The sequence below is a fragment of the Acomys russatus genome, chromosome 29 (assembly GCF_903995435.1).
Source record: "Acomys russatus chromosome 29, mAcoRus1.1, whole genome shotgun sequence".
Classification (NCBI taxonomy): Eukaryota; Metazoa; Chordata; class Mammalia; order Rodentia; family Muridae; genus Acomys; species Acomys russatus.
Genome location: NC_067165.1, coordinates 36,018,817 through 36,143,246, shown reverse-complemented (window position 1 = coordinate 36,143,246; position 124,430 = coordinate 36,018,817). Strand labels below are relative to the sequence as shown.

Genomic DNA, 124,430 nt, shown 5'->3' with positions numbered 1-124,430 from the left:
TATTTTAGGGTTACAAATCTTTGCGGCCACAGGGTGGAGTAAGTAGAAGAAAGTATTCATGGCAGACAATTCCCAAAGGTCGTCTGTGTGAGCAGAAGAAACTGGCTTGCAAGCCCAGTGGTGTGGCCACTGACCATTTGCAATGTGAATGGGAGACAGCCCTAGGTGGAGTGTACAATACCAGTGTGGGACAGATTATTTTTAAAAGCAAATTGATAGGTCAGTGGCTGTACAGATAGCCCTTGTGGAATACTTGGAATGGTCTGGACTCACTTGCCAAATACTTAGTTCCTTTGGGTTCTCACTTTCTTTTCAACATATAGTTGCTTTTGACTTTTAAAATCTGTCAAAAAAAATTAAGGCCAGGCATGCTGGCATATCTTTAATTGTAGGAAGCAAGTAGATCTCTGAGTCAGAGCTACATTAGTGATACCCTGTCTAAAATTACATAAATAAAAAGCCAATCTTTTGTCTAACATTTGTGTGAAGTTAGGAGTTGATTGGCTTAAATTGTGCAATTCCAGAACAGAGGACATTAAGGTGCATCACACTGTGGCCCTTCATTCCCAGCTTTCATTTAGTTGCTAACTACCAAGAGTAAGATCACATCATTGTGAAACTAGAGTTCAGCAGGTCAAATTATAGCCATAACAGCAAGGGCAACTCCTTCACCACCCTGTGTGAGGAGATTCCATGGCCAGCACTTGGCCTTCAATAGTTTTCTTTCTCCATTTATGCACCAAAGAGGATTCTCTTGTAAATGCTGAAGCTGGTGTGTAGAAGGGGGCTTGGTAACCAGCTGGTGTCACTGGAGCTGGAGATCTAGCCAATTCCAGATATGCCAGAAGCCTTTACTTCGGGCTTTATATGTTGATAGGTGAAGGTAAGACCAGTTGCTTGGCAAAAGAAGCTTGAATAGATGGTGAGTACTGTGTGGGAACTTCTGCCCCAAAACCTGCTCCCTCTGACCATCAGGTACAGGATAAAGAAGACACAGCTCAAGCATGTCTCTGGCAATAGGGTGCCTAGCAGTGGGATAGGCACCTGGTGTCACGGATTTTATGCCTAGCTTGTGTAGCATCTGCCTGTTAGTCCCTCTCTACAGCTTTCGATCTCTAGTGAAAGCCATAAGAATTTGTTTGAACTGTTCAGCTCATGTCTATAAGTAAATACATAAGCTATCTCAAATATAAGGTTATTGATAAATATTTTACATAGGTTGAAAAGCAGCTGTTATGTCTACCCACAGATGTCTGGTGGCTTTTCCTCCTACTGTGTATATAATAAATTGCCTTGCAAATAGCTGTGCAAGAATGTCAAGGCAAATTTTCTTTCATTGTTTTGTGGGGTTTGGTTTGGTTTGTCTTGAGACAAGATCTTGCCATAGCCCAGGCTAGCCTCAAAGTCATGACACTTCTCCTGCCTCAGCCTCTGGAATGCTAGGATTATAAGTGCGTGCTACCATGCCCAGTTCACTCTGCATGCTACTTGTGATGAGCATGGACACTGGCTGAAATGACTGGTGGGTCACTAGCAATGCCTGGGCAGAGGGGCATGCAGCTAGTGGAGCTCCTGCATAGAGAGTGAGGTCCTGGGTTCAATCCTTACCACCAAAAAACAAAAGTAAAAGCCAGTCTTTGGGATTTGGTAGAGTCTGGCTGACTATCAAGACAACAATTACCATTAATTTTCCTCCTGGAGGATGATGCCTTCTCTGTAGTTAATACAGGATAGCATTTTGTGTTCCCTGAGGGCTGCCCCTGAGCCCCTATAAGTTACATAACCCCTGAGTGTTGGTAGAGCTGCAGTAAGGACTTTGGGGTGAGCCTTTGATGTACTTGCTTTTCTTTTGTGCCTTAATTATTTTGAATAGCAGAAGCATCACATCTTGGGAGCATCAGGGAAAAGGTTGGGGCAGCCCCCTGGAGAGAGCTTGTCACTGGATGTGGTCCTTGGCTCATTGCCACTTTGATTCACTCTTACCCTGCATCAAAACATTTGGTCTCCCCGCAGGAATTTCTGCATCCTGTATACCAAAAGTGGTTTCTAGGTGTTTCTTAGGTTTTCTTTTGTGCATTTTGTGCTGTGATAGGGGGAGATCAAATCTTACATTCTTGATAGGAAGCTAGCTCCTCCCATCAAAGCTATGCAGTATGAGCAAGAACCCATCAATGTGTTCATCAAACTTTGAGTACCCCTGAAGCTCAGGAGTTCGGCAGCATCAGCTAAACCAGACTGGAGCCTGGCCTTTGAAACTTTCAGTATAGGGGAGACATGAGGGAAGTCTCAACTAAGATCTGTTTTTACCTGTTGGCATACTATTCCACCCCCACCCCTGGCATCCTTTTGTTTTTGAGAAGAGATGTAATGTAACCCAAGATGGCCTTGGACTAGCAATCCTCAAGTGGCTGGGATTATGAAGATACAGGCACATTCTGTGTGTCGACAGCATACATTTATTTTTAAATCTAAATATTTGGTTGCAGTTTAAAACTGACTATGAAAAGCATCAAGCCTACAATGGGATACAATGCTGTAAGCCTAGAGGTATACTTTAAAATGTTTAGTTTTTGTTTTGCCTTTTTTTCCCCCCCCCTGACAGGAGCTGATGTAGCACACACCTTTAAGCTATAAGTGCAAAGCCATTTAGGGCTACAGTGAGGAACTGTCTAAAAAAAAAGTAGAATAGAAACAGTTGGGCATGCAGTGATAAGAATGCTTGCAGGAAGCCCCCCAGTACTGCATAATCCAGTTGTGGTAGTGCATGCATGTAATCCCAGCACTGGAGACGTAGAGGCAAGAACATCAGAAGTTCAAGATCCTTCTTAGCTACATACTGAGTTTTAGGCCAGCTTGAGTTACATGATAACCCTCTCTCCAAAAAAGTGGAGGGAGGGTTTACTGGTGTGTAGCTCAGTGGTAGAACAACTTGTGTAGCAAGTATAAGGCCCAGGGTTTGACACACGCGTCCTCTCCCCGTCCCCGACTACAAAGAAAAAAAAATTTTAATGATTTAATAGAAGTAACTGAAAAGATGCTAAGGAATTGGTGTGGGATGCTGCTGACCAGAAAGGGACAGGCAAGATAGAAGTCCAGGTTAGTGGAAGAGAGGAGTGACAGATGCCTCTCCTTCCCTGAGGACTTTGTTCACAACACTAAGATGGGTGGGTGTACACCACCCTCCTCCACCCTCTGGCGAGCACAGCTGTACTAAGACATCGACCCTCTGAGGGAGCAGAACTTAGCAGAGGCCTCTGCAGGATATGCTATTTTAAGGCAGCCGAGTGCAATGTGTGGAAGTGGCATCCAGAGCAGAGGGTAGTGAACAGTAGATGGTATGGGGCAGGCAGGGTTGCTTTGCTGAACTCTTCCCGCTCCGCAAGACATTCTTCAACTTTCCATTTAAGGGCGCTCAATGTATGCATTCCTGAAGCATAGAAGGAAAGTAGATTCTGAGCATTACAGTTAGGAAATATACTCAGAAGTTAACCAATAATTAGACTCGGGAGTGGGGAGGGACTTGTGAAATGGGGGGGGGGGTGCTGGCGGCTGCTAACTTTTAGGAAAACTTCTAGGGAAATCTACCAAGAAAATGGCTCGACACAGTTTAACTGTGAAGTTTGAGCCACAGATCAGGAGATGGTGTGGAGCATGAGGTTGAATTGCCTCTTACACAGCTGTGTCTGAGTAGGCAACCTAAGAAGGTTTAGATTGGCTAATTTGGGTAAGGCATTTGTCCCTAGGCCTGTCCGGGTAATGGGGAGTGATTGTACTCAAGACAAGTTTGTTTGTCCGAAACCTGCAAACTTGTATGAGTGTGTCTGTGGCCTGCCGGGTAGACCTAGGTTCCTACAGGAGCCAGACAGATGTGTATTCATAGGCTCCTCGAGCAGACCTTACAGCCTGGAAGACGTGGCCTCACACCATTCCACAGGCGCTGTTCTCCCCTACCCTGGGCATCCTTTAGTTCTGTTGAGACATTAGGGTTCCGTTGTGTTAGTCCAATCTGCTCTACTTGCACCTTCCATGAGAAACTAACTGTTCATTTGTATCTAGATTTCCTCTTCGGGGGAGTTGGGCTGATGGCTTCAACCCCCAGCAAAGGTTCATTCACTGGTCTTCTAGCCATGGCTGGCAGATTGTGACTGGGAAGCCCTCTTTTGCTTCTTGTAGTTGCCCAAGTGTCACGCAGTTTTCTGTCTTTTCTTGGAGCTTTGATACTACATCTTTTAAGGTTTAGTCAGGTTGGCAAAATCTGCTTGCCAGTGGCCCAGTCGTGCCTAGATGCTTCGAGAGTTGGGAAAACTCTGAGAACTTATGGGAGCTGCACTCAGGAATCCCAGAGGTCGATTTGTGCACTGGTTAGGACCGGTCAGCAGCTGAACACGCACTAGATGCCTTTGAGTTTGATTTTTTTTCTTCCTTTTTGTCACACTTTGAAATGTAAGTCAGCCCTGAATAATCTAAACACTTTATTTTATTTTTCTTCTTTAATAGGAACTTTCTGAAGAAAACGTGATGTGTAAAACCTTTGATATTTAAGACAATAAAGTTTTTATCATAATACTTGCGTCTGATCTGCTTCTTCTAAATTGAGATGGACACTTCGTTCCAGTCCGTGTTTCCAACTTGCTGGCCCTTTAAATTACTTCTGTGCAGGTACTAGGGCAGCCTTGCCTGAGCCCTCCCTGAAGGAATGAGCACAGCCATGAAACTGACTTCCAGGTTGCTGGGGAGACGCCCCCTGCAGATGTAAGATGAACATTTTCTATGCATTTGCTGCAAAATAACAGAAACAGCACCAGCCGAGAAGTGCAATGGTTAAAACTGGCCTCTCGAGCCAGGTGGAGCTCAATTCAAGGCAAGCCTGGTCTGCAAAGTGAATTCTGCGTAGAGCAGCAGTTCTCAACTTGTAGGTCTTGACTCTTAGGGCTAAATGACAGGAGTTGTCTAAGACCATCAAAAACCAGATATTAGGATTCATAGCAAAATTGCAAAGTAGCAGTGAAAATAATTTTAAGGTTGGGAGTCACCACAACATGAGGAGCTGTATTAAAGAGTCACAGCTTTAGGAAGGTTGGGAACCACTGCTCTAGGGCCAGGCTGCTTGGGTATAGTGCAGTCTTGCCACTTAGTAGATTAAGTTTCTTCCTGTGTAAAATGAGGGTCATTGGTAAAGCGCCTGATTCACAAGCATTCAGACCTGAATTCAGGTCCCAAGGACTCAACATGGAGAAAGAAAACAAAAAACAAACAAAGAAGCCCAGTGTCATGGCAGGCAACAGGATGGAGACAGGCCAATCCCTAGCTCACCAGTTTACCAGACTAACCAGTTGGTGAGGGCTGAGGCTAATGAGAACCTGTCTCCAAAAATGAAGTGGAGAGTGACCAAGAAGTGTAGACCTCTGTCCTGCACATGCACACACCCACGTGCACATATGCCATACACAAAAAGAGACAGTGAAGAGCCAGGTTAAGACATGTAAGGTGCTTGGACAATAGCTGGCAAAAGAACACACTCATTAGATGTGAGATCCCAACTGGCTCTTCCAGAAGCTCGTAACTTTGTACAGACTGATAGTCATTTCAAGTCAGGCCATGTGTGGTAACTCCTGTTACTGGAACTGGGTCACATGGCCACAGCAGAATGTAAGAGTCCATGAAGTACCTACTTGTTCGCTTTGGGGGGGAGGGTAGTGGGGGAGGGTACAGCCTTTCATTCTTTCATTACATTTATTCTGTGTGCACATTCCAGGGTGTGCATGTGGAGGTCAAAGGGGAGCATGTGGGAGCCTGTTCTTTCCATGCTGTTGGCCCCAGGGACAGAACTCAGGTTGTTGAGCTTTGTGATACCTGCCGAGCCATCTTGCCAGGCTCTCTCGTTTGGTTTTGAGTGAGGATCTCAGTGTAGGCCCCAAGCTGGCCTCAAACCTGCCTGAACCCCTGAGCATTGAGGTTGCAGGAGTGTGGCAGCATAGCTAGCTAGGATATTGACTCTTTATTTTATCCTATTTTATTTTTTTTCAGATGCAGGATTTCTCTTGTGTAGCCCTGGCTATCCTGGAATTCACTCTGTAGGACAGGCTGGCCTCAAACTCAGCCTCTGCCTCCCAAAGAATGATAGGATTAAAAGTGTATGCCACCACTGCCCAGCAGGAAATTGAATTTTTCACACCCTTCATAGAGCCATAGATCTTGGCTCTCTCCTATTCCTTCCTGTTTGTTTGTTTGTTTGTTTGTTATCCTTTTATTTGTTTATTGACTTTACCTATTCCTCCCACCATTTCTTTCCTGAGCTCAGCCCTCTCTAGGAATGCTTTTTTGTTTGTGCTTGTTTTGTTTTTTGAAACAGGGTTTCTCTGTATAGCCCTGGCTGTTTTGGAACTGTGTAGACCAGGCTGGCCTTGAACTCACAGAGATCCTCCTGCCTCTGCTTCCAGAGTGCTGGGATTAAAGGCGTGCACCACCGCCACGCGGCTAGAATTGCTTGTGACCTACAAGTCACACACTAACATTGACTCCCCAGCTCTTCTTCATCAAAGCCTTGAACTTGAGGCCTTCTTGATACTAGCATTGCATGATTTAATGTGGCACAGGGAACAGTTTTTCCATGTGCTTTGCACCCATTTTTTAAATTTTAGATTATTTTATATGAATGAGTGTTTGGCTTGCATGTATGTATGTGTGCACCACAGTTGTGCCTGGTGCCCTCAGAAGTCAGAGGAAGGCTTCCAACCCCATGAAACTGAAGTTAAGCATGTTTGTAAGCCACCTGTGGGCGCTGGTGGGTGTCAGAACTGAACCCCGTGCTCTGCAAATCCAGCAAATGCTCTTATCCACTGAGCTATCTCTCCAGATGAATAACATGGCTCCCCATTTTTCCTCCCTGCCAATTTACTCCTTGACCACCAAACCAGGATGATTTGGTTTTTAAGCTTTATGACACCAGATCTCACCTCAGTAACACATCCTGTTAATTAGTCCAGGTTAATACTACTGTGATACACCTGCCCTGGCAATGGAGCCAAACCTGACTTCTTCAATACCAGTCCAGCGTGGGCCCATGGGAGGGGAGGAAGGCTGGCTCCTCCGTGCTACTGTGCATTTCCACGGCTTCTTCAGTTGCCCCATCCTTTGCTCTGTTGGAGGGAGTAGAAGTAAGGCAAGCCAGGGGTAGTGAGATAGTCACCTGGCCACACCCAACAGAAAGGACACAGATTAGCTAGTGCCTGTTAGCTCTGGGCTCTCCCAGCCTATAATCCCAGCATGGGTTGAGACTAGAAGATTGCACTGAGTTCCAGGTCAGACTGAGCTAGTCTCTTAAGAAGAGAGGAGCTGGGTGGTGGTGGTGCAGAGGTAGGCGGATCACTGTGAGTTTGAGGCCAGCCTGGTCTACAAAGTAAGTCCTGGACAGTCAAGGCTACACAGAGAAACCCTGTCTTGAAAAAAAAAGAGAAGTTGGCCGATGGCAATGCCATTTCTGTCACAGGAGTTCAATTCTGTCACATCAGGGAGTAGCAGACTTGAGTTGATTCCCAGCTCCATACTCAAAATCTAAGACTCACAATTTAGACCTATTATGGTTTGTTCTTTGACATAGGGTTTTTTTGTTTTGTTTTGTTTTGTTTTTTGGTTTCTCTTTTTCTTTTTTGTTTTGTTTTTTTGAGACAGGGTTTCTCTGTGTTAGCCTTACCTGTCCTAGACTCACTTTGTAGACCAGGCTGGCCTTGAACTCACAGCGATCTGCCTGCCTCAGTCTCCCGAGTGCTGGGATTAGAGGTATGCGCCACCACGCCTGGCTTCCATTCCTATCTTAAGGCTTCTAAATAATGTCTTTTATTTATTTCAGTCAAGGTCTTCTATATCCTAGGCTGGCCAAGAGACAGTTATAACTGAGAATGAGCATATGAGCTTTTAATCCCCCTGCCTCCACCACCCTAGTGCTAAGCATTACATGTGTGCCTGCCATAGTTTATGCTGTCCATAAGGGAGCGAACCCAGATCTTCCTGCACGCTGGACATGCACTCTGCCAACTGAGCTACAATTCCAGCTCTTGCATAATTTTTTTCAAGGTAAGGCAGTAGAGTATTTGCCTAGCACTAAATACCCAGCACTGCAGAGAATAATGCTTTATAGACTTGAAGTGCCTGGGGACTACCTGTCAGAGGACTAGAGCAGAAACCTACACACACAATTGAAGAATATGGCAAAGGGTAGGTAGGGCATTTCATTTAAGTAGAAATACAATAAAGTCGATTTTAAGTTTTAGAAAACTTGTAAGTGTTAAATGTGGGCTGGGCTATCACATAGTTGGTAGGGTGCCTACTAGCAAGCATGAGGCCCTGAGTTTGAACCCCGGCACCACATCAACCGGGGCATGCCCAAGGTCCCAGCACTAGGGAGGTGGAGGCCGGAGAATCAGAATTCCAAAGTCATCCTCTTTGCTACACAGCAAATCCAAGGCCAACCTGGGCTATGTGAGCCTCTAAAAATAAAAAATGTGTTGCAAGCGTAAGATAGGGATCTCTCTCAGAAGAGGGCTAAATCGGCCCCACATAGGGCTCCTTTGTAAGGAGTCCTTCAGGTACTCAGGGGATTGGCCAGCTACCTGTCCTCATCTGTGAAGCCTCTCCCTCCCCGTTTTCTGTCTTCAACCCCAGATGATGAAGTCCTTGAGCTGGAACACCCCTGCGTCCTTGCACCATGTTACAAGGAAGTAGCAGGGGCCTTCTTCACACCTGTACCTGTATTCCTCTCGCACCTGGACCCAGCTCACCCTAAATCCTGTTGGGGCCACTTTAAAGCATAGAAGCCTGATCTGCTTGTGGCCTCGGGTCTGTCATACCAGCCTGCAGGGCCCTCCTTCATGCCTCCAGGACTCTCCTCTCAGAGTGCAGGACAGAACCTTCTTAATGTATCTGAGGCTCCTTTAATTCTCTGCCATCACCCCCCCAGCCCCCTCCCTTGCTCCAACTCTAAGCCATTCTTGCTGCCATGTTCCTGAATAAGCCATGCTCGCTCCAACTCCCAGGGCTTTGGCACCTGTCATTCCTCAGCCTGACACGCACTTACCATTCTTACCATCCTTGTTTTTTTGTTTGTTTGTTTGTTTTGTTTTGTTTTGTTGGTTTTTCAAGACAGAGTTGCTCTGTGTAACAGCTCTGGCTGTCCTTGAACTCGCTCTGTAGACCAGGCTGGCCTCAAACTCACAGAGATCTGACCGCCTCTGCCTCTCAAGTGTTGGGATTAAAGGCGTGTGCCACCACCGCCTGGCTCTGTCTTTTTTCTCTCCTTAGGACCAACCACTTCTTACAGTCTAAAATTCACTCCTGTATCTTGCTTATGATTTAAAAAAAAAAAATTTAAGAAAGGTTCTCTCTGGGTAATCCTGACTGCTGTGTAGATCAGGTTGACCTCAGACTCACAGAGATCCTCCTGCCTCTGCCTTCCTTCCAGGTGCTGGGATTAAAGACCACAGTGCCCCGTCCTTGCTCATGGCGTTTCATTCATAAGCTCTGAGAAGGGAGCATCTACAGCCGTCCTTCTCACCATCACCCCGTTGCCTACAAATGTGGTGCACAGGTTTGAGCTTTGATTTTTGAGAGAGCCCAGAGGACCTCAAATTTACTGTGTAGCTAAGGCTGGCCTTACACTACCCTTCTGCCTCCACCTCCCCAAGTGCTGCAATGACATGCACCCACACTCAGTTTTCTTTAGTCTTTTTTGGGGGGGTGTTGTTGTTGTTTTGATTTAGTTTTGGTTTTTTTTGTTGTTGTTTTTTGATTTTTTTGTTTTGTTTTGTGTTTGGTTTTTCGAGACAGGGTTTCACAGGACTGACTTAGAAGGTGGGTGAATGGCACCACACAGTTAGTTAGACATCAGGTCCGCCACCACTGCTACCCAGCTCATAATTTTTTTAGCTGGTCACAGAAGTACACAGAGAATGACTATGAAGCTGAGGCACTTCACAACTAATTTGGGCCTTTCCTTACACACACACACACACACACACCGTTTTTTGAGACAGAGTTTCTCTGTGTTAGCCTTGGCTGTCCTGGACTAACTTTGTGGATCAGGCTGGCCTCGAACTCACAGCGATCCACCCGCCTCTGCCTCCTGAGCCCTGGGATTAAAGGCATGCGCTACTATGCCCTGCTGGGCCTTTCCTTCTATGAGACAATGGACACACACATACACACACACACACACACAAATCAAAAATAATAAAAAAAAGTTATGAGCCAGTTGGTTGTAGGCATTTATATTTTTTTTAATTGGTTTTTTTCAAGACAGGGTTTCTCTGTGTTAGCATTGTCTGTCCTGGACTCACTTTGTAGACCAGGCTGGCCTTGAACTCAAAGAGATCCACCTGCTTCTGCCTTGCGAGTGCTGGGATTAAAGGAGTGTGCCACCGTGCCCAGCTTGCATATTTTTAAAGCTATTTTATTTAGGTTCTTATATCTACCACCTTTCTCCACCCTGATCCCTTCCACCCCCTTCCCAATACTAGATAGATGAGAACAAAGGTTAGAGAGGAAAGGGGAGTAGACCTCTTTGTAGTGCTTCTTGCTGCTCAGGGTCCTCAGGTGCCTAGGGACAAGTCCAGTCTTCTTCAGAATATCCAGCGATCCAGCAATCTAACAAACCAGCAATACAATAATACAGCAATCCAGCAATAGCAAACACAGCAGCAGGAACCAACAATAGCAGGGGCCAGTAGCAGGAGGAGGAGGAAGAGGAGCAGCTGAGACACTCTCTCTCTCTCTCTCTCTCTCTCTCTCTCTCTCTCTCTCTCTCTCTCTCAGTTTTTTGAGACAGGGTTTCTCTGTGTAGCCCCTCGCTGTCCTGGACTCACTTTGTACATCAGGCTGGCCTTGAACGCACAGAGATCCGCCTGCCTCTGCATCCTGAGTACTGAGATTAAAGGTGTATGCCACCATGCCTGCTCACACCCCCCTCTCTTGAGGCTCTACCATTTATACCCTCTCAACAGTTCCCAGAGTTAAACTATCTGTAGCTGGTAAAAGTCATGCCTCTGCCAGAGCACAAGACACATTATAGTCAGCTGCGGTGGACAATCTGAAGCAGCCCCAATATCCCACACCTGCAATTAAAATAAAAACATGTTCACTTACCATAACTGGGGTTTATTTATTTATTCACTTTACATCTCAACTGTAGCCCCCTCCCTTCTCTCTTCCTATTTCTACCCTCCCTCTCTCTCCCCCCCCCCCTCCTCTACTACCTCAGAAAAGGGGAACTCCCCCCCCAACCCACCCCAGTACATCAAGTGGCATCAGGACTGGATGCATCTTCTTCCACAATGGCCTGGCAAGGGAGCCCTGCCAGGGGAGAAGTGATCAAAAAGCAGGCAACAGAGTCCATGTCAGAGAAATCCCCTGCTTCCCTTATTAGGGGATCAACCTAAAGACCAGGCTGCCCATCAGTTATATATGTGTAGAGGGACTTGGTCCAGATCATGCATGATCTTTGGTTGATGGTTCAACCAACCCTCTGGGCACAAGTGAGTTGGCTCTGTTGGTCCTCTTGTGGAGCTCCTGTCCCTTCTGGGTCCTTCTATCCTTACTCCCAACCTTCCACCAGGTTCCCTGTGCCCCCATCTAAGATTTTGCTGCGAGTCTCAGCATCTGTGTTCTGCTGCTGGATGGAGCCTCTGAGAGGACAGTTACCCTATGTTCCTGTCTGCAAGCATACAGAGTCATTAATAGTGTCAGGGGTTGCCTCTCTCCCATGGAATGGGTTTCAGGTTGGGCCAGGCATTTGTTGGACATTCCCTCAATCTCTGCTCTATCTCATAACTGGGATTTTTGTTGTCTTGTGTTTTGTTTTGTTTTTTGAGTCAGGGTTTCCCTACCTTGGCTGTCCTGGAACTTGCTCTGTAGACCAGGCTGGCCTCAAAGTGCCTCCCAAGTGCTGGGATTAAAGGTGTGCACCACCACGCCTGGCTCCACAACTGAGTTTTTAAAGAAACCAAGATTCAGGGGCTGGAGAGATGGCTCAGAGGTTAAGAGCACTGACTGCTCTTCCAAATGTCCTGAGTTCAGTTCCCAGCAACCACATGGTGGCTCACAACCATCTATAATGAGATCTGGTGCCTGACATGCAGGCAGAGCACTGTATACATAATAAATAAAATCAATCTTTAAAAAAAATAATTATGAGTACTATCAGGTAAAAATTACATTCACAATGTCCATTTTATTTGTATTTGGCAACCTTGGAGAAAGTACTCCACTATTTATCCTATCTTGGTGAGTCCAAAGTTCTGTCCCTAAATCACTTTCTTACCATAATTTGCATTTATCAACCTAAAAACATCTTTTTAGACACTAGAACATATTCTTAGATCCTAAACAACCTAAGCTTTTATGTCTTTAATCTTAATAAGGAAAACTGTAAGACTATAGCTGTCTAGTCTTCAGTCCCATCAGAGAGCTAAGAAGGATAAATATTACCTGAGCAAACAGGGAGTGTAGAAGAAGCAGCTTCCAGAACTAGAAATGACAGAGACTGCTGGCTGCTGGACAGTCACCCAAGTTTCCTCTGTAACATTGTAGCATCCAATCTTTGACCTTCAAGCCTAGAATATTTGACAGACTTACCTGTGAAGCAGAAAATCTTAAAGGACTGACTTACCTTGTCTCTACAAAGTTCGACAATTGACTTCCCACTGTCCTGCATGTCCACAGTTTGGACAGCATGCTGTCAGCAGTCAAGGTAAAGGCAGATTTTTGTCCAGTGGCTAGCTTTGCCATGTTTGAAGCAAACTTCCATGTGGAGGTTTTTCCAGTGTCAATTATCTTCTTTGAAGTAGATTGGGGGTGCTACCAGGAACAGATGTATCTCTCTGCCAGAAAATTCTTTTGTTATTAAAACATCTTTTTTTCCTTTTCATTTTTCAAGACAGGGTTTCTCTGTGTAGCCTTGGCTGTCTGAGACTCACTTTCTAGATCAGGCTGTCCTCGAACTCAGAGATCCACCTGCCTCTGCCTCCCAAGGGCTGGGATTAAAGGCATATGCCATGAAGCCTGGCTAACGTGTTTTTCATGAAAACTTGAGGCTTCTAACACATTTTTCCTATTAATATTTGGTCAATTTCCTCATTTCTTTATGTCAATGAACCTGGAAAACCCGTATGAGACCAAATACGGATTATATGTAATGGATAGTTTTTATTTCTTTTTTTTTGGGGGGGGGTTGTTTGGTTGGTTGGTTTGGTTGTTTTGTTTTGAGACAGGGTTTCTCTGTGTACCCTTGGCTGTCCTGGAGTTGCTTTGTAGACCAGGGTGGCCTCGAACTCACAGTGATCCAACTGCCTCTGCCGCCAGAGTGCTGGGATTAAAGGCGTGCGCCACCATGCCCAGCTATGATAGTTTCTATTTATGATTCTCTATTGCAGTTGCATAACAAAACAAAATTAATTCTGGATTATCAGGACTAAATTCAGCAGTGTCTATATACAAGACAATTCTTTCTGCATATTTCCAGTCAGTAATTATATTAAGAGATTTAGAGAGCCAGAAGGCAGGCAGATCGCTATGAGTTCAAGGCCAGCCTGGTCTACAAAGTGAGTCTAGGAAAGCCAAGACAGAGAAACCCTGTCTTGGGGGAAGAAATTCAGATAAATCTAATAGTAGCATAAGATTGCACACAATGGGCTGGAGAGATGGCTCAGGGGTTGGGAGCACTGATTGTTCTTCCAGAGGACCCAGGTTCAATTCCCAGCACCCACATGGCAGCTCACAACTGTCTGAAACTCCAAAATCTGATACCCACAGACATACATGCACATAAAATTTAAAAATTAATTAGTTAAAAAAGATTGCACCCAACTTTGATTTCTGAACTGCAGATGCTTGCTTTTAGGATACTTGTGATTAATTTCTCCCAAATAGTTAAAACAAGTTCTTTGCCAATCTTCATTGATTACTCATAATGACATAATCTCAGCATTAGTAAGAGGCTCTACAATTTTAGCTTGGTCTGTTCCTGACAAATTGATGCAGTCTTATTCTACCTTTTAAAATTAATTCAGAAACCTTTTCTATGTACATCTTCAATTATTTTTACTTTGTTTATGTGTTAAGAAAATCCATTCCTCAGCCAGGCATGGTGGCACATGCCTTTAATCCCAGCACTCGGGAGGCAGAGGCAGGCGGATCGCTGTGAGTTCGAGGCCAGCCTGGTCTACAAAGCGAGTCCAGGACAGCCAAGGCTACACAGAGAAACCCTGTCTCGAAAAATGAAAGGAAGGAAGGAAGGAAGAAAGAAAGAAAGAAAGAAAGAAAGAAAGAAAGAGCCAGGCATGGTGGAGCACACCTTTAATCCCAGCACTCGGGAGACAGAGGCAGGCGGATTGCTGTGAGTTCGAGGCCAGATTGGTCTACAAAGTGACTCTAGGACAGCCAAGGCTACACAGATAAACCTTGTCTGAAAAAAAAAACAAAAAAAGAAAGGAAGAAATTCCATTCCATAATATTATTTTCCCTTGGCATAATGAGCCCAGTAGAAGAATGAGTTGAAGGCAAAATAACCAAAATACAATCAAGTTTAGGATCAATTCCATCCACACATGCATCTTGCAGTCTCTGGTCTACCAATGTTATGCCTCTTTCTGCTTCAGCATCAGGGATATAGGCTTATGCCACTATCCCTGGCTCTGAAATTCTTTTTTTCTGTGTCACTGATTTAGAAACCAGGGCAAGTGACTCGCCTGAGGCCCTGGCATGAATCAGCAGCAGGTTTTGATTTTTGATGCCTTTTGACTCAGAGTCTCATGAGCAGCCCACATGATAGGGAAGTGTTGTGCAAGAAACGAATGGCTTTCAGTCTCCAGCTTCCTAACTCCCGGCTTTAGGACGCCTGTGTTTCCCAGAGTCACTGTTCTTTATCTGTATACTTATATTTATGTTTTAATTTTTATTTTTATATGTGTGACTGTTTCTGCCTCTGTGTGTGTGTGTGTTTGTGTGTGTATGTGTGTGTGTTTGTGTGGGTGGGGGGGTGGGCATGTTTGATGCCCCTAGAGGCTAGAAGATGTCAGATCCCCTGCGGTTGCAGTTGTAGATGTTTGTGAACCTCCATGTGGGTGTTAGGAAGAGCAGCCAGTGCTGAGCCATCTTTCCAGACCTTCACCCTGTTTTTGACAGGAAAGATTTTGTTTTTAGACTCCAAGCGTGGTACAATGGCTGGCACATGGACACAGCTGTGCTCTCTTCTTCTCATCAGGAATGCTTGTCAGACTGAGCATGTCTCTCTTCTTCTAGACACACACATACCCCTAAACACCTTGGGAAGCCGGTAGACAGTGAGGACATATGTTCTTCCATAAGTCCATAAAAGTTAATTTTTTTTTTTTTTAAGACAAAGTCTCACTGTGTTCCCTTGACTGGTAGAACTTGCTCTGTAGCAGACCGGCCTCAAACACAAACCTGCCTTTCCCTCTTGTTTATTTATTTTTTAATTACTTGTATGTGGGAAGGCCAGAAGAGGCGTCACCCCTCCTGGAGCTGGTGTTAGATGTCACTGTAACCAAATATTGGTGCTGGGTACCCAACTCCCAGTCCTCTATAAGAGAGCAGGCAGCTGGGCGTGGTGGTGCATGTCTGTAATCCCAGCACTTGGGAGGCAGAGGCAGGTGGATCTCTGTGAGCTGAAGACCAGCCTGGTCTACAAAGCAAGTCCAGGACAGCCAGGGCTATTATCCAGAGAAACCCTGTCTTGAAAAAACAAAAACAAACAAACAAACAAAAAAATCAAAATGGCTTTCACACCCAGCATCATATAAATTAGATGTGATGGTGGCACCTGTCTGCCATTCCAGCCCTGGGATGATCAGAAGCTACCAGTATTTCCTAGGGACATGGGGAGTTTGAGGAGAGTCTGGGCTCTGTGAAATACTATTCCCAAACAAACAAAAGGGGGTGGGGATTGGAGGTGGCTTGGTCAGCAAAGCACTTGCCTTTTGTAAGGACACTGTCCATCTGGTCGGTGCCCTACCCCCAAGTTCCAGATGTGGTGATACATGTACATATAATACATGGGGGAAGCCAAAGCAGTTTAGATTGGTGAGTGGCAGGCCAATGAGAGACCCTGTCTCACAGGAGGTGGACGGTGTTTCTAAGCATGACACGATAAGTTGTTCTATGGCCTATGCACGCACGCGCGCAAGCGTGCTTTTAAAAGTCGAATCCATCCCGAGTCCAAGACACGAAGTGGCATTCGCTGGAACACGGTGCTGAGCAGGTTGCTTGGCGTTCGGTAGCAGGCAATAACCACATAGCTTGTTGGTTATACTGGTGCTCTGGTTCTCCTGAGCCAGGTCCGTGTCTCACACTGGTCGGGGCCTGTAGGTGTCCTGGCTGGGAGGGACTGGGAGGGGAGTCATCCATTCCAGCTGATGATCATCCTGGCCACCAACACCTCTGGGCACCTCTCTCTCTCTCTCTCTCTCTCTCTCTCTCTCTCTCTCTCTCTCTCTCTCTCTCTCTCATCATCACCATCATCATCATTTAATGCAATGTGTGCTCTGCCCTTAATCATTTCTTCACCCGGGCAACAGATGCAACCTTGATCCCAACCGTCCTTTTTTTTTTTGCTGTCTACCCAGTTCCACGGCTTCCATTGCTACAGAGACTCTCCTTCTCTCCCTAAAGGTCAGATCAGACCCTTAGCATGGCTCCACTAGAACAGGCTACAAACTGTAAGATGGGTCACACAGGTGATTCCTCGAGTCCTCGTCTAGATTCTACGAGAAACACCTGGTTCAAGTTGATCCCGGTGGTGTGCGTCTCTGTGCTTGGAGTCAGAGGCAGGAGGATCGGCTCAAGTTCAAGGCCAGTGTGGGCCGTGTGTCAGGTTCAAAGCCAAGAAGGGCTAGAGTGAGACCCTGACCCAAAAACTAGTCCTGGATCTAGTAGTGTGGTTGTACACACCCTTAATCACAGTACTGGGGAAGCAGAGGCAGGTGGAGCTCTGTGAGTTTAAGGCCAACCTGATCTACACAGTGAGTTCCAGGTCAGTTAGGGCCGCAGGGTGAGAACTGTCTCAAAAATCAAGATAAATCAAAACAAAAACAGTACTGAAATTATATGGCTTAATGGTTTTTCTTTTTTTTTTCTTTCTTTTTTTTTCTTTCTTTCTTTCTTGTTTTGTTTTGGTTGTTTTTTTTTTTTTTTTTTTTTTTTTTTTTTTGAGACAGAGTCTGAGTAGCCCAGGCTGACCTACAATTCACTGTGTAGTTGAGAACTGCTCATAACTCCTCCTGATTCTGCTGCCTCCACTTGCCAGGTGTTGGGAGAGCAGGTGTGCACTGCCCAGCTGACACTTGATTTCAGTGGCTAGTACTGAGAACGCCTGACACTAGGCCCAGGTGGTAAGGAATGCAGAACTCCAGCCCCCCTTTCCTTTGTTTGATCTTGTCCCCTTATCTAGCCCTTGAGTAACAAAACTATAAAACCATCTTTGGGCTCTCTTTGGAAGTCAGTGAAAGGACTGGCTATAGAATTAGCACTTCCACGGGTGAATTTAGGAATGAGTTAAGCCAGAGCAGAGACTTGAAAACTAGGGAGCCAGAAGAGAGGATTTAATTTTTGTTTGTTTGTTTGTTTGTTTGTTTTGTTTTTCGAGACAGGGTTTCTCTGTGTAGCCTTGGCCATCCTGGACTCACTTTGTAGACCAGGCTGGCCTCGAACTCACAGCGATTCGCCTGCCTCTGCCTCCCGAGTGCTAGGATTAAAGGCGTTCGCCACCACGCCCCGGCAGAAGAGAGGATTTAAAGAACAGACTTATTGTGCTGGGCATGGGGGCGCACGCCTTTAATCCCAGAACTCGGGAGGCAGAGGTAGGCAGATCACTGTGAGTTCGAGGCCAGCCTGTTCTACAAAGTGCGTCCCGCAGGACAGCGGAGGCTAAGCAGAGAAATCCTGTCTGGAAAAACCAAAGCAAACCCAAAACAACAACAAAACCCACCATGACCAAAGCTACTTGGGGGATGAGATGGGATAGCATCACCCACAATGAACTCCGCCCGCCCTCCACCCCCGCCCCCAATCAATCACTAATTAAGAAAATGTTCTATGTAGGTAGGTGTTTCTGACAGGCAGGCCTTGTCTCTAGTGTCTCAAGTGTTCGGGTGTGTCTGGGGGTCCCATGTGGGCAAAGGTGAGGAATGCCAGAGCTGGAATGAGGGAGGAGCCCTGTCTGCGGTGGTTCTGAGTGGTAGGGAGGTCTCCAAGGAGTTGGACAGCTTCTGGAAGGAGGGTCTTTGAATGTTGCCGGGAAGGTGCGTGGGGGCGAGGATGGAGCAGGCAATCTAAGGAGTGGCGGCAGTTTTCCATGCCTGGGAAGGGCCCAGTTGCGAGGGTGGGGTGTAGGGGTACCACACGGTGTCTAGCGGAGGGGGGGGGTTGGGATGGGGTCCAGGTCTGTGAGGTTCCCGGATCTTTGAGCAGGTGGCTCTGGAGATCTGCGAGGGGTCGGGTCTCAAGTCCCCGGAGTCTCTGAGGAGTTGTGAGGAGTGGGGGTGAAGGCAGCGTCTCTGAGAGCCAGGGTGTCTGGGGTCCCAATTCTCCGGAATGCTGGGTCTATGAGGTCCCGAGTCTGCATGAGGTCCCGCCTGTGTGAGTCCCCGGGTCTCCGCGGCCCCTATCTCCGAGTGTCCGAGTCTGTGAGCTCCCGGGTCTCCGCCTCCCGGGCTTCGGGGGAGGCGGGCCCGCCCGGTCGCCGCGGTCCCTCCCGGCCGGTGCTGGCACCGCCCCGCCTGACATCAGTTCCTGCGACCGCGCACCGCCTGCGTCTCCTTCCCGGCTCCGCGGCGCTCGGGAGACACCGGCGGCGGCAGCGGCGGAGCGAGGCCCGGGGGAGGCGAGGCGAGGGCGGCGGGCGCCGGGGCCCGCGGCCGGCACCACGGAGCCCCCGCACGGCCGGCGGCAGCGGTTGGCGGCGGCCCCGGGCGCCTGGCGCGGAAAGCGGCGACGGGGCGGCGGTGGCGGCGGCGGCGCCATGGAGCCGCGGGAGGTGAAGGACCGAATCCTGGAGAACATCTCGCTGTCGGTGAAGAAGGTGAGTGGCCTCCTTCGCCTCGGGCCCCTCCCGGCTCCCCGTCGCTCGCCCCTGTGGCCGAGACCCCGGGTCACCGTCCTCCCGGCGACCCCGGGCCCTGCAGGGGAAGCGGGCGGCTCCCGAGAGCGCCGCGGCCTCCGAGCTATTTTTAAAGAACAAAGTTGAGGTCAGCGTCCTCGGAGCTCTCCGGTGCCCGACCGGGCCTGGCCTTCCCAAGAGGAGCCGGTGACACTCCAGGAAGGCTCCGGGGAGGACCCGGCACAGAGAGCATCCCTGAGGAATCCACTGCGTTCATCCTTCTTCAGGGCAAAGGCCACCCCAGCTGCGACATTGCTCTGGGAGCCAGGGAATCCCCAAGCCATCCTACTTTAGGATGGCAGTTTAGAAAAAGCTCACTACAGAGTTGATTGAGGACCTAAAGTGCCTGGGATTGAATTTTTGGATGGTGAGCTGTGGGACAGAGTGACACTAAGACACTTTGGGGCTTGCTAGTATTGTCATTGCCCGGATTCCTGGCAGAAATGACTACCTGTCAAGAGCATGCACATGGATGATGAGACAGGCCAGCCTTAAAAGGCTGGGCGTGGTGATGCGTGTCTGTCATCCCTGCACTCAGGAAGCCACAGCAGACCCTCTGAGGTCCAGGCTAACCTGGACTGCATAGTGAGACCCTGTCTCGAAAACAAAAAAAAGTAGGAGTGGCAGTCACAAACCAAAAAGGGATCCCAAGCTAGGTGTTAGAATTCATATGCACCAAAAGCCTACATAGATTTCTTTCTATCTGTTTATTTTTTATTATTTGAATTCCTGGCTCACTTGATCTGAAAAGATTAACTCCCTTCCTTCATGTTCTTTCACATGTGTGTTGTGTGTGTGTGTGTGTGTGTGTGTGTGTGTGTGTGTGTGTGTGTGTGTGTGTATGGATGGGTGCCCACATGCCAGGTGGGAGAGAGGAGGTCAGAGGATAGCTTTTGAGGATTTGCTCTCTCCTACCATGTGAGTTTGAGGAATCAAACTCAGGTTGTCAGTTGGTAGCAAGTGCCTTTGCCCCCTGCGCCATCTCTCTCTGCCCCTCTTCTTTCTTGCTTTTCTTTCCTCCTTAAACAGTCTCACTATGTAGACAAGGCTAGCCACCACACATGCCTGGCCCCTTTCTGCTTCTAGCTGGTCATAGTGACGCAGGCCTTTGGTCCCAGCATTCGGGAGGCCGAGGCAGGTGGATCTCTTACCAGTTTGAGGCCATCCTGGTCCACATAGTGAATTCTAGTACAGCCAAAGCTACATAGTGAGACTGTCTTGAAAAAAAAAATCAACCTAGAAAATAAAGATTTCTGCTTCTAGTAAGACTTATGCCGGGCTAGTGGCACACACCTTTAATCCCAGCACTCAGGAGGCGGAGGCAGGTGGATCCCTGTGAGTTCGAGGCCAGCCTGGTCTACAGAGCAAGTCCAGGACAGCCAAGGCTACACAGAGAAACCCTGCCCTAGAAAAAAAAAAAAAAAAGACTTATTCCGAGACAGGACTTTAGTTGGGGCTACTTAGTTTGAAGGCAGCTGGAGCTACACAGTAATAGTCTTTGTTTGGCTTATTTTGTTTTTGGAGACAGAGTTTCTCTGTGTAGCCTTGACTGTCCAGGACTAGCTTTGAGGCTGACCTCAAACTCACAGAGATCCACCTGCCTCTGCCTCCCAGAGTGGTGGGATTAAAGGTGTGGGCCACCACCGCCTGGCTTTTACATAGTAATATTCTATCTCAAAACAATAACAAGCCCAGAGGGGTGGCACCCGCCTTTAATCCCCACACTTGGGAGGCAGAGGCAGAAGGACCTCTAGGTTCAAGGCCAGCCTGGGTGACAGATCAAGTTCCGAGATAGCCAAGGCTACACAGAGAAACCTGTCACAAAAAAACCAAACCAAAGAACCAAGTTTGGCCTCCAGCAGTAGACGCCAAGGCTTCTGCACCCTAGTCTGTGCTCTAAGAAGCAGCCATGGCAGAGTGGGTAAGATGGTACAGCAGGTAAAAGCTCTTGCAAGCCTGAGCTGGTATGCAAACTGGATGACCTGGGTTCAGCCCCCAGAACTCATGATGGAAAAAGAAAAAAAAAAAAAAAATGTTGCTGTAGTGATAGCTCAGTGGCTAAGAGACAGGCAGCTTTCTGCAGGACCTGAGAGGGATCCCAACTCCTACACTGGGTGGGTCACTCCCTCCTGTAATTCCATCTGCAAGTGACCCTGGCCTTTTTGTACACCTGAACTGTGTGTGTGTGTGTGTGTGGCACACACACACACACACACTATAAAATTAATGAAAATAAGCCTTTTAAATAACAGCTGTGGCCCTCCAAAAGACTCTGTTGATTGAGAGAGGGAGGCCCTAACTTAGCCTTGGCAGGCTGGTAGCATTCTTAGAAGCAGGTATTCGGGCTAGAAGGAACATCCCCCAAAGAAGTGGGGAGCCCCCTGTCCTCCCACTGTCAGGTGGTCATCTAAGGATGAGTATTGAGGGTTCTGCTAGATGTGGCTAAAATGTGTAGTCTGGAAAAGCTGTACAGCCTGGCACATAGGCCAAAGGTGTGCAGACCAGGGCTGGCTTAGGGTTCTGGACCTCTCGTTGGGCATGATGATTCTAACAGACAGTGGAGCCTCTGTTGACCTCACCCGTTGGACTCTGCTTGTGATATCATAATGGAAAGTCAGATCCATGAGGTAACACACCCGCCATACTCAGCACCACCCCCACCACACACGGAGGCCTAAAGGCTGTCTCTCTCCTCCGCCATCATGACTTGCATCGCCTTCTTGTCTTTTCTCCCTGAGGTGGGGCCTCATACATGCTCCCACAACCACAGGCCTTTTTTATTTCATTATTTTATTTTCCTTTATTATTTTAGATAGCCTGGGTGACAAAAATGACCTCCTGGTGACTTTTTGATCTTCACCTCCTCTTTGCAAGTGCTGGAATTACAGGCATGCACCAATATGCCTGGCTTCTTATTTTGCTGGGGATTGAACTCAGGGCCCCTTGCATGCTAGGCAGGCACTCCACCCACTGAGCTATGTCCTGAGTGCCTCCTCCTCCTCCTCCTCTTCCTCCTCCTCGCTCTTCGTGTTTTTGGTTTTTCAAGAGCGGGTTTCTTTCTGTAGACCAGGCTGGTCTTGAACTCATAGAGAACCACCTGCCTCTGCTTCCTGAGTGCTGGGGTTAAAGGTGTGTGCCACTGACAGTATCTATGTGGCCCAGGCTGCTCTCAATCTTGTGTCCTCTTGCAATTATAGACCTAAGTACCATGCCCTCTTTTCTATAAGCTTTTTCTTTTTTTTTTAATGTTAGAATTTTATTTATTTATTTATTTTTGCTTTTTTGTTTTTGTTTTTTCGAGACAGGGTTTCTCTGTGTAGCATTGACTATCCTGGACTCGCTTTGTAGACCAGGCTGGCCTCGAACTCACAGTGATCTGCCTACCTCTGCCTCCCAAGCGCTGGGATTAAAGGCGTGCGCCACCACTGCCCACCTAGAATTTTTTATTTTTACATATATATTTATATTATTACACATGAATGCAATAGTAAATTAGCTTGCTTTCTTTCTTTTTCTTTCTTTCTTTCTTTCTTTCCAGGTTTTTCAAGACAGGGTTTCTTTGTTTAATAGCCCTGGCTGTCTTGGACTCACTTTGTAGACCAGGCTGGCCTCAAACGCAAAGAGATCCACCTGCCTCTGCCTCCTGAGTGCTGGGATTAAAGGTGTGTGCCACCATGCCCAGCTGCAAACTTTTTCTTAACAGATCAGGTGGTGAATTTTTTTTTCCTTTTTGTTCCAATTCAACCACACATTTATGGGTGAAGTTGTATTCCAGTAAACATGTATAAAAATAAGTTAAATTTTGGCCCAAAAGTAGTGGCTTATATATGAATATGTGGGTATTATCCAAAAAAGTTCCCGTCATGGTAGGCTGGGGAGCACTTTCAGAGAAATGAGTGTGATGAGGCCAGTAGAAAGCCCAGTGTGATGGCGGCTGTGTCTTTATGTTGTATCGGGCTTGCAGGGGGAATGTGTGTGGGCACCATGAGCCCCAACCACATACTCAGTTTCCTGAGTACCTTCCCCGGGCCCTCCTTGTTCTAGGCCCTAAGAAGGTCACACGGGACAAGGATGTGGGCTCCATCCTCCTGAAAGCAACATTATAGTAGAAGACAAGGAATAATTTAGTCAAATCTTATGTTCACCCACTCCAGATTCTAGCTGGTGTTGCACAGGCTTTAGGCAAGAGGTGATGAAAACTCAGAGAGGGGCTGGAGAGATGGCTCAGAGGTTAAGAACACCGTCTGTTCTTCCAAATTTCCTGAGTTCAATTCCCAGCAACCACATGGTGGCTCACTACCATCTATAATGAGATCTGGTGCTCTCTTCTGGTGTGCAGGCACATATGTGGTCAGAATACTGCATAAATAATAAATGAATGAATCTTTTAAAAAAAAATAAAGATTTATGAACAAAAAAGAAAATGCAGAGATGTTAGCTTCAGCACACCTCCCCTCCACACACCATATACCACACACATACCACACAAACATGGGCCACACACACCACACACACACACGCACCTCCCACAGCACCACACACATGTACCACACACGTGCACCATACAAACATGTTCCACACACACACACACACGCACCTCCCCCACTACCAAACACCACACTCATGCACCACACAAACATGGGCCACACACACCACACACACACACGCACCTCCCACAGCACCACACACATGTACCACACACGTGCACCATACAAACATGTTCCACACACACACACGTACCTCCCCCACTACCAAACACCACACTCATGCACCACACAAACATGGGCCACACATACACACGCATTTACCTCCCCCCCCCACATGTACCACACAAACATGGGCCACACACACACACATGCACCTCCTCCCCCACCATACACACACACACACCATATACCACACCCATGCAACACACACACACACACACACACAACATACCATACACATGCACCACACACACTATACAAACATGTTCTGCACATATGGAACACACATGCACCACACAGAGGCATCTCACACACACACACACACAGCACTAAACACAAATGTGGACTGGGGGTGTGGCTTGGTGGTAGACTGCTTCCCTTCCCTTGCACAGAGTCCTGTGCTGGATCCCCAGCACTGTGTGGGAGTGCACACCCATAATCCCAGCACTAGGAGGTAGAAGCCGGAGGATCCAAAATCCAACACCATCGTTGCCTACATAGAGAGTTCTAGGCCAGCCTGGGCTCTATGAGACTGTGTCTCAAAATATAAACCAAGGGCTAGAGAGCTGGCTCAGAGGTTAAGAGCACCGACTGCTCTTCCAAAGGACCCAGTTTCCATTCCCAGCACCCACATGGCAGCTCACAACTGTCTGTAGCTCCAAGATCTGACACCCTCACACAGACATACACTCAGGCATAACACCAATGCACATACAATAAAAATAAATAACTTGAAAAACAAAACAAAACAGAACACCGAAAAACCTGAAAAACAAAACAAAAAAAGGGTGTGTAATCCCAGTACTCAGGGAGGCAGAGGAAGGCAGATCTATGAGTTCGAGGCCAGCCTGGTCTACAAAGCGAGTCCAGGACAGCCAAGGCTACACAGAAAAACCCTGAAAACCCCCAAGGGCTGCGTAGGAATCACATATTGTGCAGCGCAGGCTCTGACCCCGTAGGTCACCCCACTGACACCCAGGAACAGATGTGAGACAAGTTTGTCTGCTTTTCCTGAGCCCTGCCCATCCGGCTTACAGCGTGCTTCTCTTTTTATGCGGTGTTTCCCTGACATCCAGTTTCGATTAGAAGCCTTGTAACACTGTGGTCCTTCCCACCCATCGCAGAACATTCCAGGCCTTGGCCATCCTGGGCTCGCCTCTGGCTCAGAGCCGTTCGTATCGAAAGGCTCTGTGTGATGGTTTGAAGCCAGGCTTAGAGAAACAGCCACCTGCTGGCAATAGCATGCTGCATGGAGGACCAAGACTGAGTCCCTGGGTCACTTAGTAACCGCAGCTCACACTGAAAAGAGTTGGGCTGCTTGGTGGTGATTCTGTGACCTTCCTCAAAATTTATCTACTTGGAGTCCAGTGTGAAAAGAAGGGGGCCATAGGAAGACTGAAAATATGCTGCCAGCTGGGAAGACGTTAGGTCTAGAAGCATACTTAGTGAGTGAGGGTGCAATGGTCAAGATGCTGAGAGGAACTGGATGTAAATGATGCAGGAAGGAGAAGGCTGGCTCTTGTAGGTAGCTCACACATACCCCACTCCCACCCCCGGGAGCTCGTTTGTCCTGCTGAAGCACCCGTCTCTGCCTCAGGACTCATTGCCGAGGCCATCACCTGTTGCTCTCAGGGCTGAACAGTACCCCAAATCCTCAGGAAACACTGGGGCCTTCCTTCCTTCTCCTGCAAAATTCTCTCAGGTGGCCTCTTTGACAGCAAAGGGACTATCAAGCAAGGCGCCCCAACCCAGCCCTGCAGTGTGGCTGGAGTAACCCTTGCCCGGAGCTGGCCTCCTAGTGTGTCCAGCCTAGGCAGCGGTCTTGGTATGAGTGAATGTTCCTGGCTGCCTGCTAGGTGTGAGCGTCCTGAACTCAGAGTTCAGGACAGCAGAGGCAGGAGAGTGCTGAGCTCTCAGGCTGGGGCTGGAAGTTCACTGATCTGTTGGGTTTCATAAACGCCTGGGGTCCTGGGCGTGCGCACTGTCTGCAGTCGGCTGGTCCTGCCGCAGTCTTCTCCATCTTGTGTATGTGGGATTTATCTTTTCCCCTTGCTCGTAAGCGTTCAACATTACAGAATTGCACAGGGAGGAACATAGCTGTTTCTTGTAGACCCTTCCTCTTCCCCAGCTGCTGTGGGAACTGACACAGTCTAAGTAACCCAGAGACGTAGGAGACAGAAAGGGGCTGTACACATTTGAAACACACAAGATCTAGCTTACTTTTGGAAGTCAAAGGTCAACATTTTTTTGTTTTGTTTTTTTCTTTTCTCTTTTTTTTTTCCTTCTTTTTTTTGTTTGTTTCAAGACAAGGTTTCACTGTGTAGCCTTGGCTGTCTTGGACTCACTTTGTAGACCAGGCTGGCCTCGAACTCACATCGATCCGCCTGCCTCTGCCTCCCAAGTGCTGGGATTAAAGGCGTGCGCCACCATGCCTGGCTTCACTGGTCAATCTTAGCACAGATTGTCTGATTTTTTTTTTTTTTTTAAAGATGGTCTGGTGATGGCCCATTGGCCTTGAACTCACTTTATAGCCAAGGATGGCTTTGAACTTCTGATCCTCCTGCCTCCTCATGGAGCACCTCACCCAGTGGAACTGAAGGCTTTGTGCATGCAGGGCAAGCCCCCTACCTACTGAGCCACACACCCCCGCCCCCCCAGCCTCAGTGGAGCTCTTTGTTCAGGGTGTTCTGGGGTGCTGAGGCTTGAAGCAGCCCACCCCTTTTGAGAGGAAGAGACGGTTATACAACTGGTCTCCTTCCATGTAATCTGCTGGAGCCAGCTCCTCTCTCCACAGCTTTCTCCCATCAGTGTCATCACACACTGTGCGGGTGCTGCCTGCCTAACTCAGGACGGTAGGCTCAAGGAGGCAGCTTGTCCAAAACCATTAACCTCAGAAGAAGCCAGGTTGACCTTGGAGCCTTTTTTTTTTTTTTTTTTTTTTTTTTTTGGCACCTGCTCTTTTCATTTCTCCATGATATCAGCCTTAAAATGATAATTGTGTCTCTATAGGTCGGTCTTTTTAATATATATAACAATGGGTTTCATCATGACAGTCACAGTGTGGGTCTGTGTAAAGTGTATGAGGGCCTGAGTTTCATCACCCAGACCTCTTTAGAAAGTTGTTATAGCCAGGCTTGGTGGCATATGTCTTTAATCCCAGCACTTGGGAGGCAGAGGCCGGTGGATCTCTGTGAGTTTGAGGCCAGCCTGGTCTACAAAGCGAGTCCAGGATAGTCAAGGCTGTACAGAGAAACCCTGGCTCGGAAAAAATAAAATAAATAAATAAATAAATAAATAAAAACCAAACCCAAAAACAAAATAGAAAGCTGCTATAGCCGGGCATAGCGGTGCATGCCTTTAATCCTAGTGCTTGGGAGGCAGAAGCAGGTGGATCTCTGAGTTCGAGGCCAGCCTTGCCTACAAAGTGAGCCCAGGACAGCCAAAGTTAACATAGGGAGACCCTGTCTCGAAAAAAACAAAAAGAAAGAAAGAAAGAAAGCTGCCATAGCAGGCCATGCTTGGTGACCATGAGGCAGTGACCGCAGGATGCCTGGGGCTCGATGGCCAGTCTAGCCCATTCAGTGAATTCCAGGCCAAGGTGGACACTGTTCCTGAGGAACGGAGCGTTAGAGGCTGTCCCCTGGCTGCTGCATTATCACACACACAAACGTATAAAGACCAAGAACTACAGTGGATGAATGTCCTCAGGCCCCCCTTCCTGTCCTTAAGTAACCACGTTTTGTAATCCAGTACATTCCCAGCAGACTTCCTCACCCTTTGTTGGCGTTTTCAGCCTGTAATGTGTCTGACTGACCGTGGCATTGCATGTGCCTTGGACTGGAGGCAAGAGTTCCCGCCATGTCCTCTAGACTAATCCTGGGTGTAGGAGGTGGCCTTGGTGGCCATTTTCCTTTATGGCCTCCCTGACTGGGTGGGGCAAGCACTCATGAGGTCGTGTAGGCCTCGTGGATAGAGAAAATGGGAACTGAAAGAGAGCACAGGCAGCGAAGGTGCAGCTTGGGAGCCAGGTTTAGAGTAGGCTTGGAGAAATCCCTCCCCCACGCAGGCATGGCACACAGCACTGGTGACTGAGAAAAAGAGCAGAGTTCTGTCAGCTAGCTCCAGCCTAGAGGAATGCAATGTGTTCTTCCAGGCCAGCGCCTGCCCTCTGGGCCTCTGGTGTTTGCCCAGGCGCTCTTGGCAGTTTTTTCTCCTCGCTCTGAAAGGCATCCTTGGTTCCTCAAAAAGGGGTCAAGGCTTGCTCCCAAGTACTTTGAGGCTTGGGCAATCTCCTTCCTGGAAGGAAAAGTAGTTAACTACTTAAAAAAAATGTTTTTAGGGTAAGAGAGATGGCTCGGCTGTTAAAGGCACTGGCTGCTCTGGCAGAGTACTCCGGTTCTGCTTCCAGCACCCATGTATGTGGCGGCTCACAACCGTCTCTGACTCCGGTTCTAGGGGACCCAGCGCCCTCTTGTGGTTCTACAGACATTAAGCACGATTGCGGCTACATACACAGGAGTAGGTAAAACAATTCATGCACGTAACAAAAAATTTTTGAGTTACTTGTAATTATTTGTGGGCAGACAAACATGCTTCTGTGCACATGTGGAGGTCAGAGAACAACTTTTGAAGAGTCAGTTCTCTTCTTCCTCATGGTGGGACCAAGGCATTGATCTCAGGTCATCAGACTTGGAGGCAAGCACCTTTACCTCCTAAGCCACCTTGCTGGCCTTTAGCAACTTTAATTTTATTTATTTATTTATTTAGAGACAGGGTTTCTCTGTGTAGCCCTGTCTGTCCTGGATTCGCTTTGTAGACCAGGCTGGCCTCAAACTCACTGTGATCCACCTGCCTCTGTCTCCCTGAGTGCTAGAATTAAAGGTGCGTGCCACCACATCCAGCTAAGATTTGTTTGTTTGTTTTGTTTTTATTTATTTTTATGTGCATTGGTGTTTTGCCTGCATGTATGTCTGTATGAGGGTGTCAGATATTGGAGTTACAGACAGTTGTGAACTGCCATGTGGGTGCTGGGAATTGAACCCGGGTCCTTTGGAAGATCAGTCAGTGCTCTTAACCACTGAGCCATCTCTCCAGACCCTTTGTTGTTGTTGTTGATTAAAATTTTAGCCAGGCAGTGGTGTACACCTTTAATCCCAGCACTTAGGAGGTAGAGGCAGGCAGATCTCTGAGTTTGAAGCCATCCTGGTCTATAGAGCAAGTTCCAGGACAGCCAGGGCTACACAGAGAAACCCTCTCAGAAAAAAAAAAACAAAAAAGATGCCTCAGGGACTAGGTAGTGGACTGAATCTCTGGGTCCCTCGTCTGTTCTCATACAGGGTGGTTTTTTGTGCTCTCCAGCTCCGTAGGCCACTGTACCTAGTCGTCACTGCAAATCTGTTCCAGGCTAAGGTGGAGTGGGCTCTTAGGGTAAAGACTTTAAAACTAGGAGGCACAAAAGCACTGCCAGTGTTGATGGAACTGCAGACAGCCAGGACCTGTAATATGATGCTGTCAAGGAAGGAAAGAGCTAGAACATTCCTGGCACTGTGGCCCAGGTCACTGTGCCCCTCAAACCCTGTGCTTCATCTCAGGTGGGATGGAAACAGGGGAAGCCGCCTCTGGGGTCTGAGCACAAGTGGCCAGGTAGCATGGAAAGCCTTTGTGTCCCTCATTGTCTTTCTGACTTTCCAGTGTGTTTGTGGGTTGCCAGGCACCACACACTATCCCCTGCTCTCCAGTCTCTCAATGCTATCCTGCACTGGGCATTCTTACCAAGACCGTGGGAAACTGTTTGATGGCCAGATGGTTGTCTTAGAAACACTGGGATGCAGAGTTCTCCAGCCCTGGCCAGTATCCGGTCCTGACTTAGACCCGGCTGTGAATTCTCTCCAAACATACTGTTGGCAGCAGCGATCTGCTCCTTGGGTCACATGACACAGGCATTATTGTCCTTTTAAATAATTTATTTACATTTGCTTTTAAATTTTTATTCACTTTACATCCCAATTGTAGCCCCCTCCCTCATCTCCTCTCAGTCCCACCCTCCCTCCCTTCCCCCCACAACCCTCAGAGGGGGAGCCCTTCTCCCTTAACAACTGGTCCCAGCCTACCAAGTCTCATCAGGACTGCCTGCATCCTCTTCCTCTGTGGCCTGGCAAGGCAGTCCCGCCAGGGTGAAGCGATCAAAGAGCAGGCAACACAGTCCAAGGCAGTGACAGCCTCTGTTCTCCATGTTAGGGGACCTACATGGAGACTGAGATGCCTACTGACTACATCTGAGCAGGGGGCCTCAGTACTCTCTGCGCATGGTTCTTGGTGCGTCCGTCTCAGCAGGCCCCCCAGGCCTAGATTTGTTGGCTCTGTTGGTCTCCTTGTGGAGCGCCTGTCCTCTCCGCGTCCTTCTGTCCCCCTACTCTTCCATAATACTCTCTGCCCTCTGCCCTGATGTTCGGCCGTGAGTCTCAGCATCTGCTGAGTGGAGTCTTCCAGAAGGCCTCTATGGTAGGCTGCTATGCTGTTCTCCCTCTCCAGCCGCTTGCAGTGTCCAGTCTGTCTGCCCTTCTGAATAAGAAGTAAGCATCCTCCCTAGGGTCCACCTTGTTCTTTACTTAGCTTCACTGTTGTTCTGAAGAAGCTTCGTGGGCCTGGAGATGCTGCTCAGTTGATAGATACCTGCCTAGCATGCACAGGCTCAGGCTGTGATCTCCAGCACCGCACAAAGCCAGGGGTGATGATGCGTACCTCTAACTACAGCTCTTAGAAGGCTGAGGCAGGAGGATCAGAAGTTCAAGGTCATCCTTGGCTACATTGCCAGCCTGAACTTCTTGAGCCACCCTCTCATATGCCGGGGGGTGGGGGTTGGAGGGGTGGGGGGAGCGTTGCTAAAGTGTATATTTACTGTGCAACTATACATCTTTGTGTTTTTGAGGGACTAGGTGGTGGGCACCAGCCTTTCCCATCAAGACTCTGGCATCTGTGCCTGAAGATGGTACAAACTTCTGACCAGTATAAAGCTAGGCCTGGTTGCAAGTGTTTGTAATGCCAATTCTTTGGGAAACTGAGGCAGGAGGATTTCAAGTTCAAGGCCACCTGGGTAACCTATTATATTAGTCATTGTTCTATGCTGTGTGACCTGGGCAACTCTTACAAAGGAAAGTATTTCACTGGGGCTGGCTTACAGTTTCAGGCTTAGTCCGTTATCATCATGGTGGGAGCATGGCAGCCTGCGGGCAGACATGTGCTGGGGAAGGAGCTGAGAGCTCCATCCTGATCCAGAAACAAAAGGCCAGCATGGGCCTTTGAAACCTGAGTGCCCCACCCCCCACCCCCAGTGACACACTTCCTCCAAAAGGCCACACCTCCTAATCCTATCAAAGAGTTCCAGTCCCTGGTGACCAAGCATTCAAATACAGGAGCCCATGGGGGACATTCTTATTCAAACCTCCATATAGTAAGACCTTGTCTCAAGATGAAAAGTCTTAAAAGGGCCAGAATTACAGAGACCCTCCTTAGGGGACATAGGCATACGGGCTTTTCATCTGTCACTGGGTGGACATGTCCTCTTTTGGTCTCTTCCTGAGACGTTTAGGAGTCAGAGTTTGAGGATGGCCTGATTCCTGAGATAATAAACGTTGTCGTGTGGTTCAGCCTCTGCTGTTCCTCTGAGTACCTGCTTCAGAAGGAGTGAGTGTTGTGGAGACCAGAGCGGTTGCCTGGCATGGCGGCACCCGGCAATCCCAGCACTTGAGAGGCTGAGGCAGGCCGTCTGCAAATCTGGGTTTAGCCTGGGCTACAGAGTGAGACACCATGACTCAAAACTCCACAAACAGAAGGCCCCGTAGTCTGTCCAGTCAGTGGCCATGCCTGGGATAGAATTCCAAACCGCAAGGCAGACATTGCCCTCCATCTCTCCTGAGATGCACGATTGTTCAGGCATCCCTGCAACCCTATCTGAGGGAAGCTTCCCGGTAGGCCGAGTGCCCCAGAGGATTGCTCTGTCTGCTCCAATGCTCGTTTGAGCCCATTCAAGCGTGGCTACCGGCCACTTAATTATTTAAAGGGCTGGCTTGGGTGAGCCCAACTTTGCTTCTGGACTCCTGAGAGCTTCCTTAGTGGTCGCCCATCTGAATACTCAAGCTCTCTTTGAGGCCCAGAGGGAGGCTGCCATGACCAGGCAACCTCCACCCCAGGCAACACAAGAGAGACATGCCTGTCTTCCATGTTGTCACGCTGTTCCTTTTATATTTGAGGTTTGTACACTCTGAGTGAGCAGGGATGAGGCAGGCACAAGGACAGAACCGGTATTGTGACTGGCAGGTGTGGGCATGGGCGTGTGCCGCTGTGGAGCCTCTAGCAGCCAGGTGCTTAAAACAGCCATTGTACAGCTGCCGTGCCTTGTACACTCTCCTGATGCTGTGGAGGCAGGGGCCTGTCCTGCCCTGTGAAGACAGGAGTATGACCCAGTTTTTCCCCAGGACAGCCTCAGTCAGTAGCAGGGCTGGGACCCAGGTCTCTCTGTTGGCCTGGACAGCATTGTGGCCTCTTGCAGTCCTGACTGACCAGGGCAGAAGAATAAAAGTCACCTGTCTCCATCTTTGCACTTGGCCATTTATAATCTCACACGGTGCCTATCGTGGGATTACGTGTTGTTTTGAGTCACTTGTCTATAGGAGAGGCAAGACCAGCTCTGAGAACAGAGAATGGGCTCAGCCCTGATCAGAATGCGTCAGACATTTCTTGGCTTGGTGGTGAGTGCCACCCACGCTTGCCCTAAGTCACAGGGCTGGTGCAGTCATGTGATGGCTGGTCTCCCCAGGGCGTTCAGGGAGTGCATCCTCCTGGCTTTAAGGGAAACTAGGATGAACCAGGTAAGCTCTCCGTGGGCCTGGTGCTTGAGCACACCCCGCAAAATAGGAAACAAAGATCAGCTTAGCCAGTCCAGGGTGTGGACTGGGAACAAACAGCAGCTTGACCGAATATTATAATACTCAGTCCCTCTCTTGTCCGGCTGATCTTGATCTGTGTTTGTATCACTTCTGTGTGTGTGTCCATGTGAGTGTATGCCATGTGTGTGCAGGTGCCTGAGAGGCCAGAATAGGGAGGTTGGATCCCGTGGAGCTGGAGTTACAGACTATTGTAAGTTGCCCAATGTGGGAGCTGTGGATTGGACCCGGGTCCTCTGGAAGTGCACCAAGCCAGCATTCCAGCCCCTTATTTGGAAGCATTTAAACTTCTGATGGGAACTTTCTCATCCCCCCAGAATCAAGCATACCAGCCCACCTGTGTCTCTCATGGAAACACACACACACACACACACACACACACACACACACACACAACTGCCCCCGACTCCTGGGACAAGCCTCACTTGCTTGTTCCACCTGTTTTCCCCACCACTCTTAGCCAAACTGGTCAAAGGAGTTTTTGGTATTTGTTGTCTCTTGTCCTCACTGTCCATAGGTACTTCCGTGTACATTGCTTATGGACAGCTCTTCTTTCCACAGCCTGATACCACCATTACCTCCTTTAAAAATTAGTGATAAGGCCAGACGGTTGTGGCGCACGCCTTTAATCCCAGCACTCAGGAGGCAGAGGCAGGTGGATCGCTGTGAGTTCCAGGCCAGCCTGATCTACAAAGCGAGTCCAGGATGGCCAAGGCTACACAGAGAAACCCTGTCTCAAAAAACCAAACCAACCAAACAAACAAAAAATTAGTGATAAAAGCTTGGGGTGCACACCTTTATTTCCAGCACTCAGGAGACAGAGGTAGAAAGATCTTTGAATTTGAGGCCAGCCTGGTCTACAGAGCAAGTTTCAAGACAGCCAGGGCTACACAGAGAAACCCTGTCTTGGGGTGAAAAATCTTGATACATTTCCTTAACTTCATCAGAGCAGGCTTGTAGCTCAGCTGGTAAAGACCATGCTTAGCACACACAAAGTCCTGGGTTCAATCCCCAGCACTGCGTAAACCAGGCATGGTGGCACACAACTGTAACCTCAGCATGTGGGAGTTGGAGGCAGGAGGACAAGAAGTTTAAGGTCATCTTCAGCTACACAGCAAGTTCAAAGCCAGCCTGGACTATAAGAGACCTTGACTCAAAACAGCTAGCTCAACAATCGGCTGGGTTTCAGGTTGTAACTATTGCAGTCATTTTTTAAGTGCCTTTTTACTGGAAACATGTTCCCTGCCCCTCACCCCAGAGGCTTTCATCAAGCCTCCTATCCTGTCCTTTTGGGTCCTTGGCCTCTGTGACCCCAGAGACCCATGGTATCCCCTCTCTCTGGGTATTCTTTCACGTAGCTTCTGCAGCACATACTGTGCTACAGGATCTGACTGCGAGCTGCCCTCCGACCATCCTGTGTCACCCATCTCAGCCTTGGGCTCCAACTATGTAGGATTACTTAGCGGTGGTCCTGCCCCAGGACCTCACACCTGCTGTTGCCCCAGCACATCGGCAGTGCATGGGATTTCCTGCAATGTTGAAGGAAAGGTGGTGTCTAGCCTGCTTTGGAATCTGCCATGTTGGTCTGGGAAGGCGCCTAGGCATGGTTATATTTCTCAAGTTCTATGTGTGCTCCCGTGGAGGCCCTGGTCTAAAGGGGGCTCCTGGCCAGCACTAAGAGACCCTCTTCCTGACCTCAGCACCCAGCATGACTATCTGTGCATCTCAGCACCCTTTCATGTCTCCTGGCAGAGTGCCACCTGATCTATAAACGGGACCATTCAGTGGCTGGAACCAGAAAACCTAGAATTGCCATCACTTCCCTTTTCTCACAGAATACGATGAGGTGACGTAGTGCCTCACTGATGAGTCCCTGGACAACACTTTCAGATCCTCAGTCTGTCCCTCATCTCACTTCCTCCACCACCACAGCTGCCCTGGAGCCACTGCTCTGGTTCCCCATTTGCACAGTGGGGATCCTCCTAACCTAGCTTTCTACCCCCACGTGTCCACAGTCTGGGCCTGCCACACAGAAGCCGGTGAGGACGCATTCACTCACGTTATCTCCTCGCGCTCAAGCCTTTGGCGGCTTCATCATTTCCAGTTTGAGAAGTCCTTACCTGGCCTGCACAAACTTTCGCCCTCAGCCGCCTTCATGGCTCCATCTCCTACCACTCACGTCCTCACTCCTGAGCTCAGCGCATCAGCTACCCCATGGCTGCTCTAGCCTCAGGCCTTTGGCCTTGTTCTGAGACACAAACACTCTGAAACCTCAGTGGTCATACTTGGAGCGATCATCCCTAGTCCAGAACTACTAACAGGCCCATCCCCTTCTTTGCTTTAAAATACCATTTAGCATTCTTTTTTTTTTTTCCATTTAGCATTCTTACACATTTAGCAATGTATAGTTGCATATAGTTTATTGCTAGCACCAGAGTGTAACTTTTTTTTTTTTTAAGATTTATTTATTATTATGTATACAGTGTTCTGGCTGCATGTACACCTGTAGGCCAGAAGAGGGCATCAGATCACATTACAGATAGTTATGAACCACCATGTGGTTGCTGGGAATTGAACTCAGGTCCTCTGGAAGAGCAGGCGGCGATCTTAACCACTGAGCCATCTCTCCAGCCTCCAGAGTGTAACTTTTAAAATGCCAAGACTTTGTGGGTATGTGTGAAGAATGGCATCTGAGGCTAGGGGCACGGTCAGTGTAGTTTGGTTGTTCAGCACGCTCAAGGCCCTGGGCTTGAGCCCCAAGAAGCCAAGTTGAGATACAGAGAGATTTCATAACCACACATACTGGATCGTTAGTATTAAGTATTATGTGTTGAGCCATCTGAGTCCTGAAGACTCGAGCCGCTGCTTCTGGCCGCTGCTGAACTGACCTTTGGAGACGCTGCTCTCAGCCCCACTGTCACAGTGTGTGCCACTTGCCACCTCTCTCAAGGACTTAGGCCATGGGCCAGCATCCTTTTTCTACACAGCCAAATAGTGAATACTTAGGCCCTTCAGGCCGGCTAGCCTCTGTTATATGTCCTTGACTCTGTCACTGTGGCACCAAGGCAGTGTAGATAACACAAAAAGAATGGTGTGTTCTGCCAGCTCTGAAATCTTCTCTGAGCAGTAGGGTGAGGTCTATCCAGAAGTGGGGTGCTCTTCTGTGCGTCTAAAGGGAGACACAGGGAGGGAGAGTCACAGACCCATGGTCTCCAGCCGTTCTCTGACCATGAGGCTCAAATCCACAGGCTTTTAAAGATTTACTTGTGTGTGTGGAATGGTTTGCCTGCATGCATGTGTACCACATGTGTGCCAGGTGCTCACAAAGGTCAGAAGAGGGCACGGAGTTCCTCAAAACTGGAGTTGTGAGCTGCCAAGTGGGTGCTGGGAACTGAACCCAGGTTCTCTGCAAGAGCAGCCAGTGCTCTTGATCACCGAGCCAGCTCTCAGGCCCTGCTGTGCACTGAGTTTTTCTTCTTGGGCTCTCCTGAAACATATTAGAAAACAGTCTAACTTTTGTTTGTTTGCTTTGTGTTGGCTTTTGAGTTTAAGGCTGGCTGTATAGCCTAAGCTAGCCTCAAAGTCAGTCCTTCCTCAGTATCTGGAGGGCTGGGATTACAGGCATGGGCCACCACACCTGGTAACTCTTTTTTTTTTTTTTTTTTTTTTTAAGAGATTTATTTATTATTATGTATACATAGTTCTGCCTGCATGTAACACCTGCACGCCAGAAGAGGGCACCAGATCTCATTATAGATGGTTGTGAGCCACCATGTGGTTGCTGGGAATTGAGCTCAGGACCTTCAGAAGAGCAGCCAGTGCTCTCAACCTCTGAGCCATCTCGCCAGCGCCCACACCTGATAACTCTTACCTTCATTCAGGGATTTCAAGCCCCAACTGTGATGAGATATCTGTGTTTTAAATCTGGCTGTGCCGGTTACTACCTGTGTGCCCTGAGTTGTGTGTGGCTGTGATGACTAGTGTCTCTGAGTTGCATTACTGTCATCAGCATCGCGGCCATTCATACTTGTAAAGTGTTTATGAGGCTCTTTGATTCATGTTTGTTTGGTTTTTCAAAACAGGGCCTCCCTATGGAGCTCTGGCTAGCCTGTAACTTACTACATAGACCAGGCTGGCCTCACAAGACTTTTCTGCCTGAGTCTTTTTAATAAATAAGGTGTTACTGTTATCTGAACCTCCTGGAAGCCTTCAGGAAGCCAAGTGGGCAGCTCAGTGACCTGCCCACGGCCAGCCAGTGAGTGGCAGGGTCAGCAGCATCCAACCCGTGCCTGATCCCAGGACCCATACTCTTAGCGCTGTGCTGCCTTCCTGACGCACATAACAAGTGCTCATTATTAGCAGGTATCCAGTGTAATAGAGAGTCATTTGGCATCAAAGATGCTCACCGCACTTCCAGGCTGTTCATACGTCCTGTCTGCCGGTCCCATCCCTCTGGGATCCTCACCCACTGTTTGTTCTCCCAGACCTGCAGCACTTGGCTCACCTCTGCTGTTTGTTTACCTTGGTGCCAGGCTTTGCTAACGAGCTCGCAGCGCATGAGCTCCAGCTGTGGGCGCAGCTTCTTGAGCCCACAGATCATCGACTCACCAGCATTCATCCTGTTCTTCTCAAGGCCTGTGCCCTGCCCGAGCACCGCACCAGACCTCCCTTCAGATGACAGACATTCCTCCCCAGCCTAAATTGAGCTCAGCTGGTAAAGCACCTACCACTGGACCCGAGTGCCGACTCCCAGTACCCACATGAAAGCTGGACATGGTGGCTCCTGTCAGGGAGCACAAATTAACACACACGTTCATTTCTTCTGCTGAGACTATGGGTGTGATGTGTCAGGTTCCTGCTGCCTTGGTTCCTCCCACCATGAGGGACTGTGACCCAGAATTGTGAATTAAAACAAGCCCCTTTCTTCCTACATTGATTTTTGTCAGAGTATTTTATCACAGCAACAGAAATAAAACCAGGACATGTACACATAAATTAAAATTAAAAAGTCTGAAGAGTAGGAACCACTGCTAATAAGATAATAGTTAATAACAGAGTCTGCCATGTTTGCACCTAAGTGACTATTTAGCCAGACACTACAATGTTGGTATGGCTGAGGATGTGGGTGCATTCTTCCTCATCTCAGCTAATGCTTATTTGCCACTTGGTGTCACCAGCTATGCTGAGCCTCTTGGATGCTTTTAACTACCTGATCCCCTAAGCCAGCAGGACAGCCTGCCATGATGGCAGTGCTGTGGGCCTGCACTGGACAGAGCTGCTAGCACTGGGGTAGGGGTGTGGGGTGGGCAGGGAGTGGCTACCAGCACTTGAAATATGGCTGGTGTGCCAGAAGTGGTGGCGCACGCCTTTAATCTGAGCACTCAGGAGGCAGAGGCGGGTGGATCTCTAAGTTTGAGGCCGCCTGGTCCACAAAGCAAGTCCAGGACAGCCAAGGCTACATAGAGACCCTGTCTCTGGAAAAAGAAAAAAGAAATACGGCTGGTGCCACTAGAGTAGACTTTTTGTTTCATTTAAGTTTGGTTTAGATTTTCTTTTTAAAATGTGCATTATGTGTCAGGCGTGGTGGCGCATGCCTTTAATCCCAGCACTTGGGAGACAGAGGCAAGCGGATCGCTGTGAGTTCAGGGAGTCCAGGACAGCCAAGGCTACACAGAGAAACCCTGTCTTGAAAAACCAAAAAAAAAAAAAAAAAAAAAAAAAAAAGTGCATTCTGTATGGTGCTGGGGATTGAGCTCAGGCCATGCACATGCTAAGTAAGTGTGTTATTACTGCAACCACATTACCAGTCCCTTGACATAATCTAACTTCAAGTAACCACATAAGGCTAGCAAGCGCTGTACTATGCTGAGCAGCATGGCTCCAAAAAGGCCCTTTAATGGCTCTCTCTCTTTCTTTGTTTTTGTTTGTTGGTTTGGTTTGGTTTCTCTGGGTAGATCTGGCTGTCCTGAAACTTACTCTGTAGACCAGGCTGGCCTCAAACTCACAGAGGTCCTTCTGTCTCTGCCTCCCGAGTGCTGAGATTAAAAGTGTACACCGCCACCGCCTCCTGGCTCCCCTTTAAGTCATTTTAAAGGGGAGAGAAAATGAGGGGGAGTAAAGTGGCGTTCTGAGGGTGTGACGCTGTGTGACAGTGCCAGGCTTAACTCTTGCTTCTTGCCTCAGCCTTCTGTGCCGTTGCCCTATGCTTTCCTACAATTTTTTAATTGCATGTTTTTCTGCATATGTGTGGGATGGGCGCTGCATGCATGCTGTGGCGTATATCTAGAGCTCAGGACTATGGGTTTGGAGGATTGAACTCAGGTCATCGGGCTTGGTAGCAAGTGCCTTTGATGCTGAGCCATGGTGTGCCTTTAGATTGCTGTCTGAGTCATGATAGCATGTGTGGATTTGCAACTCATCTGGATATGTACAAGACATAGCTAAAGACTGCTGTCAGATTTCCTGAGGGTATAAAGGAAGACCTGAGCAAATGAGGATGGAGCCTGTGTTTCTGAGTAGGAAGACTGGGTACTACGAGACAGTATCTCACTGCGTGAACAGTCTCTGGGTTGAGCATAATTCCATTATAAATCCAAGATGGGGCTGGAGAGATGGCTCAGCAGTTAAGATCACTGATCCCTCTTCCAGAGGACTAGGGTTCCATTCCCAGCACCCACGTGGCTCACAACCGTCTGTACAACTGACACACATGCAAGCAAAATACCCATATGCATAAAAGAATTTTATAAAATTCGAAAATACGATGGTGACGAAGTTTGATTCTAAAAGGATAGCTTGGGGTCTCAAAGTGGCTAAGCATGTACAGGGGCTTGCCACCAAACCTGATGACCTGAGTTCAATCCCCTGGTCGGATCCAAAAGGTAAAAGGGAGAACCAATTCCAGTAAGTTGTCCTCTAGCCACCAAATGTGCACATGTGCCCAATAAATAAATAAAGTGCAAAGGGGGCTTGGAATAACAACTTTGAAAAAGAAGAGCTGGTAGGGATAAGTGGGCTTCTTCTGCCCATATCCAAGTACTGAGTAAAGTGGAAATAATTAAAATAGTATAGAGATAGACAGCAGTCTAATGGCACAGGATGATCTAGAAACGACACATTGACTTGTGGGTCAGATGCAGAGAGGCTGGGCCATCAATAAATATGAGAAGATGGGCCACCCATCAAGAGTGACCCTTATCTTCATGCTCAAAGACCTAAACACAGAAGACAAAGGGCCACAGGGGTGGGGTAGTCAGTGACAGCCTCTCCAGTGGCTGGGCATCGCCTAGCTAGCATGGACTCAGTAAATAAGAGGGGCTGGAAGGGTGGCTAAGCTGAGCAGCCATGAGAACCTGAGCTCAGATCCCAGCACCCACTTAACATGCTGGGCAGGGCCTCACACCCAGCTCTAAGGATCGAAGGCAGGAAGATTGCTGGGGCTTGCTGGCTGCCAACCCAGCCTGAAAGCAAGAGCTCAGAGTTCAGGGAGGGAAAGGAACAGTGTGGGATGGGGAACGGTCTTGTGAGAGAACAGGTGAGGTCAATCCACTAGAAGGCAAACCACCTCGTGCGGGAGCTTGATTGTTGCCAGCTGAAAAGATCTGTGACCAGACTCTGGGAGGAGATAGATAAATGAGCCCAGAACTGGAGGCGGGGCCTTTAGCGACTTGGGATAGTTTTGGCTGTTCATCGCTTGACTTCAAGACGCTCCTAGAGAGAACAGCTCGAGGGAAGGCTTCAGGACTTCAGCTTCTGCTGAGTTTCCAGGTTCTGGTTATTCCAGGTTCCAGCAGAAGAAATCCTGCTGATTATGCCAGAAGAATCGTTCCTTGGAACTGATATCCTTACGGTTTTGTTATTCTTTAATCCTCTTTTCCTATTGTTTAGGTTAGTCGGGTTATAAGGGACATATACTCGGTTAATAAGTTCATAATAAAATATATTGGTTAAGAAAACTGAACAGGAGCTTGGTGCGCGTGCAGCTTGACGGGAGTTGGTTGGCGGTCTCCGTCGAGGATTTCTCGTTAGCTCAAGGCAACCATTTAACCTTAACCCTGGACCCTTCTGAGGGATTCCCGTCCCCGCTCCGGGTACCTCGGACCTCAGGGTTCAGGAGGACTGAGTCAGAATTTAACCAAAGTTGCTATGCGCCCTTCCGATCACCGCGGCCATCTCCCAAGTCTGAAGAGGCTGATGAGGTGAGCGAGCAGTCTTTGAAGGCTGACATTCAGAAACTGAAGGAGAAGAAGGACATGCTGGACAAGGAGATCACCCAGCTAGTACCAGAGGGCTACCATGTGATTGGACTGGAGGACCACATCGCCCTCCTCCATGAGTACAATGACGTCAAGGATGTAGCCCAGATGATACTAGGCAAGCTGGCTGTGACCCGAGGTGTCACCACCAAGGAGCTATATCCAGATTTTGATCTAGACCTGAGTGACTGAGCAGAGTCATGGAGATTTTACCCACAGCCCACGGGGACGGGTGGATGGGGGCATGAAGAATAGAGCCCAGACAGCACATTCATATGGTTTCCAGATAAAAAGGGTTAGAAGCCCGAAAATTTCTAAAGCACCCAAACAGTCAGGGGTGGGTCCTAGAGAAGAGGGGTGTTGGGAGGGGTCAGATTTGTTAGTGCTAAGGTTCCTAAATTTGTGAATGGATATGTGTGCTTGTCCATTTTGTTAATAAACATGAGCTGTCTGTGAAAAAAAGAAAAAAGAAAAAGAAAACTGAGCCTACAGAACAGGGCAGAGAGTGGTAGCGAAGAGCACGTAACACTTTTCTCTGTGCAAGAGCACAGGCACACGTGTATGTAGGGAGCACAGGCACACGTGTATGTAGGGAGCACAGGCACACGTGTATGTAGGGAGCTCAGGCACACGTGTATGTAGGTGCATGTACCACACACATACATGGCACAGCCGTATACAAAGTAAACCCTGAAAATATAGAAGATATAACAGGGCAGGTTAACAAGAACCTTTGTAGAGTAGGGCAGTGGTGGCGCAGCACTCAGGAGGCAGAGGCAGAGGCAGATGGATCGCTGTGAGTTCGAGGCCAGCCTGGTCTACAAAGTGAGTCCAGGACAGCCAGGGCTACACAGAGAAACCCTATCTTGGGGTGGGGGCGGGGGGTGGGGGGAGAAAAGACCCTTTAAAGGAAACTATTGACCAATCTGACCGAAAATGGTGAGTTTTTCAGTAGGGGGAAAAAAAATGACACCAGAGACAATACACAAGGAACATCAGGCAAGAAATCAATCAAAAGGCTGGGCGTGGTTGTGCAGACCAGGTATGTGCTGCACATCTGGAATCTCCACATGTGGGAGCCTGAAGCAGGAGTTTGAGGCCAGCTGGGGGTGGAGTGGGAGAGGAGACCGAGAGAACACAGCGTGGCATTGGTGTGGCAGTGTGACGTAACACAAACCGTGTGCAAGAAGGCTTCAGGAGTGATGGCTCAGGGTGAAGAGCACTGGCTACTCTTGCAGAGGACCTTGGTTCAATTCCAAGCACCAACACGGTGCCTCACAGGCATCTGTAACTTCAGTTTCCAGGGGACCCAATGCCCTCCTCTGGCCACTTTGGACACAAGGCATGCACGGGGCACACAGATATACATATAAAAGCACTCATACAGTAAATAAATACTAAAAATTTTAAAGTAGAAAAAAAGATTTTTTAAGTAGCCAGTTGGGAATCATTCAAAATAAAAAGCAAGGGGCTAGAGAGATGGCTCAGAGGTTAAGAGCACTGGCTGCTCCTCCAGAGGTCCAGAGTTCAATTCCCAGCAACCACATGGTGGCTCACAACCATCTATGATGAGATCTGGTGCCCTCTTCTGGCCTGCAGGTGTACATGCAGGCAGAGCACTGTATACATCATAATAAATAAATCTTAAAAACAAAAAACAAAGCCCTTCAGCCATTGCCAGCCGACAGCTCTGCCGCACCGTGGGCTGGTCCATCAGAGCCTTCTAGAAAGCTTTCCTCTCTCTGCCCCTTCTGCCTGCATGAGAAGGGCAGACCCTTTGGGACTGAATTCTGCCCTGGTCAGCCAGGCTGCTGGGCTTGCTCTGGGTCATAGAGAAGAGACTATTTTTGTTGTGGCCTTGAATGGTTGGCCTCTCTCCAGGGGCACGTGCTCCCTGGCGTGGCTGCTGCATCTCGGCTTCTGCCTCCAGAAAACACTTGAGAAGGCAGTTGACCCAGGCGCTGAAACCAACCCCCAGCATTGGGGGAGGTTGGACATCTCTGCTCTTTTCTCCAACCGGGCTGCTGGAAAGGTGACAGGAATGGAGGGTTCTGCTGTGGGTACATCAGCCTGGGAGGGGGGGTGCTCCGGAACACTGTCTGTGGTCTCAGTATTCTCTCCTGCCCCCCTCATTCTCCCTCCCTTCCTCCCTCTCCCTGTCCCTGTCTCCAGCCCTGGGAACAGTGTCCTTCTTGGCATAGGGCTTGATTGACATGAACCTAGCACACACCTAGATCTGGCCATGTTCCTCAGGCACATTCGATATCCATGTCAGCCTCTGGCAGGAAAGCCATCAGAGCAGGTGACACAGCCTCTCAGACCTCAGTGTGTACAGAGGGCAGCTCCCTGCAGGGCCTACACACTAAATAAATGATTTTGTAATGCTGATTGGGAATTTTTTTAATGCCTTCAGGAAGTACCAGTGTGTGTGTGTGTGTGTGTCTGTCTGTCTGTGCCTGAGCATGTTTGACTTACACAGACACTACTGTGTATAGTGCCCAGGCAGCAACTGTAGCCTATGACCCTGCCCAAGGCTTAGTACCCACCACTGAGCTGGGCATCTCTCACCAGCACAAGGCTGTCTATGCAAAGCCCCTCCTGAGAGCCTCCTGGGCAAGACCAGCACTCAGCAGGGCAGTTGCAGGCTGCCTCTGCTGCTGACTACTGCAGGACGCCGTACACCTGGGGCTCTCCTGACCAGCGCGGTCATCTTCTTTCTTGCAGCTGCAGAGCTACTTTGCGGCCTGTGAGGATGAGACCCCTGCTATCCGGAACCATGACAAGGTCCTGCAGCGCCTGTGTGAGCACCTGGACCATGCCCTGCTGTACGGGTGAGTGCGGGCTGCTCTGAGGGCTGGTGGAGTCAGGCACAGGGCCCAAGATGCCCTCCAGTCAGAGGTTCCTGTTCTTGTCTGCCTCTTTGTCCTCTGAGTGAGCCTTGTCTCACTCAGACAGGCTGCAATAAAGCCCTGGGGTGGGGATAGAATGAACACACCTGGTTGCCTGAGGCAGCCCGACCTAGGCCCAGCACTGCCGTTCCATCCCCACAGATTGCAAGACCTGTCCTCCGGCTACTGGGTGCTTGTGGTCCATTTCACCCGCAGAGAGGCCATCAAGCAAATTGAAGTGCTACAGCATGTGGCCACCAACCTGGGGCGCAGTGAGTAGAACCAAGAACCAACTGTGCTCTCTCTCTGAGGCAGCTGTCTGTCTCTCTTTGTCGTCAGTGGGCAGTACAGGCTAAAGTGCTAGCACCCTACACAAAGCCTCCTTTTCCCCCTTCAGGTGACAGTTTGTGGGTGTGTCACTGATGAAGTGAAGGGAAACATGACACACAAGAAACCTGAGTTCCTTTGTAGTCAGTCCCAGGCCAAGCACACGAGGTAGAGACTGTGCTAGCCTGCAGTGTCGGGGCAGCGTCCTTGAGTAACTCACAAAGACACTGGCCAACACCAGCATGCCTTCTGCGCTCTCTAGCTTTCCTAGCTGATCACAAGTTAAGGCCTGAGGGCTGTTAGATTACCTTAGTTCCTCAGAGGCCTTTGTTTGACAAATGAGCATCAGCGGGTGAGTTACTCCTGGCTTCTCTGCAGGCCGTGCCTGGCTCTACCTGGCTCTCAATGAGAATTCCTTGGAGAGCTACCTGCGCCTGTTCCAGGAGAGCCAGGATCTGTTACAGAAGCACTACGTCAGGTGAGTGTCTGGAACACAGCCCCCAGCTCCCCTGCTCCTTAACCCAAAGCCTCCCATTCCGTAGAGACAGAGGCCTAGCTTCCTCACATACTGACGGCCTCACAGTGCTAGCAGAGAGCTGTGGAGTTACACTGGCAGTCTCTGTGGCTTCCTCCAGGAGAGCTCCAGCTGGGCTGTGTGAACAGCCTGGTGTCTGCCCTGGCCTCAGACTGACCAAATACCCAATGCTTTGCCTTCCCCTTTGTTGGGGACACTTCAGGGACAGAACATTTGTGGCCACTGAGAGCCTGATAAGCCTCACTCTCCAGGCCTGTCTCTGGAGACACCAGCAAACTTCACAGCCAGTAAGACATCAGGAGAGATAGGAGAGGAGTGGAGCGTGGCCCAATGAGCTGGGTGCCATCTGGGGGCAGGCTGTCATGTGTCCAACTTCAACACAGTGGGCTTACTGGTGGGGGTGAGCCAGGCTGGTGTCCAGACTCAGCAGAGCCCCCCGGTTTTTTTCTCTGCCTGGCAGGAACGCCCTGGTCTGCAGCCATGATCACCTGACTCTCTTCCTGACCTTGGTGTCCGGGCTGGAGTTTATTCGGTTCGACCTGGATCTGGTGAGACGCCTTGGTTCTGGCTACTGGAGGGAGGAGAGAGAGGGAACAAGGATTTCATGGTCTGGAGCTCACTGGGTGTGGCTGAGCTCAGCAAGGCCTGTCTATTCAGATAAAGGATGTCTTTAGGGTCAGTGGATTGGGTGGAGGGGCATTTCTCTCTCTCTCTCTCTCTCTCTCTGTGTGTGTGTGTGTGTGTGTGTGTGTGTGTGTGTGTGTACTCATGGCTAGGATTCTTGCTTCAGTATCTTCCTGGGGAAAAGCCATATTGTCTGAAGTGATTTAGCTCACAAAGACTCAGCTTTGTGTTTAAGATGCCAGTGTCCCTGCCTCAAAAAAAAAAAAAAAAAAAAAAAAAAAAAAAGCCAGTGTTCCCGCTTCAAAACAAAAGAAAGAAAGAAAAAGAAAGAGCCGAGCCTGGTGGCCTTTAATCCCAGCACTCAGGGAGGGAGGCAGTTACAGGTGGATCTCTATGAGTTCAAGGCTAGTCTGGTCTACAAAGTGAGTCCAAGGCATGCACCAGCACCATGCCGGGCATAAACACATATTTAAAATACAATTTAAAAAAAGCTGTCCTCAGTAAGAGATAACAGTTGTAGCAAAGAGGACAATTATAACAATATAATAAGAGCTTAAAAAAAAAACCAAACAGTAACAAAAAAGCAGCAGAGTCAGGAGGATGTAAAGTTCTAGGTCGTCCTCAGCTGTATAGCAAGGTCAAGCCCAACTGAGATACAGGAAATCCTACTGAAAATAAAACAACAACAAAATGAGTGGCCAGTGATTTGGCTCAGTGGGTAAAAACACTTGCCACACAAACCTGCTCCTCGGGGGTGGGGGGGGGGGGGCGGGAGTTAATACCCAGAACCCACAAAAAAGTGGAAGGAGAGAACCAACTCCACAACATTGCCCACAAATCCTGTGGCATAGTCAGTGTTACCTCCCACCCCAGCCACTGCCACGCATGCATCATGCACACACAATAGAAACAGTTTTTTTTTTTTTTTAATTGAGACAGGATCTCAGGCTAGCCTGGAACTATATAGCCCTGACTGGCCTAGAACTCCCAAGTGCTGGCATCAAAGGCGTATGCCACAATGACTGGCTTCCACTTGTTTGAAAAGTATCAATTATGTATTTCTGGAACTTTCCATTTAACAGTTCCAGACTACAGTAACAAAACATAGACAATCCTGAGGAGAGAGATGGCTGACTGTACGAGGGCAGCGTTGACCCCAGAGAGGCTGGAGCATGTCACAAGCCTGGGTTGACAAGATTGGTGTAGTGGCCCCATTCTGGTCAACCCCTGCCCAAATCCTCCCTCAACAGGCAGAGGATGGGATTTGACAGTGGGAGAAACTAGAGAAACGGGAGATTCTAATGCTGTCTAGATCTGTCAAGGATGGTCTAACTGGACTCTGAGACTCTTTTTGTGGGTCTGATGATAGAGACCAGGCCTTGCATGCTTCTGACACATCTGAGCCTTTAAAACTTTCCTTACTCCATGGGTCAGTTATTTCCTGGTTAACTCCTGAAGCACATTGATTTCCCTAAGAAAAGAGCATAGTGTGTGTATGTGTTTGTGTGTGTGTGTGTCTTGTCTGTGCAGTGTGTGTGTGTCATGTGTATCTCTATGTATATGTGTGTGGTGTGTTTGTGTATGTCATGTGTATGTGTGTGTGTTTGTGTCTGTGTCTGTCTGATTGTGTGTGCCTGTGTGGTGTGGTGTGTATTGTCTGCCTGTGTCTGTCATGTGTATCTGTGTATGTGTATGTGGTCTTTGTGTCTGTGTGCGTGTGCATGCATATGTGTATGTACATATGTCGTGTATATGTGTGTCTGTGTGTGCCTGTGTGATGTGATGTGTCTCTCTGTGTATGTTATATGTATCTCTCTGTGTGTGCATGCATATGTGCGTGTGTTTGTGTGGTGTCTGTGCGTGTGTGCCTGTGTGATGTGGTGTGTCTGTTTGTGCATATCGTGTGTGTGTGTGTGTGTGTGCGTGTGTGCGCGCGCGCGTGCGTGTGTGTGTGTGTGTGTGTGTGTGTGTGTGTGATCCCCATTTTCCCCATCCTGATTCTGGGGACTGCTTGCCGGGCCTTGTTTACAGCTGTCCTCAGGTTCCAATCCACCCTCCCTTCCTACCTGCGCTCTCTCCCCAGGATGCTCCTTACCTAGACCTGGCCCCCTACATGCCTGACTACTATAAGCCTCAGTATCTGCTGGACTTTGAAGACCGCCTTCCCAGCTCAGTCCATGGTTCTGACAGCCTCTCCCTCAACTCCTTCAACTCTGTCACCTCCACCAACCTGGAATGGGATGATAGCGCGATTGCCCCTTCTAGCGAGGGTAAGTGGCTCCAGGGCAGGAGGAGCAAGGCCTGTGCCCTGAAGTGGACTCTGGAGCTTCCTGAGCCTGGCTGTGTGATGATGTCTCTCTGGTGTTAGGGATTTGCAGTTGAACAGAGTTGGCCATTTCCAAGATCTTTTTTTTTTTTTTCCTTTGGTAGTGGTGGTGGTGGTGGTGGTGGTGGTGGTGGTGGTGGTGGTGGTGGTGGTTTTTTCCAGACAGGGTTTCTCTGTGTAGCTTGACTGTCCTGGACTCACTTTGTAGACCAGGCTGGCCTCGAACTCACAGCGATTTTCCTGCCTCTGCCTCCTGAGTGCTGGGATTACAGATGTGCGCCGCCACTACGCCCCGGTCATTCCCAAGATCTTTATTTCCTCAGTTTCTGTAGTGTATAGCATATGGTGTTCTGCCTGCATGTACACCTGCAGGCCAGGAGAGGGCACCAGATCTCACGATAGATGGTTGTGAGCCACCATATGGTTGCTGGGAATTGAACTCAGGACCTTTGGAAGATTCTCCAGCGCCTGTGGTAGCTTTTTTAAAAAGGCAAAAATCAGGCTTTATGTTTTTTGGTTTTTGTTTTTTCTTTTTTTTTCTTTTTTTGGTTTTTCGAGACAGGGTTTCTCTGTGTAGCCTTGGCTATCCTAGACTAACTTTGTAGAGTAGGCTGGCCTCGAACTCACAGCGATTAGCCTGCCTCTGCCTCCCGAGTGCTGGGATTAAAGCCATGCACCACCACGGCTGGCTAAATCAGTCTTTATGAACCTTACTTTTCTGAAGTTTCTAACCTCATGCCCAGGGACAAGGAGAGACTCCTAGCAATGTGCCCTGGAAACTCTTGCCTGAGGCTGGGCTGAGCATCCATTGCCTGAGGAAGGTTGTCCTGCAGCAGGCAAACCCAGGAGAGACTGGCAGGCCGTTGGGGGTGGGGGGTGGGTAGGAACCTTCATGCTTTCTTGGGCAGTCCCTCTTCATGCCCCTCAATGGGTCAGAGAAGGCTGCACCCGTCCCTCGGAGACTGAGGAGCTGCGGGCAGGTCCTTTCACCTCAGATTAGGTGCTGGAAAACTCTGCCTTTCCTCAGACCTTAGGCCTCCGCATTCATAAAACTAGCCATTGCCCCACCTCAGTAAGATCAGTGATGCCCTCGGTCCCTCAGCTCACCTCTGGGGGTGGGGGTGGGGTCCCTCAGGGGTCACTCAGCTCCCCTGAGTCCCCGCCTTCCTCACTCTTTGTTTCTGCCTGTGCCGTGGATCATGGGTCCCACTTTCAGACTTGCTGTCAGCAGGATCTGCACTGCAGGAGCCGGCAGTGTTGCTCAGTGAGTAGCGCGCTGGTTAGCGTGAGTGAAACCCTGAGCTCCTTCGCCAGCTGCAGAAGTCCACGCTTGGGGCCAGCGAGGTGGCCTGGCAGCTAAAAAGCACTTGCCACACCACACAAGCCTGACAGCCTGACTTTGATCCTGGGACCCACCATGCAAGGAGAGAGCTGACTTTTAAAGTTGTCTTCTGATCTGATACCACACAGGCACTGTGGTACATGCAACCCTGTGCTTACACAGCACACGCACGCCACGCACACATGTACCAGGCATGACGGGGCACACCTGCCATCCCAGCACTTGGGAGGCAGAGTCAGGAGGACCAAAAGTTCTAGGCCATCCTGAGTTATGGAACAAAATCAAGACCAGCCTGGGCTACATGAAAAAAGAATAAAATTACTTGCACTGCTATTTGCATACATTGGGCGCCAATTTCTTAACAATAAATTGTATCGGTTGTGCCTAGGAAGCCAATAACTGACACAGAGTCTGAAACTTATTTTAAAGCGGCAAGCACTACGCCAGGCAGAATCTAAACTGATTCTAATCTACTCCTAAACTAAAATAAACTACTCTCAACCTCACAGCATACATATATCCCAAGCACTTGCCAATCTGATCCTCGGAGGCTTCTTCCTCCTTTCCCGTCAACTGGCCTTCTGCCCAGCTGATTGGCTAAACAGCGCTTTATTGACAGCTGTTACAATCTACTCAAGACATTCCTCCACACTGGCCTAGGTGAAAAGAGAATAAAAATACTTACACTGTTTATTTGCATGTGGTACAAGGTGAAGAAGTGACTCGGGTCTCCTTTGGGTGGGCTACCCTGGAGGGGGAGTCGAGGGACAGACTTTGAAGAAGCAACCAGGCCATCCATGAATGGAGGCCTTTCTACCCAAGCCCGGCAATTTATACTAAGTCAAGCCAGGGCCTCCTTACCCCGAGGGCCACAGGGATAGAGACTAGGGTTAGGCCAAGGAAACCCAGGTGCTTCTCTGCCAGAACAGGCTCTGAGTTGGGAAGGTGTGGCCCTGAAGACAGCTGAGGGCACAGGTGTGTGTCAGGGACCATGTCCAGAGCTCTCCCTCCCTCTTCTGTGTCTCCCACCCGTTGCCCTCGGCCTCCTTCCATTGCCTGTTTCTAATCCTGAGTTTTGTCCCTCGTTTTTATAGATTATGATTTTGGAGATGTGTTCCCAGCAGCGCCGTCTGTACCCAGCACAGACTGGGAAGGTGGGACAGAGTCCTCTGTGACCCTCTTTTCCTGTTTGCCACGTGTCCACACGCCAAGCTTGCTGCATGTTTCCGAGTCAGCTCCTTATTCCTTATAACAATGCCCATGGTCATAACGACGCCACAGCTGGTGTTGGAGTAGGTGGAATTCTGCTGTAGGGGGACTCGACCCTTAGCCCAGGAGCCCTTCTCTCAGGGAGCAGTCCTGCCTTCCCACAGGGGGCCTCAGGAGTCACCAAGTGACCATTGCACAAACACCAGGCCACCCCAGTCCCAGTTGTTATAGTAATGGTGTATGTGAGTGGCCTGGCTCAGTGGGGTGGAAACCTGTTGTAGAAAAGTGATGCTGCTGGGCGTCATGGTACACACCTTTAATCGCAGCACTCGGGAGGCAGAGGCAGGTGGATCGTTGTGAGTTCCAGGTCAGCCTGATCTACAAAGTGAGTCCAGGACAGCCAAGGCTACACCGAGAAGCTCCGTCTTGAAAAACCAAAAGAGAGAGAGAGAGAGAGAGAGGGAAGGAAGGAAGGAGAGAGAAAGGCAATGCTTTGAGATACAGGGATCTTAAGCTCCCGCCTAGCCCGTGAGCATCCAGGAGAAAGATGAAGGCTTGATCCTTTCAAGTCATCCCTAATGGACTGAGCTTGCATATAGCTAAAACCCCTATAGGGAGGAGCCAGCAGGGATGGCTTGGCAAGTAACCTCAAGTTGTCCCCTGACCTCTACATACACGCCACTCCATAAATAATTTAAAGTGCACTAGCTTCCTGTGCTGCCCACTGGGCACCAGCACTGTGGGGTCATTTTTCTGCCTCTGGTCCACAGCTGGGCTTGGATCACACAGTGACTCCCAGGTTGCAGGATTTACTCAGGGTAGGGCCTATGTTTCATACGGAAAAGGTTTGCTCCTTACCTCTGAGGCTGGCCCAGACTCCCTTCCTAAAGAGCTCCTGCCCTGGGGACCCCCTCTTGCCTGAGGTGGGGTTCCCTCTGAGCAGTGGACTTCCCATGAGATGTGAGTGTGGGGTCCAACACTGAGGTAAATTGTGTTGTTTGATCAAGAAGGTAGGGCTGAGGAAAGTGTGTTTTGACTGCAGGGAGCACGAGACCCAGAATTCCACCATAGCATCTTTTCTCCTCTTTGCTTCTCTGAAGCATAATGCCAACATTGGTTTTCCCCTCTGACTCTAACCACTAACCTGTTCCTGACACTTTTTATGGTCATCTGCCAGACAGGCCCTGACCTTCTGGCCTTCCTCCAAAACACTTAGATCTCACCCAGGAACTATTGGCCCAGCTCGCTCAGGCTGGGCTAGGCCCAAGCAGGGTTAGATTCAGTGTGTTGGTGACTTCCTAAGTTCCCTGTCCCACTGTGGCAGCTCACCTAGCTATAGTCCCCCTGTCTCCTCAAGCCTGGAGGAAAGCAGGACTTGGGGGGCAACTCCAAACGTGGGACCCTGAACAGGGTTGACTAGGGCGTTCTATGGTTCTATGGTCTTACACATTTTTTTAAAAGATGTATTTATTACAAATACAGTGTTTTGCCTGCACCTATACCTGCATGCCAGAAGAGGGCACCAGATCTCATCATAGATGGCTGTGAGCCACCGTGTGGTTTCTGGGAATTGAACTCAGGACCTTTGGAAGAGCAGTGAGTGCTCTTAACCTCTGAGCCATCTCTCCAGCCCGGTCTTATACTTCTTTATATAATTGCCAGGATTCTGGGCTTAATACCTGCTTGTGTTCTGGGGTCTGTTCACTCGCCTCCCATGGCCCCTCCACAAGCAGCCACAAGTGCTAAGGAGAAGGGAGGACATAAAAAAAAAAAAAAAAAAAAAAACTCTGTCCCTGTGGTGCCTTCTGTGCGGTCTGAAGGCATGGTTTCCTTCTTCTGAGAGCTAGGCTCCAATCGCAGGATGATCACTTTTAACCCTTCCTGAGGCAGGAGGACTGCTGGTTGTCCCAGGCCAGACAGGGTTACATAGTGAGAGCCCCTATCTCAAAACAAACAAATGAATAAAAGAAAAGACAGACACTTAAAACAAGAGAAACAAGTCCTGTGTCAGCCAGCAGGCCCGGCCCTTCCAGTGGCTTAGAGAAGTGTGTTCCTGCCACTTCTGCGCAGGTATTGGCCAGTAAGATGTGCACATGCCAACAACCAGAGCATAAGAGGCCACTAGCCCACACCCAGGCTGTCCCACCAGCTGGTCCCAGACCTCAGCCCTGCCTGAGCAGCTCTCAATGCTGCCAGATAAATGGCGCCACCCACGACGGTGCTCCCTGCCTGCCCATTCCAGTGAGTTAGGATGGAGTCGTTTGGAGGCCAGTTAGAACAGCTTCTCACTGGAAGGCTGCATCCTCCAGCTCACCCTAAGAGGGGTCCCTGGCTCTGTTCTCCAGAAGTGCTGTTGCATTTCAGGGGAGAAGAGGCAACATTCGCTGAAGAGTCTGCAGAGTATCTGGGAGGCAGCCTCTTGCACCCCTTCCTCTCTGCATCTCATCTTGTTGCCCCTGATCTCTGGCACTGTTCTCTGTGGTGTTGGCCCCCTCCCCTGTGCTCTCCTGCCCTCTCCCCTGCTCTCGCCCCTGCCCCTCCCCTACACTTCCCTGCTCGCCCCTGCCAATGCTGTCTGTCTCTCTTCTCTTGCTTCCTCTGTTCCCTGTTGTCCGTGGGGCTTGTGGAAGACTTTGGGTATCACTTTCCACAGGGAGTGGTATTGAGGGGCTGCTGGACACCCCCAAAATCCTTGCAGGAGAGGGCTCTGAGGCTGTTGTAGGAAGTGTGCAACCCGTCTCCTCTTGGGGTCCCAGCCTCCCTGGGAAGCATCAAAGTTACTGCCCAGGTCTTAGGCCTAGAAGCTGTTTCACATTGTGGACCCTTAACTGAACTTGGCTAAGTGTGAGTATTTAAGGGTTCCCAGTGACAGACAAGAGGGTGTCCCCATCAACTGCCTCCAATAGCACCAATTCCATGTCCTGAGGGTTGGGGCCTCTGCTCTTAAACTAGGGCCATTATGGTCAGACCTCCCCTGAGATAGGACACCCTCTGGGGCCCAGCTGGTGGCTGACAGGTTGTGTGTGTCCTGTCTCCTTGTCCTTGTAGATGGAGACCTCACAGATACCATCAGTGGCCCCCGCTCCACTGCCTCGGACCTGACCAGTAGCAAGGCGTCCACCAAGAGCCCCACCCAGCGCCATAACCCCTTCAACGAGGAGCAGGCCGAGACCGCGTCATCTGACACCACCCCTGTGCACACTACCTCTCAGGAGAAGGAAGGGGCCCAGGACCCAGACCAGCCAGATGCTTGTACGGAGCTTGAGGTTATCAGGTCAGTAGGGAGGGGAGCTGAGAGAAGGTGGCTGAGCTGTGGTGCCAGTGTCCACCTTGGACTCGCTGTGTAGTCCGGGGCAGACACGGGCTTCCCAAGAGCAGCAGACATTGATGAGACTTGACAAGAAGCCCCCTTCACACACCTTGAACAGATCTTTGGGCCTCTCAGACCAGAGGACCTGTCCCATGTAGGCTGCTGTGACCAAGGACAGAGACAGAGCAACGGACTTTCTCTTTGTGAAGACTCTGTAGACCAGGCCTCCTGAGTGTTGGGATTGAAAGTGTGTGCCTTCTCACCGGGCTACATCAGGCCTTTATCCTGGTGGCTGAGGTGAGGGTGCCACACCCACAGTTCCAGAGGTGGCTTAGCCAGGCCCTTCCCAGCCATCTTAGAACCAAAGAGTCGGGCCCAGAGGGTGAGTCCAGGAACCCCGAGGCATTTCTGGGCATATGATCCACTCACAATGATATCTCATAGGAAGGGTCTGTTGTTCACATCCTAAGGGAGTGCTGACTAGCCAGCCACTGCTCCAGCCAACTGTGGCCTGAGTTTGATTCCTGGGTGGGCACAGCTAGCTAGCTCACCTGGCTTAAACAAACTTATTGCTTGGTTTTGTTTTCAGAGACAAGGTCTCACTATGTAGGCCTATAACTTGATATGTAGACTGGGTTTGCCTGAAATGACTGCCTGCCTCTGCTTCCAGAGTGTTGGGTCTCTAAGGTCTCGTTGTTAGCTCAGTTCTATCACAGAATTTATAGGCCTGCTCAGGAGCCATTCATACCTACCTTGCACTGCCCAGGACCACAAGCCCTCGGGATTGCCTCTCTGACCCGGTCTGTTTCCCTCAGTGGTTACTCAAGTGTTAATGCCTTCCCTTGTCACTGCCATCGCAGGGTCACCAAGAAGAAGAAAATTGGTAAAAAGAAAAAGAACAAATTGGATGAGGAAATGCACCTGCTGCACCCCACCTCTAGTCAGCAGAAGTGTGGCAGGCAGGGGGATGGCGACAGACTCGTGGACACCCCAGGCCTGGCCCGGGATTCTTCGGACACCGCACTTGCCTCCCCGCAGGAGCAAGGGGAAGGGCCCTGCGGTGCAACTGAGAGCACTGAGCTCTCAGAGCTCAGCCAGGTGGGCTTGCTGATCCCCGAGATGAAGGACACCTCCATGGAGTGCCTGGGACAGCCCCTGAGCAAGGTCATTGACAAGCTGCATGGACAGCTGGACCCCAGCACCTGGTGCTCCCACAGCAATCCCCCAGATCAGTCCTTTCGGACCGGCTCTCCCGGGGAGGCCCCGGAGAAACCACCATTTTGCGACTTTAGTGAGGGGCTTCCAGCCCCCATGGACTTCTACCGGTTTACAGTCGAGAGTCCAAGTACTGTTGCACCAGGTGGCGGCCACCATGACCCTGCAGGGCCGAGCCAACCGCTGCATGTTCCTGGTAGCCCTGCGCCTGCTAGCCAAGAAGAAGAGGGAGGAGGAGGAGAGGAACAGGCATCTTTGCCCCTAGAGGACGTGCCCCGGGAGGCTCGGGAGTCTGAAGCTCAGGAACCAGAGCTTCAGGAACCGGAAGGCCAAGTGCCACTGGTCAGCCAGGAGCCTGGGCCTGAACCTGTGTCCCAGGCGGAACTTGGAACTCAGGAGGCTCTTAGCAAGCTCAAACGAGAGCAGCCCAGTCCGTGTCTGAGCAGTGCCGAGGACTCTGGGGTAGATGAGGGCCAGGGGAGCCCTTCAGAGATGACGCACCCCTCAGAGTTCAGGTGAGGCCTGTCTGTCTATACCTGATGCAGCATCTACCAGTCGGGACGGAGTGGATGGGAGGTCTTACCTGCTGTGAGAGGTGGAAAGGAGTGTGACCTCCTGCCTGACCCCTGCCCCTCCCCACCCTTTTTCTGTCACAGAGTAGACAACAACCACCTACTCCTACTGATGATCCATGTCTTTCGAGAAAACGAAGAGCAGCTGTTCAAAGTAAGTCCCTTAACCGGGAAACCATCAAGTGACACAGCAAAGGCGGATGAGGCACTGCGCTGCTCAGTGCGCATGCGGGTCCGACTAGGTGGGCCGCTCTCGAGCTGAGTCCCGTGTGCTTCGGCCCTTTAGATGATCCGGATGAGCACGGGGCACATGGAGGGCAACCTGCAGCTGCTGTACGTGCTACTCACAGACTGCTATGTCTACTTGCTTCGGAAAGGTGCCTGCCGCCCCAGGCCAGGGTGGGTGGGGTTGCGCTCCTCCCCAGCCCCTCACCCCCACCCCCACTGTAGGCTTGTTCTGATGACAGGGTGTCCCAAGGAAGGCACTGCTAGCTGAGCTGAGCACCCTGTCATCCTGCTGTGCTGTCACTTCACGTTTGCAGGGCAAAGAGGAGGTCATCTCTGCAAGGGGGCTGGGTCTTAGGAAATGGGGCTGGGGAAGGGAAAAGAGGCCAGCCAGGTAATAGGCATTGTGGTCTCCTCTCTCAGGGGCCACAGAGAAGCCATACCTGGTGGAAGAGGCTGTTTCTTACAATGAACTTGACTATGTGTCGGTGAGTGCAGGCTCTGCAGTTGGTGTACCCGCCTAGGTACAGGGCTTCTCAGGCCACCCCTGCTTAGAGCTGCAGAGCAAGGCCCATCCTGGCGATGGGTACCAACATCCACAGAGGTCAAGGGTAAAGATGCCTCTTCTGCACCAGATCGCTGACCATCTTCCCTAACTCGTGCCAAAACCCCAGATCTTGCTCAGGGCCTTCCTAGTGGTGACCCCAGACATGTGGTTTTTTTTTTTTTTTTTTTTTTAACCTTCCCAATCCTAGCCAACCCTCAGTCTGGCCACGCTACCCCTTATGCCGGCCAGTGGCCAAGCCCTGTGTGCTTTCTGGCAGGTTGGCCTTGACCAACAGACTGTCAAGCTGGTGTGCACCAACCGCAGGAAGCAGTTTCTGCTGGACACGGCTGACATGGCCCTGGCTGAGTGAGTGTCAGCCCCCACCCCTCAACAAGACAGGAGAATCACCATCTGCCTTGGGCATGGCCCTGGGGGGGAGGGGGCAGGGGCGGATAGAAGGAGACACCAGTCTGTTCCCCCAAGAGCCTGCAGTCCGCTCTGAGAGGCAGGGAAGTGGACAGGCACTGACCGACTGACTCACGTCAGCCCAGGTGACCTCAGCCCCTCAGGACCCATGGAGAGGCAGGGGGCTGCTGTGAGAGCCAGTGGGGAGGGAAAGCACAAGGGGCTGGCCGCTGTCCCGGGAGTGCCCTGTACCATGGACATAAGAATTCCATGTGATGAGGTCATATCTGTACTGACTAGAATGGCCAGGACTCTGTGTAGTCATCTTTACTGTCAGAATCCAAGGCCCCTTGGACACTGGGACTGGTCAGGCCTTCTCTAGACCCTGTCTGGTGATGCAGAGCTCAGACCGCACCATTTTGCACCATACCCTGTTTCCAGAACCCTCAGCCCTTTCTTTGAGTAAGCTCTCCTGGCCAGGCATTCTCAGGCCAAGCCCAACCACAGAGGACCTGTCCACGGGCCTCTGACAGCAAACCTCACCCCCTGCACAGGCTCTTCTTGGCATCTCTGAAGTCGGCCATGATCAAAGGCTGCCGGGAGCCACCCTACCCCAGCGTCTTGACTGATGCCACCATGGAGAAGCTGGCACTGGCTAAATTTGTCGCCCAGGAATCCAAATGTGAGGTCAGTGCCTGGGGAAGAAACTCCAGTGACGTGCCAACATTGGCCTGCTGTGGTTTAAGGCTAAGGGATACAAATAGTGTTCTTGGCATTTCTCAGTCACCTGGTGGGAAGGGCTTTCGTCCTCAGGGCCCTGTCTTCTTGCCTACCTGGTGATGTCCTGAGTTACCTTGTCCTTGCAGTGACTGTTCCTGGGGCTGGGTTATGGGGCCTCAGCTCTGCCAAAGCCTCATCTACTTTGTCTGTTGCCTCCACCCCCCCAGGCCTCCACTGTGACTGTGCATTTCTACGGGCTCGTACACTGGGAGGACCCCATGGATGAGGCCTTGGGCCCTGCTCCCTGCCACTGCTCAGCCCCGGAGGGCACCATCACCAAGGAAGGCGTGCTGCACTACAAGGCCGGCACCTCCTACCTGGGCAAGGAGCACTGGAAGACCTGCTTCGTGGTGCTCAGGTGGGAGCAGCGGCTATGGCCCAGGGCTGTGTCAGGTCCCAGCAGGAGAGGCCCAAGGGCGGATGCCTCCCTTCTCCATGGTGCTGTGGGTCACCCAGGCCTATAGAGCTTTTGTGCACAGCCAGCTCTCTGGGCCCAGGATTCCCAGGTGCCTGAGCCAGCCCTGGTGACAGACCTTTAGCTGTGCCCAGAATTTCCTCAGCCACTCTGGTTCCTTCTCACCCCCTCCATAGAAAGCAGGTCCCTGGCTCCCAGTCTGTATATGGAGAGTTGCTGGGATCTTCCCAGCCAGGCCTCACCTCACTGTATTGTGACCCCACAGCAATGGGATCCTGTACCAGTACCCTGACCGCACTGATGTCATCCCTCTGCTCTCAGTGAACATGGGGTAAGTGTTCCAGGAAAAAGGGGGCTGGACAGGTGTCCTGGCTGGAGGTCATCTCTGCCTGAGTCTGAAGCCTAGAGCTTGCTGTCCTTCCGTCCCTCACCTCACCTTCTCCAGTAGCCCTGGCTAGTGCCTTGCTTTGCCAGCTGTGCGGAGCCATGGAGGCAGGATGAACAAAGCAGGGCCTTTTGCCTAGAGAAGGGAGCCCTTCCCAGGAAGTCCCCACCCAGAGAGGGCAGACTGCAGGGGAAGTGGATGAGTGGGCTCTAGTCCTGAGCAGGTGCCAGAAGCAGCTTTGTGCTCTCACCTGGCCGTGCTTAGGTACCCAAGAGGGTCTTGGCAATTCTGGAAATATGGTCTGTCATGTAACTAGGTGCTCACTTCTAATCTAGCGTGGGAGGTAGAAACAGGAGGATCAGGAGTTCCAGGGCACCCTCTGCTACATAACAAGTTTCAGGCTAGCCTGGGCTACATGAGACCCTGTCTCAAAAGGAAAACAAAAAACAAAAAAACAGCTGTTACACCAAAATGGTGGGGTTGCCAAGCATATGCAAATGTCCCTAGAACCGGAGGCCCAGCATCAGCACACCTCAGCCAATCCCAGGAATTCCCACTCCTGCCTCTTCACTCCCATTTCACCCTCCTCTGGCCCAGGGGGGAACAATGCGGTGGCTGCCGGAGATCCAACACCACGGATCGGCCCCACGCCTTCCAGGTCATTCTGGCTGACCGGCCCTGTCTGGAGCTGAGTGCTGACAGCGAGGCTGAGATGGCTGACTGGATGCAACATCTCTGCCAGGCCGTGTCCAAAGGAGTAAGCGCCCCTGTTTCCAAGGCTATCCGCCCAGCCTGGCCTATCCAGGATTTCCAGGGTCCCACCCCCAAAACACACTGGGCACAGAGAAGCCTGGACCAAAATGGCAGACGCTGGGGGACAGCCCAGGAATGAAGACAGACTCTGGGTACTTTGCAGCCTGGACCATTGCCCCCACCCCCACCCCCACCCCTCTTACACTGCTAAGGTAGACAAAGCCTATAGTGGATTCCTATACAGGCCATCCTGGAGAAACAGCCTGCCTCTCTCACCTTGTGCCAATGTCCAGGCCACACCGCAGGGCGTGTCTCCCAGCCCCTGTATTCCTTGCTGCCTGGTGATCACTGAGGACCGCCTCTTCACATGCCACGAGGATTGCCAAACCAGCTTCTTTCGCTCCCTGGGCACAGCCAGGCTGGCAGACATCAGTGCCATCTCCACAGAGCTGGGCAAGGAATACTGTGTCCTGGTGAGTGGGCAGGAATGGGGGTGGGGTTCAGGCCTTGCCTAAGGAAATCCATGCATACTCACCCAGGACCTGGTGTCCCTAGGAGTTCTCTCAGGATACCCCACAGCTGCTCCAACCCTGGGTCATCTATCTGAGCTGTACTTCCGAACTGGACCGGTTCCTGACCGCCCTGAGCTCCGGGTGGAAAGCCATCTACCAGGTACCTAGCCGTTCTTGGGGCGTGGCCTCTCCTGCAAGGTTCTGGAGACAGCAATTTGCCAACAACTCTGAGACAGACAGAAACTTAGGGCCAAATATTTGTCAAAGCTAAATTTGTCCCCTTCCTGACCTGGGCTCCAGTACCTGTGGGGCTTATGATGGCCTGGCTGGTGAGACACAAGACAGGCCCTCCCCGGAACTGGAAGACTCCCACCCCTAGAGAGGTAGTGACTTTTGTTTGTTGTCTGGTTTTTGTTTGTTTGTTTGTTTGTTTGTTTTCAAGACCGGGTTTCTCTGTGTAGCCTTGGCTGTCCTGGACTCACTTTGTAGACCAGGCTGGCCTCTAACTCACAGAGATCCACCTGCCTCTGCCTCCCGAGTACTGGGATTACAGGCATGCACCACCACGCCCGGCTCTCTTTTGTCTGGTTTTAAGACAAGGTCTTATTATGCAGCTCTGGCTAGCCTGGAATTCACAGGGAAATCATGTGGCTCTGACTCCTGGGATTAAAGGCATATATGCTACCACACCCAGGGAGACTTACTGTTTTATGCATATGCTCCCTGTACCCTGGGGTTCTGGAGTAGCTGTAAACTGAGCCAGAGGTGGAGAGCAGTCAAGGACATGTTTCCTCACCCAGTGAACTCCAGGTAGACCTGCGAGCTGGGTGGGCCTTGGGGGTCTGTGTGCAGAACAGGAGGGAAACTCACCACATGCAAGATGTTCGCAAAAGGATGTGCAGGGCCCTGGAGGTCTTCCATGGCTCCTGGGAAAGCCCTTATGCTCCGTGCTTGTCCCAACACAGGTAGACCTCCCTCACAAGGCAATCCATGAAGCTTCCGTCAAGCAGAAATTTGAAGATGCTCTGAGCCTCATTCATAGCGCCTGGCAGCGGAGTGACAGCTTGTGCCGTGGCAGAGCCTCCCGGGACCCCTGGTGCTGAAGCATGGCTGGGCAGCACTGCAGGCAGGCAGGAAGGAGGCAGGCTGATCAGCAAGGGCACTGTGGTGTGCCACCATGCTGTTTCGGAGCCAGGTGCCCACAGGCCTCTACAGCCCACTCCTGCCTTGGGTGGCAGAACCACTTGTATGGCTTGAGACAAGAATCCAGAGTGGGTGCCTAGCACCTAGCATCCTGCCCAACTGGTAGTGACTAGTGGTCACTGGGGCAGAAGGTCTGAGCCCTGTGGGCTCTGTAGACACACAGTGTCCCCTGGGCCACCACCTTAGTCCTCACCATCTGCTCAGGGTGGCTATGAGAATAATATCATCCATTTAAGGGAGCACAAACAGACCAGGAGGGTGGGCACGCCATCTCCCTCTCCTGGGTCACGGGCCTGGACAGATGGTCAGGGCCCCCATGGGCGTCCTAAGTGCCCAGCCATTCTTGTTCGTTTTGGAACACTATCTTCACTGCACAGGGAAACGGGAATACTAGATATCTGTGCATGCCTCCTCCTCATGCACCCGGCCCGTGCACAGTGGCCCGCCTTGCATAGCCTGGGCCCAGCCAGCAGCCCTCCATGGCTGCCAGGAGGCCCTGCATGTCCACAGCCCTGCCTCTCCTCTTCCTCAAATACAGCAGAACTTATAGGGATCAATTGGCCCCTCTTGCCAGGAGCAAAGGAGGGGGCGGGGAGAGGAGCCCGGCCCTTGAGCCTGGTGGCTACTTTGACACTTGACTGACCCCTGCTTGGCTGGAGCTGTTAGGTCCCTTGGGAGGACAGGTCAAGCGAATTGGGTTTTGTTTTATAAAATAAAATTGACGTTATATTGCTGAGACTTGTCACTGGCCCTCTTTAAGTGTGAGGTGGGTGGAGGAGAGCGCCACACTCTCCCTCCCTGCAGCACCTCTATCATCCACTCCGTGCCACACACACACACACACACACACACACACACACACACACACACACACACACACACACACTCAGCACCAGCCTTGCTTTCCTGCATGGCTGCCACAAGTGGGAGCCTGGTGACCTGGTTGAAAAGGAAAATGCCTAGAACTACAAAGATTACTCTTCACGGTGGCCCATTCCAAGGACTCCGCAGTTTGGGGTGAGCAGGAGAGGTGTGGGCCACCTTTTACGGGCTTTCACACATCAGTCTCCCAAAGGCCCTTCTGGAGTGAGACTCCATGGGCTTGGCCTCCCCCTCAGTAGCAGCACCGTTCTCCCAAGTCTGGCTCCCTGAAGCAATGTGAAAACGGGAGATGGAAATTTCTAGCAACAAGCAGTTGTGAAGTTTTAAACATGTGCACTGGCTTGAGTGGTGATTGCAGCCTGCATGGGTGTGGCTTATGTAATTAGTTGTGCATCGTGTCCATGCTGTGTGCACCATTAGTCTCTTGGTTTTCATATTAACTGATGGTGGAGCAGGATTTGTATTCAAGTAACCCTTTTTTATTTAATAATGATCCCCAAAGTTGTCCTCTGACCTCCATACACATCTGTGTCATGTGTGTATCCCCTCACACACATAACAAGCACACATAGAGGGAAACCTAAGCTACATAGTGAGACCCTGTCTTTAAAAAAAAAAAAGGTCTTGACATTTATGGTGTGGTATTGCGTGCCTTTGACCCCAGCACTCTGAAGGCAGAGGCAGATGGATTTCTATGAGTTCCAGGCCAGCCTGGTCTACTTAGATACAGGATAGCCAAGGCTACACAGAGAAACCCTGTCTTGAAAATAATAATAATAATGGTGTTGGAGAAATTGTTCAGTGGTTGGAACACTGGACTGGCTGCTCGTCCAAAGGACCTGGGTTCAATTCCTAGCATCCACCCACATAGTCACTCACAATCATGTGTGACTCCAGTTCCAGAGGCTACAACACCCTCTCCGGCCTCCATGGCTACCAGGCACACACATACATGCAGACAGAACACCCGTGTACATAAAAGGGTGAAGTAGACAGATGTGCATCCTCGTACTGCCAGCGCTTGGGGGGCAGAGGCAGGTGGAGACGCCCTGAGTTTGGAGGAGGCCTGGGCAGCACAGCGAGTTCTTGGGAATGAGACACCGTCCCATGTGAAACTAAACACTTTCACTCATAGCTCTGCATGGCCCTGGGATCCTTTCTTACATTCACTCTTGTTGAAATGACACTATAAAGCTGGGTTGTGGTGGCACATGCCTTTGATGCCAGCACTGAGAGGCAGAGACAAGTGGATCTCTGAGTTTCTGGCCACCCTGCCTCAGGCCAGCCAGGGTTAGTTACATAGACCTTGTCTCAAGACAGGGTTTCTCTGTGTAACAGCCCTGGCTGGCCTGGAACTTGCTTTTTAGACACCTTCCCTCCTTCCCCTAGGCCTCAGAAAGGGGAGCCCTCCTCCCCTTACATCTGACCTCACCCTATGAAGTCTCATCTGGAGAATAAACACTTTAAAAGAAAGAAAATGGAGCTATGATGGAGGGACACAGATTAGAAGTCTGAGGCCAGGAAAGAGGAAGTCACACAGGCCGTGGCAGATATACCCTGGGTAGCTCACGCCTAGGGTCAAGTCACCACATGCCCAGGGCTGGACTAGAGATGGGACAGGAAGTCTGAGGACAAGGAGGACCGCCCTCTCCTACTTTAGTTTGGCTCTTTCTTCAGGCCCCACTCTCCTCCCAGTCCCAAGTGCCCTTTCCTCCAGATCCCAGGGTCCAGGCCCGCCCTGGCCAGCTGCAGCAGGGATTGGTCCGAGCTAGAGGAGGCGTGCCCAGAGTCCCACAGCCCTGATTGCAGAACAGCAGGTGGAGTTCCAGGGCAGACCCGGGGCCTCCAGGCAGTGGCAGGATCTCTGTCCTGTAGATATGGCACTGACTCCCCCTTTGATCCCCAGCCCTGTGGCCACACAGGGGTGCAGATAGCCTAGACCTGCCACCTATGGCCTGTGCCGTGACCCTGACCCAGGCACAGATGGCTCCTGCCATGGATGAAGGGGAGACGGTGTCCCCGGCTGTGGACCTGGTGCTGGGTGCCTCAGCCTGCTGCCTGGCCTGTGTGTTCACCAATCCCCTGGAAGTGGTGAAGACGCGCCTACAATTGCAAGGAGAACTGCAGGCCCCAGGCACCTACCCACGGCCCTACCAGGGCTTTGTGTCTTCCATAGCAGCCGTTGCACGGGCAGATGGGCTGTGCGGCCTGCAAAAGGGGCTGGCCGCCGGCCTTCTCTACCAGGGCCTCATGAATGGGGTCCGTTTCTACTGTTATAGCCTAGCATGCCAGGCTGGCCTCACCCAGCACCCAGGTGGCACTGTGGTCGCGGGTGCTATGGCTGGGGCATTGGGAGCCTTTGTGGGGAGTCCTGCTTACCTGGTAAGTGTCTTCTCCTTCCTTTACAACTCTGTGACCCATGTGACCAGTGGACTCTGTGGCCCTGGGTTGGGCGGGGTGCTTTGGGAGGGGGACTTCCAATGGGAATATCTGGCTCAGCCCTGGAATCTGCCCTCGCCCTGACCCTTGCTCCTTTGGGGGCCATGCCCACTTGGTCTTAGCTGGCAGAAGGAACAGGTTACGAAGTAGGTGGACTCCAGTCCCCGCTTGCCCATACTTACTCCTAGAGAGGCTGGCATATAGTCGGAGTAAAAGCTGCTGCAAAGCAAGGCTGCTGTGTCCTGGCCTGGGCACTGAATGTCATTTTACTCTGTCCCCGAGAGTGGCAGGGCAGAAGCCCAAAGAGCTCCTTAAGAAATCTGATCCACCCAGATACAAACCCAGGCCTCAGGATACGGTTTAGTTGGTACTGTGCTTGCCTAGCGAGTACTAAGGCCTGGGTCTGTTCCCATGCACAACATAAACCAGATGTGGCACTACCTGCCTGCCCATAACCCCAGCATTTGAGAGGGGGAGACAGGAAAATCAGAATTAACATCATGATGGCAAAACTAGCCTGGCGTGGTCATGCACACCTTTAATCCCAGCACTTGGGAGGCAGAGGCAGGCAGATCTCTGTGAGTTCGAGGCCAGCCTGGTCTACAAAGCAAGTTTAGGACAGAGAAACCCTGTCTCAAAAAGAAAATCTAATTTGAGGCCAGTCTGGGGTGCAATTTTTTTTCCGAGACAGGGTTTCTCTGTGTAGCCTTGACTATCCTAGACTTGCTTTGTAGACCAGGCTGGCCTCAAATTCACAGGAATTCACCTGCCTCTGCCTCCAGAGTGCTGAGATTAAAGGTGTGCGCCACCACTGCCCAGCCCCAATTTTTATTTTTTGACACTTCCAAATTTAAAAATAAAAAATAAAATGCTGAAGCTGGGCGTGGTGGCGCACGCCTGTAATCCCAGCACTCGGGAGGCAGAGGCAGGCGGATCACGTGAGATCGAGGCCAGCCTGGTCTACAAAGTGAGTCCAGGACAGCCAAGGCTAACTCAGAGAGACCTTGTCTCGAAAAACCAAATAAAGCTGGGCGGTAGTGGCACACACCTTTAATCCCAGCACTCGGGAGGCAGAGGCAGACGGATCACTGTGAGTTCGAGGCCAGCCTGGTCTACAAAGTGAGACCAGGACAGCCAAGGCTACACAGAGAAACCCTGTCTTGAAAAACCAAAAAAAGAAAAAAGAAAAACCAAATAAATAATAAATAAATAGAAAAAATGCTGGCCAATTGAGACTGCTCCAAGCTTCAGATGTGGGGTCAGGGATACCGTGCAGTAGAAGAAGAGCTCAGATGCACTCAGCTCAGCTCCCAGACTCTATCCCAGAGTCCCCATCTCTCTGCACTCCTAGGTCAAGACACAGCTGCAAGCCCAGACAGTGGCCGCTGTGGCCGTGGGGCATCAACACCAGCATCAGGTAAGGTATTATTCCCAGAATGGGGAGGGATCCCAGACTGTGCAAGGGTGTGTCTGTCTCTTGACCCATTTCCTCTCCTTCCTGCAGACTGTCCTGGGTGCCTTGGAGACCATTTGGCGCCAACAAGGATTCCTGGGGCTGTGGCGGGGTGTGGGTGGGGCTGTGCCCCGAGTCACAGTGGGCTCAGCTACCCAGCTGGCTACCTTCACCTCTGCCAAGGCTTGGGTACAGGAGCAACAGGTAAGGAGCTGGGAACACAGGAGAGGGTTCCCCGCCTCTTTTACACAAGGGTAGTGACAGATGGGGTCCAAAACAAAACCTAGTCATGCTGAACATGGTGGGACACACTTACATTCCTAACATTTAGGATGCTGAGGCAGGAAGATCAAGAAACTTAAGGAAGTCCTCGGCTACAGTGTGCAAAGTCAGCAGGGCATGGTGGCACAGGCCTTTAATCCCAGCACTTGGGAGGCAGAGGCAAGCAGATCTCTGTGAGTTCGAGGACAGCCTGGTCTACAAAGAGAGTCTAGGACAGCCAGAGCTACACAGAGAGGGGGCAGGAGGAGAAGAGAAGAGAGGAGGGGCAGGAGGAAGGAGAGAGGGGGGTTGCAGCTAAGGACATGGATTCTCACCTGTAATCTCAGTACTTAGAAGGCAGAGGCAGAAAGATGACAAATTTGAGAACAGCCTGACTTGTCTCAGCAAAAAGAGAGAGTTCAAGGAAGGGTAGGATGGAAGGAGGAAAAAAAATAAAATTGTTGCCTCTGCCATTGTAGTTGTAACCTAGCCCTTGTGTCCGACAGGAGTTTGGGGGCGACCAGTAAACGCTGAAATCACAGAGGAATGCAGGGTTGGCACTGAGGGGTTGGAAATGGCTGAAGAGGTCTGATTTGCTCACCTACCCCAACCCTTCCAGCCCTTGTGGGCTTGGGGCAGGGAGAGCACACTACCGGTAAGGGCAGCGGGCAGAGTCAACAGCCTGCACCATCCCCTGCCCACAGTGGTTTTTGGAAGAGAGCTGGCTGGTTGCCCTCGCTGGAGGTATGATCAGCAGTGTGGCTGTGGCTGCAGTCATGACTCCCTTGGACGTGGTCAGCACTCGACTCTACAATCAGCCAGTGGACAGAGCTGGCAGGGTAAGCAGGCCATAGGGGAATGGAAGATGTGGGGACACCGGACACACACATGCACGCACAGCCACTAGGGGACATGTACCATATTCACAACACACTAATAGCCCCTTGACTGGATTTTATTCTGTCTCCTGATGGGAAAATCGGCTCAGAGAGATCAAGTGACCTGGTTGAGGTTGCCCACATGATTAGTGGAAAAGGCAGGATTGGAATCATGGCCTTCCTGTGGTAATGCTAAGAGGAAGTGTCAGGACAGAGGTGCCTGTGTGCTGATATATCCAAGCTGCACCCCTGAGGGAGGCTATCTGCCTGAAGGGAGAGGCTACTTTTTATTATCACAGTCCATAATTGTCCCAGGTGGGGACAGGCACTTTCTCTGACATACCAGTAGACACACGTGGCAGTGTCATTTGGGAGTCTCAACCCTTACCCCATGTGTATCCCCAGGGCCAGCTGTACAAGGGCCTTGCTGATTGCCTGCTGAAGACCTGCCAACAGGAGGGACCCCTGGCACTGTACAAGGGCCTAGGCCCTGCCTATCTGCGCTTGGGCCCCCACACCATCCTTAGCATGTTCTTCTGGGACGAGCTGCGGAAACTGGCCGCAAGAACCCCACACCAGGGAACCTAGACCATGCATGCTTCATCCCACCACCAACCTGGCACTTGGTGGAGGTGATGGCTGCTTCAAAAGGACTGGCTGCCCAGAGCTAGCTTGAGGCAGGTTCTGCCACAGGTCAGGGAGGAGGGAGCAGGGGACTGTGGACCACTGTGATTAACTGAGCCCTAGGACCAGTGCACCCCAAGTTGCCATCCCTTTGCTTCTTACTCCCCCTGGGTTACTGTGCACTAGCTCACTGCCACAGTCATACCTGCATGTAAAGATCACCATGTGGTGACAGAACCAGGACTGGAATTCAGCGCTGACCACTCCCCACCCTCACCTTCACCTCCCACCCCACCCCTGTCCAGTGATCCCCACAAGAGCACTGCTAGGTCAGGACTGTTGGATTGTGTATGCCCCTCCCCCAGGGGACGCTGCAGGTGAGGAGACCCTTGGTTGTGCCACAAGGGAGACTTTAGTGTCCCCAGTCTAGTTGGCCAAGGCCAGTTGTTTTTTTATTTTATTATTTTATTTGCCTGCATGTATGTCTGTGTGGAATGTGTCAGATCCTGGAATTAACAGACAGTTGTGAGCTGCCATGTGGGTGCTGGGAATTGAACCCGGGTCCTCTGACAGAGCAGTCAGTCTTCTTGACCACTGAGCCATCTCTCCAGCCCTAAGGCCAGTTATTGAACAGAGTTCTAAAGCCTTGACAGCTTGAATACCTGTTTTCTTCTCTTCTGACGCCTGGAAACCCAAGGAGGTATTGGCAGTGTTAGCTTCTCTCCCCCCCCCCTCCTTTTATTTCTGTTATCTGTGGTGCCATGGCAGAACCAGGACCTGGGCATGCCAGTCATGTGATCTGCTGGTGCCCTACATCCTCAGCCCAGGGCTGACTTCTCTGAAGGCCTCTCTCCTTGACTTGAAGATGAGCAAGTCTTCTGTCTTCCCTATACATCCAAGTTGAGCCTCAGGATGGGGACATAGGACCAGTCAGCTGACTGCCTGCCCTGCCCTCACGAGGCTCCAGGTCCCAGCCCCAGCATTGAATAAACTGGACAATGGTGGCACACACCTGTAACCTCAGCATGGGGGAGGTTGAGCCAGGAGGGTCAGAAGTTCAAGGTCATTCTCGGCTACATAGTGAGTTTGTGGCCAGCCTGGACTCAATGAGAGCCAGAGAGGAGAGGGAGAGAGGAGAGGGAGGGAGGGAGGAGAGGGAGGGAGGGAGAGGAAGAGGAACAAAGACAGACAGGGAACCCAGTTATGTTGGATAGAGCTCACATGGGGACCGCATATTACAGAGGGAGCTACCACAGTCTCCACACACAGTCACCTCCTGAGGAACCGAGTTAGGACATCAGTCGGGAGAATCAGAGTTCAGGCTTCCACATTTGTGTACCTCCAGATGGAGCTCAGACAAGAGAGATACAGGCCTAGGGAAGAGGGTGCCTGCCCATGTGGGTCATAGGGCCAAAGACAGACTCTGGACCCTCTCTTCAGACTGCAGCCACACTCCACCACAGGTCTGTAAGGCACCCAGTCGCCTTTATACTATAAAAGTGGACAAATTCTTGGCCAGACAGCTCCAGCCACCCTCCCCGACCACACCCCAAGTGCGGGAAAACTGCTCCAGATGAACACTCCAATAAAGTTTTCTATTTTGTGTACTCTTGCGACTCCCCTCTGCTTCCCTGCTCCGGCCAAATCCTCAGCTCTGAAGCATTTTCTAGGAAGGATCCAGAAAGCAGGAACCACCCGCGCAGGTGAGTCCTGCCGCCTAGTGGACCCAGGAGGAACAGTATGACCCGGAGGCAGGCTTCACCCAACCTGAATTTTTTTTTCTTCCTTTTGGTTTTTTGAGACAGGGTTTCTCTGTGTAGCCCTGGCTGTTCTGGACTCGCTTTATAGACCATGCTGGCCCCGAACTCACAGCGATCCACCTGCCTCTGCCTTCCGAGTCCTGGGATTAAAGGCGTGCGCCACCACGCCCCGGTTTACCCAATCTGAATTTTAAGGGAATTCCAAACCATTCGTTCCCCGCGGCCTGTAGAGCTGCAGTAATTTTCAGAAAACTACAGAGACAGAGCCCAGAAAGACCTTCTAGCGCTGTGGGGAGAACCTCTGCTTTGGGACTCACACTTCAGGTGGCGTGCGCGCCACACCTGAGTCTGGGAAGGCCCGGTGAGCCGGCAGAGGAGGGACTTCCGGAAGGCATGGTGGGCTTGAAGTCTAGAGGGGACAGACCAACACCAGTTTGCTTTGCCCTTGAGGCTTTACTGGGAAGCCACCAGCAGCTACAGGTTGACAGCGTCCCTGATCCCAGAAGCCCAGCCTCTGGCTCTCCTGCCCCCCCCCCAGGCCTTTGACCTCCCCCACCCCCTTCCTAGCACCACCCCCTAGCCTTCAGAGACACCTTTGACCGGTGATGTCATTGGGTCTGTCCCAGCGCAGACCCGGCCCGAAGGTGGGTCTGGATCCCCGGAGGCTGCCATGTTCTCCCTACCCTCCTTCTCCTCCTGGCTCCCCAGCCTCCCTTCCTTTGAATGGGGATCTAGTCTCTTCGACAGCCTCCTGCAAGGTGAGCACCTTCCGCATGCACCTTGGGCCCGCCCTTCGCTCGGGTGGGCGGAGTAAAGGGTGGGTCCCACCATGCACGTGGGAGCCTCCGCATCTATCTGCCTGTCCCCTGCCACCTCCCGGACGATCCTAACGCCCCTGCACCCCTCTCCTTTGCCCGGCCCAGGCCTGATCGGGGCCCTTGGAGTCTCTGTTCTCAACAGTCTTCTGAAAGTTTATTTCTTTGTGGCCTGTGTCAAGTGAGTACTCGCGTCGGTGCTACCCAGCCCTGCCCAGGCGGTTAGTCCCTGCGCGGAGTCTGGTCTCTTCTTGGAGGGGGTTGGGGCCCTGGCACCCTCCCAGCACCGGACGCGGCGATCCTAATTCTCAGCCTGCACCCGCTCTGCCCCTACAGTGACCCCCAGCGGCAGCCCCAAAAGCAACAGCTGCGAGCCCAGTGGGTTTCGCTGGAGACGGTGCACCTGGCTGGTCTGGCCCTGTTCCTGACCGTGGTGGGCACGAGGGTAGCCGCCCTGGTGGTGCTGGAGTTCTCCCTCCGGGCTGTGTCCACAGTGCTGTCCCTGGGCAAGGTGAGACTGCAGGGCGGACCCACTCTCTGCCACTTTCATCCCCTGGATTGGCAAGTAGGGCTTAGTGGTGTCCCCTTCTCCTTCAGACAGAGACCAGAGATTGCAGTTTGTTACTTGGAGTTTTGGTTGCCAAAGTCGCATCTCCATGGCAGCACAAGACAGATCTGTGTTCCTCTACACGCATAAACTGTCTGTCCTGTGAGCTGGGAATGTGGCCTGGTTGGAAAGCACAAAGCCCTGGACTTGATACCCGGCACTGTGTAAACCCAGATGTGGTGGCTTCTGCCTGGAATGCCAGTACTCAAGAGATGGGGGCAGAAGGATGAAAAGAAGTTCAGGGCCATCCTTGACTAACTATTGGCTTTGAGGCCAGCCTGGAACACATGAGATCTTGCCTTGAGGGGCTCCCACACCTCCAGTCCCAGCACTTGGGGAAGCAGAGGCAGGGAGGATCTCTGTGAGTTCGAGGCCAGCCTGGTCTACAAAGAGAGTCCAGGACAGCCAAGGCTACACAGAGAAATTCTGTAAAAGTAGCTTATTCTCCTGTTTCATTGTTTTGGAAGCTTACTACCTCTTTCTCCTGGCCTAGGCCTGGAAGCTTCTAACCTCCATACAATCTAACCTAGGCCTGGAATGTTTTCAGCCTCTGAGACATACTGCTTAATAAGCTTACCCTTACTTGTTCTTTCTGAGCTCTGGGCTGGCTGGCTCAACTCAGCTGTTCTAGCTCAAACTCCTCTCCCAGCTGACTTAATAGGCCCATAATTGCTCTGCTTGGCCTCAAACTAACAGCAATCTGCTCTCATCTTCTGGCTCCTTCTCATTTTCTGGCCTGTTTCATCTTCACCTGAGTTTTCTCTCTCTCTCTCTCTCTCTCTCTCTCTTTCTCTCTCTCTCTCTCTGCAAACCCATCTCTCTATTACTGTCCTGGTAAAACTGCCTTCTCTCTCTGAAAAACTGCCTCTTAAGTAGCTTCCTTTCCCTCTCTCTTCTCCTGAGAGTTGGGCATATCATGTTCTGTCAAATCTTCTGATTCATCACCTTTTCTGCCACTCAATTAGACATCACTTTCTTTTTCTTTTTTTTTAAGATTTATTTATTATTTATACAGTCTTCTGCCCGCATGTGTGCCTGCCCACCACAAGAAGGCACTGGATCTCATTAAGATGGTCACAAGCCACCATGTGGTTGCTGGGAATTGAACTCGGGACCTTTGGAAGAGCAGACGGTGCTCTTAACCTCTGAGCCATCTCTCCAGCCCTAGACATCACTTTCAAACATGGGTGTTTCCTTCTACAAACTAACTTTACCTTTGTCTGGGATTAAAGGCATATAACACCAGGCCTGGATCTAAGCTTTTCATTACCTGATTCTTGCTCTATACCAGGCTGGCCTTGAACTCAGATCTGCTTGCCTCTGTCTCCTGGATTAAAGGCATGTTTGTATTTCAGCTGGACCACACAGGCCTAGAAGGTCTTTGGATGTGATCTCTGCCAGAGCAGCCATGTTCTGAATTAACATTCCTCTACAAAACCCTGTTTGAAAAAAAACAACAACAGCAAAAACAAAAAGAGATCTTGTCTCAAAAAAAAAAAAAAAAAAAAAAAAGCCCTGTATTACTGAGCTTTCCACACAGCCTTGGCTAAGTCCCTTGAGGGCTCTGCCCATTTTGTCCTGACAGCTATAATGATTGAGGGCCTTGTTGGATCTCCACAAGTGGAGAAATTGAGGCTCAGGGGAGCAGATGGCTTGTCTGTGGTCAACAGTCATCAGGGAGTAAGGTGTGAAGTCAAGGCCCAGAACCATCACCCTCCAGCAAGAGAAAGCACCCATCAGATGCCGGGCTCCCACAGTGCAGCCTCAGCCTCCCCTGGGCTTCCTTCCCCTGCAGGTCTCGGGAGACAAGGAGCGACTCCAACTCTTCCTGGTGTGTCAATTCTCGCTGGGCTGTGGCCTGAGCTGTGGCCTGAGCTTCCTGCAGGAAGGCGCCCCACATCGCTCCCTGAACCTGCTGCTGAGCCTGGGGCTGGCCGCGCTGCTTGCCTTGGTTGCCCGGCGCATCCGCCGACACATCTGCAGCCTCTATGAGTTGCACAGCAGCCAGCGCTACTGTGGGGTCTGCTTGGGCCTGCTGGCCAGCCAGCATGGCCTGCCCAGGCTCCTGGGCCGCACTCTGGCAGTGGCCTTTGCTGTGAGTGACCTGGCAGCTGTGGCCCTCATCAACCAGGATTTCCTGAACACCTCAGAGGCCGTGCGCTTCTGGACGCCCCTCACTATCTGCTACACGCTGCTGGTCATCTACATGCAGGGTGAGAATCCTTCCTTTGCCACACCCCCTTGCCATCCCAGCCACCCAGTCCAGGGACAGGACCTGTACTGTACTACAGGTGTACTGTGGGCTGTTCAGAGCAGTGACAATAGGAGCCATAAAGAGCTGGCACCTGGCTTGGTCTTAAGGACTAGGTGAGATGAAAGGGATTGTGGGCAGGAGAAATAGTGGCCAAAGCACAGAGGGAGTAAGGGCACGACCATGCAGAACCCACTGAGAGTGATCCAGGGTTGTTAAGGCGAGGGTAAAACAGGGATTGGGAGCCGGGTGTGGTGGCGCATGCCTGTAATCCCAGCACTCAGGAGGCAGAGGCAGGCGGATCGCTGTGAGTTCGAGGCCAGCCTGGTCTACAAAGCAAGTCCAGGACAGCCAGGGCTACACAGAGAGACCCTGTCTTGAAAAACCAAACCAAAAAAAAAAAAAAAACAAAACAAAAAAAACAGGGATTGGGGCAAGGCTAGCCAAATTCAGAAAGGCCTGGCCAGCCAAGCTAGCTGGGCAGGGTCCTAAGCAGGAGAGACTGGTGGGGGAGTGGCTGGTCAGATCTGGCCTCTAGAAAGAACCTGTTGGCTTGCAGCCTGGGAATTGGTTGGAAGGGGCAGGGAAGGGTGATCCACACAGTAGGAAGAGCAAATGTGAAGACCCTGAGGTGGGAGTAAGCTTTGGCAGGCTCTGCATGCAAAACAAGGAGCCAGAATAGCTGGGATGGAGAGGGGGCATGAGTCAGAGATCTGGCGAGGACAGGAAGTGGCCTCAGTCCAAACCAAGTCTGACCTTGTAAGAAGAGATGGCTTGGATTAGAATTCTACTCTGAAAGCCATAGGAAGTCCTTGGAGCATCCTAAAATGGATGACAGAGGAGTGACGTCATCTTATTGACATGTTTAGGACACTTTTGCTGGTTGGTAGAGCTTGGTCAAGAGCAAAAGTCAGGGGCCCCTGTGAATGAGCTTCGGCGACATGGGAAGGTGGCTGGGACCAGGCTTGGGACAGGAGAGCAGGGCACATGCTGGGTAGAGGTGGACTGGGCTGCAGTTGAATCAGACCCACAGGCAGAAAGGGGTTAGATTTCTGCCACAGGCTGGCAGGCAAAAGGCTCTGTCTCAATTGGGGGGGGGGCGTGTTTGAGGCTAGAGGGTGGGTATTAAGTCCTGTGGGTGCCCAGAGGGGGATGCAGGAAGGCAGTCAGGGAAAATAATACTATCCCTGGGGGAGGCAGTTGAAAAGTGGACCAGGCTGGCCCCAGCTGACCTCCAGAAGGTGCTGGCCAAGATAGTGACAACCACGTCCTGCAGAGGAGCAGCGGCAACACCACTTCAGCCTACAGAGCCAGGTCCAGACGGTGCTGGTGCGCATGGGTGGCCTCTTCATCCTGTTGATGACGGTGGGCCGCTGGGTGGACCTCCTAGGTATCTTTGTCTCCCTCCTGGGTGAGCTCTGGTGCCTGGTAGGTACTCGCGCCCTAATCGACCTCTGCCAGATACAGGTAAGCACCTTTATGTACTCCCTGCCCCGCTTCCCACCCTGCCCCCCAAGATTCGCAGCATCCCCAGAGGCCCAATTCTGATCAGAGTTATATTGACCCAGGAGGACGGGGAACCACATCCTTTTAGGTCACTACAAGTGGGGAAGTGGATGACAGGGACCATATAAGCTGGCACCCTGGGGCCCCAGAGGGATAAGAGGGCCTGATGACTGAGGGGTGTGTCCCTTCTGACCCCACCCACCCAGGGATTTCCATCCCAGAGGCCTACAGTAACAGCAGCAGTAACACCAGGAAAGGTATCAACACTGACAGGTCCATGTGAGACCCGGCCTTCCACGCCAGCCCCGTCCAGAAGTGCCGTCGTCTCCTGACCTGCCCCCACGGAGGACTTGAAGTCAGTCTCAGGCCTACGCAGGCTGACCAGCAAGGCCTTGACCACAAGATGTGGCCTGGACACTGAGGGGCAGACCTGGTCCCCACCTAAAGTTCGGGGCAGCCCATGGGGGCCCTGAAGAAAGGAGATGGCTAGGGCCGGGGACCCAGGGAGGTAGGGATATGAAGGCCCCTGAGTAAATTCCTCTCTCTTGAAGATGGACAGTTTCATCAGACCCGCCTTTCCTGGCCTGGGGAGGGCAGAGGACAACTGTGACCTCAGAATGGTCCCCTGGCCTCTTGCCACCCCTCCCCCACCCTGCTCTCTCCACAAAGAATAAAGATGACTTTTTCAACCTATGTTGAGGATCACAGCGACATAGAAAGAAAAAGAGGCCTCCTGAAAGCCACAGCTTTTTTGGGCAAGATTCTAGAATATGAGCCTCAAGCATGGCTATGCCCTGAGTCTCCTTGGGGACAAAGGACACAGACTGAAATTCTTGTATCCCAGGACAAAGAATTGCACCAGGAATATATGTTTTATCAAGACGGGAGCTAGAGAAACTGCTCAAGATTAGGAACATGGAGTGCTTCCCTCACCCCTGGAGACAGGGTTTCTCTGTGTTAGCCTTGGCTTTCATGGAACTCACTTGAATTCACAGAGCTCCACCTGCCTCTGCCTCCCGAGTACTGTGCCTGGCCACATGTAGTGCTTTTAGTGAGGACCTGAGTGTAACGCCTAGGTCCCATATGAGGCATCTCACAACTGTCTGTAGGAGTTATGATGCCCCTGGGCTCCTTGGACACTTGTATTCATGTTCACAGACACAGATACATATACAAAACTTTAAAATAGTAGAGACAGATAATTCAGAAAAGGGAGCCTGGTAGTGGTGGTGCACACCTTTAATCTCAGCACTCTGGAGGCAGAGGCAGGTGGATCCCTGTGAATTTGAGGCCAGCCTGGTCTACAAAGCAAGTCTAGGACAGTCAAGGCTACACAGAGAAACCCTGTCTTGAAAAAAAAAAATTGCAAGTGTCTCATGCACCTCAGGCTGGCCTCAAATTAGAGCGAGTCCAGGATAGTCAAGGCTAACACAGAAAGACCCTGTTTAAAAAAAAAAAAAAAAAAAAAGATACCCTGACCGTTGCAGGCAAAATCTACTCTTGGGTCCCCAGTCCCTGACCCTGACTTGCTGAGAGTCCTTCCCATCTCAGGCCTGTTCAGGGCTAAGATCCTGGGCAGAAAGGGCTGGGTACTCACTCCACCCACCTTAGTGTGACCCTCTCTGAGCCATCTAAAGAGTTACTACCTACCACGGCTGTGGGGTATGCTTTAATCCCAGCACTTGGGAGGCAGAGGCAGGAGGATCTCTGAGTTCAAGGCCAGCCTGGTCTACAGGGTTCCAAGACAGGCAAAGTTACATAGAGAACCCTGTTGGTCACATGCAGTGTGTATTCAGATGCTGGGTTTTGTGCCCCAAGACCAGGTTGCAGTCTGGATGCGGACATTGAAATAACCAATGTGCTGTAAAGAATGTTTCCCAGAGCCGGGCGTGGTGGCGCATGCCTTTAATTCCAGCACTCCAGAGGCAGAGGCAAGTGGATCGCTGTGAGTTCGAGGCCAGCCTGGTCTACAAGGCAAGTCCAGGACAGCCAAGGCTACACAGAGGGGGGAAAAAAACCACTGGGGCCCCTGCTGTGTGATCTGGTTTCCACCCATCGGTTTGCCCTGATCAGAGGAAACAACTCATCTAGTGGGCGAAGAGCCAGCATCCGCCAGAGACCCAGACTGTTTCTGGCTTCCAACAGAACCCACTGTTTGTTCTAGAAGGCATTCCAGTCTCAGCCCAGAGCCTGGCTGGAAATCCACTGGCAACATGTCGGGGAGAAGTGGACTCAGCTGTCCTTTCCTCTTTATGGGCACAGAGACCGTTGTCCAAACAAAAACTGGGACATGTGGGCTGGCAGGGATTTCTTTTCTTATCAAATTATTTTTCTGAAAAAATATTTTGTGTCTGGCAAAGAGTCTTAAAATTTTGGCCACTCAAGGCTTGGAGGTGTAGCTTAGTGGGATGCTACTTGCCTCTAATGTATGAGGCCCCCAAAACAGAAAGGGCTGGTGATGGGACACAGTTGGTAGACTGCCTACTACTACCCAGCAGGCCCTGGGTTTGGTTCCCAGCACTGTCTAAGCTAGGCACAGGTTTGCATACCTGTCGTCCCAGCATTTGGGAGACTAGGCAGGAGGATCAGAACTTCAAGGCCATTCATTCCCTAAGTACTGAGTGAGTTGAGCAAGTTCAAGGCCAGACTGGCATGCATGAGACCCTGTCTCCAAAAGAAAAAAGGCGTTGGAGGTGAGATGGCCAATCCAGTAAGAATACTTGCCACCAAGCCTGATGGCCTGAATTTACCTATTTATTTATGTATTACGTATACAGTGTTCTGCCTACATGTGTACCTGCCTGCCGGAAGAGGGCACTGATCTCATTCTAGATGGTTATTGAGCCAACTTGTGGTTGCTGGGAATTGAACTCAGGACCTCTGGAAGAACAGACAATGCTCTTAACCTCTGAGCCACTTCTCCAGCCCGATGGCCTGAATTTAATCCCTGAAACACACATGGTAGAAGGAAAGAATCGATTTCCACACAAGTGTTCTAAAGGGAAAAAAATAAAAATAAAAAAGCCTGGCATGGTATGCCAAAGCACTTGCCGTTAATCCGAGGCAGGCGGAGCAGCTGCAACAGGGTTTATGGACTTGATGTTGAGAGGAAAGTCCAAGCAAGCAAAAGGCAAACGATCCTCCTTGTCATCTGGGCTGCTACCAGAGGGTGCCACCTACACTGGAATGAGTCTTCCTGCATCCATAGGTAACCAGGACAGTTCTTCAGCTAGGCCCCTGCTCACATGATTCTAACTTGTGACAAACTGACATTAAAACTGACCATGCAGGCCGGGTGTGGTGGCGCACGCCTGTAATCCCAGCACTCGGGAAGCAGAGGCAGGCGGATCGCTGTGAGTTCAAGGCCAGCCTGGTCTACAAAGTGAGTCCAGGATGGCCAAGGCTACACAGAGAAACGCTGTCTCAAAAAACAAAAAAACAAACAAACAAACAAACAAAAAAACTGACCATGCAACAATGTGTAGTGGCGCACACCTGTAAGACCAGCCCTGGGGGAGGCAGAGGCAGGCGGATCTCTGTGAGTTTGAGGAGACTGGTCTACAAAGTAAGTGCAGGACAGCCAGGGCTAAAACAGAGAAGCAAAAACAAAAACAAACCAAAAAGCCGGGGCTGGAGAGATGGCTTAGAGATTAAGAGCACTGACTGCTCCTCCAGAGATCCTGAGTTCAATTCCTAGCAACCAAATGGTGGTTCACAACTATCTATAATGTGATCTGATGCCCTCTTCTGGCCTGCAGGTGTATGTGTAGGCAGAGGACTGTATACATTATAATAAATAAATCTTTAAAACACGAAAATAGGAGCTGGGTGTGGTGTTGCATACCTTTAACCCCAGCACTGGAGAGGCACAGGCAGGTGGATATCTGAGTTCAAGTCCAGCCTGGTCTACAAAGTGAGTTCAGGACAGCCAAGGCTACACAGAGAAACCCTGTCTCAAAAAAACCAAAAACACAAAACAAAAGCAAAAACAGGGCCAGGCTTGGTGGCACACACCTTTAATCCCAGCACTTGGGAGGCAGAGGCAGGCAAATCACTGTGAGTTCGAGGCCATCCTGGTCTACAAAGCTAGTCCAGGACAGCCAAGGCTACACAGAGAAACCCTGTCTCGAAAAACCAAAATATTTATTTATTTATTTATTTAGTATGTATACAGTGTTCTGCCTTCACACCAGAAAAGGACACTAGATCTCATTATAGATGTTTGTGGGCCACTGCATGGTTTCTGGGAATTGAGTTCAAAACCTTTGGAAGAACAGCCAGTGCTCTTAACCTCTGAGCCATCTTTCCAGCCATTTGTTTTTTGAGACAGGGTTTCTCAGTGTAGCCCTGGCTATCCTGGAACTCACTCTATAGACCAGGCTGGCCTTGAACTCAGGGATCAGCCTGTTTCTGTCTCCCAAGTGCTGAATGAAAGGTGTGTGTCACCATTCCTGCCCCTTCCTGGGAGTGCACTGTTGTCTCTCTGAGCTTCTCCATCCCTCCACCTATTCATCCAGCTAGCTGTTTATCCCCAAGTACCTGTATGGAGTCAGACCCTGCTCAGGCTGCGGGGAGGCTGTGATAATCTGGCAGCTTTCACTTCTGAGAGGTCATCCTCCAGAGAGAGGGACAAGCCAGTGTGGCATCAAGTGACAGTGCTGCTGAGAAAAATGGACCTGGCTTAGAGAATGGAGATTGATGAATGAGGTGCTTAAGAGGTCAGAGAGGATGTATTTGTCAGCTGCAGCTGTATAACAAATTCCCCCAAAAGAAAATTTAGTTGCTTAAGACTATAGACATTTATCAACTCACATCCTCCGTGAGCCAGGCATCACGTGCAGCTCAGCCCTGTCCTCTAGCTCATGGCCTTCGGTCAAGAGGTCAGCTGGGATTTAGAGAATTCCTAAATCTGAACGCCTCCATCAAACTCCTGCTACATGGACTTCTCTGTAACACAGCAGCCGCTTCCCTTCAGAGTCAAGGAAGAGGGGCTGGAGAGATGGCTCAGAGGTTAAGAGCACTATCTGTTCTTGCAGAGGTCCTGAGTTCAATTCCCAGCAACCACATGGTGGCTCACAACCATCGGTGCCCTCTTCTGGTGCACAGACATACATGCAGACAAAAATACTGTGTATATAGAGTCAAGGAAGAAGAAAGGAAGGAGGGAGGGAGGGAGGGAGGGAGAGAGGGAGGAGGACTTCCAAGGCTAGAAGCCTCCACCTTCAGATAACCCAAGACTGAAAGTGACATCACTACCTTTGTCAGATCCTGTTATACGTAAGTCACAGGGTCCCGCATATTTCAAATGAGGGTCTTACATTGGGAGGGTGCACCCTAGGGGGTCCTCCTGAGTCCTTGGAGCAGCTAAGAGCTGCCTTCCAAGGTGCCTTGCTGGAGGAGGGGGATATTTGATCAGAGAACCACATGCCAGAGCAGAAGCCGAGAGAAAGACGCTCCAGCCTTGAGGATGGCATGGCAAATCTCTGTGATGAAAAGGAGCTGGGAGAATGGAGACCGCATACGCCATGTAGTTGCAGGAAGACATCCACAGAGAAGCCACTCGAGCCAAAGGTCAGGATCTTGCTCCCCTGGTGGGAGACAGTGTCAGAATTTGCAGAGGGATGTAAGGAATCTAAAGCTCCCTTCAAAGGGTCTCTCTCTCCTTCATGTTTTGGGGACAGGGAGACACACTGGTTTAGAAGCATCTGGAACCGGGTGGTGGTGGCGCACGCCTTTAATCCCAGCACTTGGGAGGCAGAGGCAGGTGGATCTCTGTGAGTTCGAGGCCAGCCTGGTCTACAAAGCGAGTCCAGAACAGTCAAAGCTACACAGAGAAACCCTGTCTCAAAAAACAAAAAACAAAAAGGAAGAAGAAGAAGAAGAAGAAGAAGAAGAAGAAGAAGAAGAAGAAGAAGAAGAAGAAGAAGAAGAAGAAGAAACAGCAGTATCTGGAAGAACAGCTCCACCTGAGAAGGTGGGATCCCAGACCAAGGGTAGGTTGGAACCAGGAGTCCTGGCCTGAAGGTTCTGGAAAGAGAGGGGTCTGAGCCAGGCGTGGTAGTGCACGCCTTTAATCCCAGCACTTGGGAGGCAGAGGCAAGTGGATCGCTGTGAGTTCGAGACCAGCCTGGTCTACAAAGCGAGTCCAGGACAACCAAGGCTACACAGAGAGACCCTGTTTTGAAGAACCAAAAGAAAAAAAAAAAAAAAAAGAGGGGTCTGAGGAGCTGGTGAGCTGGGCCTGGGTTACACAGACCTAGTAAAAGGATTGGGGTGTCCCCAAAAGCAATAGGGAGCCACAGAAGGCCATGCAGATAGGGGGTTTGTCAGACGTCAGCAGTGTTAGTCTGTGCTTGAGTACATTGGACAGGAGAGCTGGAGTCAACACAGCTGTGTACAGTCGTGTTCTCAGTTCCAGAAAGATTGCTAATTGGTGAGCTCTAGGCCAGAGGTGAGGTCTGGAGAGACAGCTCAGTGATGAAGAGCTCCAGCTTGTCAGTTCCCACCTATGGTGGGTAACTCCAATTCCAAGGAATCCAATGCCTTCTGTTGGCCACCTCTCAGGTACCCTCATGCGTCTGGAACGCTCACACAGATACACCCATACATATGGACAAAAATAAAAATGTCTTAAAAAATAAGCTGGAGGTGGCAGCACACGCCTTTAATCCCAGCACTCAGGAAGCAGAGGCAGGAGGATTGCTGTGAGTTCGAGGCCAGCCTGGTCTACAAAGTGAGTTCCAGGACTGAAACAAATAAACTCTGTCTTTTAAAAGAAAAAGAAAGACAGAACCAGGAGTGGTGGCATACACCTGTAATCCCAGCACTCGGGAGGCAGGTGGATCACTGTGAGTTCGAGGCCAGCCTGGTCTACAAAGTGAGTCCAGGATAGGCAAGATAACATAGAAAACCCCTATCTCAAAAAACCAAAGAAAGAAAAAGGAAAAAAGAGAAAGAGCCAGGCAGTGGTGGCACAAGCCTTTAACCCCAGCACTCGGGAGGCAGAGGCAGGCGGGTCTCCATGAGTTCAAGGCCAGGCTGGACTACAGAGTGAGTTTCAGGACAGCCAGGACTACACAGAGAAACCCTGTCTGAAAAACAAAAAGAAAAAGAGAAAAAAAAAGGGGGGGTTGGAGAAATAGCTCAGCAGTTATGAGCACTGACTGCTCTTCCAGAAGTCCTGAGTTCAATTCCCAGCAACCACATGATGGCTCACAACCATCTACAATATGATCTGGTGCCCTTTTCTGGTGTACATGCAAATAGAGCAGTCATCTACATAAAATAAATTTAAAAAAAATTTTTTTTTTAAATGAGGTAAACCGGGTTGTGATGGCCCACATCTTTAATCCCAGCATTCAGGAGGAAGAGGAAGAGGCAGGCAGATCTCTGAGTCTGAGACCAGCCTGGTCTACAGAATAAGTTCCAGGGTTACACAGAGAAACCCTGTCTCACCAAAAAAAAAAAAAAAAAAAAAAAGAGTTGGATGGTGCCTAAGGAATGAGACCCCAGGTTAATCTCTGCCTTCCACATATATGCTCACACAGACGTGAACCCACACATGCACGCACGCACGCACACCTTTGGGGAAAACAACATGAACTTCTTACGAAAGAGGAATGTTTATTTGGAGAAAGGAAAGCACATTTTTAATCATCGGAGATGTGGCGCTGGGGTCTTTTCGTCTGGCATGTTTCTGGGCCGATGGCCAGGAATGCTTACCCACAATGCTTCCTGCCTATAACCTGGCTGCCCTCTCTGTCCACTCCATAACCCCCGCCCTGCGCTTGAGCCCCGTGCAGCCCCCCTCTCCGCCTGTGTGGAGCCTGACTTGAGCAGGTTAGCATGGGAGCGGGCTCCCACAGAGAGCGGGATAATTCTCCGGAAGAGCGGGCTGGGGCTGACTTTAGTGAAGGGACAGAGACTCAGCCCAAGAAAACAGCTGAGGACTTGGGTTAGGCATAGGGATCCTTTCAAGAAAGTGAGGTCAGGATTGTCCCCCTGCTGTCGCCAGAAAGCCTCGGGCTGGCAAGACCCGGGGTCAGAGAGGCTCTCCCAGACTGCTTGAGGCTCAAGGACCCTACTGACCCATCCCCCACTTCTCACCCTCAGTCTGGAGCCCTGCTCACAGGCTCAGGCTGTGCGAAATAGCAAGCTTGGGCAGGCTTGGCCTTAGTCAGTTTAGGCCCCCAAAGTAGAGGATTAACACCCACCCAGCCTTTGTTTTCACAGTCAAGACTCAGGAAGATGGTCCTACCTGCCTGGTGAGGCAGATGCACACGGGCTTGCGAGAAGTCCCAAAGTCAGTCCACAAACTTCCTAGATCCCAGGCGTTCTTCCTCCCCCGCCCCTCCCCCAACAGGGTTTCTCTGGCCTCGAACTCACAGCAGGGATCCTCCTGCCTCTGTCTCCCTGAGTGCTGGGATTAAAGGCATGCCCCACCACAGCCCCGTCCTCGACCCCAGGCATTTTTATCTACAGTTTTCTTTCTCAGCGCTGACAAGAATGCCACAGGCAGGGGTTGCAAAAGAGGAGCGTCAGGTCCAGAAAAGCAATTTGTCTAGGGTCACAGGCTGCCAGGGTCATCCCAAACTGCAACTGGTTGGATTGATTCTCTGTCTCCCCCCTTCTCTTAGTTCCTCTCCCTCCCCTCTCTTCCCTCCTCCTCCTCTTGCTCTCTCTTAAATTTTTTTCCCTTTATTTTTCTTTTTGTGGTGTGGGCAGAATGTTCCAGAAACTAGGCAAGAGTGATGTGGGAATCCTCGGGCCCGTGGTAGAGCACCTATCATGGTCCTAGTAGAAGACTCTCCCCCTTGCCTGCTGGGACTTCTGAAGAGGGAAAAGAGCTGGTCTGAGCCTGGCAGGCAAGGAGGAGGGGAACAGAGCCTGTGAGCTGGCAGACAGAGGGCGTGTGTTCTCCGCCAGCACACTTCCTGGGTTCCCATTGCAGGAAGTTTGGCACCTACCTATCAGTGCCATTGATACCCAGGCTGGTGCAGGCGACTTGTCGCCAGGACAATCCCCCAGCTGGGAGCAGCAGCAGGAGGTGGACCAGAGGCCAGGGATACAGGACAGCGGGTGAGTGGTAGCAGCTCGACCCCCGATACTGCCTCAGACTGTCCCAATTGTAGAGTGAAGGCCATCAGGAAGCCTGGACCCTAGATTTGATCCCTTTGACCTTGGCTAGGGCCCCAGTCAACCCCTCTGTGCCTCACTGGATGGAGCAGCAGGGTGGATGGGTGGTAGACTGGGGTACAGAGTGGAGGTACAGAGAGACGAGGCCGGTTCCATTTTGACTTAGGGTTCTGGGTCTCTGCAGCTGAAAGCATCTGAACCCCCCTCATGGGACCGGCACCGCCTACGACTCAGTGGCGCCCTCCTTTTCCAGCAGAGGCTATAAGAGTTGAGAGTTGGAAAGAAGAAATCCCATTGTCAGTTTGGGAGCATACCTAAGGCGCCTGTGGGCACCGGTAGGTAGCCTCTTATCTGGGCATGGTGGCAGCCATCCAACCTCTGGGACTAGCAGATCTGTGTGCCTGAGGGGCACTCTCTGGTCTGGCTTGAATCAAGCCTTGCCCAGTGCCCATTGTGTGTGCAAGCCTCGATCCTCTTGGGCTTTCATGTCTGGTCTGTGGGGTGGAACCTATCAGTCCTGGCGTAGAGTCTGAAAGGGTTAAATAAAAGGTCTGACGGACACACAAGGGAAGCCTCTAGAAATGGCAGTTACTGTAGTGACTGTAGTCTTTGTGACTCCACACGTAAGAATCAAACGGGAAAGGCTGATGCCAGAGGGAGAGAAGGCCATTAAGGGGGCGTGGGGCTTAGAGCGGAGGAGGAGGAGGAGGAGGAGGAGGAGGAGGAGGAGGAGGAGGAGGATGGAGCTGAGCACTCAGGCACCCCACTCTGGCCTCTCTTGGTGTAGTGGTCCTTTTCAGCAGCAATCCCAGGACCACCGTGAGGAGTGGTTGAGGGAGGGCTCTGGGCTGCAGAAGGGGACCCAATCCTGCCTGGCTGTCCCCCAGATGATTCTGGGTCCAGCTCTCCCCTGCTCCCTCCCCTACTGTGGCTGTAATCAAAGGAACAATCTGCTTGCCTGGGAATCAGACCCAGGTTCCTTTCCCCAGCCTCCTGAGGCCTCCAGGGACCTGAGCAGCCTAGCAAAGCCCCAACCCAGGCCCCAGGGCTCAGTAACAGGGCCATCAAGCAAACAGGTGACCTGACTGTCTCCTGTAGGGGCCTCTTTCCACCACAGGACCTGAGTCCCACTTGTAGAAGGATTAATAGGCTCAGATAGGCAGTGACAGCCCAGGACAGCAAGTCCAAATGACTTGTCTAACTGGGGTCTCTGGAGACCCCTACCCCAGGCCTTCCTTGAAAAAGCCACACAACTTCAGCAATGTTACCTCCTGGTTCTCTTAGCATTGTCCAAGTCAGCCATGGGGACCCCATTTTAGGGATTAAGGGACCGGAAGCTTAGGAAAATGGAGTGACAGTCCTAGATCAACCATCTAGACTCACTCAGGACCTTGAAGGAGCTCAGAGCCAATCCGGGTGTTAAGTGTCCCTCTCCACCAGATGGGGCAGGTGGGGCCGCTCATCCAGGTGACCTAGGGGAAGGGTGGCCGAGGAGCCCCAAACCCCTGCGCGTCCCCCTCTCCCCCCACCACAGTGCACCGTGGGGTGGGTAGCGGAGGAGGAGCCACGGGGAGGGGAGCAGTGGCGGGAACAAAGGGAGGGGGCGCGGCCACAGGTGGGGGGGCAGGTAGGGCGAGCCCGCGCCCCCTCCCCGAGCGTCACCTTTTATGGTAAGGCGCGCGGGGCGGCGGGCAGAAAGAGGGAGGCTAGGGCGGGAGCGAGGGGCGGAGGCGCAGCGCTGGTGGAGGCCGGGGCGTGGGGCGCGCGGCAGGTAAGCGGGTGCGGCGTGGTGGTCTGGGCTGTTCTCCCGGAGCAGGGTCACCCGCAGGTGGCCGCACAAGCAACTCTCGGCCACTGCGCTTAGTTAGACCCAGGCAGGCACTGCTGGGAGGCTCAGGGTGGGTACTGTCCCTGAGTTCTCTTCTCCCGTGTGCCCCGGGATCTCAGCCCTGGGGACTCTGGGAGGCTGAGTGCGGGGACGGCGCGGGGGTCATGTCCCCGCCCTGGAGTGGGACGGGGTGAGCAGGGGGAAGCTCCCACACAAAGAGAACAGCGTTCCCCCACATGGATCGAATTATAGACACCGCGGTGACCGGGCCAGCTGCTACGCCAGGGCGCGGAGTTCCCGAGATCCTATGGTCCCCGGGCCCTGTTCCCAACTCCAGTCTGGAAAGGGAGATGAAGATCCTGGGGTCTTCTTGACTGGCCTGTCAGGGTGTGGAAATGGGCTATCCCTAAGGTGTGGACAACTACTCCCCCCCCCACGCCCGTCCCTCTCCAGCCCAGACCTGAGGTCCCAAGGGGAGAGAGGCTGGGCAGCGCCCAGATTCCTTCTCTCAACAATGGAGACCACTGTCCACCAGCTCCAGGGCTCGGCCTGCCGCTCTGGAGCTGAATGACCAGCTGGCCTCCTCTCAGCCAACCTCCAGGGCAGATTTCTCTTCACTTGATGAATTAAAAAAAAAAAAAAAAAAAAACCAAGCCCAGAGAGGTTGGGTAACCGGATCAAGGTCACCCACGATGAAAGAGGCGTGGCGCTGGGAGAACCGAACTCTGAGCCTCTTCCTTCCTCTGGAGTTAGGAAAGAGGATGAGAGCTTCTTACCCTTCTGAGACCGCAAGGTGTTTTGTGGGAGTGAGGTGGGGGGACATAGACTCTCCCACCTCCAGCAAAGCTTAATTCTGGCCCCAAACTTAGTCTGCTTTGTGGGTCTGTGTGAGAGAGCAGGTTTAGGAGTGCGGGCAAAGAGTAAGGAAGGAGGGACTCCTCCAGGCTGCCAGCACATCCCTTCCCAGGGGCTAGAGCCTAAAGCCGGCCCTAGCTGGCTGGCTGGCTGGCTGGCCAGCCAGCTCGGAGCCTGCTTCCTTCCTCTTGACAGGAAATGACTTTCCTTCCCTTTGTTCCCACTTTCTCCGCTTACCCAACTGGGTTTGGGTGTCTGATTTGCCCTCCGGGGGAGGAAGGATGGGGGAGGAGGGTCGGCTGGGAAGCTGTCATACAATATACCTCCCCTCCTCCAGGGTGAACCCCGGGGCAGTGGGAGCAAAGGGAAGCGCCAGCAGACTCTCCTTATGGGATCTGACAGACCTTTGAAAAATCCCCAGCCTGTTCTATCCCACCCCCATCCCCACCCCCCAGGTCTCCGTAGCTGCAAGACAACGGTAGGGGGCGGGTATGGCTGCCCAGCTGTGAACATCTGGCCTCCACGCTGGATGTTTCCGAGAAAGCAGGCAGGATGGGGAGGGGGGTGTCAGAGTAGGGGGTAAGGAGGTGGAGGAGGGTTCCTGAAGAGCCTGCCACAGCCTGTCCGAGAGGAGCCGCCTAGAATGTGTTGACCGCAAGAAACTGGTCTGGATTGGGTCATTTGGGGGAAGGGGAGGAGCCTGGAAAACGGGGAGAAGGCTTGCATGGTCCAGGGAAGAAAAAGTCCAAGGATGCCCGTGGACTTCCAGCAATTCTTTGATAGGATTCCAAGCCTGGCTGGAGGGCCCAAGAGACGCACTTGAACTTCTGTTGGGACCTTGTGACAGAGCCACCCTACAGCTGAGGTTTGAGGTCTGAGCTCTTGGCTTTAATAAATGTCAGTGTTAGTGTTTCTGCTTTGCTTATGAGACGTCCTCTGAAGATCATGTGCAAAATGGGTTTTATTTATGGGGCTGGGGTTGAGATAGGATCTAACTGTGTAGCCCAGGTTGGGCCTGAACTGACGGTCCTCCTGCCTCTGCCTCCTGAGTGCAGGATTTACAGTTACAAGTATGTGTTATCATTCCTGGCTGCAAAATGTTTTTAATTTGTCCCTGTTTCGAGACAGGGTTTCTCTGTATGCCCTGGCTGTCCTGGAACTCTCTCTGTAGACCAGGCTAGCCTGGGATTAAAAGCATTGCAGCACCATGCTGGGCGCCCCCAGAGCTATTTTCTTGGCATTTTTCTGTCAGCCAGCAGGCAGGCCCAAGGAGGCCAAAGTTCCTTGAGAATCAGAGAGAGACCCATGAATGGCCATGTGAGGTCCACACCTGCCGTTAGGGTCTCAGGGGCTGTCATCCCTCCCTATTGGCCATCCCCACTGCTCAAGTGACCGTGACTGGGTTTCAGGGTCATGTCATGTTGGCCCACACAGAATGAGGATGAGAGATAAAGGGCACATTTTTAGCCAGGGAACTATGGTTGGGTGCCAGGGACAATTTCTGTGCTATGTGGCCAGTTCACCCACGGTGACCCACCTTGACCTCAGCCTCAGAGGCTGCTGGCTCCAGGAACCGACTGCCCTTCCCAACTTTAAGGTACCTCCTCCTGAGCCTGGCGTGGTGGTGCACGCCTTTAATCCCAGCACTCGGGAGGCAGAGGCAGGCGGATCGCTGTGAGTTCGAGGCCAGCCTGGTCTACAAAGTGAGTCCAGGATGGCCAAGGCTACACAGAGAAACCCTGTCTCGAAAAAAAAAAAAGGTACCTCCTCCTCCCAGATCTTCAACACGTGCACAGTGAGCCTCTCTCTGGCTCCTGATGGAGGCAGCTGAATGCAGGCCAGGTTACCTGAGGTTATCCCACACCTGGAGAGTGAGCCAGCAGGTCCTATGATGGGCTGTCCTCACCGAGAGGAAGCAGACATTGCCCCAGGGTGGGAGTCAGGGGGTGGGAGGGGGGACGCTTCCTGGAGGAGGTGAGGTCTGAACTGGGCTTCTGAGAGTGCTGAAATCGACCCTGTAGGAACAGAAGAAAGAAACCAGATTGGATCCTCCAACAGAGAAAGGCAGTCGGCAGGGTTGGAGGGGTAGGGGGATAGGGGAATAGGGGGAAAAGAAAGGTCTAAGATGGTTAAAAGAATTTGAGGCGGGCTAGGTGTGGCTGGGCAGTAGAACATGTGCCTTGTGCATGGGAAACCCTGAGTCCCATCCCCAAGTCAGCGAGAAGGGCAGGGTTGGGAGAGGTGAGGCCTCAAAAGCTTAGTGTCATCCTTCTAACTGTATAGTAGGGAGCCTTAAAAACTTCTCTCTTGGCCAGGCATGGTGGCACACGCCTGTAATCCCAGCACTCGGGAGGCAGAGGCAGGCGGGTCTCTGTGAGTTCGAGGCCAGCCTGGTCTACAAAGTGAGTCCAGGACAGCTAGGGTTACCCAGACACACACACACACACACACACACACACACACACACACACACACACACACACTCTCTCTCTCTCTCTCTCTCTCTCTCTCTCTCTCTCTGTGTGTGTGTGTGTGTGTGTGTGTGTGTGTTTAAGATTTAAGACAGGGTTTTCTGTGTAGCTCTGGCTGTCCTGGTCCTCACTCTGTAGAACAGGCTGGCCTCAAATTCAGAGATCTTCCTGCCTCTGCCTCCCAAGTTCCGGGATTAAAGGCATGCGCCACCACGCCCAGCTCAGGCCATGGTTTTGGAGATGAGGTGAAGTGACAATTCTGCCATGAGGCAGAATCGAGGATGTGCTGGCTTGGGGGCTGATTGGGGAGGGCAGAAGGGAAGAGAGCAGTCAAGCTCTGGGCTGAAATGCTGGTTCTAGTGCTGGGGGACCCTGGACTAGGGGCTTGACTTCTCTGAGTCTTAGTTTCCTCACTGAGGAGAGGATGACGACGGTGTTGTTGGGTATTCAGGGCAGCAGGGGAACAGCGAGCCCTGTCGTTTATTCATTCTGCCACTCTTCTGTTTCTGTTTTCTTCCTTCCAGAGGCTCTGGCCTGAACTTTGGACCTTTTCTTCCAGTGGAAATCAGTATCTCAGGTGAGGGAGGGGCTGTGGGCAGGTGTCAGGGCCTATGTCTGTCAGCTGCCTGGGCTGGGCTCCAGAGGAGGTGATCTCTGAGTCACGGGGGCTGTGCATTGCTCGGGAGCATAAGCTACTGGGAGGGCCCTTCAGGGTGTGTGAGCCCTGTGACCTGGCCACCTGGCCTATCTGAAGGCTGTCCCCTGCCTCTCCTACCTCCATTTGTTCGCTTCTTACTGTGCAGCCCAGGCTGGCCCAGAATTCACCATTCTCCTGCCTCAGTCCCGTCTCAGGTGGGGCTGGGTGTTAGGCTGAGCCCACCACCACACTGAGGTTATCTTATGGGAGAAGGGAGGAGGGAGGACGCTCTGGCTGTGTGTGGCCAGCAGGGTACCCTGTCACAACCTGAAACCCTCTGCCCTTGGCCCCAGCAGGAGCCAGTCATGGCCTCCAAGCCTGAGAAGAGGGTGGCCTCCTCTGTTTTCATCACCTTGGCACCCCCACGCCGGGACGTCGCAGTGACTGAGAAAGTGGGTCGGGCAGCTTGTGAAGTCCAGCATGCCCGGCCCTGGGAGACCCTTCCCACAAAGACACCTGCGGCTGGCATGGGCAGGAACTCCAACGCCTGGGCGCCCTCTGGCAGGACCACTGTTTCTCTCCCTGCAGTTCCACCCCAGCTCTCCAATGGAGGTAAGGGAATGGCCCTAAGGGGACAGGACAGAGACAGCACCAAGACAGGGAGGAAAGGGCAGGCTCTGGGTTACTCAGTCATCAAGTGCCTACTGTGTGCCAAGCCAACTCAGGAACCCACCTGCCTGTCCCTGAGCCCCGACACCTCTGCTTCCTCAGCTCTGTGATGTCGCTTAACCTCTCTGAGCCTCCATTTCTTAGCCTGTAAGAGAGGAGAACTTGGGGCTGGAGAGATGGCTCAGCGGTTAAGAGCACTGACTGCTCTTCCAGAGGTCCCTGGTTCAATTCCCAGCACCCACACGACAGCTCACAATTGTCTGTAACTCCACTCCAAGATCTGACACCCACAGACATACATGCAGGCAAAACACCAATGCACATAAAATAAAAATAAATAATTAGAGAGAGAGAGAGAGACTTCAAAGTATACTTGTGGGGACTAAGAGCATTAATACAGGGCCAGCAAGATGGTGGGTAAAAAATGCTTGCTGGACAAGCATAAGGACCTGAGTTCAATTCCCTAGAACCTTACGCAAAGGTGGAAAGACAGTTCAACTTCTGCAAGTTGTCCTCTGACCTCCACATGTATACACACACACACACACACACATACACACATGCTCACATGCACACACATACAAAGTAAATAATAACTGAAAAATACATAGCAAGTGTCAAAAGAACCTTACAACAGAGACTGGTGCCATCAAGAAGAAGTAACTATTTCTGAGACTCCTCAAGGTAGCTTCTCTGAGACTCTTCTGCTGGATGGGGGGAGGGAGGTATAGAAACAGGTGTGATGGTCCTGAGGCCAAAATAGGCCTGAAGAATCCGGAAGAGGTTTTCACTCTGTTCATGGATGCTGCTGCTTACGTGCTATTTGATGTCTTCCTTGCTGTCTGCTGGTGCACATGTGTGTGTGAGGAAAGCAGCGGACACCTTGTTGGTGTCCTCTCCTTTCAGTGCCTATGTGGGTCCTGGGGACTGAACTCAGGTCACCAGGCTTGGTGGTTAGCATCTTTCACCCCTGGGCCATGTCACTAGCCCTGTGATTTAATTTTCATTTCATTTATTTAATTGTTTGTTTGTTTCTGTGTGTGTGTGTGAGAGAGAGAGAGAGAGACAGACAGACAGACAGACAGACAGACAGACAGACAGAGGCATATTGTCTTAATTAGGGTTTCTATTGCTATGAAGAAATGCCATGACCACAGCAATTCTTTTTTTGTTATTTTTTTCTTTTTCAAAGATTTATTTCTTCATGTATTTTGTGTATGAGTGCTCTGTCTTAATGCACACCAGAAGAGGCAATGAGATCCCACTGCAGATGGTTGTGAGCCACCATGTGGTTGCTAGGAATTGAACTCAGGACCTCTAGAAGAGCAGTGGCAGCCAGCAGGCAGACATGGTGCTGGAGAGGGAGCTGGGAGTTCTGCATCTGGATCCACAGGCAGCAGGAAGAGACAGTGAGCCACTAGGCTTGGCTTTGAGCTTCTGAGACCTCAAAGCCCGCTCCCAGTGATGCACTTCCTCCAGCAAGACCACACCTCTTTTTGTTATTGTTCTGTTTTTTGTTTGTATCTAGACATGGTTTCTCTGTGTAGCCTTGACTGGCCAGGACTTGTTTTGTAGACCAGGCTGGCCTCAAACTCTCCACCTGTCTGTGCCTTCTGAGTGCTGGGATTAAAGGCATGCCTGGCTATTCTTTTTTTTTTTTTCAAGATAGGGTCTCTCTGTGTAGCCTTAGCTGTCCTGGACTCACTCTGTAGACCAGGCTGGCCTCGAACTCACAGACATCCGCCCGCCTCTGCCTCCCGAGTGCTGGGATTAAAAGGCCTGGCTTTGGTAGCAATTTTTCTTGGCTGCCAAATCAGCTTCTCAGCCCCATGTAACTCCAGCTGATCTTGAACTGTGGTTCCTCTTCCTCAGCCTCCGTTGTAGCCTGGACAGGCACATGCCACCTTGCCAGACTTTTAAAAAAAACAAAAAACAAAAAAACTTTCCTTCCTCTCTTCCTGTCCCCTCCCGCCTTCCCTTCCCCACTACCCTGGTCCCCCTCCTATCCCCTCTCCTCATCCTTTTCCATTTTTTGGGTTGCTAGGCCACACCGCACCTACTCAGCAGTGTCTCAAGCGAGTGATGGAGCTCAGCTGTACCCCACCCCTGGCCAAGCCAGTAGGAAGCCCTTGGTTTGCTCCCCAGACCACAAAAACAAGCAAACAAACTTTTTTGTTTGTTTTGTTTTTTGAAACAGGGTTTCTCTGTGTAGCCTTGGCTGTCCTGGACTCACTTTGTAGAACAAGCTGTCCTCTAACTCACAGAGATCCACCTGCCTCTGCCTCCCAAGTGCTGGGATTCTTATCTTATTTATTTGCATTTTTTATGTATATGAATATGTTTGGGCAAGTCTGTCTGTGCCAGAAAAGGGTATTGGATGACCTGGAGCCAGAATTACAGACAGTTGTGAGCTACCATGTGGGTTCTGGGAACTGAACCCCATTCCTCTGGAAGAGCAGCAAGTGCATTTAACCACAAAGCCACCCACCAGCCTCAGATTTTTTAAATTTTTGTGTGCATATGTGTACATTTGTACGTGGGTTGCATCTGCATTGAGTTTGTGCAGGTGTGAGTGCAGTACCCTCAGAGGCCAGAAGAGGGTGTAGGAGTTCCTGGAGCTGGTTGTGAGCCACCTGATATGGTACTGGGAATTGAACTCAGGGTCTCTATGAGAATAGTATATGGAGGGCCTTCCTTTTTTTTTTTTTTCCGAGACAGGGTTTCTCTGTGTAGCCTTGGCCATCCTGGACTCACTTTGTAGACCAGGCTGGCCTCGAACTCACATCGATCCGCCTGCCTCTGCCTCCCGAGTGCTGGGATTAAAGGCGTGAGCCACCACACCTGGCTTGTTTTGTTTTTTGAGACATGGTTTCTCTGTGTAGCCTTGTCTGTCCTAGACTGCCTTTGTAGACCAGGCTGGCCTCTGCCTCCCTGAATGCTGGGATTACAGGCATGTGCAACCACACCCAGCTCTGTTTATTAATTTTCATTAGGTGTGTTTATTGTCCGTGTGCCATAGCATTTATATGTGGAGGTCAGAGGACAACTTGTAGCAGTCAGTTCTCTCCTTCCACATGTAGGCCCTAGGAATGGAACTCAGGTCTCAGCTATGCCGCCCTGAAGGTACCCATTGTGTCTGAGCTCTGGCCTTGGGTCAGCCACTCACTGTGGGCAAATCCTATCCTCTCAGAGCAGCCTTAGGCTTTGAGGCTCACTCTCCAAAGGAGCAATTTAGGACTCAAAGAGTTGTAGCTCTTACCTATGGATACACAGCAAGCCAGGGGCAGCAGTTGAGGGTGGAACCAAGTCTGCAGCCAGACCTGAGTGTTCAGTCCCTGCTGCTTGGCCTTCTGGGTAAGTAGACCTGCCTTGTGCCTTTTGGGAACTCTGGGCACCCATCTCCTTTCCGTCGTAGGATGCTCTCCCCCACCTCCTCTCCTGAATGACGAAGACCTAGACCTCCCGCCTCCGCCACCACCCCCTTCAGCCTTCCTGCCTCTCCCAGAAGAAGAGCCTCCCATCCTGCCTGGGGCATCACTCATTCCTGACTTGGAACAACTCCACCTGCTCCCACCCCCACCTCCGCCCCTACCACAGGTACTGCGAGTGTCGCCAGGCTTCCTTGGCTCCTGGGTTGGAGAAGGAGGGCCTGGGCTTTTCCCAGCATTATTACCAAGGTGAACTTCGTGAAGACAGTCAGTCTTCCAAGTCCCAAAGCTGGTAGAAATTGTTTGGGATTTTCAGGGTCCCTGGCAAGACATGTCCTGGTTCTGACCCAAATCTTCACACTACACGGAAGCCAATTACTTCTTCCCTTTATGAGAGGGTTGTCAATGTGAGCGGTGTCCTGGGTGAAGGTCTGTGTCACCTGCAGCCAGTGTTGGTGGCTAGGATGCATCGTTTCTGGGATGTTCTTAGAAACAGGAGTCAAGCTGAGCCTGAGGTTGCAGGGCCATAATTGTGGATACTGAGGAGGCCGAGGTCAATCACAAGGCCTAGCCTGAGCTACAAAGTGAGTTCAGGGCCAGCCTGAGCAACATAGTGAGACCCTATCTGGAACTGAGAGGAAGAAAGGAGGTTGGGGGATATAGTTAGTTCAGTGGTAGAGTGCCTGACTAGCAAGTGTGACGGAGACACTTTGGTGGAGGGAGCCCTAGGCAGGGAGCAGGGAGGTCTTGGCTCTTGATGCCATGGTAACCTTCCTGCTGAGCTGTGAAGGCAGGACACTTGTTTCTCCAGCCTCAGTTTCCTCATCTGTACAATGGGATTAATTGTACTTGGAGTCACCCAAAGAGTGAAGCTGAGAGGGTCCGATGGAGTCCCCACGAGCTGACCTCTCTCCTATCTCCTCAGTCCGTGTCCCCAGAGGCTCCATCAAAGGGATCTTCCGTCCAGACTCGGCCTGGTCACCTCAGACCCTCCGAAGAAGAGCTACCTCCTCCTCCCGAAGAGCCTATCAACCCTCCAGAGACGGAGTCGTGCACAGGTACGGCCACAGGCTCTCTAGGTCTCCTGGGGCCAGAATGAGCTTCTCATGGGAAGTGGGGGGAGCAGGGTCCCTCCTGCTCACATGACAGGGACTCTCTGTACAGTGTGTAACCACAGTTGTCCACTGCTGCCGTGTGCTTGCTTCTGGTTTGTTGCTGTTGTAGTTGTTTTTGAGAAAGGGTCTCATGTAGTCCAGGCTAGCCTTGAATTCCTTATGTAGCCAAGGAGGACTTTCTCTTGCCTCACCTGCCTCACCTCTTTTTTTCATTTTTATTTTTTAAAAATTTATTTATTATGAATATAGTGCTCTGCCTGCATGTACACTGCAGGCCAGAAGAGGGCATCAGATCTCATCACAGATGGTGTGAGCCACCATGTTGTTGCTGTAGAATTGAACTCAGGACTTCTGGAAGAGCAACCAGTACTCCTAACCTCTGAGCCATCTCTCCAGCCCCTGCCTCACCTCTTAAGTGCTAGGATTACCCGTGCGTGCCACTGTGCCTGGCTTGTATGGTACTACACTGCAATAGAAGCCAGCGCTTCATTCATAAAAAGCACACTTTCCTAGCCAGGTGTGGTACCACAAGCCTTTAATCCCAGTACTTAGGAGACAGGGCAGGTGGATCGTGAGTTCAAGGCCAGCCTGGTCTACAAAGCACGTCCAGGACAGCCAGGATAACATAGAAAAACCCGGTCTCAGGAAACAAAACAAAAAAGAAAGAAAAGAAAAGCACACTCTCTGCCAAGCAAGCTAAAGCCCTCCTTTTCTTTTTCTTTTTCTTTTTTTTTTTTTTTTAATTTTATTTATATGGATGAATATTCTATCTGCATGTACACCTGCACACCAGAGGAGGGCATTGGAAGGTATAGGTGGTTGTGAGCCGCCATGTGGTTGCTGGGAATTGAACTCAAGACCTCTGGAAGAGCAGACAGTGCTCTTAACCTCTGAGCCATCTCTCCAGCCCCCCTCCTTTTCTTTTCTTTTTTCTTTCTTTCTTTCTTTTTTCTAAAAAAGGTTTTTCTGTGTAGCCCTGGCTAACATCCCTAGTTTGTTTTGAGGCCTCCCTATAGCCAAATGTGGATTTGAACTTGATATTCTCCTGGTTTACCCTTCTGAGTGTCAAGATTACAGGCGTGGTCCTTTAAAAATTCTTTTTCTCACGCCGGGTGTGGTGGCACATGCCTTTAATCCCAGCACTCAGAAGGCTGAGGCAGGCCGATCACTGTGAGTTCGAGGCCAGCCTGGTCTACAGAGTTCCAGGACAGGTAGAGTTAACACAAAGAAACTCTGCCTTGAAAACCAGAAAACAAAACAAAAAAAACCCGACTGTCTTTTTGTGTGTGTGTGTGTGTGGTTTTTTTTTTTTTTTTTAGATGGAATCTCACTCCATAGCTGGCCCTGGTTGACATAGAAATTACTATAAAGTCAGCCCAGCTGCATAGCTGTGGCAACCCACCTGCCTCAGCTTCGGGGCTAGGAGAACAGATGTGAGCCACTATGCCCAACTTTCTTTTTTAATTCTTTTTTTGTTAGGGGGAAGGTAGAGAGATGGCTTAGGGGGTAAGGGCACTTGTCACCAAGACTAGTACCCTTACTTCTATCCCTGAGGCCCATGTGGTAGAACAGACTCTCAGAAGTTTTTTTCCTGATCGCTACTCAACACGTACATGCTACACCCGTGCACATGCAACTAACCAATAAATCACACACATGGGCACCCAACCAATCAATAGGTAAAAATGAAGCTTTTTTTTTTTTTTCATTTTAGTTAATTTTTTTCCATGTGTTATTTCATGCCTATGTGTATGATGCAGGAGGATTGGAAATTCAAGGTCATCCTCAGCTAACATAGTAAATTGAAGGCTAACCTAGGCTACAGGAGACTTTGTCCCAAAAACAAAAAACCAAACCAACCAAGCATGGGGTGGCACTTGCCTTTAGTCCTGGTACTTGTGAGGCAAAGATAGAAGGTTCTCTAAGTTTGAAACCAGCCAGGTCTACATAGGATTTCCCTGCCAGCCAGGGCTACACAGGGAGACCTTATGTATCCGTTCCCATCCCCCACCCAGACAAAGTACAAACAAAACCAGTTTCTAATCTTGCCTTTTGGGCTTTGGGGCTGGGAATCCTGTCTGTAGCAGCTGCTGGGCTGTTCTTCATTGCTGGTTGTCCCAGCTGTCTCTGAATGGGTTGCCCATCAGAATGTGCAGTGGCAGGCCAGGCGGTGGTGGCACATGCCTTTAATCCCAGCACTCGGGAGGCAGAGACAGGTGGATCTCTGTGAGTTCAAGGCCAGCCTGGTCTACAAAGTGAGTCCAGGACAACGAAGGCTACACAGAGAAACCCTGTCTCAAAAAATAAAATAAAGGAAAGAAAAAAGAAAAACCAAAAAGAATGTGCAGTAGCTCCTTGCCCTGCCCTTTCCCTTTCTTTTTTTTTTCTTTTTCTTTCTTCTTCTTCTTCTTTTTTTTTTTTTTTTTTTTTTTTTGGGTTCTTTGAGACAGGGTTTCTCTGTATAGCCGTGCCTGTATTGGACTCACTTTGTTTTTTGTTCGTTTGTTTGGTTTGGTTTTTCAATACATGGTTTCTCTGTGTAGCCTTGGATGTCCTGGACTCACTTTGCAGACCAGGCTGGCCTCGAACTCACAGCAATCCACCTGCCTCTAACCTCCCGAATGCTGGGCCTTTTCTTTTTTTTCTTAAGGCTGTGCCGCAGTCCTCAGTAGGAGTGGAGGTGTGGTGGGTCACACAGCCACCTCCGGATGGATTTGTAGGTGGTTTCTTGCCGTATCTGCACAGGGCTGAGTCACTCTACAGGGTCATTTCACCGTGTGTGGGTTTTTCTGGGGCAAATCCCTAGAAGAGGAAGAAACCTATTTTAAAAAAAAAAAAGGCTGGTGTCTTAAGTTTTGTGCTTTTGATACCTCACCTTTCTTAGTCATCCCAGCCTACGTGCACCGCAGCAGGTCCCAGCGGTTTTCTGGAAGCCTCCACAGCACTATTGCCTTGTAACTTAACTGTGAAGTGCTTGCTCAGAGCCGAGCCCCAGGCACTGAAGACACAGTTGAGTCAAGCAGGGTCCTTCCTCCTGGGCCACACAGAGAGACAAAGGGCAAATGTTTCCTTAAGTTTGTCATTTATCTCTTCAGTGGCAATATATACATACATGTATATTTTTTGTTTTGTTGTTTTTCGAGACAGGGTTTCTTTGTGTCCCTGGAGTGACAGGTAGTTGGGAGCGGACTGTTGACTGTTGTGGGTGAGGGGGATTGAACTCAGGTCTCTGTAAAGCAGTATGTGTTCTTTTTTTGTTTTTTTAGATTTTTGTATTTATTATGTATACAATGTTCTGTCTGCATTTATGCCTGCAATCAGAAAAGGGCACCAGATCTCATTACAGATGGTTGTGAGCCACCTTGTGGTTGCTGAGAATTGAACACAGGGCCTCTAGAAAAGCAGACAGTGCCTTTAACCCCTGAGCCATGTCTCTAGTCCATAGTAAGTGTTTGTTTGGTTGGTTTTTTGAGACAGTGTCTCTCTGTGTAGTCTTGGCTGTCCTGGACTCACTTTGTAGACGAGGCTGGCCTCAAACTCACAGCGATCCACCTGCCTCTGCCTCCCAAGTGCTGGGATTAAAGGCATGTGCCACACCTGGCCTCTCTCGGAATTCTTGTGACTTCAGCAGTTTTTACATTTAGATTTTGACATATGGGGATCATCTGGGTGTTGGTTTCACCATGGCCCCCTCCACTCTCTCAGAGTTGATAAACCAGGTGCCAACTCTGCTTCCTTTTTCATCTTGCTGTGCAAAAGGCTGGCCTGGGGTTAAAGGTATACATCATCAGCTGGGCATTAGAGGCTAGCCTGGTCTACATAGTAAGTTCCAGGACAACCAGGGCTACATATGGTGAGACCCTGTCCTGAAAACAGCTACAATAAAAAGAAAGGTGTGCATTGCTGTGCCTGACCCAATACTGTGTCTTTGGTTTTTGCTTCCCAGATGACATTTACCTTCCTTCCTTGAAGCTTAGCATTGACTGTTTAATATTTAGCCATTGAGGAAACCCTGGAGGCTGGGCCCTAGACACCCTGCGGGCATCATATTCTGGGTGGTGATTGGGTACTGCCTTCCTGGGCTGCTGACAGCCTGGTGTCTCCCCTTCCCTAGATGTCTGCGGCTTCTGTCACAAGCCTGTGTCCCCTCGAGAGCTGGCTGTTGAGGCCATGAAGAGGCAGTACCATGCCCAGTGCTTCACCTGCCGCACCTGCCGCCGCCAGCTGGCTGGGCAGAGATTCTATCAGAAGGATGGACGCCCCCTGTGTGAAGCCTGCTACCAGGTACTCCTGTGCACAGAGCCCCCCCCCCCCCCCCCCCCCCGGGTTGCACACACTGAGCTTGGCAGATATATCTTCCCTTATGGAACTCCTAAGAGCTTGGGCAGCATGAACCCATTTCACAGACGAGGAAGCTGAGACTCAGAAAGGAAAAAATTCACCCGGGCAGGATTAGGTTCCTGCGGCTGCAGCAACAACAACAAAAACATGATACTCGGTCAGGAGGTTCCAGCTTGAGCCTGTGGTGAGGCAGGGGCCTTTAGAAGGACACACTGGGCCGGGCGTGGTGGCGCATGCCTTTAATCCCAGCACTTGAGAGGCAGAGACAGGTGGATCACTGTGAGTTCGAGGCCAACCTGGTCTACAAAGTGAGTCCAGGACAGCCAAGGCTACACAGAGAAACCTTGTCTTGAAAAACAAACACAAAAACAACAAAAAAAAAAGAAGGATACACTGGCTCCCTCATGGCCAGCAAGCAAAGAGGAAGGGGCAGTTCCACACAGCAATAACATGGGCTGCTATTGGGCCTCGCCCCCTAAGGGTCCCACCACTTCCTAACAGCAGCCCCGGGAGCCCAGGCCTGGTGGGTGATGGAGAGCATTCAATTCAATACTTATTTAAACCACAGTATGGTGGCTTCAAACAATGCACATTTTTCTCTTATAGTTTTGGAGGGGCGGGGTCATCAGTTCAAAAATCAATTCACCTGGACCCAAACCTAGGGGCCTCCTCTCGCTTTTCAGGCCCCAGGGGCAGCAGGCATTTCCTTGCCTTTCCTTCCATTTTAGTTTGGTCTGTTTTGGTTGGCCCAGGGGCGGAGGTGGTTTTGGGGCTTTGGTTTGGTTTGATTTTTGGTTTTTCTTTTTGCATTTTTTAAAAGATTTGTTTATTACACATACAATGTTCTGCCTGCATGTGTGCCTGAAAACTAAAAGAGGGCACCAGATCTCCTTATAGATGGTTGTGAGTCACCATGTAGTTGCTAAGAATTGAACTCAGGACCTTTGGAAGAGCAGCAAGTGCTCTTAACCACTGAGCCATCTTTCCAGCCCTGGTTTTTGGTTTTTTGAGACAGGGTTTCTCTGTGTAGCCCTGGCTGGACTGGAACTCATTATGTAGACCAGGCTGGCTTCGAACTCACAGATCTGCCTGCCTCTGCCTCCTAAATGTTGTTGGGATTATTAAAGGCATGTGCCACCACTGCCCAATCTCAACCCAGCTTTGGTTGGTTGGTTGGTTGGTTGATTTTGGTTTTTTGAGACAGGGTTTCTCTATGTTAGCCTTGGCTGTCCTGGACTCACTTTTGTAGACCAGGCTGGCTGTGAACTCACAGAGATCTGCCTGCCTCTGCCTCCCTCGAGTGCTGGGATTAAAGACATGCCATATACTTTAGTAGCAGAGTGCTCACCTAGCATGCACAGGCCCTAATGTCAATCCCTAGTGCTAATAAAGGAAGGAAGGAAGAAAGCCAAGGCTACACAGAGAGACCCTGTCTCAAAAAACCAAACAAACAAGAAAGAAAGGAGAAAGACAAGGGGGGCTGGAGACTCCTCAAGGTTGCGGGGTTTGTGGGGTATGGGGGGCAGGCATGTTTGTGGATTGGCCAAAGCAGCAGCTTTCTGCCCCAGGACACTCTGGAGAAGTGCGGCAAGTGTGGAGAGGTTGTCCAAGACCACGTGATCCGAGCCCTGGGCAAGGCCTTTCACCCACCCTGCTTTACCTGTGTGACTTGTGCCCGGTGCATCGGGGATGAGACCTTCGCGTTGGACAACCAGAACCAGGTGTACTGCGTGGCTGACTTCTACAGGTGGGAAGGGAGCCTGGGGCCCAGTGGCGGGAGTGGGGAAGGCAGGGCTGCTCTTTGTCTGGCCAGGTGGCAGGGCAGGGGATGAGGGGGCGGGGGGTGGGGGTGTCAGGCCAACACTTGCTACACTCCTGTGCTGACAGAGGCCATCTTCCTGTGAGTCCCTGCACTCTGTCAGGCTCATCCTCTGAGGGATCCCACACAATCCTCAGAGGTTTTTTTGTTTTGGTTTTTTATGGCCATAGAGTACATTGAGAGAGTACTTTTTACCAGGAGTAGAAACTGAGGCATACAGTACCCAAGATAAAATGAAGGACTTGACTTGGGAGCTGGAGTATGACTCAGTTGGTACAGGTCCTGCTGAGCATGTATGAAGCTCTTGGTTTGATTCCCAACACCACATAAACATACTGTGGTGACTGACACACTCACCTGTGATCCCAGCATTCCAGAAGATCAGAAGCCTGACATCGTCCTTGGCTACCCTAGCAAGTTCAAGGCTGTCCTAAGCTATAGGAGACCCTGTCTCAATTATAGGGTCTGGAGAGATGGCTCGGTGGTTAAGAGCACTGATTGCTCTTCCAGAAGACATGGGTTCAATTCCCAGTACCCACATGGTAGCTCACACAACTGTCGGTAGCTCCAATGCCAGAGAATCTGACGCCCTCACACAGATATACTTGCAGGCAACACCTCAATGCACATGAAATAAAACGAAATTAAAAAAATTTTTTTTCAAAACATTTATAAGAAAATAAAAAGGACTTTACTTGGAGCCTCACGTTCAGACCCTGGGCCATGTCTCCTCCCCTGGGAACTGGAGGGAGCAGAGTATATATCATTATAGATGTAAGGAGACTCCTGCTTTGCCCCTGTTTGCAAAGAGGTGAGGCACAGTGAGCCATCTCTCCAGCCATAAAATGCATTCCTTTTTTTTGTTTTGTTTTGTTTTGTTTTTCGAGACAAAGTTTCTCTGTGTAGCCTTGGCTGTCCTAGACTCACTTTGTAGACCAGGCTGGCCTCGAACTCACAGTGATCCACCTGCCTCTGCCTCCCAAGTGCTAGGATTAAAGGCGTGCGCCACCACGCCCGGCCCAATAAAATGCATTCTTAACGTGTGCAAAAGCAATGTTCAATTAAGCAGAGTACAGGATAACGGATGGCCCCTCGATAACTGCACTCTGGGAACCTGGACTCAATGCATTAATTCCCTCCTCCCACCTGACCCGGAAGGGTAGCCCTCTGTGGCTGTCTCCTCGGATTCTGTCACCTAGCAACCCCGTGGGGGGAGGCGCTCTGGGAGGTGAACTTTGTCACCCACTTCTGCCAACTGATTCTGTTGTCAGTGAGCGGCTGACATTCCTGGTGTGTGCTTCCCCCACTCCCTCTAGGAAATTTGCACCTGTGTGCAGCATCTGTGAGAGTCCCATCATCCCCGGAGATGGGAGGGATGCCTTCAAAATTGAGTGCATGGGAAGGAACTTCCATGAAAACTGTTACCGTTGTGAGGTGAGTCAGAGCTGAGGTGGTTTAAAGTGCTGTGGCCATGGGTAGCCTTGGGCCGAGAGCTCTCCTGCTCACCACACCCCAGCAGAGGCCAGGAAAGGTGGAGATAAGAACAGAACACACACGGCAGCCAGGCAGGCGTGGTGGGGCACGCCTTTAATCAATCCCAGCACTAAGGAGGCAGAGGCAGGTGGTTTGAAGTGAGTTCCAAAACAGCCAGGGCTACACAGGGAAATCCTGCCTTAGGAAACACACCACACACACATACACCACACACACACACACACATACCACACACACACACCACACACACATACGCGCACACCACACACACACACACACACACACCACACACACATATGCGCACACCACACACACACACACACACACTCACACACGGCTCCATCAGATTATTCGCTCACATCACTAACTATGGAAAGAGACTATGTTCACTCATGGTGGGTGGTGACGGTGTAGGTAGCAAATGTAGCCCCGGGGGCTCTCACTTGTACCTCCCAGCCCTGCCCCGGGGGCTCCCGCTGCACCTCCGAGCCCTGCCCCGGGGGCTCCCGCTGCACCTCCCAGCCCTGCCCCGGGGGCTCCCGCTGCACCTCCCAGCCCTGCCCCGGGGGCTCCCACTGCACCTCCGAGCCCTGCCCCGGGGGCTCCCGCTGCACCTCCCAGCCCTGCTCCGGGGGCTCCCACTGCACCTCCGAGCCCTGCCCCGGGGGCTCCCGCTGCACCTCCCAGCCCTGCCCCGGGGGGGTCCCGCTGCACCTCCCAGCCCTGCTCCGGGGGCTCCCGCTGCACCTCCCAGTCCTGCCCCGGGGGCTCTCGCTGCACCTCCCAGTCCTGCTCCGGGGGCTCCCGCTGCACCTCCCAGCCCTGCCCCAGAGGCTCTCGCTGCAGCTCCTAGCCCTGCTTTTGCTCTCTTTTCTGGTGCTGGCACAGCATGTGGACATAGATGGCTCAGGTTTACATCCTTAGAAGGCCCGAGAGAGTAAGTAGACCCCATTGTGGGAGGGGCGTACTGCCCCAGGAAGGTCCCTCGTTGGCCTAGCATGGATCCTTGTCCGTTGCTACGGTAAGTCCCACAACCGAAAGCAAATTGGTTGAGAAGAAGATTTATAAGCGAGGCATGGTGGTGCACACCTTTAATCCCAGCACTTGGAAGGCAGAGGCAGACAGATTGCTGTGAGTTCAAGGCCAGCCTGGTCTACAAATTGAGTACAGGACAGCCAAGGCTACACAAAGAGACCCTGTCTTGGAAAACCAACAAAACAAAAGATTTATTATTGTACAGGTTACAGTCTGTCATTATGGGAAACTAAGGCAGGAACTTGGAGGAATGCAATGCTGCCTCCTGGCCCAAACACACTCTCTCTGATATCTGTTCAGAGAGATTGCTTATACAGCCCAGAGCTCCCTGCCTCAGGATGGTACTACCTGCAGTGAGTGGGCTCTCCCACATCAGTTAGCAATCAAGAGACTGCCAGTAAGCCAGCCACGGTGGCGCACACCTTTAATCCCAGCAGTGGGGACGCAGAGGCAGGTGGATTGCTGTGAGTTTGAGGCCAACCTGGTCTACAAAGTGAGTCTAGGACAGCCAGGGCTAACACAGAGAGACCCTGTCTCGAAAAGAAAAAAGTGACCCTCAAAGGTATTCCCACACACAGGAGCACATGCACACACATGCACACGTATACACACACAGGAAGGAAGGGGCTGGGGAGCGAAGGGGGAGACAAACAGGGAGTGACCCACTGTTGCAGTAATAAGTCTGAAGACTCAGAGGAAATGGGATTTACTAGGTGTGTCTGGGGTGCAGAAGGCCTGAGGGGTGGTAAGTGATGGAGCCAAGAAGGGAAAGGTCTGGTGAGCACTTGAGGCAGCAGGAATGTCAGGGCTGGGCTATGAAGGGAGGGAACGCGGCAGGCAGTGCTCAGGTAGGGTCCTGTGACCAGAAGAGGGCAGCCGTGGCTACAACCTTGTTCTCTGTGTAGCTCTAGCTGGCCTTGAACTCTCAGAGATCCAACTGCCTCTGTCTCCCAAATGCTGGGAGTAAAGGTATATGCCACCATCACCAGGCCATCTTAAAGTTTTTAGGGTTTCTCTGTGTAGCCTTGGCTGTCCTGGACTCACTTTGTAGACCAGGCTGGCCTCGAACTCACAGTGATCCGCCTGCCTCTGCCTCCTCGAGTGCTAGGATTAAAGGCATGTGCCACCACTGCCCGACAGGACTGTATTCTTTCCTTCTGCCTGGACCCTGCCTGCAGGTGGGGTAGTTAGTCCAGCAGTGGGCTCCAAGGACTCTCCCCACTCCAGTGCCCCACTCCAGCCCTGTAGCTCTGAGCTTTCTGTCCTCTGGTGATGAAGGCGCAGATGGTCATTTTTTTTTTTTTTAACATTTATTTATTATGCATACAGTGCCTGCGTGTACACCTGCAGGCCAGAAGAGGGCATCTGATCACATTATAGATGGTGTGAGCCACCATGTGGTTGCTGGGAATTGAATCAGGACGTCTGCAGGAGCAGTCAGTGCCCTTAACCTCTCAGCCATCTCTCCAGCCCCCTGTCTCACCTGCATGGAGAGTCCCAGGGCAGGACCTCTCAGTCAGCCAATGAGTAACTCTAAACATATATTCACTTGTGTTTATTTTAAAAGATAATGTCGAGCCTAGAGGACCTTGGGAGAAAAGTTGATTGCTTCATACCTACCTCAGTTAAGAGCTCAAGGTCCATCCAGCTGATAAGGCTGTCTTGAGAGACCAATGGGGAAGATCGAGTGCTGTTATCTCTCCCAGAGCCCTGACAGAGTCCACTGGTACCAGGCGGTCATAAGAGATTGGCTGAGCAAATACCCACACTTCCTGTCCAAGGTCACTTTGACCCAGGCTAGTTAGTGAGGATTTTTTTTTTTTTCCGAGACAGGGTCTCTTGTTGTTAGCCTTGGCTGTCCTGGACTCACTTTGTAGACCAGGCTGGCCTCTAACTCACAGAGATTCCCCCTGCCTCTGCCTCCCAAGTGGGATAAAAGGCGTGCGCCACGATGCCCGGCTAAGTCAGGATTTAGATTCCAGGAAGTTACATTTCAGTAGGAACTGCATTACACCCTGTCTTAAACTGACTCCTAAAAACAAACAAACAAAAACCCCATAGAGGTAAATCTCAAACCATAGGAGTTTGGAACAGAAGTGGGGTCCAATTCTCCCAGAATAGAAGAGGGTCTCCACATATGGCCATGGCATCTGTTGACTCTGTGGTCTGTGACTTTTACCATTGTTGGGAGGGTGACTATAAGTGAGAAGTGTTTATTAACTATAAAAGATTGTCATATGCAGCCGGGCGTGGTGGCGCACGCCTATAATCCCAGCACTCGGGAGGCAGAGGCAGGTGGATCGCTGTGAGTTCGAGGCCAGCCTGGCCTACAAAGCGGGTCCAGGATAGCCAAGGCTACATAGAGAAACCCTGTCTTGAAAAACCAAAAAAAAAAAAAAAAAAAAAGATTGTCATATGCATCGGCTTATTAAATGCTAATGACAGAGGACCATTTAAGTTGAGAAAACTGAAGCCAGCGTGGTGGCACACATCTGTACCTCAGTCCTGGAAGCTGGGGTGGGCAGATCAAGAGTTCAGGCCTGTCCCAGCATTTGGTAGGCAGAGGCAGGTGGATCTCTGTGAGTTCGAGGCCAGCCTGGTCTATAAAGTGAGTCCAGGACAGCCAAGGCTAACACAGAGAAACCCTGTCTCAGAAAAACAAAAACAGAAAGATCCTATCTCAAAATAAAGAGGAGGAGGGGAGAGTTGAGGTTGCCCTGGAAAGGTCCCTTGTTGGCACAGTCCAGGCCTGGACACCCACATTTACCTCTTGTCCCCCCAGGATTGCAGTGTGCTCTTGTCTGTGGAGCCCACCGACCAAGGATGCTACCCGCTGAATGACCACCTCTTCTGCAAGCCCTGTCATATGAAACGGAGTGCTGCTGGCTGCTGCTGAGAGCCATGCTGGCCAGCCCTTCCCTGACTTGGTTTCCCCACCTGACCTTTCTTGCATACTTTCCTTTTTGAGCCTCACCGGGCACCAGCACGCTGCTCAGGCCACAGTATCTAAATGAAACCCCAGGGCTTGGCCTCCTGGTACACAGCACCCCCCCCCCCTTCCCCGAGACTTTCCACTCCTCCTTATCCACTGACCCGAAAGCCACTCACCACCAGATTGGGCCCCTGGTCCCTCTCTGGTGCTAGCCCTGACCTGTTTATTGGGACAGGTCTCAGAATGATGCCCATGTCTCCAACCATGATGCTTAGCTGCCTAGCAAAAGGTGCTGAGGCCGGCTTAGTGTGCTGAGCTGAGCTGTTTGAGGTGCACCTGCCCAGGGACTCTAAAAAGTGATTTTTTTGAAAACTTAGACATTTATGCCGGCATTAATCTCAGCACTTGGGAGGCAGAGGCTGGCAGACCACTGTCTCCTAGACCAGCCTAGTCTACAGAGTGAGTCAGTCCTGTTTAAATGCTACAAAACAATATTCTTTGGATTTGGGGAGAGAAAAATCTTTTAATTTTTGTTTTTTGTTTTTTTTTTAATTTTTGTTTTTGTTTTTGTTTTGTTTTGTGTTGTTTTTTCTTTTTTGGTGGGATGAAATCAGTAAGTCTCTCCCCTTGGTTCATCAGTGTCTAAGAATGCAGCTTGGGGGCTGGCAAGATGCCTCACTGGACCCTTGCAGAGGTCCAGGGTTCGTTTCCCAGCACCTCCATGGAGGGTCATAACTACCAGACCTCTAACTCCAGCTCGAGGAGATTTGACGCCCTCTTCTGGCCACATTAGGACCCGGCATGCCGCCGGGCATGGTGGCGCGCGCCTTTAATCCCAGCACTCGGGAGGCAGAGGCAGCCTAGTCTACAAAGTGAGTCAAGGATGGCCAAGGCTACACAGAGAAACCCTGTCTCGAAAAGCAAAAAAACAACAAAACAAAAAAAAGCTACTGGAACAAGTGCTGGGCTGGGGATGGGGGAGTCAGGAGGAGGGGGAGGGTGGGCAGCAGCTTCCACCTGCTTACAGTCCCTCCGGTGCCTTCCTGAGTGGTCCACAGACATGGATTAAGTGCTTTTGATTTGCTAGGGAAGGAGGTTGTGGTTGAGTCTTCTTCCTGCATCCTTCACTGGGGCTGTGGCCTCCAAACACAAAAACACACACATACTCCAGAATGAGGCCAGGGAAGGGCACATCCTTTTGGCCTCCCATTTGTATCTAACAACCCCTACCCCACCCCCACCCACCCAACTCCCACCCCTCCACACCCCACTCCCACCCCCTCAGGCCCTGCAGCTCTGCCTCCATGAGGCCACGCCTACAAAACATTCTTCCTTTTAAAGAAATTTCACTTTCCGGGCTGGCCCGATGACTCAGCAGGTAAAGGTGCTTTTGCCACCAATCCTGATGACCCGAGTGCTGTTTCCAGCACCCACATAAAAGAGAATCAGTTGTGCTCTGGGTTACACGCGTGCCACTGTACACATTCGCATACACGTGTAATAGAAATAAAGTGTAAAAGAGAAAAGTCACTTTTGTGCATTGTAACTTCTAAGATGCATATAGAAAAAGTAAACATCTTTCCTGGCATCCTGTTTTTTGTTTGGGGCTGGGGGGCGGGGGTGTTGATCCTATGAGATAGGGTCTTCTGTATCTCGGGCCAGCCTTGTAGTCTCAGATTGCCTGGACGTCAAATACCCTGTCTCTACCTCCTGTATTCTGCGATTATGTTTCTAGGGTTCAAACCCAGAGCTCTATGAGGCCCTATCTTGAATATTTAGGTGGCTGGAGTGTAGCACAGGGGTTTGAGTATATTTAGCATGTACCTGAGACCCTGACTTCCATCCCCAGCACCAAAACAAAATACATGTGAATTAAAGGAGATACTCAAAGACGGAGGGAGAGCTGATAAAGCGGTCACGTGTTCTGGAACATGGGGCCTGGGAAGCCAGCCAGCAGTTTGCAGCAGCGCGCCCTGAGCTCCGTCAAGGCAGGTGAGGCGCGTTGCCACTAGGGGGCAGCATAGGCCAGCGAGCTGGCAGTGACATCCCAGGCGTCAAGGTTCTGAGGCGTCTCACCAACTTCTCGACGGATGGATGCGTGGGGTTGGCAGAATGCTCATCAGGCACGTCCAGTGCAGCCCGCTTGCAGGGAGGCAGAGGGAGAGGAAACATCGCAAAGGAGTGACGTGGCCATGAAACTTTTCCACCTGCGTCACGAATGCCTCCTCTCAGAAGGGGATTTATAGCTGGAGATGAAGCCCCTCCCTCGTTGCTCTGAACTTTCACCTGCTAGGAGGGGCATGCCTGTAAACCCAAGAATAAGACCAGAACCTGGACTCTTTATAAAGGACCGCCAGGATTTGCTGGGGAGCCCTGAACTTTCCCATAGTCCTGTTCCACGGTCCCTCTCACCTGAGGCCACACCCAGGTGCCTGGAGTATGACCTCACAAGCATGTTCCTGCCCCTCCAGTAGGGCCTGCTGCTGCCTACTCAGCTGGACAAACCTTCGGAAGGGATCAGACGACTGCGAAGCAGGCCTAGGCATGCCGGAAGTCCCGGAAGAAGAAGCAGATGAGGAGGGAGGACCTACAGTTCAAAGTTATCTCTGAGCACACAATGAGAACCCGGTCTCCCTGAACTGCTTTGAGACCCAGGTTTTGGTTTGATTTCGCTGTGTTGCCTTGGCTGTCTTGGACTTGCTTTGTAGACCAGGCTGGCCTTGAGTTCAGAGATGCACTTGCCTCTGCCTCCTGCTAGCTGGGATTAAAGGTGTGGGCCACCACTGCCCGGCTTTTTTTTTTTTTTTTTTTTTTTTTTTTTTTTTTTTTTTTTCTTTTCTTTTTGTTTTGGGTGGGTAGGGAGATCTTTTCTTTTTTTCTTTCTTTTTTTGGTCTTTTGAGACAGGGTTTTTCTGTGTAAAGGCCATGGCTTTTCTTGCGGGGGGGGGGGGGGGGGAGTGAGGTAGGGGTGGGGTTCAAGACCAGGTTTCTCTGTGTAATAGTCCTGGATGTCCTGGAACTCTCTTTGTAGACCAGGCCGGCCTCCAACTCCCAAGGGCTGGGATTAAAGACATGCGCCACCTCGCCCAGCTCAGACCCTGTCTTAAGGACATAAAGAGGGACATCATTTGTAGCACATGCCTGCAATTCCAGAAGCCAGGTACAGAGGAAGGAGGATTGGGGTACCAAGCCACCCTGGGATATGCAGAGAGAGACCATGTCTTAAAAACAAACAAGCTAGGGCAGTGGTGGTGCATGCCTTTAATCCCAGCACTCGGGAGGCAGAGGCAGGCAGATCTCTGTGAGTTCAAAGCCAATCTGGTCTACAGAGTGAGTTCCAGGACAGCCAAGGCTACACAGAGAAACCCTATCTCCAAAAATCAAGCAACCAACCACCCAAACTAGAAGGGTCTTCACAATGGCTCAGTGCCCAAAGACCTTTCCAGAAAGCCTAACAAGCACAGTTCAATCCCCAGTGGCAACCAGAGAGAAGTGGTTACTCCCGAAAGTTGTCCTCTGACCTCTGCTTGCATAGCACGGAATATGTGGGTCCACACACACAAGTATATGTAATTACCCACAATAAGAACGTAAGGGTTGGGCGAGGGTGTGAGATGAGCTGGGAGAAATTACAGCGATGTCACCAAACAACCTCAGAGCCGGCACTGTTAAGTGCCCCAGTTCAAGGACAAGGAAACATCCCCCACAGAGGTAGAATAAATAAATACCTGAGGCTGCAAGCTGTCAGGATCAAAGAAGAGCCAGTGACATCTCCAAGGACTCCTTGGTAAGACACACTTCAGGAATGTCCATGTTCTAGAATATTCCAGAAACTATCCTGCATGCAGCACAGATGTCCAGTTCAACCAAATTTTTTTTTTTTAATTATTTAAACAGTCACTTTAGCTGAGTATATGGCTCAGTTAATAGACTGTTTGCCTGGGACGCACAAACCTAAGGTCAGTATAACTCCCCAGGACTGCGTAAACCCAAGCAGTAGTGCAGTCTGTAATCCCAGCACTTGGGAGATGGAGGCAGGAGGATCAGACTGTCAAGCTCACTGTAGAGACTGAGGCCAGCCTGGGATACTTGAGACCATCTTTCCAAACACCAAAACAAACAAAAGGACAAAAACCTGAAGGTTGTTTGATTTTTTTTTTTTAAGTTTACTTCTTTTTGTCGTTGTTGTTTTTGTTTTTCGAGACAGGGTTTCTCTGTGTAGCCTTGGCCATCCTGGACTCACTTTGTAGACCAGGCTGGCCTCGAACTCACAGCGATCCGCCTGCCTCTGCCTCCCGAGTGCTGGGATTAAAGGCGTGCGCCACCACCTGCCTTCACTCTTGAACCACCTCACTAACCGTGTTTGCATGCATGCATATGTGTTTGTATGGGTGCAAGCGGTGTGTATGGGAGGGGTGTGTGTGCGAGCCACTACAGGTGGAAGTGACTGAACTACATTCTCAGCCTTGAAAAAAGTGCTCAGGGAGCTGAGCTCAGCCTGCCTGTTTCAGCCGCACTTCAGTGTTTAGCAAAGTCCTCTGTGAATCACCACACTTCTCCAAGGCTGGACTGTGGCCTGAACCCTTTCTTGTCCTGCCTTGTGCTGGAAATGCCTGGGCCTTGGTTGGAAGCAAAGAGCTGTCCACACAGCACGTTCTTCTTGTGGGCTGACAGATTTCAGCCTGTCCCCTCCTCTGTGAGCTGTTCTAGAGCTCAGTATACTGAAGGTGAATAAAAATCCTGTCCTGTCTGGGAGGTTTCCCAGCAACCCTCCCCTTGTGGAAAATCTGGTGTCTGTTTGCACATGAATTTCACTACCCTTGCCGTAAAATAGGGTAGCACTCTCACCCAGCTCCCTCACTTAAAATGAACAGGAACCCTTTAACTTTTTTTTTTCTTCCTGTGCTGGGGGGTAGAACCAAGGTCTTGTGAGAGTTTAGGTTCTACCAATGATCTACCCTGAAAAAAAAAATCACTTAATACAGCCGGGGCATGGTTGCGCACACCTTTAACCCCAGCACTCGGGAGGCAGAGGCAAGCAGATCACAGTGAGTTCGAGGCCAACCTAGTCTACAAAGTGAGTCCAGGACAGCCAAGGCTACACAGAGAAACCCTGTCTTGAAAAACAAACAAAGAAATCGCTTCACACCTTTTTTTTTGATTTTACTATTGTGTATACAGTCTGCTTGTACTCCTGCAGGCCAGAAGAGGGCATTAGATCACATTACAGATGGTTGTGAGCCACCACATGGTGGTTGCTGGGAATTGAACTCAGCACCTCTAGAAGAGCAGTCAGTGCTCTTAACTGCTGAGCCATCTCTCCAGCCCAGCCACTTGTTCTTGAGGAAACCCCTTAAGCTTTGAGGGGAGGAATGGAGGAGAACTGACATTCCCTGAATTCCTGTTTTGGGTGAGGCTGGAAGGCCAGGAGAAAGGCAGCCATGTTTCCCCAGGGGTTACAGCTAGACTGAGGGCCTGGCCGGTTCTTAGTTGGGTGACTCAGACTGTTGACAATACATGAAGTCTTGTCAAAAGGAGCAGATGGCATTTTGGGGGCACAAGCCACATTTTGAAAATCTCCTGACAGTGACTCTGTCACTTGCCCTGAGGATTCAGCCACAGTGGCCTCCCACCACTGTGGCCCTCCCACCACTGTGGCCCTCCCACTACTGTGGCCCTCCCACCACTGTGGGCCTTCCACCACTTTGGCCCTCCCACCACTGGGTCCTCCAGGTCTCCTCATCTAGTTTGGTGTGACAGGATCTCCTGTAGCTCAGGCTGGCCTCCAACTTCAGCGGTTTAGGCCAGAGTGACTTTGAACCCCTGATCCTCCTCCCTCTTCTCATAGGTGCTGGGAATTGGGGGCCATGCTACTATGTCCGGCTTTCCCATCCCCTGTGGACTCCTGTAGGCAGGACAGTGCTGGGCAGCACTCCCGTCTCATGGGGTGGAAACAAAGAGGAGCCGTGTGCTAAGAGTCTGTTCCACTGGAACGCTGAAAAGGGAGGCAAGAGAAAGGGGTGAGCATAGACTATGAAGGGAGCAACAGGGCACAGAGCCCACTTAGCAGAAGGTGTTAGGGACACAGCTGACCGGTCCTGGGGAGTGGGCAGCAATAGGACAGTCAGACAATCCCAGCAAATCTGAAAGGTGGGGGGTGGCGGCAACATGGAGTGCAGGCATGGTGGCATATGTCCATAATCCCAACACTTGGGATACAGAGAGAAGAGGAGCACCGCCACTGAGGCCAACCTGGTCTACCAAGTGTGTTTTAGTCTATCCTAAGCTACATAGGGAGCCCTTTTCTTGAAAGAAAGAAAAAAAGCCAGGGGGGGTGTGGGGGTGGGGGAGGCGGCGGCACACGCCTTTAATCCCAGCAGGAGGCAGAGGCAGGTGGATTTCTCTGAGTTCGAGGCCAGCCTGGTCTACAAAATGAGCCAAGGACAGCCAAGGCTACACAGAGAAACCCTGTCTCAGAAAAAAACAAAAACACAAAAAAGACTAGAGGTGAGAAACCCCAGGGTTTCTTCTGAGACATCTCAGAGTGGGTGGTAGTCCCTCACCAGCTGGCTAGAAGCCACATCCCAGGTGTCCTGACTTTCACAACAGGGCTTCTGCCCCTCCCACAGTCTATTATCTCCCAACACCCACTTACAGACAACAACCAACGTCAGCCAGCCAGAGGAAGGGACAGGAATGGAGCTCTGCAGATGAACTGGGGTCAGCATTAGGCCTAGATGGCCAGGGCTGGACGATCCTGTCCTGGGAAGCAAGACAGAGGCCTCCCACGGGTGCCAGCTGGTGTGGCCCAGATAAAGTGTGTCACTGGGTCCAAGGCTGACACTTCCTCTCTATGGCCTTTGCTCCCAGCTCTCTGGAGTGGGGTGTGGGGAAGAGACACAACCAGGACCCCTGGGGAAGACCGAGGGGAGTTGCTTACTTGGGAGGGGCATGGCCTGGCCACCTCTCTTTACTCTCTGCCCTCTGGGCACCAACCGGGAGGCCACGTCTCCACTTCTCCCTCAGCACCCCTACCCTGTCACTCTGAGGCTGGTAAGTTTCCACTTTGGCTGGTCCATAGTCTGAGTCAGGCTCAGGAAGTACTGAGCTCCCTTCTCCTGGGCCTGAACTCAGCTCTGGCTCTAAATGGATGCTTCTCTCTCCAGGGGGTGATCAGAATGGCAGGGAACACGAACACAGTTCACTTAGAACAAAAATAGGCTGAAGGGCAGGGCTCCCCAGAGATCAAACGACCAGGGAAGTCCTGGACGAAGGGATCCTAGGAAACAGCCCCAAAGTAACCAGGAAGCAAACACTGCTGAAGAAGCTAGCGGGTGCCAGGGACTAACATGGCAGACAGCCCTGGGAAAGGAGTTATGGAATGTACTGAGCAGGGAGTCCGTGAAGGCCCCCTCCCCCAAGCTTCTTCTGAAGAGAAGCGATCCGGAGGGGGGGGCAGGTGGAAAAGCAGGCAGGGGGCAGAATTTCTCAGATGAGATAGCCTGAGGGGTCAGGCAACAACCCAAAGGGAAGAGGATGGGGCTGTGAAATGGGGTGATGGGATGGGGTAGGGAGAGGGGGGAGGGGGATGGGGGGGGGAAGTGGCCAGTACAATGAAGGTTAGGTGCTGGGCCAAGAGGTCAGTCTGTGGTCGGAATAAAGGAGGGACAGTGTCTGGTCACAGGCCCTGAACACTGCCTCCCTCCCCCACCATGTGTCTCAAGTGCCAGCACACTCTGCAGCCCACACTGGGCCAGCCCTTTGTAAATATTTGTGGAATGAATCCTTCTCTGCTTGGGAATTTGCAGACAGGTGACTTAAGAACCTTAACCCAGAGTCTTGTGGTAATTGCCCCCCTTGAAACTCCAGTTGTCTTTCTCCAGAATGGATTTTATCTGTAAGAGTGCTAGAGGCGGGGTCAAGGGGGTGGCGGCTCACGCCTTTAATCCCAGCACAGCGCAGGAGGCAGAGGCAGGCAGATCACTGAGTCACTAAATTCAAGGTCAGCCTGGTCTACAAAGCAAGTCCAGGACAACCAAGGCTACACAGAGAAATCGTGTCTTGGAAAAAAAAAAAAAAAAAAACAAAGAAAAAAGAAAAACCAAATGATTTTATTTTGTGGGAGAGGCGGGGGGGGGGGGGGGGGTGTTGGATTTTTTTCAAGATAGTTTGTTAGTGCAGCCTTGGCTGTCCTGGCTTTTTTTTTTTTTTTTTTAAGTGCTAGAGGGGGCTGGAGAGCTGGCTCAGTGGTTAAAAGCACTGGTACTCTTTCCAGAGGTCCCATCACTCACAAGGCAGCTCACAACTGCCTGTAAATCCAGTTCTAGGGGCTCAGCTTTTCTCTGCACATTCATGCAGACAAAACATCTGTAAACATTAAAAAAAAAAAAAAAGGTCTAGAAAAGTCAGGGTGGCCCATACCTTTAACCATGTCAGTCCAGGAGGCAGAGGCTGCAGGATCACTCCAAGTTTGAGGTCAGGAATCAGGCCTCTCGTTAATTCAGAGACAGCTTTGAGGTGTCTTATCTAAACGGAACCAAGTTGGTTGACACTTTTTCGCCAAATGTTCTCTTGTAGCCCGCTGGAGCCAGGAGGGAGGTAGCCCTGTTCTCCGAGCTCAGGAAAACTGCCTTTCCAGAAAGGAGTGCACTCGACCTCTGACCAGCAAAGTCCCACATTTCTTTAGTACTTGAATTTCTTAGACTAGACACATGAGCCGGGCGGTGATGGTGCACACCTTTAATCCCAGCACTCTGGAGGCAGAGGCAGGCGAATCTGTGAATTTGAGGCCAGTCTGGTCTACAGAGTGAGTTCCAGGCTAGCCAGAGCTACACAGAGAAATCCTGTCTTGAATAACCAAACCAAAACAAACCAAAATAAAAGACAAAAAACAAAAAAAACACATGATACTTCCATAATAAATCTATATTTAGTTTTATTTATTTACTACTGTCAAGAGTCAAATCCGGGGCTGGAGTGATGGCTCAGTGGTTAAGAGCACTCACTGTCTGCTCTTCCAGAGGTCCAGAGTTCAATTCCCAGCAACCACATGGTGGCTCACAACCAGCTATAATGTGATCTAACATACACTGTATACATAATAAATAAATAAAATTAAAAAAAAAAAAAAAAAGAGTCAAATTCAAGCTGGGCGTGGTAGCGCACTCCTTTAATCCCAGCACTCAGGAGGCAGAGGCAGGCGGATCGCTGTGAGTTCGAGGCCAGCCTGGTCTACAAAGTGAGTCCAGGATGGCCAAGGCTACACAGAGAAACCCTGTCTTGAAAAACAAACAAACCAAAAAAAAAAAAAAAAAAAAAAGAGTCAAATCCAGAGTCTCTTGCATGCTAAGCAAGTCTACTACCGAGACACACATTCAGGCCCCCAATTTATATCATACATATGTTTATACCCACACATGCATCTATCATACATACATATATCCTGTATTTATTTGTGTGTATGTATGTAGATATGCATGCCACGGCGCACATATAAAGGTTAGAGGTCAGCAGGGCGTCCCAAAGAGAGTCCAGGACAGCCAAGGCTACACAGTGAAACCTTGTCTTGAAAAACCAAAAAAAAAAAAAAAAAAAAAAAAAAAAAAAAGAAAGAAAGAAAGAAAGAAAGAAGGTTAGAGGTCAACTTTGTGAAGTGAGTGCTCTCCCTCAACTTTTATGTGGATTCTAGGGATAGAATTCAGGGTGTCAGGCTTGTGTGGCAAGCCGAGCCTTTTACTCATGAGTCATCTAGACAGCCCTATTGTTGTTTTTGCTGACACAATCTCCTGAGGCAGCCCTGGGCTGGCCTGGAATTCACTATGTATAACTGGCCTCAAACTTGTGGTGGCCTTCCCTGTGCCACCTCCCTGTGCCACCATGTGCAGCAGCTACATCAGGCTTTTGTAATAAACCTATACAACAGCTATATTTCCTGCCCTCCCTATTCCAGACTTTCTGTTTGCTTGCTTGCTTGCTTGCTTGTTTGCTTGCCTGCTTGCTTTTCAAGACAGGGTTTCTCTGTGTAACTTTTGGCTATCCTGGACTTGCTTTGTAGACCAGGCTGTCCTCAAACTCACAGACATCTGCCTGCCTCTGCTTCCCAAGTGCTGGGATTACAGGCATGGGCCACCATACTTGGCTCCACAAAATTAAAGATTTTGTTTTTGTTTTTGAGACAAGGTTTCTCTGTGTAGCCTTGGCTGTCCTGGAACTCACTCTGTATACATACGCTGGCCTTGAACTCAGAGAGCTGCCAGCCTCTGCCTCCCAAGTGCTGGAATTAAAGGAACCCAGTGACAAAAATCAATTTTTGTGTTTTATTGTTTGTTTGTTTTGTTTTGTTTTTTCGAGACAGGGTCTCTCTGTGTTAGGCTTGGCTGTCCTGGACTTGCTTTTGTAGACCAGGCTGGCCTCAAACTCACAGCGATCCGCCTACCTTTGCCATCCAAAAACTGGGATTAAATGCATGCACCATGATGCCTCTAAAAATAAATAAATAAATAAAAGCTTGGTTGATTCTGGGGCCTTTTTCCTTCAGTCATCTGGCTACCTCCCAGGGTGTGGCTTGTTTCTGAAGGCTCTGATTTTATGGTCAGTCATATTGGAGAAAAAACAAAAACAAAACAAAACACAGAGAGAAGGCCAAGGTATGCTTTCTGAGCCTTCTGGGAAATAAGGCCAAAGTCCCAAGTCCTGTTTGTTTGCAACCCTGTTCAACTACATAGTGTATATTCCACCCTGCAAGTATGAGCCCAGCTTTGTGGGAGGCAGGCTGGGAGGGCGTCTTGTCTAGAAGGAATCACTAGGAATCAATAAACACAACAACTGGTTCCTAGGAAAGCACCTCTAACTCAGGGTCAGTGAGCCCTGGGAGGCATCCATTCTGGGTGGTACATTATATATTTCATAAATGAATAAATGAAGGCCTGGTGTGATCTCAGCTGTCAGGAGGCAGAGGCGGGTAGATCTCTGTGAGTTCCAGGCCAGCCTAGGCTGCAGAGTGAAGCCATGTCTCAAGGAAAACAAACAAACAAAAAAAACAAAAAACAAAAAAGCGAGCTGGGCATGATGGTGCACGCCTTTAGTCCCACCACTCGGGAGGCAGAGGCAGACAGATCTCTCTGAGTTCGAGGCCAGCCTGGTCTACAAAGCGAGTCTAGGACAGCCAAGGCTACACAGAGAAACCCTGTCTCAAAAAAACAAAAAACAAAAAACCGCCGGGTGTGGTGGCGCACACCTTTAATCCCAGCACTTGGGAAGCAGAGGTAGGTGGATCTCTGTGAGTTCGAGGCCAGCCTTGTCTACAAAGCAAGTCCAGGACAGCCAAGGCTACACAGAGAGACCCTGTCTTGAAAAACCAAAACAAACAAACAAACAAAAAAAAACCCCATAAAACATAAACAACAACAAAAAAAACCCTCCTTCCCTTAACCACTTGGTGCTACAGTTGGGTCGTGTAGTCAGAGCCGGCTGGAATAAAGAAAGGCTTTCTTACTTTTTTTTTTCTTTTGGCTTTATGAGAGAGGTTTTTGATGAAGCCTGGGCGGTCCTGGAACTCACTCTGAATACCAGATTGTTGATGTCAAATTTACAGAGATCTGGCCTGCCTCTGCCTCCCAAGCACCAGATTAAAGGTGTGCGCCACCATGCCTATTAAGAAGAATGGTATTTTAAAGTGAACTGAGTGGTTTAGCCCATATACACACTTCCTGGAAACTGATGATGGGACAGGTATGGCTTAGTAAGTCAGGCTACTACGTAGTAATGTGGGCTAAGGAAAAATTAGGTTGGAGCAGCTGTTACTAATGAAAAGAGTGGCTCCCTTAGTCAAAGATAGTCAAAGGTAGGAGCGGCTACCTTGTAGTTGAAGGGAAGGGAGAGAGCTTGCCAGCCAATGTGAGCCTAGAGGCTGCTAATTAATCCAGCAAGAAATAAAGTGTAGTGGTGGAGCTCCTGGCATGGCCCTACTACACCAGGCTGGCCTTGAACCCACAGCTGTCTACCATCCCTGCCTCCCAAGGGCAGGAATTAAAGACACTGAGTGCTGGAATTAAAGGCATGTGTCAACACACCTGGCTAGCTGTTTGCTTGTTTGTTTTTTGTTTTTGTTTTATTTCCGAGACAGGGTTTCTCTGTGTAGCCCTGGCTGTCCTGGACTCACTTTGTAGACCAGGCTGGCCTCGAACTCACAGAGATCCACCTGCCTCTGCCTCCCGAGTGCTGGGATTAAAGGCATGAGCCACCACGCCCGGCCTTTGTTTGTTTGTTTTTTTGAGACAGAGTCTCACACTGCAGCTCAGGCTGCTCCTCCTGCCTTGGCTCTTTCAGCACAGGATTGCATGCAGATGTTAGCCACCATCATGGCTGTACAGGATAGTTTTAGGCTTATGTTACACAACTGAGAGTAACATAGCCACTTTATACTGTGAACTACTGGTTGGTCTTCAACGCTTGACCTCCTTGCCACAGCTGTCTGAGTGATGGAATTGCAGGTGTGTGTGTGTGTGTGTGTGTGTGTGTGTGTGTGACTGACAAAGCAATTAATTTGAAATATTTAAAACTTTAGTTTGTTTTCTGTGTGTGCCCCCTCCCATGAGCCACACACCTGTGGACATCAAAGGCTAGCCCTGTGGTGTTGGAACTTTTTTCCCATCTTTGGGTGGGTCTCCAGGGGTTAATCTCAGGTCAACAAGCTTTGGAGGCAAGCACTTTTTCTTTCTTTCTTTCTTTACTTCATGTATACAGTGCTCTGTCTGCATGTACACCTGCAGGCCAGAAGTGGACATCATACCACATTATAGAGGGTTGTGAGCCACCATGTGTGGTGTGAATTGAACTCAGGACCTCTGGAGGAGCAGTCAGTGCCCTTAACCTCTGAGCCATCTCTCCAGCCCGGCAAGCACCTTTTTACCTGATGAGCCATCATTTCAGTGCCCCTGAGCCCCTTAAATCTCAGGGGAGTTGATCAGAGGAAGTAGACAAGGAGGGAGCAAAGAGAGGAGGCCAGGCCTGTTGAGGTAGGATCTGCAATGGAAGTCTTCAAGAGTGTGGAAAATGGAAGAGGAGTGTCTTCAGAGAAAATAATGCCGAAGCCCAGAACAGCAGGGCAGCATTCTTCGCATTTTTTGGTCAGTGTTCAGAGAAGAGCTAGGAGAGTGGGTAAGGAAGAAGGGCTGAGTTGAGCTAGAACTCAGAAAATTAGTCAGGCCTAGAGGGGGAGCTGACGAGATGTGTTGCTGTTGTTTTAATCAATCAATTAGCTAAGTGTGTGTGTGTGTGTGTGTGTGTGTGTGTGTGTGTGTGTGCACATATCTGAGTGTAAAGGTTATCTCTGCCTACGAAATAAGCCGACTCAAGCCAAATTAAAGTATATAAAGGCAGGTTTATTGCGACAGCTCTCTGGTGGCCTCCAAAGGAACAGGGTCAGGGAAGTTGCCATGCAGAGGGAGACAGAGAAGACGGGGTGCTGCAGAGAGAACGTGTGGGCATAGAGACGGTGGAGGAAGAGGATAGAAAACCAAAGGGTCTGGATTCTATAGTGGAGAGCAGCCTCTGGGGGAGAGGAAGGCTAGCCCTTGGGCTAGAAAGTTCAGGTAGGGACTGAGGGATGCTGGGAGGACCTGGAGGCCAGGTCCCCTTTGGTGTGTTAAATCTCAGCACCTCAGCCACTAGGCCTGGGTCTGAATCCCAACATCCAGGTGTCTTGCTCCATCACTTTCCCTCTTATCCACTTAAGACAGGGTCTCACTGAAACTCCAGTTTAGCCTGAAGGCCCGTTGAGGCCCCTGCTCTGCCGGGGACACACCGGGGTTACAGGCAGGCATCCTTGCTTTTATTTGGGCACTGTGATCTGAACTCAATTTCTGATCAAGCTTTCTCTGACTGGGTGGTGATGTGGGAAGACTGACAGATTTTACTCTTGGGTTTGTTTTTAGGTATATACATATATGTGTGTGTGTTTATTTTTTTCCAGATAGATGGAATACACCTTCCATACCATCAGAAACAGGTGGATCTCTCTGAGCTCTGAGCCAGCCTGCTCTACATAGTAGGTTTTAGGACAACCAGAGCTACACAGTGAGACCCTTTTCAGAGAAAGAGAGAGAGAGAGAGAGAGAGAGAGAGAGAGAGAGAGAGAGAGAGAGAGAGAGAGAGAGAGAGAAAGCGCTATGACAGAGAAACTCTGTCTTGAAAAACCAACCAACCAACCAACCAACAGGGGCTGGAGAGATGGCTCAATGGTTTAAGAGCACTGTCTGCTCTTCCGAAGGACCAGAGTTCTATTTCCAGCAGCCACATGGTAGCTCACAACTGTCTGTAACCTCAGTTGCAGGTGATCTGACACCCACACACAAATGCATGTAAAATAAAATAAATTAAAAAACAAACAAAAAGTAGATGAACAAAAGTTTCTTTCTTTTTTTTTTTTTTTGAGACAGGGTTTTTCTGTGTAGCCTTGGCCATCCTGGACTCACTTTGTAGACCAGGCTGGCCTCGAACTCACAGCGATCCGCCTGCCTCTGGGATTAAAGGTGTGTGCTACCACGCTCAGCATGCTAGTATAAAAGGTTGGGGGGGGGTTGTTGTTGTTGTTGTTGTTTTTCGTTTTGACAAGAGAATTCAAGCACAAACGAGATTTAGCCAGACTAAAGGCAAAGAGGCGGAGTCAGAGGCACAAGCTAGCCCAGCCTTTCAGAGGTGCCCACAGTTTTGCCTGCAGAATCTGAGGGAAGCCTGGAGCCCGGGTCAAAGTCAAATGTTAAGCAGGTGAGTGGGAGCTCGGTTCCAGACGCAGGTTTGTCCTTTATGCGAGCGCTGAAGAGATGCGTTTGAGGATGTTCAGTCATAAACAGGGCTAGTCGCGCTTGCAGCTCCATATCAAAGAGGTGTTTGTGGAGGAGCGTAATTAATGTTTGCAAAGGCGCTGAGGTCCTTCAGACGAAGAAGCGCCCCGTGCACAGCGCAAGGTGAACTGGGGTTGCTTTGAGGGCAGCCATATTCTGTGGGTGTCACCGCAGCTGTTATTTGCTGAGGCACTGGGGGAAACAAAGTAGGTTAGCATCACGTGGCGCCGCCTTCCAGCGTGACCTAGAATTGGGCCACAGGAAACCAGTACAGGCTGACTTTCACATCAGGTGCTGGAGAGAAATTTCACAGTAAACGGCGGCGATCCCCAGAGGCTAAACGGTTGGCTTCACCATTGCACAATCGCCTAGAACAATCTGCTGGGGCCAATTAGAAGAACACACGCGAGGCTTCTGGCTGTACAGGAAGGGGACCCGGCAGCGTTACTCAGCAAACCTCTCCCCTCAGCCTGCAATTGGCTTCTGCAATTTCCTGAGAACCGAGCTTTTGTTTCTAATTAATCCTAAAAGGCCGGCTGCTGGGTAACAGCAGGTAGCCTAATTAAGCATCCCCACGTTGCCACACTTAGGAACACATATGGGAACCCCGAAGAGTTCCTAATATCTCCTTCCTAAATTTAATCCTAAACTGTTGCATAGAATCCTTTTATGTGACTCTGGCTAATTATGTAACATCTTACTCTCCAGAGGTGAAAGCAAGAAACGGGGGTGGGGGGGGGGGGGGGGGGGGGGTGGGAGGACTGAAGCCCTCAGTTGACTCTCTTCTCACTGCAGGGTAAATCAGGACTCAAGCATGGCGCTTCAGAAGATCAGCAGACCGGAAGCAGCCTGCAGAGCTCCGCAGTAAGGACTGCCTTACCCCTTGCTATGCAGAAGGACCTGGGAATGCACCGACTTTATGTGTGTGTGTGCGCGCGCGCCAAGGCTACACAGAGAAACCTTGTCTCAAAAAAAAAAAAAAAAAAAAAAAATCAAAAACAACAACAATGAGAAATAAGTAAAAAACAAAAATGCAAAAAAAAAAAAATGCTAATAACCAAATGTCCAGCAGGACCTGTATACTCTGGGAGTTAATCTCTCTTTTTTTTTTTTTTTTTTTTTTTTTGGCTTTTGGAGACAAGGTTTCTCTGTGTAGCCTTGACTGTCCTGGACTCTGCTTTGTAGACCAGGCTACCCTCGAACTCACAGAGATCTGACTGTTTCTGCCTCCCAAGTGCTGGGATTATAGGCATGAACCACCACACCTGGCTGCTCCTCCTCCTCCTCTTCTTCTCTCTCTTCTTCTTTTTGTTTTTTTTGGGAGCAGGGTTTCTCTGTGTTATCTTTGCAGTCCTAGACTCCTTTTGTAGTCCAGGCTGGCCTCGAACTCACAGCGATCCGCCTGCCTCTGCCTCCCGAGCGAGTGCTGGGATTAAAGGTGTGTGCCACCATTGACAGGCTTTTCCCCCCTTGCTATGTGCCCATGATGCTTGTGTGTGCAAACCCATGCACATGAGGGTATACACGTGGTTGTGGAGACCAGAGAAGAACCTCAGTGTTATTCTTTAGGAACTCTGCGTCCGCCCTTAATTATTATCATTGTGTGTATGTGTGAGTGTAGGTGTGTGCATGTCAGGTGTGAACAGAGGTCAGAGGACAACTTTGAGGAGTCAGTTCTCTCCTTGCACTGAGATCTGGGAGCCTACACCTTTTGGTATTTGAGACAAAGTCTCCTGAGAAATAGGGTTGCAAAAGTGTGGGTCAACACACCCAGCTCTTTTCCTGAGACATAGGGATTGAACTCAGGGCTGTGTGCTCGCAAGCTAAAGTTCACTAGCTGAGCCATCTTTTCAACCAGAGCCAAACTACTTTACATATTGCATTCTGTCCTCTAGTTTCAAATGAACTGACAGGTCTTCTCATATTAGTATAGCCCTCTAATATAAAAAAGAAAAAAAAAAAACCAGCTGGGCATGGTGGCACACACCTGTAATCCTAGCACTTGGGAGGCTAGCCTGATCTACAAAGGGAGTCCAGGACAGCCAGGGCTATACAGAGAAACTCTGTCTTGAAAAACCAAAAAAAAAAAACCAAACAAACCAAAAAAAAAAAAAAAAAAAAAAAAAAGGAAAGAAAAAAACCAAATTCAATAATCTCACTGGTCTTGGTGAGATTAATCCCATTAATCCCATTAAACACCATAATCCCATAATCCCATCACTTAGGTGGCAAAGACAGGTGGATCTTAGTGAGTTCGAGGCCAGCCTGATCTACAAAGTCCAGGACAGACCAGGCTACACAGAGAAACCTTATCTGGAAGAAAAAAAAAAGGAATCTCAGCGGGGCATGGTGGTGCATGCCTTTAATTCCAGCACTCAGGAGGCAGAGGCAGGAGGATCTCTGTAAATTCGAGACTAGCCTGATCTACAAAGTGAGTCCAGGACAGGCAAGGCTACACAGAGAAACCCTGTCTGGAAAAAAAAAAAACTCACTGAACGGTTTCCTTCTGTTCTGTAACATATGGGACGTTATCTACATTCTCACACAAATAGCCAAATTTGAAATAACATTTCTGTTATGTGAAAGCATTTTTACAAGCATTATCCTATTTGCCTAGATTTTTTTTAAAACCCTGTGAGTTAATTGATAATTACCACACATGGAGTATAATGTCATTTTTGTGGAGACAAGGTCTCATGTAGCCTGAAACTCACTGCAGAGTCACAGATGATCTAGATGAATTCTTGATTCTCTTGCTTCAGTCTCTGTTTCTTGTTTGTTTGTTTCTGAGACAGGGTCTCTCTGTGTAGCCCTGGCTGTCCTGGAGTCGCTTTGTAGACCAGGCTGGCCTCAAACTCTCATCAATCCGCCTGCCTCTGCCTCCCAATTTAAGGCTTGCGCCACTACGCCCCACCATAGGGCGTCTATTGCTGAGATGAAACACCATGACCAAGCCAGGCAGTGGTGGCGCACACCTTTAATCCCAGGTGGATCACTGTGAGGTCAAGGCCAGCCTGGTCTACAAAGCAAGTCCAGGACAGCCAAGGCTACACAGAGAAACCCTGTCTTGAAAAACCAAAAATAAATAAATAAAAAGAAAGAAAGAAAGAAAGAAACACTATGACCAAAAGCAAGTTGAGGAAAGGGATCATTAACCTTACAATTCTACATAGTACAGCCAGGCGTGGTGGCGCACTCCCTTAATCCCAGCACTCGGGAGGCAGAGGCAGGCAGATCGCTGTGAGTTCCAGGCCACCCTGGGCTACAAAGCAAGTACAAGACAGCCAAGGCTACTCAGAGAAACCTTGTCTCAAAAAACAAAAAACAAGTTCTACATAGTAATGGATCATTGAAGGCAGCCAGACAGGAACTTGAACAGGGCAGGAACTTGGAGGCAGGAGCTGCTGCAGAGGCCATGGAGAAGTACTGCTTACTAGCTTGCTCAGCCTGGACCACCAGCCATGATGGGCTGGGCCGTCCCCCCATCAATCACTAATTAAGAATATTCCCTAGCAGGGATGGGAGTGGTACACACCTTTAACCCTAGCACTCAAGAGGCAGAGGCAGTTGGATCTTTGTGAGTTCAAGGGCAGCCTGGTCTGTCTCCCACATACAGAATTACAGATGTTACACACATGTACACTGACATGCCCAGCTGCAGTAAGGCTGTAGTGGATTTTTTTGTGTGTGTGTGGATGTTTTGATCCCAACAGA

The 124,430-nt window shown here is 50.6% G+C and overlaps 5 protein-coding genes across 7 annotated transcripts; all 5 read left to right on the top strand.

Annotated features, from left to right (window-relative positions):
• The first annotated feature begins 18,963 nt into the window (after nt 1-18,963).
• Nucleotides 18,964-61,392, top strand: Plekhm2 (pleckstrin homology and RUN domain containing M2). Of its 2 annotated transcripts, XM_051172223.1 has the most exons (20): nt 18,964-19,084; nt 43,790-43,896; nt 44,116-44,225; nt 44,659-44,758; nt 45,276-45,363; nt 47,523-47,709; nt 50,202-50,261; nt 53,365-53,590; nt 54,487-55,356; nt 55,498-55,567; nt 55,700-55,790; nt 56,062-56,126; nt 56,463-56,551; nt 57,145-57,277; nt 57,538-57,728; nt 58,051-58,116; nt 58,768-58,927; nt 59,217-59,396; nt 59,479-59,595; nt 60,401-61,392. In XM_051172223.1, the coding sequence occupies exons 1-20, from the start codon at nt 19,025-19,027 to the stop codon at nt 60,536-60,538; spliced, it is 3,108 nt and encodes a 1,035-aa protein (XP_051028180.1). In that variant the 5' UTR covers nt 18,964-19,024; the 3' UTR covers nt 60,539-61,392. The 2 variants fall into 2 exon arrangements, with proteins under 2 accessions (XP_051028180.1, XP_051028181.1); XM_051172224.1 differs by lacking the exon at nt 50,202-50,261.
• On the top strand, nt 32,727-41,517 carry LOC127211912 (DNA repair protein SWI5 homolog). The gene is made up of 2 exons (XM_051172015.1): nt 32,727-32,735; nt 40,793-41,517. Exons 1-2 carry the CDS (start codon nt 32,727-32,729, stop codon nt 41,255-41,257), a joined length of 474 nt encoding a protein of 157 aa, XP_051027972.1. The 3' UTR covers nt 41,258-41,517.
• Nucleotides 61,393-63,316: 1,924 nt separating the features above from the next.
• On the top strand, nt 63,317-67,228 carry Slc25a34 (solute carrier family 25 member 34). Its single transcript, XM_051171781.1, has 5 exons — nt 63,317-63,902; nt 65,311-65,376; nt 65,464-65,616; nt 66,378-66,512; nt 66,957-67,228. The coding sequence occupies exons 1-5, from the start codon at nt 63,471-63,473 to the stop codon at nt 67,137-67,139; spliced, it is 969 nt and encodes a 322-aa protein (XP_051027738.1). The 5' UTR covers nt 63,317-63,470; the 3' UTR covers nt 67,140-67,228.
• A 2,282-nt stretch (nt 67,229-69,510) lies between these two features.
• Nucleotides 69,511-74,575, top strand: Tmem82 (transmembrane protein 82). Of its 2 annotated transcripts, none has more exons than XR_007833455.1 (6): nt 69,511-69,693; nt 69,859-69,931; nt 70,087-70,261; nt 72,153-72,570; nt 73,809-74,075; nt 74,321-74,464. XR_007833455.1 is itself a non-coding variant. In XM_051171770.1 (6 exons), exons 1-6 carry the CDS (start codon nt 69,606-69,608, stop codon nt 74,444-74,446), a joined length of 1,071 nt encoding a protein of 356 aa, XP_051027727.1. In that variant the 5' UTR covers nt 69,511-69,605; the 3' UTR covers nt 74,447-74,575. The 2 variants fall into 2 exon arrangements, 1 of the variants encoding a protein (XP_051027727.1); XM_051171770.1 differs by having other exon boundaries at nt 73,885-74,075; nt 74,321-74,575.
• Nucleotides 74,576-87,703: 13,128 nt separating this feature from the next.
• On the top strand, nt 87,704-105,837 carry Fblim1 (filamin binding LIM protein 1). The gene is made up of 9 exons (XM_051171830.1): nt 87,704-87,864; nt 88,928-88,980; nt 89,397-89,652; nt 93,125-93,306; nt 94,078-94,195; nt 98,367-98,536; nt 100,162-100,340; nt 101,729-101,846; nt 105,724-105,837. The coding sequence occupies exons 3-9, from the start codon at nt 89,406-89,408 to the stop codon at nt 105,835-105,837; spliced, it is 1,128 nt and encodes a 375-aa protein (XP_051027787.1). The 5' UTR covers nt 87,704-87,864; nt 88,928-88,980; nt 89,397-89,405.
• The last annotated feature ends 18,593 nt before the right edge of the window (nt 105,838-124,430 follow it).

Bases quoted from the DNA above. Each gene is read 5' to 3' on its own strand.
- Plekhm2 (XM_051172223.1), top strand. From the start codon at position 19,025: ATGGAGCCGCGGGAGGTGAAGGACCGAATCCTGGAGAACATCTCGCTG. The intron at 56,127-56,462 runs GTGAGTGCAGGC...GCTTTCTGGCAG, and splicing joins ATGAACTTGACTATGTGTCG to GTTGGCCTTGACCAACAGAC. The intron at 58,928-59,216 runs GTAAGCGCCCCT...GCCAATGTCCAG, and splicing joins GCCAGGCCGTGTCCAAAGGA to GCCACACCGCAGGGCGTGTC.
- Slc25a34 (XM_051171781.1), top strand. From the start codon at position 63,471: ATGGCCTGTGCCGTGACCCTGACCCAGGCACAGATGGCTCCTGCCATG. The intron at 63,903-65,310 runs GTAAGTGTCTTC...CTGCACTCCTAG, and splicing joins TGGGGAGTCCTGCTTACCTG to GTCAAGACACAGCTGCAAGC. The intron at 65,617-66,377 runs GTAAGGAGCTGG...CCCTGCCCACAG, and splicing joins CTTGGGTACAGGAGCAACAG to TGGTTTTTGGAAGAGAGCTG.
- Tmem82 (XM_051171770.1), top strand. From the start codon at position 69,606: ATGTTCTCCCTACCCTCCTTCTCCTCCTGGCTCCCCAGCCTCCCTTCC. The intron at 72,571-73,884 runs GTGAGAATCCTT...CACGTCCTGCAG, and splicing joins GCTGGTCATCTACATGCAGG to AGGAGCAGCGGCAACACCAC. The intron at 74,076-74,320 runs GTAAGCACCTTT...CCACCCACCCAG, and splicing joins TCGACCTCTGCCAGATACAG to GGATTTCCATCCCAGAGGCC.
- Fblim1 (XM_051171830.1), top strand. From the start codon at position 89,406: ATGGCCTCCAAGCCTGAGAAGAGGGTGGCCTCCTCTGTTTTCATCACC. The intron at 93,307-94,077 runs GTACTGCGAGTG...GTGTCCCCAGAG, and splicing joins CACCTCCGCCCCTACCACAG to GCTCCATCAAAGGGATCTTC. The intron at 94,196-98,366 runs GTACGGCCACAG...CCCCTTCCCTAG, and splicing joins AGAGACGGAGTCGTGCACAG to ATGTCTGCGGCTTCTGTCAC.